This window comes from Nothobranchius furzeri, chromosome 12, assembly GCF_043380555.1.
Source record: "Nothobranchius furzeri strain GRZ-AD chromosome 12, NfurGRZ-RIMD1, whole genome shotgun sequence".
Lineage (NCBI taxonomy): Eukaryota > Metazoa > Chordata > Actinopteri > Cyprinodontiformes > Nothobranchiidae > Nothobranchius > Nothobranchius furzeri.
Genome location: NC_091752.1, coordinates 63,342,486 through 63,486,664, shown reverse-complemented (window position 1 = coordinate 63,486,664; position 144,179 = coordinate 63,342,486). Strand labels below are relative to the sequence as shown.

The following is a 144,179-nucleotide window of genomic DNA, read 5'->3' as shown; positions in this document are numbered from 1 at the left end:
ATAAAAAACATCCATAAACCCCCAGCTTTGATTAAAAAAATGCACGTTCAAGCACTTTTAAATGTGCTTTTTCTTATTTTACAATTTATTTCTGATGCAACATTTAAAAAAGTGGCTCCATTCAAAGACACAAACCCACAGTGGTTGTTGCAGCTGCATGTGTGAGGCGGAACAGTAAAAATGAGAAGCTCTTTGTGCTGCAGAGGAAGAATGGGGACAAAAAAAATCAGGCTGCAAGTGCAATAGCAAAAGGAGAAAGTGCAGGGAACGTGAAGTTAGTGGATGCAGGGATTAGGTAGAAGGAGTGAGTGAGAGTGCATGAGAGGGAAAGAGACTGGCGGACAGAAGAAGGTCAGAAAAGAGATTTGCATGTCAAGTAGTAATAGGCTTGTCCCGAGCAGACGTGCACGCTCGTAAGCTTCATCCTTCGGTGCTGCAGGGGGTGTGTTTGTGTGCACGCTTCTCGTGCGTCAAGCGTCAGGTTGCATTTCTGCTGGTCTAATTACAGACCCGAGTTGTTGTGACTCTGTGAGGACATGTTATGATTCTGGTGCTTTATGTTGAAAATCTTACATCTGGATCAGATTTGCATGATTAAAGAGCAAGTCACCCCCAAATCAACCTTTTTTTTGCTGATAAACTATATAAATGAGTGTCTGATTGTGCTGTAGACAAATGCAGTCAATAATTCGGCACTTCAGTGCGTCTTAGATAAAATTTAAATATTCTGCCTAAAACTGTCAGTGTTGCACCCTCTTCAGGTAAAAACTCAGCACTGCATTTGAATTTAAATCTGCCATCACTATTGGCTAAGAGGTACACTATGATGTTGGCTGGTACATTATGATGTCACAGTGTCGTGAGTGTGTGAATTTGTTCGCAGCTCCGCCCTCTCGTTCTGCTAGGCAACAGCATTTGTTGCATTTTTCAAACAGGAAGTGGGTGTTGAGTAAGAATCTGGTAGGGGGTGACTTACTCTTTAAAGAGATGAAAGGAGAATGCAGTCTTCAGTTTTAGTGCAGATAGTTTCTTGCAGTAAAATCCAGATCGTTAGTTTTTGACATTGCCAAGGCACCTGTTAAAGACTAAACACAAACGCTCCTTCTAGAGCAGGGGTGTCAAACTCATTTTAGCTCAGCGGCCACATTGAGGGAAATCTAGTCCCAAGTGGGCTGGACTGGTAAATAAAAAAAATTCAGATTGTTTTCTTTGTTTTAATACAATCAATATAAAACAGGGCTGGAGCCTGAGGACAGTGTAGTACAAGTACAACACCTGAAGTGTACTTGAAAATTTGAAGAAAAAAAAAATCAACAAATAAAAAAAACGTTCCTTAGTCATTCAAATAGCTTACAGATCACATGGCTAGATCAGTTTCATGCAGCACTTAAAGTATATTTGACTCATTTTACTTTACATCTTTTAGTTTTCACCAGCACATCAATATCAGAAGTCACATCCTGAGTGGCGGCCAACTTCAGGATGTGATTCAAGTTCTTGTGTGAGCCTTGAGCGCAGCTTTGTTTTATTTATACTCATTACAGAGAAAACTTGCTCACAATGATAAGTTTATTTTCACTCTACATTGTAAAGTATGAAAATAAAGTTTACACAACCATCTCACGGGCCGGATTTAACCCGCTTGTGGGCCGAATCCGGCCCGCGGGCCGCATATTTGACACCCCTGTTCTAGAAACAAAAAGAAACACAGCTGGTTCATTACATTTGTATATTCTTTACCTTCACGTTGAATGTCGGTGTGTGTTTTGTTGATTTTCATGCACGTTTTTGGCGACTTCTCTTTGTTTTCAAACTTGTATGAGCAACAGCTCCATGACTGCCATGGGGGTCCTCAATCTGCTGATGATGTCACTGTTGTCCGTCCGTCCATTGTCGTCTGCTTGGCCGGGGTCAGGTTGCTGGGGCAGCAGCCTAAGCGACTTCCGTCTACCCAGCCACTTGGTCTCAGCCTAGAATCTAGTTTGCTGAAGCAAAATTATTTTGCTTTGCATTTAGCATTTTTTTTCGCCAGGCTGACTAGGGCCAGCTCTTCCAGGGGAATCCCAAGGTGCTCCCTGGCCAGCCGAGAAACAAAGTCCCCCCAGCGTTGGGTCTTTATTATAAAATGTTACTGTCACACAAACAGTGTTAGTGTATGGAGTAACGAAACAGAGCCCAATGTGATGTTGTATGTTTAAATATTGCATCAACACTCATGAGAAAGATGCTTATGCATGAAGAGTCTATGATGTCTGGGGTCTCTACGGACTGAGATGAGAACCTGGACGGAGTCAAAGCCAGACGTTTTCGGACGATTGTAGCAAAAAAGTGAATGAGAAAGATGAGGAGGTTGTGATGGGAGAGGTAAGAGATACAGTAAAGGTGAAAAGAGCTGCAAAGAACAGGTGATAAAAGATTGACAGGATTATTTGTCCAACAAACCAGGTAGTTCTTATGGAAATCAAACTCTATTTTCCTTTTACAACACCCAAGGGCGTCAGTTTGTTGTCAGAATTGCTGGGGACAATAACCATACACTTGAGTGGGGTTTAAAAATTGCTGGGGACAATAAAGTAGGCTAGCACAGGGGTCGGCGGCTCTGTAGCTGCATGCGGCTCTTCCATCCATCTGATGCTCTGTGCTTGTAAAATAATGAATGGATATTTAAATAAAAAGCTTAATATTTTACTGCATTAATTTTACATCTGTATGCTAATTCTAAATGTAAAGATTGTCTGCGTAAACCTGAACAGGTCCAACCCGGTCTTACTGTGAGACCGGGTTGACGCGTCACGCTTGTGCGTAATCATAAGCGCTTCCTGAGCTGGAGGATGTCAGATTCTGGGATTCTCCTCAGACGGCTCCTGGATGTGTCGCCACATTGGAGACAGGAACAAGCACTATTCAGCCAAAGTTTCATAATCAGAGAACATTTTCTAAGTGACAAGTCTCTGAGAGACAGGGTTTGGAAAACACTCGCTTCAGTGGGAGGAACCTTCTCACATGCGCTCTGGTTCTGAGAGCCTGGATTTGTATTCTGAACAGTCTAAACATGTTTTTAAAAGAAACGTATGACAAAAGTGGCACCTGCTCAGTAAAACCACCAACAGGGTGAAAAATATCAAAATATTGTAGGCAGAGACGGGCTACAACTTCTGGATCCACTTTATATAAATCGTTTTATTGAATATCTTCTTATGAAAGATAACTTTGACGTACACGAGCGATCAGGCGCGTTGCAAGATTTTCAAAAGTGTGGGAGATGTTGTCTGTGCCTAAAATAATTTGATGTTATACACCTTGTTAGTTTAATTTCCATAATAGCGGAGCAGGTGCGAATTTTAGACGCGTCACGCATGTCTCCGTTTTAAACATGTTTAAACTGTTCAGAATACAAATCCAGGCTCTGTCTCGTTAGATTGGTGTAACTAAAGTTTGTACTGAATGAAACTTTACATTAAACCATGTTGAAAAGAAAAGGATCCGATTAAATCGTTTCCCCTCATTTACAGTCACGACGCACAGCACAGTGCGCATGGCTCTGGGGTTAATCAAGTTTAGTTGTTTCTCTTTGCAACAATCTTCACAAGAAGGCAAAACAGTTAAATGGCAGGTTACAGATATTTATATTAGACTTTTATTTTGACGGATAAACTCAAGGATGCTGGCTGTTTTGAAAGAATTACCCCGACGCACACTGATGCGCATGGATGAGCTTGGAAAAATGTTCTTTTTATGAAATTATTCAACTTTGGCTGAACAGCGCTTTTTCCCGTCTCATGGAGACGCATGACGCAGTCTGAGGCAGAATAGCTCTTCAGCTCAGAAAGCACCTGTAGAGACATTTGATCACGCACAAAGTTTATGTGGAGCAGAAGCGGCCGGGCCACGGCAGGTGAAATGTTCCTAGCCTACATGAAGTGAAACTGTTTAATTGTAACATTAATGTGTTACTGGACATGCAGGTCTGGTTGGTTAGACCAGTGTTGGAAGTGGAACACACACACACACACACACACACACACACACACACACACACACACACACCAATTAAAATAATGCTGATAGCGTGGACTAGAAGACAGGTGATGGTTTTATTTAAATGATGATCAGGCTGCTGTAAAATGTAATCTCCATCCACATCCAGACACAATTATCCTCTATTCTTTCTCTATTTGCTCTGCTCTTGTCTGGACTGATGTAGCTGACGGTGCGCACGGCGCGCCTAACGGCTGTGGTGCACATTTTACGCATTTGGAGAGGTGGTCTGGATGCTTTGCGTTTACTGGAAGATGGTCCACTTAACGCACGGGTGTAGACTACATATTAATGACAAATGAATGAAACTTAAATTGGGAGTTTTTACTTCATATTTTAGAAATAAAAATGACGGGGGAACACATTTATGACGTCTTTTTAAACGACATTTTCTAGCGCGACCTGCCTGCTTCACTTAAGTCACTGCTTATTAAGGTCCGTCCAGAATTACTGTGGCCCACCCAAAAATGAAAACCTGGCACCGCGCCTGTTATAAACCTCTGCAAATTGTTGTTCTTCACGTTATCAAACTCAGACTGTGTACAGCTAATGTCAAGATGTAAAATTATGAATTCAGTCGAGCTCTTCCGTCCCTCCCTCTCCTGCTCTCTGGAAACCCGACATCAGCTGTCAGAAGCGGGAGATGAAGAAGGAGATGAGGCAAACAGAGTTAGTGCGACGTAAAGAAACCAGACTGGTGTGGAGGTGAGCAAAACAGCTGGAAAAGTGTGGGTGTTGAATCCCCCACGGGTGCGATGTCCATGCGAGCGACCGATACCTGCTGCTGTCACTTGGTTGTGAGCAGCTCTCTGCTGTCTGAGGGTAGGCCCCGCCCACAACGCCGCGGCTGCTGCGGTGTTTTCATTACTGTGGGAAATGGGTAATAATGGCTCTTTGATGGGAACAGGTTGCCGACCCCTGGTATAAGATCTGAGCTGGTAAAACAAAAATCCTCATCAGCAGGCATTTTTTGAAAGTGGGGGGGACACAGCTGCCAATCACAAATTTTGCAGGGGACATGTCCCCGGCGTCCCCGGTTAAAATGACGCCTATGACAACACTGTTCTGTTGGACAGAACCTTCAGATTCTACATGCTAAAGCTCCACAGGGCTCTCTGAAGAAAAGACGATGAAAAGTTGTAAAAATAGAGAAATTTTCTCCTAAAATAAATGTACATCGTTAACAGACAGAATGGATGCAGACAACATCTTGATCTGAGCAGCCTGCTCTCAGAATATTCCAGTACATGGGGGAGGTGTGTGTGTGTTTAAACTACCCTGGCATCCTGCCAGTCTTTCAGTCTCTCATTACCACTGCGCTCGTGTAAGTGTGCGTGCATGAGCAAGCAACGAGAGCCTGCCAGCCTGATGGGCATTACCATGGCAACAGCAGAGCAGGTTCCAGATGCACTGCATCATAGCTTTAAAGGATAGACCACTACTATGCGCTCTCTCTCTCTCTCTCTCTCTCTCTCTCTCTCTCTCTCTCTCTCTCTCTCTCTCTCTCTCTCTCTCTCTCTCTCTCTCTCTCTCTCTCTCTCTCTCTCTCTCTCTCTCTCTCTCTCTCTCTCTCTCTCTCTCTCTCTCTCTCTCTCTCTCTCTCTCTCTCTCTCTCTCTCTCTCTCTCTCTCTCTCTCTCTTTCTCTGATTTGGTTAAAGTTAGAGACAAGGAGGCCAAAAATGCAACGATCTGTCTCACTCTCACACAAAGCACCATAATGATCCCAAAGACATTCGGTAAACAAATCTGTGACAGCAGTTGTACCCATCACATCTGGTGTTATAAATTTTGGATAAACGTCACCATAGCAACAGGCAGACATGGTGGCGGTAGTGTGATGGTCTGGGGCTGCTCTGCTGCTTCAGGACCTGGACCACTTGTCACTGATGGTTTTTATTCCTCAGAATACAAAAAGCAGAATCCTGACAAAAGTCTAAAAACATGTTTGCGACATCAAACTGTCTTTGAGCAATCTCAGTAAAAAAACAAGATTTAAAGGTTAATTTAAGATCGCTGCTCTGTGACTTTTCACGCCAGCGAGTTTATTAAAGCTCACCGTGCACATCCTGATAACTTCTTGTGCTGCATGAGTCTCTGCAGGAAGAGCAGCACAGACAGGAAGTGGTTTGCGTCTACATGACTGAAAACAAAAGCCAATATGATACAATCATTGTAGATATGATCTAAAACTGTGAAAATAAAACCGCTAAACTGAAAATTTTCTAATTCAACTTTATATGGAGAATTTCTAATATTTGTATCAAAATTTTTACTAGTGATGCCAGTTGTTTAAGAGGACAGATGACAGGGTTCAGCTCAATCACTGCTAGAAATGGAAACTTCACTTTGATCTCGACGTGACAAGCTAATGGTTAGTGTGAGCAGGAAACCAGGGTATGTTGTTAGGGTATTAAAATGTTCTCAGTTATTGATGTGAATCATCAACATATATACTGGACAATTCGTGCCCATAGGATCCATTTCTAAGTTTTTGTGCCAAAATGAGAGGTTCTCACCACCGCCATTTTGACAGTGTCACAGGTTCCGCCAAGCCCAGACAATTCCAAAAAAGGGAAAAGAGGTGGAGCTGAGGGTGGGGCTGTAAGGCTGGGATCAAATGATGACACCCGTCGAACTGAAGCGATGTAGCTACAAGCTAACCCAAAGCTAACGCGGAGGTGGGAGCTAAGCTAACGGAGGTAGCTACCTAGCTACAACCGGAGTTAACTGTGCACAACACCAGAGCTTCTGAGTCACAGATGCACCGGGCTGACCGCTGGGTAAAACCGTGTGGAACACAGAGGTCTCCCGAGAACTCTGCAAGCCGGCAACCGCGCAGCAGACAGGCGACGCCGCGATCTGAGATGCGTCGAGCTGCCACTGAGGGGAGAGGACCATACCGATAGTAGGAACCCAGCTCCACCAACATGTCATATTTCAACCCATTTTCTAAAATGCATCGTTATGTTAAATGCACTGGATTTTACCCTATTACATTTAAATGTCATGGTTAAAGAGCGGGTCAATTGAGCCTCGGAGTCCTTCTCCACCCACGTATCAATTTTAAAAAATGCAACATTAGTAGGCGTTGCCTGGAGGACCGAGAGGGCGGAGCCGCGGCAGTGACGAAGACGACGGCTAACTAGACGACGCTAGCTCCCTTCACTCTATGCAGTTATTAGAAGTGGAGGATGTTTCTCCCCCTCCTTACCCAGACACTCGAGAAGAAAGGGACCAAGTCTATTTGGAGGAGACAAGCGGACATGAGCCTTATTGTTGTGAGCTTGTGAGTTGCCTGTAGCTCCCAGAACCCACCCAACCACCTCTGAACGTAAGTAGCCGTTAGCCATAGCATTGGATTAGCTGCAGGGTTTGTCTCCACGGCCCTAGAGAGCTAGTATTCAGCATGTTTTAGAGGTTTATCTGCTTCAGCACACCTGGTTTTAATCAGCAACAAATAGCTGAGCTGCTTAACAGCTAATCTAACCTGTTAAAGCAGGAAAATCCACTGAAACGTGCTGGATAGCAGCTCTCCGGTAGCTCTGGGCTCAAGTTACTGTCTGCTGCATAAAGTTATGAAAATACCCCATGAGAAAATTATTCTGTAATGTGTTCAGCTCACTAAAACTGCCCTGATTTATTTATTTACTGATAACAGCTGCTCTCTTGGTTCTAGGTCCTCTGGTGTCTGCAGGTGGTCTCCTCTGCTGGTGTCGTCAGGATCAGGAGCTTCCAGAAGAATGTGCCTTTCAATGACTCTTTCCCCCTTATTTGTTATATTAATTAAATAAATCTCAATTTATATATTTCCTGTTTTTGTTTATGTCCATAAATACTTAAACATGCTTGAAATTAAAACGAGCTTTTAACAGTGAGGTGCTAGTTTAATTCATCACAATAGAGCTAGTTAAACATGCATTGTGATAATTCAATTAATGTAATTTATAAATATCCATTAAAATATCAAAACTGGAATCTATATGAGATATTTGGCAGCACAAAAAAACTTGTCAAACACAATATTTATTATAATAATTGTAGGCAGACAGGAGACAGAGCTGATGGAGGTTCTCAGTCATCAAAGGATGGCTGAAGGCTTTGCAGGAACAGGAGATGTGGTGTTGTCTCTTCTCTCTCTATTCTGCCAGATGAGCTGATAGGTTACAGGTGTGTGAGGACATCCTCATGCTGTCATAACCAGATGACAGGAGTTATCAGGTGATCAGCCAGGCTAATGAGATGCAGAAAGAAAACAAATTCAGGACAGTGTACAATATGTGGTGTTGCTCACCTTATGTGCTCTTATAGAGTTATTAACGTGTGCCTGCCTCATGGTGTAGAGTCCATATTTTGCTGAGTGTCCTGCAATAATGCAGGTTATTAGTTAATTTACTTTTGATAGCAAAAACAAAATATTTAATGTAAAAGTTGTTTACCAGGTGAATCAGCTCACACGTCACCACCAAGTGTCACGGGGGCAGAATCAGTAGCCTCCGTCATGATGTAATCACATACTTATTTAATTGTTAATATCTTAAAAATTCTGAAATGTTTTAATTTTTTTTTACCTTGAACAGTTCACTGAGCTTGCACTGTCACTGAGGTGGAAGCTGGAATCAACAGCAGACACCTCACGCCTTGGTCTTTTCAGGGGGTGTGGCCGCTGCTCTGGGACCTTCTGGAAGATGAATTTTCATCATGGTCCCCGTGGGTCACCAGACACACTGCGGCTGTGAACTCCATTTTGGCTGGCTATGTAAAAACAAAGAAGCAGCACATTTATAAATGTTTAAAAGAGCATAAAATCACGTGTAACAATAATCTGTAAAACAAATTAAAACTAGAAGGTAATAATAAAATGTTTACATAGAAGATTATTAAAAATAATTCACCTTTGCTACAGGGAAGGTTTCACGTCAGCCTGGACAAGTACATTCATGCAGCTAAATCAGTCTGACAGCCAGTGTCTTTGATAGATTTAGCCTGAAAAAAATATATAAGCACATTGTTGTTGGGAGTTTATAAAGTCAGATAATATACAAAAGAAACTGTCCCATATAGGCGCTTTATAACATTCCTAGTGTGTGATCATTATAACGTAAAAGTCAGTCACATATGATGTGGAGAGCCTGAAATGCGACCTCCTGAACATAATTCCTCACAGAACCTGTTCACAAGCTGGATTTCACGCTGTAATGCTGTCTGTCAACTAGTGCTGCGTCAGTTAGAGCCACTGTTGCAGAATTGCCGACTGACTAGCTAAAGGAAGTTAACCACGTCTCTCAGACTTTGCATTTAGGTAGGGAATTGTCTTTAGAAGATGTTAAAACGTTTATTTAGCTTACTCACCTCAGACTGGAGCCCGCCGTGGTGGGGGAGCAGAGTCGGTGGGATGCATCTAAATCGCAGAAGAGCCACGGTGGGCAGCCTCCCTCTTCAAACGGAGGCGTGCAGAATCGCGGGTAAAATGCCCACAGTCACCGCAAGCATACTACACTACACCTACTCACCAATACTAAGACGATATGGAGCACTAAACCCGAAATACTTTCCCAATTACACTAACAGCCAAACACTAACTAAACTACAATATCCAACAGCCAAATCTAACACTAAATAAGTATGTATAACACTAAAAGATATGCTAAGACTAGGATATGCTAATGCTATATGCTAATGCTGAACTACCGCTGACCTCCTACACTCGCTTGCAAATCCAACTGCCACTCGCCACAGGGCGTGGCCGAGAAGCTCGTTGCTTTTATAACTTTGGCACGGAGCTGCTACGTAGTACTCTACTGGTTTACGTAGTACTTTACTCTTTAGCCATTGGCTAAAATTTATTCAAAATTACTCAAATTCTATGTTTTCAGCTGAAGGTGACGCATTACTGTGGTTTTGAGACAGAATTTTTAATTTTTAACGAAAATGCACCAAAATGCTAAAATAAAGAATGCACACATTTAAAACACTATTAGACACTCATTTATACAGTTCATCAGCAAAAAAAAGTTAATTTAGACGTTACTTGCTCTTTAAACAGTACATGTTAACATCTAAGCTCAGCTAGTGCAAGAGTGGCAGTGACCTAAAATACATAAATATAATTTTACTTACCGAAAAAATGAAGTGGAGACTTCTTGGATGCTCTATTAGTGCAATTAATACCACAGCAAGTCATTTTGACCAACAATTGCACAAATAATATCCAAAAAAGAACATACAAACGCTACAACTAATGGCCTAAGTTGAGAGACTGAAAATCGCGGAACAGTTTTAAGTCGAGGCCGAGGCTCAGGCTGAGGCCTTTCCCCGGTGCTAGCTCTGTGGTCACATGGGTCTGATGCTCATTAATTATTCTGAATTTTAGGCATTTGATACACTTAAACAGAAGAGTGAGAAAATTCAATTCTATTCAAAAATACGTTATTAATCCCAGAGGGAAATTGATTGCTGTAGTAGCTCAGAACAATAATAATAATAATCAAGTCGTCAAAGAGTTATTGTATATTACAATGGCTGTTGGCAGGAAGGATCTCCAGTAGCGGTCAGTGTTGCAGCGAAACTGAAGAAGCCTCTGACTGAAGACACTCTTCACCCCCCTCAGAGTTGTCATGAGTGTAGATCTATTAAACCAAAAACATGTTTTGGAACCAGGCTGTAAACATGTTTATTTCTGCTGTGAAATTGTTATTTTTAACATGGGAGTCAATGAGGATATGCTCGCTTCTGACACCAGCCCCTAGTGGATGAGGGTGGAACTTCAATATTTGTCACTTCCTGTTTTGCTTCATTTTCAGACCCAAATTATGGGAGCTTGATGTGAATGCTGTTTTACACCTCAGTCGTCTTCATCCTACACTTTTATTCTGAAAGAACTGTTTCAACAAACCTTCTGGAAGTGCTAGCTACTCCTGCTATCAGCTCCTTTAAATAGAGCTTGTGATTGTGTTGTCATCACCGGCGCAGCTGCCATGTTGGAAGCTAGTGCTCAGAAAGCAGTGTGATCCACCTTGGTCTTGTGGCTTCCTTTAATCTATTATTCAACCTATTTACTCAACTGTAGTAAATTGTCTCTGTGCTGTAAGGTGCAGGGTGCAACAAGTGATCGCCATTGAAAAAAAGGTGGAAAATGGCTAAATTTTCATCGTTTTCTTGCTTGGAGGCATAAACACGGAGACCAAGTATCCGACGTAACAAAGTCTGCTCAGCGTTGCTTTCTTTCTCCCAAATCTTCTTCTCTGCGATGTAATTCAATTCAATTCAATTCAAGTTTATTTATATAGCGCCAAATCACGACAAGAGTCATCTCAAGGCACTTCACAATAAACATTCCAATTCAGGTCAGTTCATTAAGCCTATCAGAAATAATGTTTCCTATATAAGGAACCCAGCAAATTTACAGCAATCCTCATACTAAGCAAGCATAAAGCGACAGTGGAGAGGAAAACTCCCTTTTAACAGGAAGAAACCTCCAGAGAATCCTGGCTCAGTATAAGAAGCCATCCTCCACGACTCACTCAATGTACCGTTTGTTTATACGATTTGTTTACACTCGTGAGGCTATCAACATGGCCGCCACGTCCCAGAGTGCAACGCTTGATCCTAAGCCTCTGTAGCCACTAAATTAAAGTGATGCACAAACTTAGTGTGTTGTAATCCATACTGGCCGGCTATTTTTCTAGACTAAAATCCACTTTGGCCTTTGTGCTTTTTCAGACTAGCCGTTAAACTGTCATTCCCTTTAAATCAAACTCCAAACTGAAGCTGTTCAAAAAGCTGCCTGCTACAGGTGAGGCACGTTTTCCATAGAAACTCTCATCCAAAGATCTGAACTGTTGCTTTAAGTATTTTTAGTACTATTTTGTTCCCACTGACCCTCTGCCAGACCACACCCATCCACAGAAGTTATTTTTATCCCCCTGAAGTCACATATCTTCTTCTAACCTTCTTAACCCTGCAGCTGCTCTCATCTCATCCCACCTCTCTGTTCCTCACTTCCTGTCCTCTAAAAACACTCAGACAGCCTCCAATAAAACTGAACTGCTTTGGTTGTTAATCCCTTGTCGTCTGGAGGACCGAGACAGAAAAAGGGAAGGAGACACTGTGTGTTTTGTTGTGTTAACTTGAGTGTGTAGAGTTTCCGTCTCCATGACTTATTCATCACGGTGTAGAATTACAGTTAGTCCTGTGACACTTTCAGTGACACAAATTTCCACTTTGTCTAAAAGCAGAATCAGACAAACGTCACCTATAAATGAACTTCCCCGGCAAGCTAAACACAACTAAATGAGATCATTTAAGATGTTACCACTAGAGAGTATTTAAACCACGTTCATGCCCAGACACCAGCTCTAGATTCCCTGTTTCTGCATAGCCTTCTTCTAATTTGGGTTAGAACATCTTTTTAGATTTATTTTCACCCGCCTGCCTTCTGTCTGCATTTTGATTCATCCTGAAAGGACGAACGGAAGAGTTTGCAGCTCTAACAAGAGCAAAGTGCTGTAAGCAAAAAAAAAAAAAAAAAAGGTTTTAAAAGTAATCAGAAAAACAAAGTTAACACAGATTTAAAGTTAAAACTAAGTAAAACAGAAAAAAAGCATTAAAAGATGTTTCAAAATAAAAGAGCAAGGAAAGCAGACTTAAAAACCATCAAGGATGTTTTAAAATATTTTGAAGTATGCTTATGTGTAAAAGTTATAAATAATCACCATCTTACCTGTTCTTGAACAACCTCAGTTTGAAGAAATAGTTGGTTCTCTTAAAGCAACATTAAACATTTTTAACACTTTAAGGTTTTGCTTCCATACTGGTTTGAGTTAGCCTAGTGAACAAGACCAAATTCTTGCTTTGCAAAGTTTGGTCTAGGAATGCTCCACTGGAACCTCTGCAGCCCCAACAGCATTCTGGCTGGCCAATCACAGCTCTCTAGAGGGGTTTCAAACACATAAAGAGCTGTGATTGGTCCATAATGGTGGGCCAATGATAGTGCTCTGTAGGGGCTGCACGACTTAAGTTGTTTTAAAGTCGACTGTGAAGTAATGAAAATCGAGTAGACTTTGACTAGTCGTTGATGACGTCATACACCTGAAGTGGCGGGGGGGGGGGGGGGGGGGGGGTTCGCTGGAGTTTTTGACAATTAAAATTGCGCCCACATTTTCAAAGTTAAACACATCTCTTTTAACAGTGGTAGTTTCTGCATCTATACTGCTCCACTTCAGCTCTCTCCCCCTCCCCAAGCGCAGTGTGCCTGCAGCCTCTCTGAGTTCCTGCTGCTCTAAACATTAAAATATTTATTTAATTTTCTGTTCCTCACTTCTGATTACCTTCAATGGTGTCTGTTTGTTGCAACCACCAGGTACAAAAACTAACTTGTTTTTATTTGACTATTTTTCTGTCCCGTCTGTTTATTATCTTCCTGCATCTCCTCTCAATCCTAAAGAAAAACTGCTACCTGGTTTTCATATATATTCACCTTATGACTTACCTTTGAACTGCAGTTCTAAAAGATCTACCGACCGCAAAAACAGCGGAGTGCTCGCCGGTCAGGTGAAGTTATTGGAGGACAAAACAGGTGATGCGCCCCGCTCTACAGCAGCGAAACGCATCATGCACAAATAAAAGACAGAAAACATCAAAGGAAATGAGCCGACATGAACGATCGCGTGTTAAATTAGTTTTTGAGGTGGCAACAACTAATTTGATGTTACTGTGGCCGTCTGGAACGTGTCAACGATCAGAGCTTTGCATGACCAAGCTGGTTAAGGTTAGGATGGGGGTGAGGGAAAGGTTAAATTGCAAGAGGGTTAAGGTCACAATTTGGTTAAATGTCCGTTTTACGGCTAGCATCAGTACCGACGCTCTGGCACAGCGCGTTGCCTCTCGATGCGCAGGGGCTCGTCACCTGCTGTCTTTTCCGAGGACTGCATCTTGTCGCTCATTATCACGTGACAGCGACTAGTCGCTGAAAGGCATAAAAAGTCACTGCCGAGAAGTGAAGTCGACTAGTCGACTAATTCATTATGCTCCATCTGCTTAGTGAACAAATCACAGAGCTTTATCCACTTTGTGGGCCAATCAGGGCACTCTATATGCCTGGTGGGTGGGATGATGCAACAGAGTGAAACAAGAGTATGTCACATTCATTGTCCAGTGGAATGCGGAGATCATTTGAATGACAACGGTAGAACTTGCCCCACAACCGAGAGCCGTCAATGGAGCGGTGCCAGACTAAATAATACATTTATTTAGTCTGGCTTGCCAGGCTAGGTTTCAGTGGTTCTGGATTCAAAAACCAGCAACTAACTAACTAACTAACTAACTAACTAACTAACTAACTAACTAACTTACTTACTTACTTACTTTTCATTGATATGAACCAACAACTGGAGGGGGGTTCTAGAGTGACACGCGACGGCCCGTGCATTGCCAGTGACTCCCTATTCAACTGTTTCGGTTAATCTACTGATTCAGGGGGAACTCACTGAGATTCATCTATTCCATCTAACTAACTAACTAACTAACTAACTAACTAACTAACTAACTAACTAACTAACTAACTAACTAACTAACTAACTAACCAACTAACTAACTCTGTGTGTGTGTGTGTGAACCAGCTCTCTCATTGTCCTACCTACCTACCTACCTACCTACCTACTAAAGCCTGCAGCACACAAGAGCAATCTGCTGAGCAAACAGCCTCGAATGACCGTTTGCTCAGCAGATACCTTGCTGTATCCATCTGATTTTCACCGAGTTTTCCGCCTCACGAGACGGTGAGGAGAATATCTGACCAGTTTGATATTTTCCGCCTATGGAGGTAAAAACTCACCGTGTGCGCACTACAGAGCATCTGGCTGAGCTGAAATATTCTAGTGGCCAATCAAAGCGCGTTCCCCGCTCACATGACCCCAAGATGTATTCTGATGCAGCCCCCCTGTCTGCGTGTCAGAAAAATAAACAAAAAGGTACCTTGCGGATCGATGGATTTTAGGAAGCTTCCCACAGTGCTGCCCCCCCTCACAATATCCAACAGCCCAGTGATAATGGTGGCCTCATTTAAGTTCTTGGGAACTATCATTTCCAGGGATCTGAAGTGGGAAATAAACATCAACTCCATCCTCAAAAAGGCTCAGCAGAGGATGTATTTCTTACGGCAACTAAGGAAGTACGGCCTACCACAAGAGCTGCTGATCATCTTCTACACTGCTGCAGTCGAATCCATACTTTGCTCATCCATCACTGTCTGGTTTGGGTCAGCCACAAAAATGGACAAATCCAGACTACAGCGTATTATTAAAACAGCAGGAAAAATCATTGGTGCCCAACTGCCCTCTGTCCAGGAACGGTACATCAGCAGGACCAGGAAAAAGGCAGTGAATATTGTCCAAGACGCCACACATCCTGTATCTACTCTCTTCCATCTCCTCCCATCTGGCAGACGCTATAGATCACAGAATACCTCTCACAAAACTGTCTGCTTGACCCTTACCAATCTGGGTTCAAAAAGGGCCACTCCACTGAAACTGCTTTGTTAGCAGTGACTGAATCCTTAAAAGAAGCTAGAGCGACAGGCAAATCCTCAGTGCTTATCCTGCTCGACTCATCGGCAGCATTTGACACTGTCAACCATGGCGTCCTTTTGTCCACACTCTCTAGCATGGGCATCACAGAGAAAGCACACGCCTGGTTTGAATCGTACCTCACAGGACGATCATTCAGTGTATCTTGGCTTGGACAATCCTCTACCGTGCACCATCTTGCCACAGGAGTCCCCCAGGGCTCTGTACTAGGACCTCTTCTCTTTGCCATATACACCACCTCACTGAGTGAGATCATTCGATCACATGGCTTCTCCTACCACTGCTATGCAGACGACACCCAGATCCATCTGTCATTTCCACCGGACGACCAAACTGTCTGCACGATTATCAAACTGTCTCTCAAACATATCAAAATGGATGAAATCCCACCATCTCCAACTCAACCTCTCTAAAACTGAACTACTTGTCATCCCAGTAAAACCATCCATACAACACAATATCTCAATCCAAAATGACTTCCTTTCTCTGGCTCCTTCAAAGGCAGTTCGAAATCTGGGTGTTGTGATTGATGAACATCTGACCTTTAAAGATCATGATACCTCTGTTGCTCGTTCATGCCGCTTTGCGCTGTATAACATACGAAAGATCAGACCATATCTAACACAACATGCCACCCAGCTCCTGGTGCAATCTACTGTCATCTCCCGCCTCGATTACTGCAATGCCCTTCTAACTGGTCTTCCAGGCTGTATTGTGAGACCTCTTCAAATGGTCCAGAACGCAGCGGCGCGTCTGGTCTTCAATCAGCCAAAAAGAGCACACATCACCCCTCTGTTCATTGAGCTCCACTGGCTACCGCTAGTAGCACGCATCAAATTCAAATTGCTAACACTAGCATACAAAGTCCGAGATGGTACGGCTCCCAACTACCTGAATCCTTCTGTAAAGGCTTACGTCTCGGCCCGGCCGCTCCGGTCATAGCAGGATCGTCAGCTAGCAGTGCCTACACCACGCTCAGGACAATCCAGACTCTTCTCATGCATCGTTCCACAAATGTGGAATGACCTTCCAAGCACTACCTGAACAGGGGCTTCCTTTTCAATTTTCAAGAAACTCCTGAAGACCCTGCTCTTCAGAGAGCATCTTCTAAACTAGCACCCTCCCTGCACCTGTCCCCCCTCTCTACCGTCCACTCCTTGTTCCCTCCTCTCCATGACTGATGTCAAGTTGTTGTTGTTAGTGTTGTTGTTAGCCTCAAGGGCAACATGCCGATTATCACTTGTAAGTCACTCTGGACAAAAGCGTCTGCTAAATACATAAACATAAACATATAGGTCACTGTACACAAAAACTACCAGACACAAGAACAGTTTCTTTCCTTCAGCCATTTCTCTCCCGAATCTGTAGATTCTTTTACCATCCTTTATTATACTTTTTTATACTTAGTCAGTATGCTTATGGATATGAGTGTGTGTGTGTGTGTGTGTGTGTATATATACATATGTATATGTGTGTGTATGTGTATGCATATATGTATATATGTGTGTGTGTATAAATGAACATGTGTGTGGGTATACATGTTCTTATGTGTTTTTTTATGTATTTTTATTCTCATTTGTTGTAGTTGTTGTATGTTTAAGAGAGCGAACATCTACCGAAGCTAAATTCCTTGTAAATGTAATTTTACTTGGCCAATAAATCTGAAATCTGAAATCTGAATCTGATGGGCCCACTGTTTCCATTACCCTCTCGAAGGATCCGGGTGGTGATACTGTCGGAAGAATTCTGGGTCTTCCAGGCCCATCTCTTGGAGTAGATTGGCATAAACTCCTTGCCTGGCCCTACTTTCCAGCCACCGTACACATACTGAAATGCCGGTGGCAGCGGCGCTTCATAAACAAAAAAAGTAGAGGTACTTCCTCCATTTTGTTTATTTTCTGACATGCAGACAGGGGGCTGCCATCTTGGGGTCATGTGAGCGGAGAATGTGCTTTGATTGGCCACTAGAATATTTCAGCTCAGCCAGCAGCTCAGTAGTGCACACACGGCGAGTTCTTACTCCCCGTGAGGCGGAAAATATCTAATTGGTCAGATAGTCACCTCAGCGTCTCGTGAGGCGGAAAACTCAGTGAAAATCTGGCACACACCGAGCAATCTGCTGAGCAAACGGTCATTCGAGGCCGTCTGCTCAGCAGTTTGCTCTCGTGTGCGGCAGGCTTAAGAGGGCCGTAATACCCACGCTCATGGCTGAGATCGGTCTAGCTGTTAGCACATCAGTCCTGTAGGCCACAAACCCTACTTCACTGAGCAGAGATTGTTTAGTAAACTACTAATGAAAGATGGGATTCATTTAGCATTTTGACAGACACAATCCAGAATGGTGTTGAATTAACAATAATTTCCCCACAAGTCATGACTTCAAAATCAAAATTATGCAAAATAAGTCAAAAGAAATCTGATTTCCACATAGATCAGGTTTAATGTTCGTCAAATTCAGCTACAGCAATCCTTCTACTGTTCTTCACTTTTTCCTCTCGGACACACACTGAGCTGCTTTCTTCTTCCTCCATCTCCATATCAATGGCAGCAGGACAATGAGAAAGCTGGTTCACACACACACACACACACACACACACACACACACACACACACACACACACACACACACACACACACACACACACACACACACACACACACACACACACACACACACACACACACCTATTTTAGTGCGCTGTGTTCTGTTTCACTTTCTGTCTCACTCCCAGCATGCAAACGGTGAGGCAGTAAACACGATTAAGGCAGGAAAAACTCCATGCTGTCCACGTATTTCTTTATCTTTTTGTCTGACACTCAGTTCACACCAGGATACGATCCGAAAGCTAACTATAGAAAAGAAAACCCTCCTTTCTGTTGTGTGTTAACCATTGTAAACATGTTAGATTCAGTTTCTAAAGCCCTAAAACTAATTAAAAGGACAAACACTAATAAACGATTCAGCTATATAACTACAGCTGGATGGAAATACATGCAGACAGAAAACTAAAATCATAACAGCTGACTGATGGTTTTAATCATGAAAATGTCAAACATGACTCAGTCCATCTGTGGTAAAGTTTAGCTGGAGAAAGGTCATGTAAAAATATGCAAATGAGCCATTTAAAAAAGTAAAGGATGAATTAAAAACATGCTTAATGTGACACACACACACAAACACACATGGACAGCAGGGGTGCGTGTTGTCTCAGTGCTTTAAAAATGCTAAATTCCACACCAGATTAAGAAATACAAAGGCCGGTTTGCATACAGACAGTCACATTCCACCACAGGAGAGAAACATCTGCCTCCCCCCTTAGCAACAACACGTCTCCAGCTGGGTGTAAAACTCCTCCCCTCATCTCCATGGTGACCCATCACCCACAGCCATGTCTACTTGGTTCGTGTTCACTTGTGGAGAGAAACCTATTTATTTATTTTTTTGTTGGAAAAACAAACTTGACTTTGACTTTTAAACCAGCATGCTTTACCAAAACTTCCCACTAGAGGTCACTAAACACAAGATTAGATATTAGAGGCAGATGTGAAGTGTCACAAAACCACTCAACTGGTGTGGAACGTTACGGCTGCTGGTTCTACTGCAGCTGACCTCTGATCCTCATAAATGCTGCACTGCTTCAAATCTAGTTTTCCTCAAAGCTCTCCCAAGACGTCGGCCACTTGGGAGAGTCTTCTATCATGAACGGCCTGGTCAAGGACATAATTTTCACTTTAGAAGTGGAGGGGACACGTTACAGTATGTTCTAATGGGAAACAGGCTTTAACACAAACGGTTCTTGGTCCTAGAGCTCAACCAGTGTCAATTTAATATAAGGTAATATTGTCTTTGGATGGTAAAAAGTGCAGGGGTCAAAACTTGACTTTGGAAAAAGTGGGTGGGTGGGTGGGTGGGGTGGGGGGGGGTCATGTCCCCCCCGTCCCCCCAAAAAATTACGTCCATGGGCCTGGTTAAGGTCAAAGATCAGACTTTCTTAGAATCAGCTTTCATTGCCATATTTGTGAGAAATCACAACATTAGGAAATTGCTGCGGCACTTGGTGCAAAATAAAAATAAATACAAGAATTAAGCCAATATAGGAAGTACAAATATAATAATTATAAAGTGGCAATAATTAGAGAAACAGCTACTATATCAACACGAGTCATGTGACTGAAACCAAGCGAGCGGAGTGGGCAGTCCTACGTTTGTTATTCATGAGTCCGACTGCAGAGGGGAAGAAAATGTTCTTGCGGCGAGAAGTTCTGGTCCAAATGGATCGGAACTTCCTGCCAGATGGGAATGAGCCAAAGACACAGAGTCCAGGGTGAGACGGGTCAGCTGTGATCCGACCTGCACTCCACAATGTCCTGCATCGTCTTATCCATGATGGTAGCTCCAGCACACCACACGGTGATTGAAGAGGTGAGGATGGACTGCGGTGTAGAACTGCCTCATCGACTTTACTGGCAGGTTGAATTTATTCAGCTGCCTCAGGAAGTTCGTCCTCTGCTGGGCGTTTTCTATGATGGAGGTGATGGTGGTGCTCAGAAAGCAACAGGAGTCCACCATCGTGATGGGAGTGTCAGGCAGGGTTGTGTGTGTGTGTGGGAGGGGGCAGGGTTCCTTAAGTCCACAAAAACCTCCGCTGTCTTCTAGATGTTTAGCCCCAGATTGCTGTGGCTGCACCAGGCCACCAGCTGTTCCGCCTCCATTCTGTAGGCAGACTCATCCTCATCAGACATGAGTCAGATGAAGGTGGTGTCATCTGCAATGTGCAGACGTTCTTCCCCAGCCTCACTAGTTGCTTCCTGTCAATCAGGAAGTAGGTGATCTACCTCCAACGGGATGTTCTGCAGTTACAGGAAGTGGTCTAGGCTGAAGCAGCAAAGCAGCCTCGGACCACCACACTACCACCAACATGCCATGCCATGCCACTACCACCAAACTGGAGCAGAAAAATATGAACCCCCCCCCAAAAAAAGTATTATTTCAGAAAACGTCTAACAGAGCTGATTAAATGGGTTTTAACATTCATGACATTTATTCTCAGCTGCAGATCCTGAATAAATAAACTATTTTTATTTAAAAGAATCTATTTTAATTTTCCACCATACCTAACCACTCTTAATACCATTCTGGTCTCACCATGACATTCGTAGAACTCTGTATACCTCAAGCCCCCACAATGCGGCTCTAAAAATGGTCCCAACCCGGAAGTAAGAGAGATTGCAGTTCCACCCTCATCCGCTGGGGGCTGGTGTACAAAATGATTTGCTGTGGCATTAATTGCACTAATAGAGCGTCCAAGGAGTCTCCACTTCATTTTTTTCGGTAAGTAAAATTATATTTATGTATTTTAGGTCACTGCCGAGCTGAGCTTAGATTTTAACATGTACTGTTTAACCATGAAATTTAAATGTAATAGGGTAAAACCCAGTGCATTTAACATAATGCTGCACTTTAGAAAATGGGTTGAAATATAACATGTTGGTGGAGCTGGGTTCCCATCGGCTTGTGGAGGTCTCGGGAGACAGATGTTTTCCACCCGTTCTCCCCTCCCCGGTTGTAGCTAGGTTGCTACCTCCGTTAGCTTAGCTCCCACCTCCGTGTTAGCTTTGGGTTAGCTCGTAGCTAGTTCGCCCGGGTGTCATCACTCGATCCCAGCCTTACAGCCCCACCCTCAGCTCCTCCTCTCTTCCCTTTTAAGGAATTGTCTGGGCTGGATGGAACCTGTGACACGGTCAAAATAGCGGTGGTGGCCACCTCCCATTATAGACAAAAAACGTGTTATTGGAGCCTATGGAATCGAATTGTCCAGTATGTACAGTCTATGGTATACCTCCTTTTTTGTTTCCCGTTGTAGAACTGAGTCAGGGAAGCTGGCTTTTTCTGTTAAAGCTCCATCTGACTGGAATAATTTACCTGTTCTTATGAGATCCGCCACTTCATTTAGGCAGTTTAAAACTTTGATTCATGATTATTTATTACCCATCTGTAGCCGTTATTGAATTATTATTGTATCATCACTTAGTCATAATATACTTTTTTTCCTAAATCTCTCTGAGCTGTGTATTGTCTCTCCACCATTTAGTTGCGTCGTTTATAATCATATTTTTATGTCATGTTTTCAGTGCATTTGTTCATACAATTTATTCTATTTGATTAGCCAACTTCTTTATTTTATTATTTTTTTTGTGCATTTACTTTTTATGTTTTTTGTGTGTGATTGTGGTAGTGTTAATTAGTCATTTTGTTTTGAATTCAATTTATCGCTCTGTTATCTTGTCTTTGTATTTGCATCTTTGTTTCCAGGAGGACCCACTTGTAAACGAGATGATTCATCGCAAGTGGTTTTATTCTCCTTAAAGAGCAAGTCACCCCCAAACCAACTTTTTTTTGCTGATAAACGACATGAACGAGTGTCTAATCGTGCTGCAGACACGTGTAGTCAATAATTTGGAACTTCAGTGCATTTTAGTTACATTTTAAATATTCTGCCTAAAACTGTCAGTGTTGCGCCATCGTCAGGTAAAAACTCTGCACTGTATTTGAATTTTAATCTGCCACCGCTATTGGCTAAGAGGTATGCTATGATGTAAACTGGTACATTATGATGTCACAATGCCACTGTAAGCCTGTGTGTATTTGTTAGCAGCTCCGCCCTCTCGGTCTGCCAGGCATTTTTCAAATATTAAGTGGGAGTGAAGTAAGTCTCTTGTAGGGGGTGACTTGCTCTTTAAAAATATAAGTTAATAAATAAATAAATACTTTAAAACTACTTAGCTATACCAGGACTGTAGTTACTTCAAGGAAAATGCAAAATGTGTCAGAAAGCAAAAAGGAAGACTTTTCTGCAGTTTTGTTCTTTGGATAAATGAGTAGACATGCAATGAGGCCAAACGGATTGGTTTTGATCCTTTCCCCTCCTAGATCAACGTTAAATTTCCGATTGATCAGCAGATTCACTCGGGGTTACCCGATTGGTCTTATTCCAGATACTCACTGAAGCATCACTAGACGTTGCCAGGGAAAACAGCCAGTCACACACTTGCTATTAAATGTTTTTGTTCATGTTTTAACTCATGGATCCCACTAAAAAGGGTTTAGACAGTATTTCTTTCATAACACTGCATCTACATAAGTTTATCCTGTCTGACTTCCCCTCTAAAAAAGAAACAAAACTGTAGTTATTCTTCAGCAGGAGCTTTATTTGTGATACTAGATAAGTTATATTTGCAGGTCATAACATTTCAACCAAAACAGGGAGTTGTAAGACTATTAGCCTCAAGTTAAAGCATTAAAGTGGAGGTTTGGTCCTTTACTGATTTGGTATTAATTTACAGTTTTGTATGCAAATTTAACTGAATGTAAATCTACAATAATAGGCAGTTCGTTCAGTAAAATCCAAACAGAAAACAACTTTTAAAGGCGTAAGGTGATGTTGGAAACTGAAAAAGTGGCTTGAAGGATTTCTTACAGCCGACTATTTGTTTCTAATTCACCGTTAGCTCAAAATAAGGCTTTAACGTTCTTGATCCGACATGAGTAAAACAAAAAGGATGTCGAGGCTTCTTCTAACAACTTCTAGGCTGCTCTTCTTACTGAAATCCATTCTGTCAACAATGCTGCTTTTTGCTGGTCGTGTTGAATAACTGATGCCAGTGCTTCGGGTTTTGCTGGTGCAGGATTGGCACCATTGGAGGAGATAAACTCAGGGCCAGTCCCAATATTCAAACTTGCACCCCTGTGCAGAGGTGACTGCAGGTTGTTCCGACTCTAATTCCCCCTCTTTTGCCCCACACCGATGTGAAACACAAAGGTATTACCAACAGCTTGCTTTAAAATTGTGTATTTTCTGACCCAACATGCCAGGAATTTACTCACTTGTTTTATTATCATTTCAAAAATTAAACCGGCATTTATAGCAACCGGCATTCCCATTTAGGAAGACTTGACCAACGCTCACTATCCCAGTTCTGTAGTTCTTTGCACACATACTCACTACGCCATTGAAGCCTAACATGAACTTCCGCCACGTTAACTTCAAAGGCTGGTTTTTGGGAGTGGGTCTACGATTATGTCCTTCGATCGGCCATTTTGAAAGGACAAAAACTGACAACCGCACATCCGGTTGAGAAGGAAATCAGTATGAATGTAGCCTTTCTTCCATGATAAAGATATTCGACTGTTAATTCACTGTAAAAGCCCAGTTCGGGGGATCCAGTCTCCAGTCCCAGCATCCTATGGAAGGACAGTGATGCTGTTGTACGGCAGCTAAACACAAAAATGTGAGAAAAAAATAAGGTCCAAAACAAGTTGCGTCAATGAGTGAAATATTTTAAAGAGCAAGTCACCCCCAAATAAACTTTATTTTGCTGATAAACTAAATAAACGACTGTCTAATCGTGCTGCAGACACTTCAGTGCATCTTGGTTAAAATTTAAATATTCTGCCTAAAACTGGCAGTGTTGTGCCGTTGTCAGGTAAAAACTCTGCACTGCATTTGAATTTAAATCTGCCACCGCTATTGGCTAAGAGGTATGCTATGATGTAAACGGGTACATTATGATGTCACAATGCTGTCGTGAGCCTGTGTGTGTGTATTTGTTAGTGGCTCCTCCCTCTCGGTCTGCCAGGCAACAGCATTTGTTGCATTTTTCAAACATGAAGTGGGAGTGGAGTTAGACTCTGGTAGGGGGTGACTTGCATCAGCACGCACGCACGCACGCACACACACACACACACACACACACACACACACACACACACACACACACACACACACACACACACACACACACACACACACACACACACACACACACACACACACACACACACACACACACACACACACAGACAGACAGACAGACAGACAGACAGACAGACAGACAGACAGACAGACAGACAGACAGACAGACAGACAGACAGACAGACAGACAGACAGACAGACAGACAGACAGACAGACAGACAGACAGACAGACAGACAGACAGACAGACAGACAGACAGACAGACAGACAGACAGACAGACAGACAGACAGACAGACAGACAGACAGACAGACAGACAGACAGACAGACAGACAGACAGACAGACAGACAGACAGACAGACAGACAGACAGACAGACAGACAGACAGACAGACAGACAGACAGACAGACAGACAGACAGACAGACAGACAGACAGACAGACAGACAGACAGACAGACAGACAGACAGACAGACAGACAGACAGACACACACACACACACACACACACACACACACACACACACACACACACACACACACACACACACACACACACACACACACACACACACACACACACACACACACACACACACACACACACACACACACACACACACACACACACACACACACACACACACACACACACACACACACACACACACACACTTATTTCTACATCATGTATGATTTCTTTATTTCCTCACTCTGGTTAAATTATTAATCCATTCAGCAGCCACTTTTAAATTAGATATTTACAAAATTAAAGAGAAAAACACAGAGGTGGAAATCAAACATTCACAGTATCTGCACTGAATTAATCACAGTTTGTTTCGTATTCGATAATGAAATCACAGGATCGGTCGCTGCTGGCCGTCATAAGGAAGTTCAGGTGCCTGAAACGTAAAGTCGAAAGCGCTGTGTCGACACTGGATTCTTGTCACATTCGTGTTTGGTATAAAGTGCTTTTCCTCCTGGTTTAAAGCTTAAGGAACAGGTCCAGGCACGTTTTGGTCTGAGACAGGAAAACATAATTAAAGGCTTTTTTTTTTCTGACAGAAGAAAAAACCCACTCATGTATTTTTTATTGACATTTCCTTCTGTCCTTGTGGTTTCTTCCGTTTTCCCCTCTTCTCTCGTCATCTTTGTCATTCTAGTGTCTCGATGATGAGCGGTTGCTGTCGCTGCTGGATCTCCGCCTCTCGTCCAGTTTAGAGGCCTCGTCCTCCCACCGACTCTCTCCTCTTACGCGGCCAGACACTGGAGTTTCCTTCGCTCTCGTTTTAAGAACCTTTTCTGGCTCTCGTTTCTGCGTCCTGCTGTTTCGGGTTAATTCCCAGTGGGAGAACTCTCTCTCGAAGCTCATGGAGGGCTCGACGAGGACGTGGAATTGGTCGGCGCTGTGGCAGTGGAACAGGGACGGTGGGGACTGTTGGATCCTTGTAGGTCTGCTTTGATCCCTGTACTCTGCTGACAGGCGCTTTCTGTCCCTTTTGGGAAAGTTGTGACTGGGCTGGAGGGCGTATCTGCTTACTGAGGGGATTTCTCTGACGGATTCCCGGCTGGAATTGGAAAACCTCGTACGGCTTTGCTCGTCCCCTCTCAGCTGGTCTCTCCTCTCTCTGTCACACGACACAGAGGAAGATGAGATGTGATTTCTGTTTTGCACAGAAGCATCACAATCTCTTTTCCTCTCATCCCCCCATGATCCTTGTCTCAATCTTTTGCTGTCCTTTAGCCTTTCACCCTCCCTCGTCCTCTCTTTCTCCCTCTCCGTCCTGATTTCTCCGTCTCTCTCAGCATACAGAGGGCTGTCGGCTCCACCGCCTCCACCAGAGGGAGCCAACATCCCCCTGTTCTCACTCCAGCGCTGCTCTTTCATCTCCTCTCTGCCTCTCAGTGTAACGCTGTCCCGGTTTCGTCCTCCAAAGGTGGATTGCTGTTTTTTTTTTTCATTATATCCCGTCATGTGACTCCTGGTTGGTCGGGCTGAAGTGTCGGTGTCACCGACGATCGCTTGTTTTTCATCATTTGTTGATTTAGATTGAGAAATCTGGGAAAGAAGATTTAAAATAAGACTCAGACACACTTTTCTGTCTTAATTATGCAAGGAATCGTCAGAAAAAGAGTTAATGCACTTGCATGCAAAATTAAGCAGCCACAGTAAAGATTTCTGTAACGGTTAAAACCAGAAGCTCACGGGGCCGAGCCTGCTGGGGACATTTGTGAGGAAGGATCCGGCTCTGAACCAAGTCCCTCTCATGAGCAGCAGGACCTCATTTGGTGTCGCTGAGCAGGACAACTGGAACCAGTCCCAATTTAACTTCCACGAGTCAAAATGTGAGAGAAAGGAGAGGAAACTCTGGGAGGGGTTGGTCAATTGTAAACACAATGTGACGAGTCAATTCACGACCAATGAAAATTAATAAGTTAATTGAACTTATTTGTTTGTGTCTCGCTTGAACGTTTGGCAGAATTGACATTCTGGTACCAATTTAGTGTGGAATTTCTCATTTACGCTCACAAGATTTTCATTGACTGACCACCAACAGTCACAGCCCAGTGAGATACTGACTTACAGTAAATGATAAAAAGCCAACTTTTATTACTACAAGTGAAACTGGAAAAATGTTAATCTGGTGCAAAAGTTCATTTAATTCAACTTAAAAGGTAAAACCAATATATGAGGTAGACTCATTCTACACAAAGACAGTTATCTGAAACCTTTATTTGTTCTAATTGTGATGATTATGGTTTACAGCTCATGAAAACCACACATTCAAAATCTCAGACAATTAGAATATTTTGAAAAGGTTGAATTTTCTAGACTCAAAGTATCACACTGATTAGCTAATGAATCCAGAACACCTGCAAAGTGTTCCTGAGCCTGAAGATGGTCTCAGTCCAAGACGAATTACTGACAGAAATGGACTTTAGAATCAGATCATCATTTTTCCAGTTTCACCTGTAATTTTACCCAAAATGTGTTTTTTTATTATTAATGTTGCTTTCTCAAAGATCTCAGACCTGAAACTAGCATGTTTGGGATTTAGTTTTGTGGCTTTTATTGGTTGAGAAAGGTCAGGCGATGGAAAGTCAAACCTTTTTTCAATAAGCACCAGGCACCGGATCTTCCAAGCAGCCATCTAGCACTGAAAATTAAAATAATTTATTCCCACAGAAGAGAAGAGGAAAAAAAAGCTGTCAAACATATCAAGTAGCTTATCTACATATTATGTAAAATATATAAATGTTAAATATTCAAATTTATTGTTTTGTGCTAAAAACTCTGCACATTTAGAAGAAAACAGTTTTCTAAACACCTCCCCAAGATTAATGTGTGCTTTGGGTCTAGGATGCAGCCATTTTAGATTATAATATATATATTTTTAAGTAAATTCAGCATGTTAATATCTGGCTGAACATTAGGGCTGTCGCGGTAACCGTAAAAATGAAATATCGCAATATGAAGAAGCCCACTGCGCTGCATCATGGGCCACCGCGATTACTGAACTTGGTTCAACTCAATGATGCATGTTGAGAAGGATGGCTGCACTGGTATCAAAACGAAACGTTACTTCGCTCCTTTGGGAGCACTTTCGTTTTCAGTACGTCAGCTGCTGCGCAGCCAGGGTCCTTGGCCGAGACAGAGCTGCAGCGGCAAAAATATAATAATAAACGCTCGGAGACCTGCTGAAGTCCCGGACAAGCACTGCTTCTGCAACCGTCCCGAAGAGAGTTTGAGCCGAGCTGGAGCTCACTCGCTACCTGCAGGAGGAATGCATCCACCCTAAAGAAACCCCCCTGACATGGTGGGGCAACAACCGGGAGAGATTCCCTTTGCTCGCCAGAGTCGCACGCAAGTACGTGTGCGTGCAACGAGCGCACCATCCGAGAGGGTTTTCAGCAGTGGTGGGCAGTCAGGACCAGCAAAGCCTTCTCTGCTGGCCTAAACGTACTCAAAAGCGTAAATGTATTTTTTTCCTTTGGTAATTATTTTTAAATTAAAAAAATGTTTACTGGTCTATTTTCTTTATATCCTATTATACCCACTTGGCTGTGCTGCTTCCAGTGTTAAAATACCAAGGCTGGGTGTTATCCAATCAGATTTAAGCTAGCTTGTGTTTTCAGGCAGATTAAGTCTGCCCTAGGCCTTCAGAATCAATCGAGAAGCCCACTGTCCGCTGTAAGTGAACAGAGACGATCTAGTTGCGATAGCCAATCAGCTCACGAGTCAGCTTGGCCCGGGCCAGCTAGCTGGCCTCACGCAAACGTTGACATGAACGCATCCTGTGATTGGTTAAGCAGTAGTTAGAACTTTTCTAGCAGCATTAAGCAAAATATCAAAACTAAATACGGAGATTTGTATCTATAGGCAGCTATCGGTGTATTTTTGTACAAATGATGGCTGAAAGAGGAGAAGAGACAGACTTGGTTGCAGATTAACTTGCCACACGATTTTCAAGACGGACCTTTTAAGAAAAAATGGATCTTGTGAGAACAGGTCGTCTGACTCCAATGCTAGCTGGCTTGTCCCAGCAGGAGAAAGGATTTGTTCGTCATTTTCAGGCAAGCAACTATGAACGGTACCCATGGCTAACAGCTCAGAGAACCGCTGCAGGTTATTCTGCTGGGAATGCCTGTTGCTCGCATCAGATGGATTTGGTAGCATTAAAGCGCGTTAAAATGTACGCCAGAAACACGACCGGACAGACACGTCTTTCAGCATTAGCCTCCATGTCCATAGAAAAGGATCTACTCATGGACCTGAAGCGCACAGATAGAGCCACTGAGGTTTTCCTGAGGAAAGAAAGAAGGATAGATTTTATTTTCTAATGAGCAGGAGAGGAGGAGATTCATGCTGGACATTTATGTAGGTGAGTAGAAACATTTTATTAGTATTTTTTTAATGTTTTGTCATTTTATTTTGTTAATAATCAATAAATGGTAACGAAATAAAATGGCAAAATGAAATTATTCTGTGTTCTGTTTCTATGCAATTTATATTGTGAATGACGTGGTGTGTGCAGCTGCGCCAACATGTTCAATTGTTTCGCGGTACAATTTTCTCCAAAACAAATGCAAATAATGTGTTTGCTTTACTTATTTATTTTATTGTCTCATCTCTTAAACCCGTCTTTCATTTCTGAGATTTGACGGTATCCGTGGTCAGCTTCCTACTCTCAACTGGGAATGCGAGTTTGATTTTAAAGACTCTGGAAATTGTGTGTCTTGACCAGCCACTGGTGTGTGTGTGTGTGTGTGTGTGTGTGTGTGTGTGTGTGTGTGTGAGGTTTCTCCAGCTGTGATGTCCTATTGATGGTATTTTAAGGTGTATTAAATTAGATTGGACTGAATAGGAAATCACTGAAGGCCCAGGGGTGGAACGCACCGCCCGCCACTGGTTTTCAGTGTTGCTGGAAATGTTGCCACCCCTCTCAGATCCTCTCTCAAACCGTATATGGTTAACATGCTGGTTTTCCTTGTAGGTAACAAGGACGTGACCGAGCTATAAATCACCGTCATTCGTGTGTGTGAAAGTGAAATGATAGTGCGCCCGCCCCCCGGCGCGCCCGGTACATGTAATTTTTTATGCTTTATTTTGAACAACTAAACAAAATGGGGACTTGTTTCTTATTTGTTAGATGCTGCAGCCAAATTTGCATTTAAAAGTTTAACCTCCTGAATTTTGTTGTTTTTAAGTTCAGTCGGACTCCGACTGTCGGAGAAACAAACGTTACTGCGATCTGTGTTGTTACTGCCCTTTGATCTGCATTCAGTAAAGTGTTATAAAAGAAGGCACGGCAATTTTTAACCTTTTTTAAATGTGTAAACATTATGTTTAGATAGTACTGCAATAAAAAAAGGGCTGCAATAATATCGCACACCGCAATATTAAGCCACCCTGAATCACCACAGGGGGAAATTCCTCAACCGCAACAGCCCTACTGCACATGCAGAGAAAACCAAGTCAAAGATTTCCATCTTACAAGTCTCAAACCTAATCCATTATCAAAAATCTACTCCTGGGTCAAAAGTCTTTTTAAAGTGGGGGCCTGTCCGGGATCCAGAACCAAATATTCTCAGTAACCAACAAATGTGAAAAAAGAGGAATGAAAAAATTAAAGGATAGGGACTGTTAAAAATTTTCTAAAGAAGATGGATAGAAATTCGTTTTATGTTCCAAAAGCAGCATCTGGAGTCTGGAGCATGTATTTGCTGAAATAGCTTGTGTGTGTGTGTGTGTGTGTGTGTGTGTGTGTGTGTGTGTGTGTGTGTGTGTACATACACACGAGAGAATCGTAATTATAAAACGTGTTTTAGTGCTGTTTGCTAGCTAGAGGAGTGCGTTCACAAACAACAGGCATTGAAATTGGCATTAAATGTATTTTTAATTATATGATTAGTAAATTATAGAAAAAACTAAAAATGACCATTTTTATACGTATTGGTAAAATAATTTGACAAAATCCAAATTTTTGCTTTTTTTTTTCATTTTCATCCAGGCCAGTCACCACGGAGACACCTGTTTTGACACACTCACCTGTTTAAGATGGTTCTGGGTGGACTGAGCTTGCCCCGGGAAGTTTCCCTCCAGCCTTTTCACCACCGTCTTCTTTTCTCGACTCCCTCCAACGCCACCGCTACCCAAAGAGCTTCTGTTATAGTTATCAAACACATGCCTTTACAAATAAATCAAATATTTCAATAGGTAAAGAAAGATGGAGAAATCTGATGCTACACTCGGAGAAACCACGTTCTGACCTGTCACGCTTTGATGTGATGCTGAATCCATCATGAAGGCTGCTGGATTTGTTTGTCATTGAGCTGGAGCGTCGTGGTTCTTCTCTGGTTTCTCTAGGTGTTCTCTTCAGTGTTTCTTCTTTTCCCATCATGTGGTCCTCCTCCTCATCCTTCACTCCTGAGAGTGCACAGTGCCACAGGTCCACATCTTCCATTTCTTTGTTTTCCCTACCCTCTTCTTCTGCTGCTGCTTTATTCTCTCTAACTTCTTCTAGGACACATGTGAGCTCCTCTGTAGTTACATAACTTCCTGGACTTGATTCCTTTGTTCTATCAACTTCTGTGTCTGAAGGTTCTTTGTTCTTCTCGTCGCCAGTCTGCTCCTTGTTTTCCTGCATACGGACGTCTACTTTAGAGGAGTTCTGTTGTCCAGATGTGTCCTCCAGCCTTTTCACATCCAGGTTGATGTTGATGCTTATCTTCTTCTGAGGAAGCACCTTTAGTCCTCCCTCCCAGACATTTTTTTGAGCCACAGACCGGGGTTTCATCTCCTCTGGTTTTTGCGTTTCTCTGGCAGGTGGCTTTACACACTTACTGTCACATCTTTGAGGTTCTGCTGCTCTAGTCTTTGGGCCTTTACATCTTTGAGTTGGACTTTCTTTCACATTTTTCTCAGTTTCCTCCCATTTTCTTTTTTGATTCTCCTCTGACCTGAACTCTGGAGATTTGCTTCCACCGAGTTGTCCTCTTCTCTCTGGAGCTAGATCGTTGCACGGCTTCTTTTTGTTTTCTCTCTCTGTGGCTCGTCTACAGTCGGTATCTTGACCGCTCTTCCTTCTTTGCTCTTTTCCTAAACGACTATCCTTGTTGGCTTTACTTGCGTGATTATTTTGGTCTTTTTCCAGGGTTGGGTGGACTGATTTCAAGTCGCCTCCTACAGATTCTTTGTGTCGAACTGAAGGGCCGTCCTTGTGGGTACTTGGGCCATCGTATCGCCTCCTCTTCTCCTGCCTGAGGTCGCACGTTGAGTCTAAACCAGATGAATCTTTTGCTCTTCCTGCTTCCATTTTTTTCTGCTTTTTCCCATGACTCAGCTGGCCAGAGGTGCCACCGGTTTTAAAGATCTGCTGATTCTGGTCTTGTTTTAGGTCCTGCAAATTTGCTCCCTCGCTGCCTTTTGTGACTGGCCTGGACTTTTCCTTGCAGCTGTCCGAAAACTCCCTCAGCTTAGCTCGGCTGTGGCATGGTGCGGAGTGACCGTCGCTGGATGACTCAGAGGGTGAAGAATAGCCGTCGTTGGCTTTGTAAGGCAAAGGGCTGTCATTGGAGTGATGAGACGCCATGGAGTGGAAGTCATTTGAGGAATGAGAAGGAGATGAGCGTTGGGAACTGGAGGTCTCAGATGAAGGAGAGCAAACATCCAGCCTGGATGAGTGGCTATCATGTGGGGGTGGGCAGAAAGAGAACGGAGGATACGGAGGAGGAGGAGGTGGAGGCAGAAGGGGAGGAGGAAGAAGCATTTGGTGGAAATGGTTGATGAAGGTGCTGAAGTATTTGTCATACCATTCCTGGTAATCCTTCTTCCACTGCAGGTAGCTCTGCCTCTCCACCTCCAGGCTGCTGATATCGTATGGAGAGCGTTCTGCCCCTTTACACCTCCTCGAGCTGCGGCTACTTGAAGACGACCTCTTTCTGTGATGTCTGCTCTTCCGGTGCTGTGAGGATGACCTGGATTGGGAATGACCGCCTCGAGAAGAAGAGGACGAAGATGGTGTGGAGGAGTGAGGACGTTTGTACCCATAGGAAGTGGAGGGATTAGAGTGGGGGTGAGAGTCTCTGTGGGTGGAGTGTGGAGAGAAAGGTCTGGAAGAAAGAATAGAAATCATATATGCATTTAAATCCATCCATCCATTCAGCCGCTTATCCGGGGTCGGGTTGCGGGGGCAGCAGACTATGCAGGGAGGCCCAGGCTTCCCTCTAACCCAGCTACTTGGGACAGCTCCTCTGGGGGAACCCCGAGGCGTTCCCTGGCCCGCCGAGAGACATAGACCATCTTGCGTGTCCTGGGTCTTCCTTTGGATCTTCTCGCTGTTGGATGTGCCTCACCAGGGAGGCGTCAGAGAAGCATCCTGGCCAACTGCCCGAGCCACCTCAACTGGCTTCTCTCTATGCGGAGGAACAGCAGATCTACTCCGAGCCCCTCCTGGATGACCGAGCTTCTCACCCTATCTTTAAGGGAGAGCACAGCCACCCTGCGGAGAAAGCTCATTTCAGCCGCTTGTATCCGTGATCTCATTCTTTCAGTCACTACCCAAAGCTCATGACCATAGGCGAGGGTAGGAACGTAGATCGACCGGTAAATCGAGAGCTTTGCCTTCTGGCTCAGCTCTCTCTTCACCACGACAGACCAGTACAACGCCTGCATCACTGCAGATGCAGCACCAGTCCGCCTATCGATCTCACGCTACAGTTTTCCCTCACTCGTGAAGAAGACCCGGAGATACTTAAACTCCTCCACTTGGAGCAGGACCTGATCCCTGACCCGGAGAAGGCATTCTACCCTTTTCAGAATCAAGACCATGGTCCCGGATTTAGAGGAGCTGATTCTCACCCCAGCTGCTTCACACTCGGCTGCGAACCGCTCCAGCAAAAGCTGAAGATCACACTCTGATGAAGCCAACAGGACCACATCATCTGCAAAAAGTAGAGACCTGATCCTCAGGCCACCAAAACGGATCCTCTGAACACCTCGTCTGCATCTAGAAATCCTGTCCGTAAAAGTTATGAACAGAATCGGTGATAAAAGGGCAGCCTTGGCAGAGTCCAACTCTCACCAGAAATGGGCTCGATTTACTGCTGGCAATGCGCACCGAGCTCTGCCACCGGTCACACAGGGACCTAACAGCCTGTATGTGAGGGCGTGGTACCCCATAATCCTGGAGTACCCCCCACAGGGGTCCCCGAGGGACGCGGTTGAACCCATTCTCCAAATACACAAAACACACGTAGATTGGTTGGGCGAACTCCCACCCACCCTCCAGGACCCCCTAAGGGTATAGAGCTGGTCCAGCGTTCCACGGCCAGGACGAAAACCACATTGTAGATTCACCGTATATTCCACCCCGTGACTGAGCAGTCTACAGGTCATTGCCAGACTATGTATTCACGTCTATAGGATGACTCAGGCTACATTATCTGAACATCTGTAATCAGAGGAACATCAAGCTGTTTGGAGCTGGTCTCCTAGCCTTTACCTTTAACAAGCTGGTCAGTAATCGTCTTTCTAATCTGGAGAGACAACTCCGTCCTCAGCTTTCCGAGATGGTCATGGTGGTACGCACATTGATTCCAAACAGCAACAACAACTTTTGTCCATTTAGACAAGCACACTCATTATCAAATTACCAGTTGATGCCGACTAAAAGACACACCTTAGTTTGTGCCTCACATTCAAATATCAGTTTCGAGTTATTTTAGTGACCATTGTGGGTTTTTTCCTTAGAGTCTTTCATCTCCAGAAACTGTATCCACGCCTGCATCTGTATAAATGACTGGATGTGTTGTGAAGCACCTTGGAGGGTTGTAGAACGCTAGAAGGTGCCATACAAATAGAAGCCATTCATCATTATCATTCATCACTTGCAGCATTCTGCAGTGAACTAAGAGAATGCCCAGTGTTTCCTCTTCCATCAGTCAGGAAGAGGAAAGCATGCAAACTGAAAGTATTAAAAAACAAACAAACAAAACTTGACAAAATAGATACCTCGATCTGGAGCGGGAGCGACTGGATGATGGAGAGTAGGAGCGGGAAGACTTGGATTTGGAGGATTTGGGATTAGAATAAGAGGAGAACCGTCTCTGAGGTGACCTGGGTGAGAAAGAATGAAGCATCCGGAGAACGTTTCAACCTCAGTTCATCTTCTATTAGGACGTCATCATCATAATAAAGGACGTGTGAGCCACAGCCCTGACCACAGTCAATGCTTGATCAGCTGACTGACTCTCTGAACTAATGAAAGTCTCTTAAGGGACAGGTCAGATTTGTGGTAAGGTTATAAACAATTAACATGAACTTCTTCCTTAAGTAGTTCTTCTAATCACCCTCAGGTCCAGGCAGGTAATCACAGGTGAGCGGGCGTTTGCAGCTGTAGCTACCGAACCGTGAAACCGCTCCTGATTATCAAGCAGGTTCCAACTCCGTGTAAAGTAATATTGATGCCTTATGAAAGACATCAATAATGTTTGAGGTCTTTTTTTCAATCAGCATGACAGTAAAAGTTTTAATGTTTTAGGTTTTTAATTACAACATAAAAACGCCTTAAAGCGTTTACAGCGAATCTGCAGAACAAGTTAAGTTTTGAACGCAAACACGGTCGGCCACGAAGCACTAACCCCTACCCTCAGGTATCTTCCCTGCTTACATATATAATAATAATAATAATAATAATAATATATTATATATTATATTATATATATAATATATTATATATAAAAATGTATTATATATATATATTATATATAAAATATATATATTCTATATAATATATATAAGAAATATATATATATAATATATATATATAATATATATTATATATAATATATATTATATAATATACATATATATATATAAAAAAATATATATATATTATCATATTTTATTTGCCTTAGCAGCTTTGATTCTAATCTCTAAACATGTATATCAATCTATGCAAATGCTCTCAGACATCCATTGGTTGCTCTGGTAGATTTATTATGAAAGCTTTGCAGAAGAAAACCTTCGTTACTGACTCCACTCTGACTAGTCGTTAGTTTGGTCAGACTCAGAGTTACTCTAAAATGAATTTGTTCTTAAGAAACACACTTTAAAAATCCCTCCAAGATTAAAGATTTAAAGGAAATAAAATGGTTGCTGGTTCAAATCCCATCTACATGAAATCAAAAGTTGCTTCTTGTTGCCACTGATTTGTGATCTCAATTTTACTCAAGAACAAGAGATTAAATTATACAAAAGCAGCTCAGTTTGGTTAAATTAGTAATTGAAAGGATTTTAAAATAATGCAGTGTGTACTTGTCATACTTTAAGTGGACAAAATTTTACTTTAACCTGTAACGTGTGGACATTTCCACATTATCGGGACATTTTGTTGGTCCTCACAATGTTAAGCACCTTAAAACCTGCTTTAGAGGTATGGTGTGAATGACCTTTTAGTTTAGGTAAGGAATAGAACACCACTGGTTAATGTTAGGGTTAGGGTATGGGTTAGGCATAAAATAAATGCAAGTCAATGGAGGTCCACACAAGCATTTAAATAGAAGTGTGTGTGTGTGTGTGCGCGCACATGCATGCGAGTGTTGAGCTAGCATTGTGATTTTGCACTACATAGGTGTAGCTAACCTTACGCTGGAAAAAAGTAACCAAGTAACTTATACTTTTAGTACATTTTATTTGATACTTTTTCCTTTTACTTGAGTAAAAATTATGGCAAATACTTTTACTTATACTTGAGTAAAACATTTTTTAAGTATTGGCACTTGTACTTAAGTAAAACATTTTTAGTACTCTTGCCACCTCTGATGGGGCTCTATGGGACGGGGGTCTTGGCACAAGTAAATTGATATACTCTCTTCCTTATATTACAACACAGAGTATGACCATCACTTAAAAAAAATCATAAATAATTCTTTAAAGGGGGAAACCTCCGGATCGCTGCTTTAAAAATATCAAATTTTGAAAAATAAAAACTGTCAATTTTGGATTTGAGAAGGAAAAAAAAAAACAAGTCCAGACAAAAACATCTAAATGGATTTGAGTTTGTAATCAGGTTTGATCTAGTTGTCAAGTAGAGACGCAGAACAGCTGAATGTTTACCTTTCGTTTTGCATTCTCTGATACCTGTACCACTCCTTGGGAATAAGGACGGGGACTGAGGGTGTGGTGGTAGAGGAGCAGAGGGACGGGATCGGAGCACCCAGGGGGGCTGGAAGCTTCCAGGTGGGCGTGGTTAGGGCGTATGCTGGAGAGTAAGTGCTTGGAAGCTGGTGAGTGGGGAGGAAGGTGTGAACAGGAGGGGAGGGAAAGAGAGGCGAAGATGTGGTGGCGTATGAAGGGAAGGGTGGGGAGGAGGTCGTAAGACGCTGCTGGGTGTTGGATCCGGTCAAGCTTCCAGTGGGACCGCCGGATGAGGAGGTGCTGATGTGAAGACGTAGGAAGAGTAAAATTTATTCACTCCGAAACAGAAGACAAGAATGAAAACAAACCAGACTCACTCGCTCCAGGGGTTTGCTGGTTTAAAGGTTGAATCTGTAAAATCAGAAAAACATTGACCATCATTCTTCATCCATACGGAGCTGCTGTCCTATGAATTTACTGTGACATCGAGTAACCGGTTGATCTCGCACAACAGACATAAAATGAGGTAGAAGAACAAACAGAATCAAGGTCTCTGACCTGAGGACGAGTTTCTCTGACTCACATCAGCTGTCTGAAGCTGATCCGTCACCTCCGTACCACTAACCTGGATAGGTAGAAACAGCACTAAACCCGAGATGCTGTGGGTGGGTGTTGTGACTGTTAGTGGTGTTGTAGTGTGTTCTTTCACCTGTGGTTCATGATTATCTGGAACATCAGAGGCAGTTTTGTCAGGAGGCAACAGAGAGTGAGGGACAGTTGCTGAATCATCACCCGTTTTTCCTTCATTCCCACTGAGAAAAAAGAACAAAGACGTCAATATGCAGCCCTTAAATGCAGCTCTTTAACTAGCATAGCGGCTATAATCAATGACTACACTAATGTAAATTGTTTTGTTCAACACAGATGCGTTAAAAGCACCAACCAGAAATGTTAATAAAAATACTTTGTAGGGTTTTAGTGATCAAGTCTTAAGTTTAATGTGTTAAAAAGAGGAAAAATGAGCAAACAAAAGGTGGTTTTCAAAGAGCACTGCTCAGTCTGAAGCAGCTCTGTACAGCGTGGTTCGAGTCAGCTCATCTGAATGTAGTTTTGTTCCCATTCCAGCTCCACGACAGTGTGCCCCACATAGATGCGGGTGGGAGGAAGGGGGGATCTGTGGCACTCGTGGGGGGTGTGGGGTCTACTCATGACAAAAAAAATAAAGCACGAGGTGATCAGTAAACGGTGTAAGGTAACCTGTACGCTCCACAGGAAGACAACTCGGCTGAAAGAAGGTGGTGCTGTTGGACGTTCTGCTCAGCTTTATGGCTTATTGTCAGACTCTGAACCAGGAAATGGCTGCAGGCAGTGAAGCAGAAGGCAAGAAAACTCCGGAGCAACCACTGACTCCGCCCCCCCCTAGCCAATCTGAAGCCAGATTCGCACTGCCGGCTCGACTCAGCCTTGTCAGGTACCTTAACGGAGCAGGGACTAAACATAGCTGCACTGGTCTGAGTTTCTTCGAGTAGTGCTCCTGGAAAACTAGCTAAAGCTTCAGAGAAATTCTCACAGTATGAATAGGTCAGAATATCCTCATATGTGTAGGTTTAATGCGTTTTGAGTTTTAGTGAGCAATAACGCGTAAACAAGGGTCAAATCAGAAACAACGGGTGAACGAAAGAAACGAACGGCACACAGATTTATCAAAGGCTTTTATTTTGAAAGGATTTTTAACTAAATTAACTCATTCACTGCATTCTTTTACTGATTGGGCGTCGGAACGAGCCCCCGCACCGTGAGAACAAACATCTCAGCTCTAAAGCCGATCTTCATCCGCATATGTCACACGTCACGTGATCAGGAAGCAGAAAATCCACGTGTTAGTAGGGCTGGGGGTAAACGATTATTTTTAAAACGATTATTCTGACGATTATTTTACTGAATGGTCGACTATTCTAATGACTATTAGACAATTAATCTAACGATTATTTTTCTATTGCACAGTTAATAAAAACCAAAAAATCTCTTAATAAATTCTTAAAAAAATTGATAAATTGTTACTGTAAGACAATAAACACTACAGGCCTTCCATTTTGTATAACACTGCTTTTATTGTGTTGGTTGGTTATGTTCTGGTTGCTTTGTTTTGGTCACCTATGTGCGTGATGCGAGTGGTGTTACGACCCTTCCTGGGGAGTTTGGCTCGTGTGCAAAAAGGAAGGGACAATAACAGGATTTAAAAATTAAAATGATGATCAGGTTTATTTACAACTACAAAAAAACATAACTCTTTCCATCCACAGGTTGGGAATAATAAAACTAATTCTGCCTGTGGGGAATTAAAACAAAAGTACAAATAACTAGGGATGTCCCACTGGGCAAAGATTACAGGGTTCTGGACCAAAATAAGAATCTCCAAAGGTCCAAACTCTAAACTGGGCGGTTAAACCAAACTCAAGGTGACATTTTAAACTAAACTGAAAACCCACAACACTCTACATGTAATAAAAGGGAGATCTGCATCACAAAAAAGATGAACTCTAAACCAAAATGTAACAGCTTATCCAAACGCAAGAAGCTGTTAGCGAAAATGCTAACAGTAGCTTTACCAACGTTAAGTTCAAGTTACCAAGTTTAAATAAACCAAAAACACCCAGCAGCAAACAGACCAGCATGGAGGAGAGACTGCTACCACCAAAACAGCTCTCCTCATGTCTGAAAGAAGCTCCTTAATGAAGGGAGAAACGCTCCCGGTGATTTTCTACATCTGCGCTAGAGATGGAGCAACGCATCTGACCCCGGAAGTTGTTGTCCGTTGCCGGGAGACGAAGGCGGGCAAAACAAGAAAGGAATCTAGTAGCGTTCCGGTTCTTCGGTATTTGGCGGAGATGTTGGTGAAGGCAGAGAAGAGGGTGAACTAGAGAAACAGGCAGATTCCTCCTCTATTTACAAACTCCTGGGGATGCAACAAGTGGGCGCGGTGCGTCGACTACCGGATCGGACGTCGACGAATTTTTAGAATCGAGCAATCGACGTCATCGAGGCTTCGCTACAGCCCTATGTGTTAGGAGATCGTTTTGGGCTGCTGTAAAAAAAAGTGAGGCACGAACTGGAAAAGCTTCTGCCGATCACAATTCAACAACGGATTATGAAAGAACGGATAACTCTCGAAACGCGTGTATTCTTCCTGATGTAAGAGGTGAGTCAGGCTTTCTTCAAAAGGTTTTTTCTCGTCTTTCGGCAAAGACGCAATAGTTTTGGGGAACTACTGCCACCTACTGGCTTGGCGTGCCTACGAATGTGCTTCACAATGCACTGGATCATCTTGCTGTATACAAAGGACCTGGATTCACTACACCAGCTGTAGAGCATACACTATTTCTCCAAGCAAAGGCTGTTCAAGAACTACAACAGGTATGACAGTTATTTACTTAACACATAAAATAATTCAAAATTGCTGAATTAACCACAAAAGAAAGGGAGCACAGAAGCAACTGAAGTGTTCAGCTGGATTGTTTCTGGTTCTGTTATGAATCTGAACTGGAATCAGAAACCCGTTCAATCCAGCTGTATTTTCTAACAGCAGGAGCTTTTTTTTCCAGTGGAAAAATGCTAAAACGTTGACTACTGATTTGATAAACCATAGTCCTACTTCCCTGCAACAAACAGCTCACAGGTATTTAAGGTCCTTTTAAGAAGTCTGTTTTTGTGTGATTATATACTCATGAGATATCTCTAGTTGGCTTTCCGTAGGAGGTAAAAACGTGCTAGACGAGTTCTCAGTGGTGGCAGATTTCTCAGTGGCTGTTGCTTCAGGGGGAACATCCGAACTCTGAGGCAACGGTGGAGAGTTTTCAGTGTTTAGATGGTTCAGGAGAGACTCCTTAAGACAAGAAACACTAATCAGACGGTTGTGAAAACACCTGCAGAGATGTTCGAGAATTATAGCGGTTCACATGAAACATTTCACGTAGAGGGTTCACCTTCTGGCTGCAGGGCGACTGAGGAGGCTTTAGGAGTTGGGTCTGAACGCCAACAGGAGGCGGAGTAGGAACAGGAGTCGATCCTGGAGGTGAATTCTTGGACTGCGAGGCGACACAACCCTTACCCAAGCTTTTGGCAAAGCTTTGCCCGTTCTTAAAATGAACAACAGCCTGAGTTGGGAGACAGATAAATAACTAAATGACTGCCGCCAGCTTAGTTTAGTATGCAAGAAAGTTTATTTATATAACACTTGTCAAAGAAAAAACAAAATATTAGTGTTAATAAAAACGATACAACTCTAGTGAGGCAACACACAGTCACCTGTCTGAGGAACTTATTGGCTACCAGGGTGTCAGGGGAGACTTCTGATTGGCCACATGTGGGACACACATGGTCCTCTGAGTCGAGTAGGGCGGAGCGAATACCTAAGGGACACAAAGACAGAACATGGACGTGAGGATATGGATATTTCAGGTGTAGGTGATGTTTGAGTTGGTGCGTCAGGAGCTCACAATCGTCACAGTAGCTGGATCCACAGCAAGGTATGACCACAGCGTCCCCCAGCAGGTCTCGGCATATCAGACACAGGAACTCAGCCGGAATGGGGTCTTCGGTTTCCTTACCAGTAGTGCACACTTCTCTGTGGACAGGAAACAGCCACAGGTACATTTCAGATTTTTGTTTGTGTCCTTTGGAAGTTGTTAATAAGAATCAAGTCAAAAATGAATGACCAGAATTTACCAAAGCACAAAAATAGTGAAATTATTGGCTACAACCAAATGTTAGAAAATATTATGACCCACTGGATGAAATCTGCTAAAACTTTCAGAAAGTAAACGTTGGCTCTGCATCTACAACTGATTCATGTTTCACGATAATCCTGATCAAGATGGCCGCCTGGCTAATGAACTGCATGTTGCATGATAGACATGTATGGTTTTATGAGGAGTGAGAAGCCTGACCAGACCAGGTCTATGTGTTACAAATACATGCAAATGAAGCTGAAGTCTGACTGTTTAATCTGTTGGATTAAAGTAGGGGTCTGCCCTGCAAACCATTTTCTCCCTCCGTCCACCAGGACAAAACTTGTTTAGAACCACAAATGTTACAGGACCTGTTGAAAAATGGCAGTTCATCGTTTTGGAGAAATACCAGCAAAGTAAATTGAAGCCAATGAAAACAAGTGTTTTCCCTCAGTTCTGAGAACAAGATAATCTTGAGAAAAAAGGTTGGAACTAAGATTAGATCTGACTTTTCTTCTGGGATTAAAGTCAGCAATCTCTTCTTCCTCACAGAAACTTTTTTCCACTCAGGTCTGTGATGTTGTGAAACCATTTATGGTGAAAAAAAGTGTGTGAACTCCTTTAAAATCACCAAGATCTTTTCTATAGCGCCTCTCAAGATAAAAATCACAGGGCGCTTCACAAAAACAAAAACATGTAAAATAGAAAAAAGAATTTAGAAAATGATTAAAATATATTTAAAATGAGCAAAAAATAGACAATTTTGATTAAAAAATGTAAAGAAAGAGAGAGTGAATAGGAAAGAGGGAGTGGATCCTGAGAAAGAGGAGAGAGGAAAAAAAAACCCCGACCGGAGCGGAGGCAGTGACTGACGCAGCACGAGCCGTTTTCAGCTGTCTTGTCAAATGCACCACGTACGTTACGAAAAAAGTTACTTTAAGTAACTTTAAAGTAACTTTAAAAAGAAGCAAACTGAAGAAAACATAGGGAGTACTGAAGAAACGTGAACAGTGAAGCAAGCACAGAGAGATCCGTTATTGTCTGTGAGTGTGAGTGTGTGTGTGTGTGTGTGTGTGTGTGTGTGTGTGTGTGTGTGTGTGTGTGTGTGTGTGTGTGCGTGCGTGCGTAGATGGACCGGACTGAGCACCCGGCTGCAGAGTTTTGTGTGTGTAGGGAGGGGCGGGCGCTCTATTTGACTGGCCAATCACAGAGCGTGAAGACAGTCAGTTACCCAATGAGGATTTTCCTTCAGCACGATTACAGATATTTACGAGTTTTACTCGTTTCATGCTCGTACTCTTCAAAAATACTTTATCCGTACCGGATACTCGTCTGAAACGAGTATCTGGCTCATCCCTACTGAATTACATCTTCAAACGTCATCAGGCAGAAAAAAAACATGGCTCCAATGTTCTCTGGTCATTCTGATGCATCTGTGTGTGTGTGATCATTTACTCATTAGATATGCCTGCTTGGCTTTCCGTAGTATTTAAAGATGTGTTAGACGAGGTCTCGGCACAGGCGGCACCTGCTGCTTCAGGGGGAGCATCGGAACTCGGAGGCTTTTGGAGTTGGCTCTGAACGCCAACAGGAGGGAGGGCGGGACCCAAAGTCGATGCTGGAGGAGAGTTCTTGGCACAGCCTTGTCCTTTCTTAAAGTTATTAACAACCTGAGTTAAGAGGGACAGAAATAACAAAACAACTGCTGTCGGTTTATTTTTATATCAATAAAAAGGATACAACTCAAGCGAGACATTACACATACCTGTCTGAGGAACCTATTGGCTACCAGGGTGTCAGGGGAGACATCTGATTGGCCACATGTGGGACACACATGGTCCTCCGAGTCCAGCAGGGCGGAGCGAATACCTAAGGGAAACAACAAAACCTTCATGTGTCACACATCCTGGTACTTTCAGGTAAGGGTGAAGTGTGCTACAGACGCTCACAATCATCACAGTAGCTGGATCCACAGCAGGGTATGACCACAGCGTCCCCCAGCAGGTCGCGGCACATCAGGCACAGGAACTCAGCCGGTACCGGGTCCCCCTTGCTTTCACATTTAGGTTGTTCAAGTGGGATGAACGGAGGCTTCTCCTTCTTACCGACAGCGTACGCCTCACTACGGACAGACAAACACACCACAGATAGAAAAAGAAATGAAAATTTCACAACAGCCATGTATGAAGCACGTAGCTCTGTGCTCCTGCGATCTTTGATCTTCTGCAGGTTATTCTCATGCTGTTTGCTATTGAGAAATGTCATGAGCTCTACTTCTTCTATTCATTCCTCACAGACGGTAGCAAAACAGTGCTGAATAGGCCGCGCAGGTGTGGACACGGCTGTGACCAACAGACTGCTCAGATGGTACGATGATGGTGTGGACAGTGCGAGCACAGTGATGTGTGACTACACTTTAATAGATTCCTGCAAAGCTGGTTGACATCTCCCTCCACTGAGAGGCGAGAATCAGTTCTACGATATCAGAACACTTATGAAGTACGGGCATCTGTGCATCCCTGACTACTGACTGCATTGATAATATCAGATTATCTATCATAAAAAAATGGATGAGGTGGCGCTGAAATACTTTCAATAACCAATCGAGAGGCCTTCCATTTCATTTTAACATTCATCAAAAATGACATTTTGATTCACACTCACGCATCTATGGCGGGAATTGCGTAGCGCCCACAGTTGGTCAGCATGACTCCTTTAATGCTGGGGTCCTTCACCTCAACCAGTAACGAGTTAGGAATTCCTGTGCTCTTCCTGATCTTGGGAGGACCCTGGAAGTTTTTATCCTGCTGTCAAAAAACACAATTCTACCGTCACGTAAAGGCATGAAGATCAGGTCAGGATGGACGCAGACCCCATACCAGACAGATACCAGCAGAGCTGAAGATCAACAACCACCCAGCAAATTCTCCATGTATAAATGCAGATGATAGAAGAGCTACTTCATGATGTCTATGGAGTGTTTTGAAACATGAAATTGAATTTACACTCAACAAAAGGATTATTAGGAACACCACACTAATACGGTGTTTGACCCCCTTTCACCTTCAGAACTGCCGTAATTCTACGTGGCATTGATTCAACAAGGTGCTGAAAGCCTTCTTTAGAAATGTTGGCCCATGCTGATAGGATAGCATCTTGCAGCTGATGGAGATGTGTGGGATGCACATCCAGGGCACGAAGCTCCCGTTCCACCACATCCCAAAGACGCTCTATCGGGTTGACATCTGGTGACTGTGGGGGCCGTTGTAGTACAGTGAACTCACTGTCATGTTCAAGAAACCAGTTTGAAATGACTGGAGCTTTATGACATGGTGCATTATCCTGCTGGAAGTAGCCATCAGAGGATGGGTATGGTGGTCATGAAGGGATGGACATGGTTAGAAACAATGCTCAGCAAGCCCGTGGCATTTAAACCATGCCCAGTTGGCACTAAGGGGCCTAAAGCGTGCCAAGAAAACATCCCCCACACCATGACACCACCACCACCAGCCTGCACAGTGGTAACAAGGCATGATGGATCCATGTTGCAACATCCAGAGAGGGTAAATCTTCACCTATACATTGACCACATTGAGACCGGTCATCTACAGAAATAATTACATTTTCTAAGCAAATTTTATATTCTATCTTCTAACACCCAGAAGATTCTGCAGTGCTTGCTGACATTACATGAAGAAAAGATTGTCAGCCTATGTTCCCAAACAAAGCTTTCTTCTGATAAAACTGCTGGATTCCACTCTCTGAATGAAAAGTGACCTTTTACAACTCATACGTTAAATAATCATTAAATAATCATGGTTGAATGAACCAGATGTTAGATGAATAATAATAATAATAATAATGTTTGAATAATCTGTGCCTAAATCAGTGAAGTTGAAATGAATATTATTGCTTACAATGATCCATTACACGTTATGGTGAGTAATGTTTGATTTAACAAGTGAATCACTATCTACACTCACATTGTTCATAAGATATAAGTTACGGTTAAGGTCGCATCTCACATAGAGTTTAAAGATTCTTTATCCGCAGATCATGAACATCTTGTCGACAAACATGTCAAATTCTGATTCGTAGAAATGATGAACTCAAGATTATTAAAACTAGAGTGACTGCCGAGTTACTCAGTTTCCAGCTGGCACTCCGAAGTGGCCACTTTGGAACCAGCCTCTTCTGAAACATCTCTGACACACTGTCAAACCTGTTTGCATGCTGTAAGCTGACACAGCTACGACTCCTTAAGAGACCATCCGTCTTAGTCTAGGGGTTGTATCAACTAGTCGACTTCAACTGCTCTGTGGTGACTTTTTATGCCCGTCATCGACTAGTCGCTGTCACGTGATAATGACCGACAAGATGCAGTCCTCGGAAAAGACAGCAGGTGATGAGCCCCTGCGCGTCGGGAGGCGACGCGCTGTGCCAGAGCGTCGGTATCTGACGCCCGCCGTAAAAGGGACATTTGACCGAATTGTGACGTTTACCCTCTTGCAATTTAACCTTCCCCTCACCCCCATCCTAACCTTAACCAGCTTGCGCATGCAAAGCTCTGATCGTTGACGCGCTCCAGACATCTGCGTTCTGAGCACGGCCACATTAACATTATTAAATTAGGTGTCGCCACCTCAAAAACAAATTTAGCACACGATCGTTCATGTCGGCTCATTTCCTTTTATGTTTTCTGTCTTTTATTTGTGCCTGATGCTTTCGCTGCTGTGGAGCGGAGCGCATCACCTGTTTTGTCCTCCGGTGACTTCACCTCACAGGTGCGGCCGGCGAGCACTCCGCTGTTTTTGCGGTCGGTAGATCTTTTAGAACTGCAGTTCAAAGGTAACTCATGAGGTGAATATATATGAACCCAGGTAGCAGTTTTTCTTTAGGATTGAGAGGAGATGCAGGAAGATAATGAACAGAGACAGGACAGAAAAATAGTCAAATAAAACAAGTTAGTTTTTGTACCTGTTGGATGCAACAAACAGACACCACTGAAGGTAATCAGAAGTGAGGAACAGAAAATGAAATAATTATTTTAATGTTTAGAGCAGCAGGAACTCCGAGAGGCTGCAGGCGCATCAGTGAGTTTGCGGCCGCTTCGCAGAGGGAGGGGGGAGGGGGCTGATGCAGAAACTACCGTTGTTAAAAGAAATGTTTAACTTTGAAAAAGTGGGCGCAATTTTAATTGTCAAAAACTCCATTGAACCAACCCCCCCCCCTTCTGCTGTTGTAGCCCATCCGCCTCAAGGCTGTGCGTGTTGTGGCTTCACAAATGCTTTGCTGCATTCCTTGGTTGGAACGAGCGTTATTTCACTAAAAGTGGCTCTTCTATCAGCTTGAATCAGTCGGCCCATTCTCCTCTGACCGCTAGCACCAACAAGGCATTTTCACCCACAGGACTGCTGCATGCTGAATGTTTTTCCCTTTTCACACCCTTTGTAAACCCTGGGTTGTGGGTGGAAAATCCCAGTTACTGAGCAGAACTCAAAATAGCTTAAATCACCTTTCTTTCCCATTCTGACTTTCAGTTTGGAGTTCAGGAGATGGTCTTGACCAGGACCACACCCCTAAATGCATTGAAGCAACTGCCATGTGATTGGTTGATTAGATAACTGCATTAAGGAGAAGTTGAACAGGTGTTCCTAATAATCCTTTAGGTGAGTGTGTATTTAGAATGAACTGTGGATGTCTCAGTAAAACCATTCAGATTTAACATGACTGAAAGTACTTCATCTGGTTTCGAGAGGTGATGTGTACTCACCCCATTCATTGGGCAGTTCCTGATGTGGTGTCCGGTATTTCTACAGCGGTAACAGGTGTAGTTTTCTGGTAGGACGGTGCCAGGCTTTGTGTTCAAGCTGCAGAGAGAAACAGAGGAAAAGAAGCATGACACCAAAGGAAAATGTAATAAAAAATACACATAATTAAAAATGGAGGAGCACAGGGAGCATCAAACAAAATTTAAAGGGGACATAAGATGTGTTTTCTCCACTTATAATAGTTCTATGGTCGTTCTGTGCACTAAAGCCCTCACATAAAGCTACTGTAGAAGCTTAATTTAAACAGTTTCAGTACCTTCCAGAATGAGCCATTTCAGGGCTCTGTCATTTTAAGAAAACAAGTTGGAGCAGGCCATGCTCTACTCTCCCTGCTCAAACTGCTATTGACCCTTTGAATGTGATGTCACCCTACTCATGGGAATGCCTCTTTTGCCAAGAAGATGACCATCGAAGGAACTGTTTATGTCCATTAACAATTCTGCTGAGCTAGCTAGTTCGAAGTCTTATATCATTTTTATTTTTGCTATTTTGTCAGTCTCACAGTTCAGTGGTAAGGGCTTGCTGCACCAACAGACGAGTCTAAACTCAACTCATCTGTTTGTCGACTACTTTGATGGAGACAGAAGATGGAGACGAACCATCCATCCATTTTCAGCCGCTTATCTGGAGTCGGGTCACGGGGGCAGCAGCCTAAACTGAGACGCCCAGACTTCCCTCTCCCCAGCTACTTGAGCCTAGCCTAGTGAACTAGACCAAATTCTTGCTTTGCAAAGTTTGGTCTAGGAACACTCCACTGGAACCTCTGCAGCCCCTAACAGCATTCTGGCTGGCCAATCACAGCTCTCTAGAGGGGTTTCAAACACAAAGAGCTGTGATTGGTCCATAATGGTGGGCCAATGAGTGCTCTATCTGCTTAGTGAACAAATCACTGAGCTTTATCCACTTTGTGGGCCAATCAGGGCACTCTATATGCCTGGTGGGTAGGATGATGCAACAGAGTGAAACAAGATGGCGACAGCTCGTTTGAAACGGCTTTTACATCAATGTTGGAGTATTAGAACTTGGGCTTTATTAGAATCAGGAGCAGATAGATGTATTTAAGTGCTTTATTTTATTTATTTTTTTTTTTAGAAAAAATACTGCGGACCGCCTCATTTACCAATAGCTGCGGTGAGTATGTCACATTCATTGTCCAGTAGCATGCGGAGATCATTTGAAAGGCAACGGTAGAACCCGCCCCACAACCGAGAGCCGTCAATGGAGCGTTGCCAGACTAAATAATACATTTATTTAGTCTGGCTTGCCAGGCTAACTTGAGCCAGCTCTTCCGAGGGAATCCCAAGGCGTTCCCTGGCCAGCCGAGAGACAGTCCCTCCAGTGTGTCCTGGGTCTTCCCTTGGGTCTCCTCCCAGTTGGACGTGCCCGGAGATGAACCCCGGCAGTTACTCAAACGGACCAGTAGTCCTCAATGCATTTCAGCAATCACTTTTAACAGGTGAGATTAATGTTCATTTATTCCATGAGAAAGTCAGAGGCTGGCTGTGATGGACCTGCAATGTGCTTATACTATTTTGAAATCATTATCCTTTAATGGAGGACGTGCGTTACCGTCCACTAAAACAAAAAGCTAGATAGTAATATTGTTCTAATGTAGGATTATGCGTGGTAAAATTGCGTTATTTATCTGGCATGACGCGCTTCGCTGCAATCTGATATCTTAAACCCGGTGAGCTGACCAGTGACAACACTGGTAGGGATCCTGACTTTTATTTATTTATTTGTTTTTAAATCAGCTTCAGTGTAAAGTAAAACACTGTTTATCGCATAATTTTAAAAATTCAGTGGGATGAATTCTGGTAAAGTCAGTAACTTGACCAAATCGGTGAGCGCAACAGCAGGGAGAGTGGTAGTAAGCTAGTTAACCAACTTTGTAAATATCACTGAGCCCCCCTCCCCCACAACTCACTGTTGACGTTCACTATGGTGGACCCACGTGATCAGGTGATGCAGGTGCAAAAGGTCAGTAAACTGAGAAGCTCTAGACCTGCTCCCCCAGCAGCAGCTCCCTGTTGTGCGACGGCGGGGGTTCTATGCTAATTTGTGACATCCCAGAAGAGGACCTGTTTAAGGCACATAATTCTTAAAACTAAAAACGGACAGAAATCAGATATTTTTTCATGTTTGGAGTGTCATTAGATGCAGTGGAGACCCACATGGAGGCACCAAAGGATGCTAAAGGTGAGTTTTGCATAATATGGCCCCTTCAAGGATAAATGCAAAAGCACTAGACCCACGACTTACTTCATAGAGGACTGACTCATCATGACTTTGATTTTATCCTCCTCAGAGACATCTGCATCAGCCAGGTTGGATTTCTGCATCTACATGTACAAACTGAAGTCATTAACAGACCATAATCAGGGTGTAGCTTCAGCTGATGAATGAAAGTGAGAGGAAGCATACCATGGAGAAATAGGACAAGGCTTTGGTGGAACTCCGGTCGCTCATCTGTTAGGAGTTGAACACAAAATCAACTTTTCAAATACAAGGAATGAAGTTTTCAGGTAAATTAAATGTAAAACGGTTCACGAGCTCCAGAAAACATGTTCTCTCACTAAATCTAGAGTTTCTCTTCAGCTCAGCTCAGGAAGGTTTGTATCACTCAGAGTGGCTCACAGTGTGTCCTAGACTCTAAACAACATCCGTGACATTTATTAGTGTTTTTTGATTACTGTCAAAATGTTGTTTCTGTGATGTTAATGTCTTTATCTTTACTATTTTGTTGCATTAAAGCGGTCATACACTTTTTTTTCTTTGCATCTGCAGTGGTCTAGTCTAAATGAATGTCATGCGAGTTGTTCTCTGTAGGAAAAATGTTCTGGCGCTCCCGTTTCAGGAAGTAGAAGTTGGCCTAAGGAGATGTGGGTAGAAAACAGTAGCATTTAGAGTCTTACTCATTAATATTCATGATATTTAGACAGCTCACCTCCAATTGGCTCAGAGCAACATGACTCTACCACTGTCTCCATTCACTATGCAGCATAGATGTTTTATCTCCATAAACAACAAGCCTAAAGGAGCTCTGCCATGTTGTGGAGTTGCTAATGCTAACGGCTACCTTCTACTAGCTGGATTTCCAGAATAAAACGAAAAAAGGTTTCGCAATGAACTTGGTCCTTGCTGAGAAGCTTTCCAACATGCGAGGATGCTAACATTAGCCTTTGAGCTCAAGGCAAGTGTGTAGAGAAGAGATTTATAAGATCAAAGTGGGTAATCATTTAACACATTTTGGGATTATTAGAAGTAATAATTGTTTATATTTATTTTCCCACATACAAACATTGATTCACAACATTTATAAGTTCTATTTAAAATAAAACGTGCAGCAGACTAAAACCAGACCAACCTGAAATACTAACTTTGATCCTAACTGACAGGGGAGACTTGTCAATCAATAGAGGAAATCCACTGAAGTGGTGAAATAATGTCCAATAAATTTGCCTGAAGGAACAAAACTGAACTATAGCTCACAAATGTCAGCATAAATCAGGAAATGTGATTTTTTTCATTAAGTTCTCTAAAGTGTAATGAAAAAATAAATCAATCCATAACAGCTTCATCCAAGTCGTTTTATTGATGCGTAAACAAGAAACCAGAGAGAATATAAGTTCACTCCAATTCACTTAGAAACATAGAAAAACACGGTAATCACTGACGGTCATTGATGTAAACCATAAACAAAAGAGCATCACAAGAATTCAAGTTTAACTAAAAGCAATTTATAAATTGTTCCTGAGTCTCCAGTAAAAATATTTATATTCCCTATAAATCTAAAATCTTCACTTTTAGTCTAAAATTCACTTTAAAATTGATAAAAAATGATTTCCTTGATTATAAATATTAATTTTGTTTGAAATTATCTTCAAAAACAGTCCAATAAAACAAAAAATTATAGAATAGTCTCAGAGTGGGAGAGATGATAAAGAGCTGAGAGTCTGATGTGACGGCAGTTGGGGTTTTTATCAGCTGTGAGTCGCTGATAAAGTCTGACCCGCCCTCATGACCCCGGTCTGGTGACACCGCAGCTTGTTTCAATGACAGCTGAGAACTTCTGTTTGAGGAAAATTTCAACCGACATTGCTGACGCCGCTGGACCATTTTAGGTCGGCGGAAGCCCCCTAAAAGGGTCCTAAGCCCCCCAACTCTGAATCCTAGTGACGTCCCTGACCGACAGAAATGTAGATTTGTATCGTTTTCTCCTCTGGTGAACCAGTGTGGTTCAAAGGCAGCTAGGAAAATAGTTTTATTCTCTCGTTTTCAAGATTAAAGTCAAAATATTAATGAAAATGTCAAAATGGAGAGAAAAGTTGCTATTAAATTTGACTAACGAAATCAAAATACTTTCAAATCAAGTCAGAATGTCGAGGTTAAAGTTGAAATATTGATCAAAAAGAAGAGGTTAAAAAGATGTAGGAAAACTGTTTGTCAAAATGTGTGAAAAAATAATCTAAATGGGAAAAAAAATTCCCAATAGTCAAGGCGTAGTTCACTGAAAACCCACTTTTTAAATGTTTTGTCTGATTATAATCGGTCTCTCTGAGATTCTCTTTTTTCATTATTTACAGTGAGTGCAATAAATGGACATTGACTCAATTCTAACATTTTTGGCTCTATAAAGCACCACGATGGTTTTGATATGAAACAAACATGATGTGCTATAACTGCAGGCTTTCCGCTTTAGTTTGAGTATTTACATCCGAAACAGCTAAACGGCTGATTAATGACTATTATTCTGTCCCATTGCTAATGGTCCCTTAACAAGTGGGAGGCACAGATGCAAACCGTTATAATTGCTACACAGTTCACCTGATTCAGATGTAAATATCCTCAAACTACAGGGAGTGCAGAATTATTAGGCAAGTTGTATTTTTGAGGAATAATTTTATTATTGAACAACAACCGTGTTCTCAATGAACCCAAACAACTCATTAATATCAAAGCTGAATGTTTTTGGACGTAGTTTTTAGTTTGTTTTTAGTTTTAGCTATTTTAGGGGGATATCTGTGTGTGCAGGTGACTATTACTGTGCATAATTATTAGGCAACTTAACAAAAAACAAATATATACCCATTTCAATTATTTATTTTTACCAGTGAAACCAATATAACACCTCCAAATTCCCAAATATACATTTCTGACATTCAAAAACAATACAAAAACAATTCAGCGACCAATATAGCCACCTTTCTTTGCAAGGACACTCAAAAGCCTGCCATCCATGGATTCTGTCAGTGTTTTGATCTGTTCACCATCAACATTGCGTGCAGCAGCAACCACAGCCTCCCAGACACTGTTCAGAGAGGTGTACTGTTCTCCCTCCTTGTACATCTCACATTTGATGATGGACCACAGGTTCTCAATGGGGTTCAGATCAGGTGAACAAGGAGGCCATGTCATTAGTTTTTCTTCTTTTATACCATTTCTTGCCAGCCACGCTGTGGAGTACTTGGACGCGTGTGATGGAGCATTGTCCTGCATGAAAATCATGTTTTTCTTGAAGGATGCAGACTTCTTCCTGTACCACTGCTTGAAGAAGGTGTCTTCCAGAAACTGGCAGTAGGACTGGGAGTTGAGCTTGACTCCATCCTCAACCCGAAAAGGCCCCACAAGCTCATCTTTGATGATACCAGCCCAAACCAGTACTCCACCTCCACCTTGCTGGCGTCTGAGTCAGACTGGAGCTCTCTGCCCTTTACCAATCCAGCCACGGGCCCATCCATCTGGCCCATCAAGACTCACTCTCATTTCATCAGTCCATAAAACCTTAGAAAAATCAGTCTTGAGAGATTTCTTGGCCCAGTCTTGACATTTCAGCTTGTGTGTCTTGTTCAGTGGTGGTCGTCTTTCAGCCTTTCTTACCTTGGCCATGTCTCTGAGTATTGCACACCTTGTGCTTTTGGGCACTCCAGTGATGTTGCAGCTCTGAAATATGGCCAAACTGGTGGCAAGTGGCATCTTGGTAGCTGCACGCTTGACTTTTCTCAGTTCATGAGCAGTTATTTTGCGCCTTGGTTTATCCACACGCTTCTTGCGACCCTGCTGACTATTTTGAATGAAACACTTGATTGTTTGATGATCACGCTTCAGAAGCTTTGCAATTTTAAGACTGCTTCATCCCTCTGCAAGATATCTCACTACTTTTGACCTTTCTGAGCCTGTCAAGTCCTTCTTTTGACCCATTTTGCCAAAGGAAAGGAAGTTGCCTAATAATTATGCACACCTGATATAGGGTGTTGATGTCATTAGACCACACCCCTTCTCATTACAGAGATGCACATCACCTAATATGCTTAATTGGTAGTAGGCTTTCGAGCCTATACAGCTTGGAGTAAGACAACATGCATGAAGAGGATGATGTGGACAAAATACTCATTTGCCTAATAATTCTGCACTCCCTGTAAAGCAGAAAGCCTGCAGTTATTGCACATCATGTTTGTTTCATTTTAAAACCATTGTAGAGGCAAAAATGTTAGAATTGAGTCAATGTCCTTATATTTATGGACCCAACTGTATTTGTCATGCAGGCTGAACATGAAAATAGTCTCCTACATTTATCTCCTACATTAGCTTCAATAGCTTCATTAGCTTTGTCTCCTCACAGATCTATGTCACACTGAATTAGCATTTATGGACTCACCCAACTTGACTCACAAGGGGGAAGTTTGCTGTAGGTTTAACGCCCGGGAATCAGCAGCAAACGGCTCGGCCAGTTTAAGCTAATCTTTAGCATTAGCAACTTCACCACACAGCAGAATCTCCTCCAGGCTTGTGTTATTTGTGGAGGTGAAGCATCCACTTTGCAAGTCAGTAGTACAGGTGCTGGCCAGTAAATTAGAATATCATCAAAAGGTTGAAAATATTTCAGTAATTCCATTCAAAACGTGAAACTTGTACATTATATTCATGCAATGCACACAGACCAATGTATTTCCAATGTTCATTACATTTAAATTTGATATTCATAAGTGACAACTAATGAAAACTCCAAATTTGGTATCTCAAAAAATTAGAATATTCTGAAAAGGCTGAATATAGAAGACACCTGCTGCCACTCTAATCAGCTGATTTACTCAAAACACCTGCAAAGGCCTTTAAAAGGTCCCTCAGTCTTGTTTTGAAGGCACCACAATCATGGGGAAGACTTCTGACTTAACAGCTGTCCAAAAGACAATCATTGACACCTTGCACAAGGAGGGCAAGACACAAAAGGTGATTGCTAAAGAAGCTGGCTGTTCGCAGAGCTCTGTGTCCAAGCACATTAACAGACAGGCGAAGGGACGGAAAAAATGTGGTAGAAAAAAGTGTACAAGCTCTAGGGATAACCGCACCCTGCAGAGAATTGTGACGACAAACCCATTCAAAAATGTGGGGGAGATCCACAAAGAGTGGACTGCAGCTGGAGTCAGCGCTTCAAGAACCACCACGAGGAGACTCATGAAAGACATGGGATTCAGGTGTCGCATTCCGTGTGTCAAGCCACTCTTGAACAAGAAACAGCGCAAGAAGCGTCTCGCCTGGGCCAAGGACAAAAAGGACTGGACTGATGCTGAGTGGTCCAAAGTTATGTTTTCTGATGAAAGCAAGTTCTGCATTTCCTTTGGAAATCAAGGACCCAGAGTCTGGAGGAAGAGCGGAGAAGCACAGAATCCACGTTGCATGAGGTCCAGTGTAAAGTTTCCACCGTCAGTGATGGTGTGGGGTGCCATGTCATCTGCCGGTGTTGGCCCACTCTGTTTCCTGAGGTCCAGGGTCAATGCAGCCGTCTACCAGGAAGTTTTAGAGCACTTCATGCTTCCTGCTGCTGACCAACTTTATGGGGATGCAGACTTCACCTTTCAACAGGACTTGGCACCTGCACACAGTGCCAAAACCACCAGCACCTGGTTCAAGGACCATGGTATCCCTGTCCTTGATTGGCCAGCAAACTCGCCTGACCTTAACCCCATAGAAAATCTATGGGGTATTGTGAAGCGGAGGATGCAATACGCTAGACCCAACAATGCAGAGGAGCTGAAGACGACTATCAGAGCAACCTGGGCTCTCATAACACCTGAGCAGTGCCACAGACTGATCGAGTCCATGCCACGCCGCATTACTGCAGTTATTGAGGCAAAAGGAGCCCCGACTAAGTATTGAGTGCTATACATGCACATTCTTTTCATGTTCATTCTTTTCAGTTGGCCAACATTAGAGAAACAAACATTTTTTCATTGGCCTTTAGAATATTCTAATTTTCTGAGATACCAGATTTGATGTTTTCATTGGTTGTCACCTATAAATATCAAAATTAAACGTAATAAACATCGGAAATACATTGGTCTGTGTGCATTGCATGAATATAATGTACAAGTTTCACGTTTTGAATGGAATTACTGAAATATTTTCAACCTTTTGATGATATTCTAATTTACTGGCCAGCACCTGTAGAGTTGCATTGCAGTCATCCAATCCGAGGATAGATGTCCAAATATCAGGAAATAAGACTCCATATGCTGCTGTCTGAAGCTCAGTAGTGGTGTGGGTAACTTTAAGGTCAGAGAAATGGTGCACCGGTATTTATAACTCTTAGCCCACCACCTGGAAGTATGCAGTTCTTTCAGGTACTTGTGTATGTTGGAGACTCTTATTGTGAAGGAACACAGCTCAGGTAGTTTACCCAGTAAAACTCACCCAGGTATCCTTGGTTCCAACAAACAAGTGGAGGTGGCACAAGGGTTTGCCTCCTGAGGCTCGACTTCTCTCTTCAAATATAATTTTTTTTCAACTTCAATCTGAAAGCTGGGAATTTTTTTTCTTTCTTTCGTCCTTCTTTTCCTTCCTGATTATTCCCAAGGAGCCTTCATAGTAGACATTTGATTCATTCATGAAAAGTGAAACATCTTTTACCACAAAGTGCCACAAAATAACCTTCATGCAAGAATAAACTGGGAGGAAAAGGAAAGCTGATGCCTTTGACACGTTTTTGTAGTTTAGTTCTCTGTATCTGTGATGGTTAAGAGTTTCCAACAGAGATTTAGACATTTTTGTGAGCGGTATTAAAACTGTGTGGTAGAGTTTGATACATACAGCTCTGCCAACTCCAAAGGTGTGGTGGGGAAACTGGAGATCCGATCGCTCGCTGAAACACAGAAACAAACATTTTGTTACAAACTTAAATGGCGTTTCCAATCTCCCGCTCTGTGGTTTTTGTACCTAAATAACTTTAAAATCCCATTTAAAGTTCAAATGGGGCTTCAGCTCTTTTACTTCCACAAACCTGGATGTTTTCCAGAGTTAATATGAAAGTTCAAAGTCCATCTTTCACGTTTTCACAGGTAGCTGACAGCAGTGAATAGTGATGTATTTATCATTAATATTCTGCTGTGAGGTGGGTTTCAGATCAGCCTCTAAAAGAATAATAAAAGCCTGAGTTTCTTATGAGTGAGTGAATCGTGGAACATAACTGTAATTGTGCAAAAGTCACAACAGTCCTGATTTGGTTCAGTATCGGATTTCCACTTCCCTAAGATGTCATAGTTTTCCCAGCTTGACTCTTAAGTGGGGTTATGTGACCGAATTAATGGAATATTTGTTTTTGCCAATTTAAAAGGGACTTTACGGAGTTTTGAATTTTTATGCTCGTGATTGCCCCCTCAGGCCAAAAGCGTAACGGCAGCTTCAATAGTAGGCTCGTGCACGAGGCGCGCATGCTGTACCTGCACACTCCTTAAGGAAAATAACAGCTGAGACAGTCCCGTGTGTGTGTGTGCGTGTGTGTGTGGTCCAGAGGACAGAGGACAGGAGAACATGCAGCTAATTAATTAAATAATTTGGTTCTGTACCTTTCTCTTCAGCACAGCCGACAAAGGTTTAAGATGGGTCAGTCCTCCTGCATGCTCAGATCATTCCCTTCCCTTGCTTGAAAAATTGTTCCAAAATGAAAGTTGAACCCACATCTTTTTTATCTGTGAATTCAATGCCGTTCGGCGAGTCTCAAATAAAAATTTGGGCATCTTACTGTAAAAAATATACCATTAATGTAAAAAATAAACTCTACCTAAACCATATTCACATCTAGAATCGAACCCAAGTCTTCTGCACGGGAGTCCAACGGCTTACTAGGTGAGCTAAAGCACCAGTGACGACTTTTGTATCTGTAACATTTATATCGTTGATGACAGCTGAAACAACGTTCAAAGAACGGTTCGGAGTGAAAATGGCTATTTTGTTGCTAATTTGCAGGAAATATCTAGAAGAAAGTAGCTAAGGGTCCTCAGAAATGTAGCTAGGTTCATCACTAGGCATTAGGAACAGCAACAAAGTCGCTGAGTTGGCACTACCTCTCTCTCTGCTGCTAAAGCTACTGATAGCAAATGCTACGGGCTATGCCTGAGCGTGAACGCGCACGAAGCAGCCTGCTCGACCCGAGCATCTCTCTTTTTCTGTGATTTTACAGAAAAACAGGCAATCAGAGTAAAAATGCCAGGGCTCATTCTACAGGACCAGGACATTGCAGGAGAATGTATGAAGACATTTATTATTTCTATACATGTTTTGGCTGTCAAACTTCCATAACAACCCTTTAAGCAACATGAGAGCGAGGGCATTGGGGCGTTTGAGGCATTTTGCTTACTGTTATTTTATCTGGTGCGATTGAAGCCAGTGTGAGGCGCTGCTAACAAACTGTGTTTACAAGGAAGTATCCGAAATGTGTGAGAAGTTCACAAAGTTTCTCAATTTCCTCTGGAGAGTTGCAGGGCTTCGCTCCCATGTTGCACGAATACAGGATAGTGAAAACTTTAGTCACCATCTTTTCTCACACAGCTACCAGATTATCATATGATTCACAAGTGTTGCAGGTTGATTTGCTTTGGTGCCAGTGATTGGAATGGTCTTGGTCAGAGGGCGTCGTCGTGGGCCGTTATGGGTCGGCGATCTCAGGAGAGCATATCTAGTTGGACTCTCGTTTGGCAGGAGGGGTTAAACCTAAATGCGTACGGTCTTGTATGCGGCTACCGCAGAACGTTTGGAATTCTGAAACCGACCAAACTTTGCTACTTGTTGGCATCTTCTCGCATCCACGGACAAGGAACGACACAAACAACAGAACTAACTTCAGCTCTTCTCCATTTTGCTTGTGCAGGAAAATTGTTGCCTTCATTGATGTTTGTTGACAGTGTTTGCACCACTCCTGATGCCTCTGTGGCTACCGTGAATTACACTTAAAATACCATTTGAAGGTAAAAAAAAAGGGTAGAAATAAACTTATAAAATATAGGTGACAAAACATTGATTATGGTTATGTTAAACCATGTCCTGCTGTGTTTAGCGCTGGTAATTCCTTCTGAGAAATGTTTCTAAGCAGACTATGCATTACTCAGCCTGACTAAGTCTAAGTGCCAGGTCTTCATTTTCCCAGATTAGGTGTAATCTGCTGCTGTAGGGAGTTCGGGACTAATAGCGGAGAAGAACATCAGGTTTCCCGTATCATCCTGACTGCATATCAGGATGCTGTGAAGGCTAGTGTAGCTTAATTTGTGGACATTATTTCAACAAACTCACAATGCTAAATTCTTCTTCAGTACCCTTAACTCTTTGTTGGAATTTCAAGAGCCTGGCTCAACCTCCTCCATTGCTGGGGATTGCAGTGACTTTCACAAGTTTTTTGTTGATAAAATATCAACCATTAGATCATCAATGTCACGCCCATCTCCTGAATCTGCGTTATCGGTCACAAGGGCCTCTTTTAATGAGAGTTGAGTTGATATATATGCTGGGCTGAGTCAAGAGGCACTGAAACGGTTACAGCTAGTTCAAAACTCGGCAGCTGGATTCCTGACAGGCTCAAAGAAAACAACTCACATTACTCCTGTGCTGACCTCATTACACTGGCTCCCTGAAATGAGCTCCCACTTGTTTTCAAAAGGTCGCCATCACCGCGGGTCATCAAGAGCCGCTAGAAGACTCATTTTTATCGTTTGACTTTTATGTGATACGTTTTTAGTCTTTTATTGTATCGTTTGTATGATTGTGTTTTGTTGTTCTCTGCTCTTTTGTTACTTTTATAGAAGGCGCTATGCAAGTAAAATTTGATCAGAACACACACTGACCTCTTGTTGGTCTTGCTGCTGGAGCTGGACTTGCTGCCTCCAATGATGGGGATTCTCCTGACGATAACAGAGGAGCCTTTGGAGATCAGACCTTCATCCTCTGTGTACTCTGAGAAGAAAGTGGCAGTTTGAAACATGAAATGCTTCACGACGTGGAGAAATCCATTTTATTTTAAGAACCGTGTAGAAATTTAGGATCATGAGGTAATGTCTCAAACAGATAATCTGTGAGCAATCAGCATGGGTCATGACTGAAGCATTAACACACTTTAGGATAAACAAATCAACATTTTAAGCAAAAGAGGCAATGGAGTGAGACAGGGGTTTTGTTCCTCCACCTTCGTCTCTCTCACTCACCAAAATGCTTTCTCTGGGTGGGTCTAGGTCGACTGAGGAACTTTTAAAGTGTTAACAAGAACTCAGCTGTCTCTCTGAGACGGTTCGGTTGTTAAATGTTTAGACTTTTGCATGAACATATTTTAGTTCTGTGCAGAATTATAACAAGCTTCTGTCTGGAGAAACTCCTTTGAAGTCCAACTTGTGTCTCATTAAAAGAATATTTTCCCAAAAGTCCTGATTGTGTTTCTAGATAAATGTAAGACGTCCCTTGGTGTGCTTTTTCTTCAGCTTGGTTTTGGCCTCAGAACGCTTTCACGGATGCGTTTTCGACCCGTGTATTGTTGAATCACAGCCTCCACCGGTGGCAGAGCAAGAACGTAGCAAATGGGTGGGCCTAGAAAAATCTGGATGGGTCTAATTAATTTCAAAGCTCATATGAGATGTGCGCCGCGCGTGTGCACGTCAAAATTACGTTTTTTAATAAAATCTCTCTAGCCACAAATAATCCTATGATAGAAGATTATATAATAGACACATTCCATGGATCTCTGTTGAATTTCAATTTTAAGGACTGTTACAGACGCTGGACTCCCGCTCTGGGCCAAGACCTGCACACTCTCTCGTGTGGATTTTTGACCGTTCTTCATGCACCAGATAGCTCAGGATGCAGCAGGAGGTGGTGCAAAACCAGAGATGAGATCAGATGATTCTCAGCAACCGCACCCTCCTCCAGGGAATCATCAGCATGCACGATCCAAGCGCGCGCACACACACACCTTGACTAAGCAGCATACACCTCCGACCAAACCCCCTCTCCTCACCGGTTCTCGGGGGCTCAGTCTCATTCAGGACCACGGACAGCGACGCACCGCCGCAGTTCGGGACGACTCATCACCTCCGGGATCTTCCACCCGAACCCCCGGTCCAGATAACAACAACAATAAAATGAACAGAGCCAAATAAAATGGCCTTAGAGGACTAAAGCAGACCCGACGAGATACCCGGATGAAACGATTCGTTTACCGGATTAACGTAAGTGCGAGGACAAGCATCAGATAAAAGGTCCTTGCATGTCTGCTGCGTACTGCGCATCTGTCTCCCCCTCACACCCAGTTCTTTCTCAGTTTACACCGCTGACAATATCGGTCCTCCGCAGACTCTGGGAGATGCCCGGTTCAGCTGTGAGAAGTCCAGGGCAGGAGGACGCTTCCGAGAAAAAATAAATCATGAACCTCACTGGGTGGCAGGGATGGCATCAAGAGTATTTTCTCTGAAGTAGGTTAATAGGTGCTTAGTGCCAGCAAGCAGGTGCCAGTTCGCTTTTTTTATGTATAAAAGACCAAATTACAACTCCAACAAGCAAAATGGAAAACTTATTCATAATATGATTAAAATTAATACATATATAAAAGTTAAAGTTTTTTTATTACACAGTGAAAAAAGTGCACATTCATTAAAGTAATAATTTTATATTGTAATTGTTGTTACAACACAAATGGGGTTGCTAAGCAGTTGCTTGCTTGGCCACATCTTGGTGTTGCTATAGCAACACCAAGATACTGCCTGGCCCTGCCTCTGCTGGGTGGGCACTCTGGACCTGTGCCCACCCAGGCCCACCCACAGCTCCACCCCTGGCCTCCACCCTCACCTTCAAAGGGATAGGAAGCAGTTTAGCTTGCTTTTAGCACCCCCTAGTGTCTGTTATTAATTCACTGTGGTTATATTGAAAATGAAACTCTTCGCTGTGCATTTTTCTTTTTAACACTTTAACTGCTGAAATGTGTCCTCAGCTTTCATTAGTTATAGGAGTGATTCATCACTAAATCAAACACATCATTCTGGTGGTGGTGGGGCGGGGCCTGAGTAATATTTCATTAACCCTGGAAAGAGTGATTTTAGCACAGACTGGCACAAGAAAATGATTTAAAAACATGAATAAATTGCTTTTTATCCCTTTAATCTTGTGAGGCCTGCAGGGATTGGTTCTCCTTTTGTTTCTGAATGTCTTCAGCATGGGTCATGACGAGATGCTTCTAGAGACCTTTTTAGCTTGTTTGATCTCAGACGGGTTCTGTTGAAGGGATTTTTAAATTATGCAAGTCTGGTAGTAATCAGGCCGGGGTGTGGCTGGCCAATCCAAATAATCTGGTTCATTTGTTTCCTCAACAACCATTACTTTATCCATGTGGTTTGGATGAGTTTCCCTTAAAGACACATTCTGAAACATTTACAGCTTAAAATTATGTTTTTGAAAAGCTTTGGCAGCAAACTATCATCTATTTTCATTTTCGGAGCTGTGATAGTGTTATGGGGTCCCACGTCCGTTTACCGCACTACGGAAGTCTTGATTGTGTGTTGCTTTACGGTAGTATCATGCAGATCCACGATTTAGAGACTTGAGAAATGGCAGATCCACCAAAGAAAGCTAGAAATCCCTTATCAGAGGACTCTAGGAAAAGAAAGAGAATGCGATAGATGCTGGGGTATTTGATTCCGGGCCTGGAGGTCCGGTATCCAGGTCGTTTTAGTTTAAACTCCGTGTCAACACACCTGATTTCAATCAGCAGGTGATTAACAGGCTTCTGCAGAGCCTGAAGAGCTGTCGCACAAGTGAACCACTAAAACAAGCTGGATACCAGACCTCCAGGACTGGAATTGAATACCCCTGCAATAGAGCAAGAGCAAAGACCAGCTAGTATTGGAAGAAGAAGAAAACATGTTGTCTATAGCGCCTCTCAAGATAAAAATCATGTGGCGCTTCACAAAAACAAAAAAATTAAAATGTAATAAAGAATTTAGAGAATGATTAAAAATATGGTTAAAACGAGCAAAAATTTGGGCCGTCTTTTCCTCGCTGAAGAGCTCTTTTTGAAAGAACAGCATGTACTATGGAATCAGACCTAGCTGTGCTGCTAACGGATAGGTAAGTAAATTATTTCACCGGGATTATCGTGTTTGGTTGGTCATGAAGTTGTTATACAGTCCTGATAAAACTTTATTCAATGCTGAAATGCTGCTTGATGTGTTTGATTGGGCACAGGAGCTGGAAAACAGCCAGTAAACATGCCTCTTGTGCGCGACGGAGAGATTTGATTTTACGACAGTGACGTTACGCAGCAAGCCTTGAGAGGGCGTCAGAGAGCATATAACTGCAAAGCTCAGGAATTCATTGTTAAAGGGAACAAACTAGGCAAAACTCACTTTTTGCATCCTTTTGTGCTAGTGTGACTAAAACCCATCCACTGTCTCAGCGTTTGCTTTTAGAAACGATGCGCCTAAAACGAGCAGTTTCAAGAAAAACCCGTTTGTGATGTCACTCACAACCAGGGAAATTAGCACACCCAACCCTCCACCACCTCTACTATAAAACTGTCCTGAGTATCGGAGCTTCTCAGCTTATAGCAGCCTGAGCAGGAGATGGGTGGGCATGGCCAGCTCCAGCTTGTTTTCTAAAAAAGTGACAGAGAACAGAATCGGCTCATTCTGGAAGGTACTGAAAACGTCAGACATAAAACTGCTGAAATCTTTATGTGAGAGGGATTTTGTGTATAGAACTTCACGAACATGTTTTGTGTCGCCCACAGAACAAATATAAATTACGAACAAACAAAGTCATTTGTCCCTTTTAATGAGTGAAAGTCATTTGGAAACTTTACTTGTGGTTGCATGTGGTTTAGCACTGAGGTTTTTCGCTACAAAGGCTGTGTATAAAACTAAAGTCTTTTTTTTTCCTTTCCTTTGATGGTTTCCTAGATTTAGATCTAGGTGAATCAGTTAGAAATATACTAAACTGTGTTGCAATCTAGAGGACGAAAACAAAACCTGAGAATTCCAATTGTGAATTTGTTTTGAGCAAACTCATTACAGTTTCTGGGTGTACTCTGGCTCTATGTAAGCAGGGCGTCTCCTCCAGCACTGTTGGTGTTTTCTGAAGAAAGTCAGTTTAAGATGGATTAGAAAGGTAATCCACAGGATGCTGGCGGGGTCTGCGGAGATGTTTCACCAACAGATAATAATCAGTGTTGGTCTGAGAGTCTCTGCTTTGGACACGTGTTATTGTGCTGTGGTTGTCTTGTGTGTCAGCACCACACATCCTGACTCAGAGGCTTGTCGAGTTATCTTGATTTGTGTGTGTTTGGTTGCGTTTAACCTGTTGGGTCATGACGCCTCAGTCTCAGCTTCTCCCTTTGCTATTTTTAACCAACACCTCTGGCTGCAGAGCCCCGACTACTGATCCACCATCAGGCCGTGAATGAATGGTGTGAGTTCAGCAGGAACGCCACCCATTCATCCCACGTGCCCCCTTTTTGTCCTGGTTCGACTTTTCTGGAACCGAAAGGGGACTGGAGCGTCTCACCGCACACAGCTGTGACAGCTGGACCACGTGTTTCCTCCCTACACTAACTTTAACCTGAAGCAAAAACAAACTTATTATTGAGGACGAGTTTGTGTTACCTTCTTTGGTTTGTGCGTTTGTGATCTGGAGGTCGCAGTCCCCGGCTTTCAGCCTCTCTCTGCCCATGATCTGCCTCTTCAGGTCGGTGAGCGTGATGTGCGGGCCGTCAAACACCACCGTGTCGTAGCTGAGTTTGGAGGAGAACTTGTAATGAATGTGAGTCATGGTAGAATAAAGGGGAAAACGCGGAGCTAACGCCTGGTTCTGAGCTGTCAAGCAGCAGCGGGGCAGCGTTTAGCTGACGACAGCAGCCGGTAGAGGCGAGGAGCGTCGCTAACAAGCTACAGCTGGTCCGTTAATGCCCGAAAAAGCTACGTTCACAGGCTGACATTAGTCGGCCTGAGTCGGAACGGCAGCAGAGGCTCGACCCGGGGTCTGTTCGCTCACTTTCCGCTCTAATTTCAACTTTTATTCGCGGTTACGCCGCTTTAAATCCGAGGAGCTGGCTGACAGAAACCACCAGCTGTTTCCAAAAGCAATGGCTCGTCAGCACGGCGCGTTCACGAACGCACCGCGATGCATTCACGTTCCTTCCGCAAACTCGAACATAGCTCGTACCGAAATGTTTTTAGTTTTTTTGTCTTTGTTTTCTCAAGTAAAAAAAATGTATATGTCTGACACGGACTTTACAGCTATTTTGTAAATATTGGATTTTTTATATGATTTAATTATATTTATTGTTCTCACGTAATTCTAAGTAGACGAAACAATAAAACGGCTTTCATTAAATAACGTTTTCTACTAGTGACCTGTTTAAAGGGAACGTGTAATCTAGCTTTATTATATTTTGTTTGTCAAGTATTACAATTTAACCCGACAGTTTAATTCCGCATTTTCTATTAATCCAAAGGATAGCCTGTATGTAGGAGCTAATCTTAAATGTGAAATAGTTTGTTATGGAAAATGTTGAGTTACACATTAAACCCTTAAGGTAATTTTATTGAAAAAAACAAAACATCAATGAAGCAATAATTAATGAATAATGAAAATAAAAGTATCAAGTTAGCAGAAGTGTCAGGAGACATGCACAATGACTTGAGGCATCCGACCTGGAAAAAAATAACTTGAACATCTTTTGTAAAAAAAAAAACAAAAACAAAAACTTCTCTTAACCCTATGCTTAACATAGACTCAACCTTTTATGTTCACGCTTCACATAATCGTCAAAACTAATTTCACTGGCGCGAAGTCGTACTTTTTCCGAGGAATACCTAAAGGCAACACTTCTTCCATGCCATGCACCTGTTTTGACTCTGGCCAATGCAAGCGGGCCCGGTGAAATCAGGAAATTTGGGCTCCATAAAAAGGAAATATTAATTCTTAATCACGCAGCTATTTGCGTCGGAATTTCTCATTATTATTTATCACACATGGTTTCATTAAAATGGCAGCAAATGGCCCGCACTCAATAGAATTCTGTTAATGTGCGACTTAAACAGACCACTAGAGGTAGACAAACACCTTAAATCATTCGGAACTTTCAGCCTTTCAGATAATTTTTGGACTTAATTCTCCATAAAACCCCAACAAAATCTGTTTTAGGCAGTAACCTTGATTGAAATAAACGTTTGTATTAAAAATGTTAACAAAAAAACACATTATTTTCATTTTAATGTGTGTAATTAGCTTACAGCTCCAAATAAGCCCTAATTGGACCTAATGCATATAAAAAGAAATATTTGAATTTAAATGTCGGCCCCTCAAATATTAATGCCATTATGTAGGTTTTTACATGTGTCCGTGGTACACTGAAATATAAAACAAGCCAATTTTTTTTGTTCCAAATAATTTTTATCGACAAATACATAAAATCCTAACGGTAAAATTATGTCAAAAAGACAGACAGACTTCCTCTCTTGCTTCTTCGGTCAAAAACAGAAGAAGTCCAGTTGCCTTTTTAAAATATTACTGGGCTTAGAATGACCATATTCAGAATGAATGAGAATTTTCACCAACCCAAATGCCTGCAGTTCATGCAAAACAACCAAAACCCATCACTACCTGTAGTTCACCGTGGTCAGTCACACTTCTGGGCCAGATACTGACTGATAACAGCCCATAATCAATGCTTGAAGTGTGCTGATTAATCCTGGTTGTTGTACAAAGGAGCTGACTACAGAATTAACAGTGGTGGCCAGAAACAAATGGACGCTAGAAAAGCTAGTATTTGAGAAAAATAGCATTTCTTTTGTCACAATTAGGTTTCAGATCTTTATTTTGGGCAAACCAGTTTATTATTTTTCTTATTTACTAAATAAGGATTGAAAACTAGAAGCCGCATGGAGACCCATGCCTTTGTTTGCCCTGGGCCACCAAACTGCTAAATCCACCTCTGTTGACTCTGTAGTCTGTAAAATTCTACTGAATGATATTAAAGCAATTGATTAAATGTCTGGCATGTCATGGCCAAAAAATGAATAAAAATAACACACGCCCTCACCGTTATCAGTTACAAATATATTTTAACATTTGATTGTGATAATATATGTACACAATAATAAAATGCTGAATATTTCAATTACTATACTTGAAAAATACTTATTTTCAGAAAAGGCACTTGAGCCATTGCTCCACCCTCTTCTCAAAATTGCCACTCAGTGATGGATTGTGGGTAATATACTATTGCACCCTTGATGTACACATCGCTGAAATCCGCATCTTGAGAAGTGGACAAAAACGTGCAACTGAAGGATGCAAGGATGGACGTGCGAGTATTGCTACTAGGCCTGAAGCCCAGCTTTAATGTGGCTCACTTCCAGTTCCTGAAACAGGCGCACCGGAGCTTTTTTTCCACCAGAATACGACTTACAAGGCATTCCTTCAAGGCCACTGATTAAACGAGCGAACCATACCTTTGAGGGACACATAGAAATGTGAGGACATTAACACAGGTTTGGTGGAAGAAATCATAGAAATTCGTAAGAGAGAGAAGCTAACAGAAGAAACCTGCAAGACGATTGGCTGGATTTTTTTAAAGGAAGGAATAGAAATGACTCATGTGAAAAAACTACGCTGCACTCAACCCTTTTGCTTTCTGTCGGTCTCTCTCGCCTGCGCTGCTCTGAGGAGGGATTTGCCCTATCTTCCTTGGCTTAGTGCTCCATTGTGAAAGCAGTGGGTGGATGGAAAGATGCAGAAGGGGAGAGGATGAAAGGGCCAGCTGCTGCATTTAAACTGATGTTGCTTCTTATCGTGATATCAAGGAGGACATGTTCAGTGACTTAGCCATCAAAGAGCTGCTTCGAAACAATTACTTCCTCAGTTTTGTGAGCTTGTGAGTTTCTCCATCTTCTGGAATACATTATATTGAATGTTATCATTGGACAAAGAGGCACACCCTCATTGTTCTGAATAAATTACATCTTGCAGGAAGTCCCAGTCTAGATGTGATGCAAACAGAACTTAAAAAAACAAATTAATAAAAGTTTCACAAAGAGCAATTAAAAAAACTAGAGCAATATGAAAAAGAAACGGAAAGAATGAAATTAATAACTGTAGTTATTTAGATGAAAACCAGACTGGGCCCAGGAAGGTGCCTTAAGGAACTCCAAATGAAAAAAATTTGGATCACATAAAAGGCCATGTTATTAAAATACAGCTTACATCATTTTAAAGGTCTCATTTGCCCATTTTTTCTTTCAAAGGCAGGAGCAGGTTTATAGAGAAGCTTCAATCCATACAAAATTAAAGTTATTCAAAGTCTGTTAGAGAGAAGAAAAACATCGGTCTGATTCACAGATGTCTTGGCTGCAAATCTGACGAGGAGACACATATTCCTATTTAAAGAGGTCTTTAGCAGGAATGAATGGGCCGACACGTCTGTATCAGCATGGAGGAGAGAGTGGCAGAACACGACAGGATTATTTCCTGATATTAGGACATCTCACCTCTGATTGGCTAACAGCAAAGCAACTCTACAACAGACTCGGCTTGCTCTGCAACTTTAACGTCCGCACATTTAAATTTACATTTCTCTGGTCTATCTGAACTGAACTCTGGTCAAGTATTTAAATATCTGGGTGTTTGGCTGGAGCCTAATCTCTCTTTCAAAACTCATATCCAAACTATTGTAAACAAGATACATTTTAACTTGAAAACTTTATATTGTTCAATCAACTGCTTTGACTTTAATGTAAGAAAGCTGGTTGTCACTCAGCATTGGTTTCCTTTATTAGATTATGCTGATATAATTTACCAGAACTCCACTGCATCCTGTCTTCACATGATTGATATTATTTATAATAGTTTATGTCATTTTGTCCTGCATTGTCTATTTCGAACTCACCACTGCCATATGTATAATCTTCTGTCCTGGCTTACACCTGAAGCTAGGGGGAAGTTTCACTGGTTGTTGTTTATTTTTAAGTGTGTTTATTTTAATTTTCCTTCATACTTAACTACCTTACTACCATTTAGTTCTCATTACCACATTTGCAGAATGCATCATGTTTCATTCGTCATCCCTTTCTCTAAATCGGAGTCAGGAATGCTGGCCTTTTCTGTCAAAGCACCAAGAGAGTGGAAAAATTTGCCTGTTTTCCTAAGAATCATCACTGCAATTTGTCAGTTTAAAATCTCTTTGTATGAATATTTAATACCCACCTGTAATTGTTTTTGATTTAGATTTTCCACTTTTATCTTTCTTTTGTGTTTATCTTTTTATTTATTATTTGTATTTTCATTATTATTAATATATATATATATATATATATATATATATATATATATAATTATTATTATTATTTGTATTATTACTATTGTGGTTTCAGTGTGTGTCCTGAAGCATTCACACACACACACACACACACACACACACACACACACACACACACACACACACACACACACACACACACACACACACACACACACACACACACACACACACACACACACACACACACACACACATTCTTGTCCTTGTAACCTCCCAAACACACACACACACTCTGTCTCACACATGATCCACTCCCATTCCTTCCTCATCTCTTTGTATAAATAAACTCTGTGACCAGATGTTCGGGGCATTTGCCCTGCGCACCTGCCACAAATCATGATTTGGTTGTATGTCTGTCTTATTGCTTCTTGTCCCTCTCTCGCTAGCTGCAGGAAATGGGTTTATTGATAAACATGTTGATAAAATCCCTGACATAATTTGGTCCTTCGAGAGCCGGGGTCATGTCACCTCGCGGCTCCAAGAACCGATGCCGGAGGACTGTCGACAACCCAAATGTCCTCAAGCACTGAGTTTTGCTGGGGGGTCATTGGGGGGTCTTGACGTCGCTAGGAGGAATGCGGATCAACAAACTCAAGCCCTGAAGTGGAGAGATTTGGTGACACAAGTTTGTTTTTTATAATTTTGTCTTGTGGTACCGAGAGAAAATCCTAGGTGACCAGGAGTTAAACTGGTTGGTTCGACAGAAGGGACTTGTTAAATGGATTCCTGGAGTCCTGTTTTGGTATGGTTCAGAGAGAAAGATAAACAGATTCTGGAAATGCTGTATTGGTTGGTTTTTTGAGCGTTTTTGCTGAAATATAAACACAACACTGGTGTGATAAAGAGATGAATGAATAGACCGGTGTGATATTTAAGAGGTAAAATTTGTTTTTGAGCATTTAGCCTTGAATAGAAACCCAACTCTAGTTATTGGTTGTTGTTTGTCTTAGATGTCTGCTTTAACTGTTGTTCGAATGACTGAGAGAGTGTCAGGACTTGCTTATTCTTGTAGAAAGAAGGATATTGCAACTTATTTGCACACGTCTCAAGTTGGGGTTCAGACTTTTAAACTGGTTGGCTTATAAGTGAGTCCCGCTGTGTTTAGACACACAGTTGGAGGGCGGATTCGTAAGCCTAAATCTGACTTCATGCCGAAGAAAAGACAGTGTGGTATCTATATGGGGGAATAAGAACTCACTAAATACCTTTTGAGTGAATATTGTACATTGATGGAAATGTGGAAGTGATCTGAAGATTATCATAGGATTGATGGAAAACGGGATTTTGATAACCGCCGACGTGTCACAAATGTATTATGCTTACGAGGAAGCACAGAGGGGTGGAGAGAAAGAAAAGGGTTGAAGACGTGAAACAGAGAGAGAGAGCACAGCTAGGCTCAATAAAACCCAAACAACAGCTTCTGTGCTCTGAGCTAATTAAGTCTTATTAATGCTGCAAAGCACTATGGGATTTGTAGTATTTTTTTGGCAAAGGAGTCAGCAGGCCAGTTGGTACCATTTGATATATGAGCTCGCGGGCCTCATACTGTGGACCAGATTTGGACCGAGGGATTGAGTTTGACAGCTTTGCATTAAAGAATGTCAAACGCCACAAACGTTTGGGCGATGGTGGCACAGGAGTTAAGTGCTCGCCCCGTAATCGGAAGGTTGCAGGTTTGAGCCCAGCTCAGTCTGTCGCTGTCGTTGTGTCCTTGGGCAAGACACTTAACCCACGTTGCCTGCTGGTGGTGGTCGGAGGGATCGTGGCGCCAGTGCTCGGCAGCCTCGCCTCTGTCAGTGCGCCCCAGGGCAGCTGTGGCTACATCGTAGCTCATCCCCTCCAGCGTCTGAATGTGTGTGTGAATGGGTGAATGACTGGTTGTGTTGTAAAGCGCCTTGAGGGGTTCCAGGACTCTAGAAGGCGCTGAATCAAATACAGGCCATTTCAAATTTGACTCATTATTTACTTAACACATGCATTTAATTTTCATATCGAGTTGTTGAAAAAGTAGCATGAGATACGTTTAGAGCTGACTATATGTTTCTAACGCACCATTAGAATTGTTAGCTAAACGTTAGCCTCTAGCGGAGTAAGACAAAAAGGTGCTGTGCTTCTTAAAGTAGCTTTCCGGAGTTTTCCCTTTTCAGAAATTAAGTATGATTTTTCACAAAGCTTGGCTCAGAGCAGATGCTGTTTTTTTTTTCAGCTCTTCCTCACCCGTCACAAAAAAAAAACACTCTTGACAGACAAGTTGAAAAGGGGTTTCTTTATTTTCTAATGATCATACTGTATATAATTATCTTCATATAGATATTCATATTTATATCATGTAAGTAAAAGTGTGCTTTTATCCACAGCATGTGTCCATGTCAGACTGCTGTTAGTTGGAGGTTTACATTAGAAAGAATACAGTGAAACTGGCTGGCAGCTGCATGTGTGTGTGTGTGTGTGTGTGTGTGTGTGTGTGTGTGTGTGTGCAGTCAGTGTGGACAAAGACAGATGTGAGTGCCAGCATGTTTCTGCATGCATGTGTGTGTGCGTGTTCATAGAGAGAGAGCTATTTATTTGATGATAGGGCTCAGAGGTATGGTGCAGGATAAAACAAATAATAGTAAAAAAAAAAATAAATAAAAAAATCAGTCCGAACATTTATCCGCCACCCATCGCACTTTCAGTTGCACATTTCAAACATTTCCACCTGCTTCTGGAGGGATTTAAAAAATCGCTACACAAGGATCCAGCTGTAAATTTGACTCGCAGCTTTCATTTTTCACTTTCATCACCGCGGTGGAGAAACAATACCCTGGTGTTTCTCCTAAAGACACTTTAGGATAATGACTGTTTGCTATTATTTTAAATCCTCATTTTCATCTGAATGGTTTCATCTTCACGACAACCGCTACGGTACACGCCAAACAGCCTGCTCGGGGGGGAAAACACCGCTCACCGAGCTAATGCTACAAATTCAAAATGAATCCTTTGCTTTGTTTTCTGTTATTTTGTGTTTTTCTTGTATTTCTGAATGAATAGAAACAATAAACTAATGCAAGTATCACTGACCATTCCCCTGAGTTTGCTCTGGCGTTGGTTTTCTAACAGTCCTCAGGTCAGTTTCAAACGGACAAGGTCGAGTTACAGTCATTTGCCACAGACTTACTAAAAGTTAAAAATAGGTTTCAACTGGACATTTGGACAGCAGCTACTTCCTGTAAAGTACCAAGAACTCCCCTGAACAACAGGTCTGAAACCCACATCTCTCTGGGCTATGCACTATGGTTGTGTGACTCTCTAGGAAACACGATTGGAGCTCCAGTGATACACGAACAAGGCCCTGCAACTCCTGCAAGAAAATTGAGAACCCTCCTGAGCATTTTCAGACATTTTCCAAACTTTGCATTTGCATTTTGTCCCTAAAGCTTTCATCCCAGTGAGATCTTGGATTTACAGAGTGGTGCACATTGAAAAAGCCAACCAAAGATTTTCTGCAGTATTCACAGATGACCAAGCTGGTGGTTATTTAACCCTCCCACTGTCCTAATGGGTGACCCCGCAAGGAAAGTTGACCATTGAGCAGGGTTGATGGTGTGTCCCTTGGGTCCACGTGGCAGTGGTGAGGAGTGAGCACCACCTCACCCCTGCCACGTGGACCTTAAGGCATAAACCATCAATCCTGCTCAATGGTCAACTTTTCTCGCAGGGGTCACCCATTAGGACGGTGGGAGGGTTAAAACCGTGGTTACACAACACTGCTGTCACACTAGTCTTAGAAGTGGTGCAAACATGTTTCCCCTTTTCAAACTAAAAACCATTAAAGACAATATACTACACGTTTTGGGCATTTATACGGAAGTCCTGAAAGGCAACAGAAAAAAACAAGGCTTAAAGTTCTCATTCAATATTTTTTTAACATATTGTAGCGGGCCAGGGCTGTTCGGGGTTTGTTCTGTTATTGTAGTTATGTGTTTGTTGTCATGTTGCTATGGTGACAGGTGACGCGCTCTCTCGGCGACTGTTTTTCCGGTGAGAGCGCGCCTTTTTTTGTTGTTGTTGCTGTGTCCGCGCTGAGGTAGGTAGATTAAACGGGTGCTCCCAAAGAAACCTCTGTCTCCTCCGTGACTGAGCTTGCTACATTGGTGTCAGAAGTGGGATACTCACCCTCGCCGTAATGGAGAGAGACATTCGGAGGCTGGAGCAAGCTACTGAGGAAAAACAGTCGCAGAGAGAGCGCGTCACCCGTCACCATAGCAACATGACAACAAACACATAACTGCAATAACAGAACAAACCCCGAACAGCCCTGGCCCGCTACAATATTTACTGAGGTGTCTAGTATAAAGAAATGCATTCTGAGTCAATCTGTGGGAAAAAGGTTCCTGGTGCTCCTGTTTCAGGAAGTAGAAGTTAGCCGGAGGAGAGGGGAGCAGGAAAACAGCTGCCTTATTCATGATACAAACATCTGACCTCTGATTGGCTGACTACAACACGACTCTTCCCCTGACTCCATTTGCTTTGCATCCTTGATGTTTTATCTCCGCAAATAACAAAAGCCTGAAGGAGTTCGTCCGTGTGGTGGAGTTGCTAATGTTAACGGTTAGCTTCTACTAGCCGAGATGTGCTCGAGATGATGCTAAGCCAACAATAGCCTTTCCCATCATGAGCCAGGATGGGTGAGTCCATGAATATTAAGTGACAGTGTGATGTAGATCTGAATGTTCCCCCATCTATTTTCTATCAGTGGCTAATGCAGGAAATAGAGGTAGAAGACTATTTTCACGTTTAGCCTGCATGTGAAACTCAGGAGCCTTTTAGAAAACAATGCCGCCAATTTGCTGCAATGCAAAGCTAGCATCAGGGATCCTTAGGTGGTTTATATACGTGGTCATACTGTTGTGGTAATGTGGCGCAATCGTGTCCTTTTTACAAAAGATTACGCGATGGCGGCATAAAGAGGGCATGGGGGCGGTCTCTGTGCTGTCACAAACGTAGATTTAGCTTGGACATAACTTGCTTTTTATTGCAATCGAAGCGGCACTCACAACATTTTTTTTTACCAAGCTGCTTCTAAAGTTGTCCTCCACAGTCGCTCTGCAGTCTCGGTGTGATCTGACCTCCAGCTCTAACGGAGAGAAGCTCCCGGAGCTCCACGTCGCTCCGGTTTATCACCTCAGCTGGTTCTGTTTACAAAAATGAAACTTGTGCCCATTTTTACTTTCATTTTCCAAATAGTTTCCAGCCGGAGCTCGGCAGTAACTCCCCACGTGATCATGACACCACCCTCTGTTGCCCTAAGGCGTAATGTGCATTTACAAGTCCGGTGTTGTGGTTACATTACCAAGCGTGGCGGCACAAATGCTGCATAGTTCCCCCAATGCCATGCCGCCGCGGCACACTCACTAGACACATTGTGGTGGCAGTAATATGCTGAAATGCCGGCATGTTGCTTCTAAAAAGGGCTAGAGTGAACTATCATATTTGAAAAATAACAAGTATAAACGGTTTATCAGAGAACCTACTCTTTAAACCTTTTTTTCTTGCATTAGGAAGCTCAGCCCAAAAACCTTAGCTGCGTTTAGTTTGTTCCACATCCCAAGTGTGTTTAAAACTGTGAATAAATCATATTAAATAAATTAGAAGGTCCTAATTGTAACCTTCTGCTTGCCTTTCAGGGCTTCCGTACTTTTCAACGCTTTTCAGAATCATATCGAAATGCCTGTAGGTAGCCGGTACAGAACAACCTCCACAGGTATTGTGAGACCACAGCGGTGAAGGGTGCTGCATTAAAATATCTACTTGCATACATCCCAAACACATCTTCAAAGCAGTAAAAACTTATTAGAAGGACGTAAGAATCTGGATCTTTTAAAGTCAAAACTCTGTGATTTAACTGAGACGCGACCTTTAGCACGTGGTGTTGCTACAGCTTACAGGCTGAATGTAAGTGATGCACGGCGAAACTCTCCACGCTTGCTCAAACATCCCACCATTCTCAGCTTTTCACGCACTGTCGGCCAGCCGTGGCAGCCTCACATAACGCTGGTGAATGCTGGAAACAGCAGGGTCTGAGGCAAAACTGAAATCCTACTCCAGGTCAACATCTATTCTGCTGAAAGGCTAAAGGACGACACAGAAGAGATACAAGTGCACCAGGGCCAGAATAACTGAATGTTGGCTACTGATTTATAGATTTTGTTTAGGAACATGAAATTAAGGGTTTGTGTGTCCTAAATGTATAGTTCTCTTTCTTGCTCCATCAGGTTGCATGTACTTGCCACAAAAAAGCATCACAAGCACAAAAGCTTCAAAGACAAAACAACATGAAGTCAGATCGGACCAGCAGGCTGCAGATCTGAAGTCAGTCAGATCCGGGGAAGAGGAAACTCATCAGCTAGCTCATACGGCTGAAACGACTGAGGAACGATGGGGGCAGTTAGCTCTGAAACGGATCCCAGTCCTACGAGATTGATTCATGGGAATGCAAAGGAGGTTGTCCTGAAAGCCCCATGGCTGATCTGGGAGCTGTCTGAAGGCAGGATAGGCAGGCACTAGGTGCATGGGCGAGGAGAGGCTAACTGTACACACACACACACACACACACACACACACACACACACACACACACACACACACACACACACACACACACACACACACACACACACACACACACATGCAGGCACATTAATCCACCTGTAAGCTCTCCTCACATTGTAACCATATCTGTGTTTATGTGTGTGTTTGTGTGTGTGTGTGTGTGTAAAATGAGTGCAATATGTAAAGAAAGTCTTTGTCTCAGAACCAATCAGATACATTTCAGTTCTTCTGCTCGTCCATGTACGGTTAGCTGGTTCAGTTTTCGCAAAGTCCCACCTGGATTGACAAACAGTGACACACCAGGAACAGTTTTTTTGTTTGTTTTTCTCCCAAAAAATAAAACAATAAACATGACACAGTGATTTTTTTATAGAATAGGACACACACCCTTTCTGCACTGCAACAGCGAGAGTCGCCTCGTGTATCTGAGCGTGCACGTAGGTGTGCGTCGTTTGTGTATCGAGTGCTTTTGTTGCTATACTGCTGAGGACGAGCGTTCCACATAAAGCATGCTGGAGAACCAGCGCTCTGTTTATTCTCAAACAACAAAATTCTACCTAACTTCAATGTAAGTGTTTATTCTTATAATGGATAAATAATGAGGGCATGACGGGATTAAAATTGAAAAACGTCAACAGTATTACAAGAATAAAATCAAAATGAAGCCAAATGTATTTGATGCATTTATTGCTATGGCTGTAAAAGCAGGTTCTGGGTGTGTTTTTGCTGAACAAACTATAAATAACAAAGCACTTGATGGTTTTAAAGGTGCGGTACTTAGATTAGTTTTGTACGAAGGTAACTGCAGAAGCTACCCTCGATCCTTCCCAATATCAAACATACCCCTAGAAACACCTTATACTTTTAAATGCAGGTTTTTTTTATTTATTACCACTCTGGTAAAACTCAGGAATAATCATAAAATGCTTAGTTTGTATATTTTATTCAGGAAAACACCAAGAACCCTCAGGAAAATAGTAGTGAAGCAAATGCCATCGGCTTCAGGAGCACAAGGAGTTTGAAAAAGCCAACTTTAGTATTTAGCATGTAAAATATCATGATGATTTGGGGTCTGTTTCCACTATTGGGACTTCTGGGTAATTTTACTAGATCTTTGTGGCATGAGCGTGTCTCGGTTTCAGCGGGCTGACCAAGTAGGACCATTTTCTGGGCCATTTTTCAGGAAACAAAAAAGTACCTTCATTGGGGTATTGACAACAAAAGGTTTGGTTGTCTCATGTTGATTGGTCGTAACTCAGTAGGAAATGACATCAGCAGACGTCACCAAATAACCGGTATTTGTAAGTTTGGAACAGTTGCTGATGATAATGGAAAGAAAAGAAAATTAGCGGCGACTTTAAAATTGCTATTTTTGAACCCGCAACGCCCAAAAACAGCTGAGAGGACCAAGCCCTCGTATCTCCCGGTCACTTTTCTCCCTCCCAGGAATTTCCCAAACCTCCAACAATGGAAACACGGATTTTGTTCAGAAATTTGAACCTTTTGACTTGATTCTAAACCTTCAATTTCAACGTGGCACTAATGCACCTTACTAATAAAACAATAATCATATTTTAATTACATAATAGGAATAAAATTGCATCCTTCAACAGATTGCAGAAAACATATCCAATAGAGCACGTTTTAGAGGAAAGTACTAATCTTGTTAAAGAGGTAGAGGCCTCAGAAATGTTATAATCAACATAACTAACTTAATGGCTTCATAGGGTTCAAAATGATCAGCTAATCATTAATTTACTCTATTAGACATTATAATCTGACTTTTAGTCCTGTTAAAGACAATATTTTGGATATTAGCGGCAGTAATAAAAAACTGTCCTCAGAAGTATAGGAACATGTACATTGGACTGAATGTGTGTGTGTGTGTGTGTGTGTGTGTGTGTGTGTGTGTGTGTGTGTGTGTGTGTGTGTGTGTGTGTGTGTGTGTGTGTGTGTGTGTGTGTGTGTGTGTGTGTGTGTGTGTGTGTGTGTGTGTGTGTGTGTGCTGCAGTGCTGTGTGTCCCGCTGGCAAACAGAGTCTCTGGCACCATTGAGGTGAGGTTAGTGTCCATAAAAGAGTGTCCACGTTATCAGAGACTTCCCGTATGGTCAAAAAAACACAACCTCACAGCCACATTAAATTAGAAAAGGAGACTAGAATAATATATTAGAAAGACTACAACTCCTGCTTCCCAACTCCGCCCACTGTCATCGATGCCCCGCCCAGAAATGAATAAATATTAATAAGTATAATATGTGACAGAGTTCATCATCCTCTGCACACTGGCACCTTTAGGATACTATTTTATACTAATACAATTATTTGTTGATATCAGAGTATCAAAGCAGTATGGTGGTTGGAAGAGACATGGTCTCAAAGAACACCCTGTGCTCCGTGAGGGGGGTAAACATCGATTCAGCGTCCTTACAGAGCTACAGAGGTCAGGGTGCTGTTTGAGACCCGGTTAGTGATACAGTGAATGTGAGCACTGGATGTGAATGAACATGGATGGTTTGAATGGTCAAAGCTGACATGGCTCATGGATGGCAGTACTAAACCTGGCGCCAAGCAGACTCAAAGGATCCAAGGGGCCCTTCGTAGAGCCGAGCTACATCTACTAGAGCTGAATCAGCAACCTATACAGAGAAGAGTACATATAGTAGTAGATTTATGACCTAAAGCTAACCTGGACACAGTGATTCACAGGAAACATTTGGAGTAATATTTGGTACTGTTTAAGAGCAATTACTTAGATAATATTATGCGCTTGCATCTTTAGCAACTCAAATGATAAGTGGTTATTCTACCTTTGCGTGAAGTGATGGTTTAGGTCTTTAGAAGTGGAGTTCTGCAGAAAATAACTGCTGTGGGCCATTATGTGAATGACCAGTTTAGAAAAATAGAGATCCCACCTTTATTCCACCTGAAATAACACAATTTCACATGGCTCTTGTGACCTTTTCCAAAAGCAGTTATTGACAGTATTGCAGTCCTGAATGGTCGAGTCCTGCACTTAACAATTCTGTGGTTTGCATAGGAACACTAGTGGGAGCTCACTACCTGCTTTACGGCAATAGCTGTTCACATTAGCACTGCTGGTTGCTAATATAAAGGCTAGCAGTAAGCTTTTTCAGTTTGCTGTTCATCAATAAAAAGCTCAAGAAGAATGATTTAACTTTTTTTGCTGCCATCAAGGCAAAACCTAGAAGTAAAAGTAAGAGAGATGTCTTTGGAGTCAAAGTAAAGAGCTAAAACCAGAGTGAACATCGGTGTGGCCTACACAAGTTTTAGGGACCTGAAGAAGGCTACAACATCACGGACTGATGGTGACCTAGCTTTGTTGCTACTTGACTTGTAAGTAATAATATTTTTGTCCAACAGTGTGGATCTTGTTACTTCATGGCTTAGTATTAGTTGGCACATGTTAGTGTTAGCTCTTGTTAGCACTAGCTACCAACAATTGCAATTCCACTTTTAACCACTAGGAGGCAGAAGTGAGAAATGTTTTTAGGGTTGCTTTAAAGATTGAATATGGAACATTTTAAATAAAAAGCTATATTTAAAAAATACATCCACAGGGCGTTTAGAGGTGCGCAGAATGAATGCACAGTTTCTCCTCAAAGCTATATTTAAAAAATAGTCACATCTTTATTTAGACTGGCACAACACTGGTTTTATATTTACATCTACCAGCAAATAGGGGGCACTGTTGCGGTAAAAAGTCCGCTAGGCAAGGCGATGCTGGGACTGTGTAAAATTGGCGGAGTCGTTAAGTAAAACTGCTGATTCTGAAGCCAGAAGATGTTCTAACGATAAATACTGTTGTAAAATAAACGTATTAGTAGTAATTAGTTCTTACCCTGTATGATTCAATACTGGACATGGTGCTGGCTGGTCACTTCACGTATCAGCAGTGAGGAACCAACACCCTGACGGCTGCATAGTGTTCTGTTGTTGCACTACCACCTCTAAACACTAGTTGTCACTATAGTGTAAATGTTCCATATTCAGACTTTAAAGGAGGTATAGTTGAAATTGTGACAACGTAAAATAAACAAGAATCAACAAACGAAAGAATATGTGCGGCTCCAAATGTTTTGGGTGTTTTTATCTCTATTTTTATTCTCTCAGAGGATTCATCTGGTAGATTATGCAAATTAGATAACAGTATCAATTAGTGACCTTTTGCTAATCATTGTAATATGAAATTTACAGCACTATAAGACTATTTAAAATATCATATCCAACCACAGTATATTTAAAAAATTTAGACTAAATTGTGTGCTATTAGCTTGTGAGTTCTCAATTTCTCCAAACTAAGGTTGTTCACAGAGCCATCTACAACAGGTAAGGTACAGTTTTAGAAACCCACTTCTAAAGCTAAAGCTAACCGAAACAGAAGTTAGGTGGAAGCGTACGGCCTTCTATTTCCATCCACCTCCGGTTCTCTTCTGCTTGTTAAATAATTGGTAAGCTGTTCAGCTGATTTTAAAACACTTGCTTCTGTGCAAATGCACTTCCCTTTCTCTAAGATTACACCCTTAAAACAACCTTTCTGCAGTGCTGAGCATAAAAAGCCCTTGTGTGCTCCTGTCCTTTAAAAATTAAAAGCCCTTGTTCTTAGAAAAGCCCCCCCCCCCCCACCCCCTCACACAAACACACAGACCATGACGGCAGTTGGGTTTGCAGTTAGCTTGCAAAATGCATGTTCACGAGCAACTTTTTTTAGCGTTTGTCCCTTTATGTTCCCTTTATGGCATAAAAACAGGAGATTTTAAAAAGGAAATTTGTAAAATGAGCATTGATTGTGGCTGAGGTCAGAACATTTTTTTAATCATGGTTGGGTTAAGAGGTTTTTTTCTTTTGAATTAATACAAAACAGTGCAATAATGGCTCAGGGAGATATCTAACAACAATGTACGGTCTTTTCTGTCTTTCATTTTTATTCACAGTTGCTTAAGTAAAGTTTGGGAAAAGGTGCGGGGAATATTTTCCTTCTGCTCAGTGTTCTCCCTTTCCTGTTCCTCATTTCTGTGTTTTATGGCTTCGCGTTATTTCACTTTAGACAAAAACTCTTGCTTTGCTTAAAAAGTCATCAGATGTGTTTTTCTGCGGCGCCACTTGCTGGATTTATTTTAAAACATGTTGGCCATCCCTGCTGTCATGAAAATCCAAGACGGAATAGAAACGGTGGAAAATCCAGAGGGAGCAAAAGCTCTGCAGTCATGTTAAACCGCTCGATTAAGTCTCTCAGTGGCACAGACATTTATATATTTATATCAACAATTTTTTTTTAATTCACTGTAAAATTTTCAGGGTTAAATGCTGTCACTGACTCGTTTCTGTTAGAACATTTCGTGCAAGAATCTGTCGGAACGACAACCGTGTTTCCCCAAAAAGTCTCGTAAAACGAAAAAAACAACACAATTCGTTGATTCTGAGGAACATTTATGCTCTTGATTGAAAGTATTACTAAGACTTTATTTTTTAGAGTTTACTAGTTTTTGTGGAAACCGGGCTGTAGTTTAACGTGTGGAGAAGTGACCTGTACAGATGTGGCTTATGTTGTATTCGTGTATTTGTAGATGCATACATCAGGTGCTACGGTTTGGGTAAATGTCGTGGAAATATCACTAGCGGTGCAATGGATTTCCTCCACTTTCTCTCCAGCTAGCTGTTCTTACGCCTTTTGTTTGTGTTTATTTGTGCAGCTGAATTTCTTTTTTTGTCAACATTATATTACAATGATCTAAAAGACTTTCACCAAGAGGTAGCAGGCAGACACGAAAAGTCCATCTCTGGTCAGTTAAATGAATTTTTGGCACTGCCTTCAAGTATATTCACAGCTCAGCGGTCTTCTCTCCAAACCACCTCCCCGAAAAAACTGTCCCATGAGCGACACCGACGGAAGACAGGACCTAAACCTTGTAGCGTCCTCTGAAGAGGAGGAACGACGGGGTGGGAGGATGTGCGAAGGTGTGCAGAGGGTGCCGGTGAGGTGATTTATGGGGATACACACAAGGAAGCATGGAAGGCAAAAGGTGTTTTGTGAAATCAAACGGACAGATCACCTCGATTGTTAGGTAAAAAATAAATAAATACATAAAAAATTGGCAGAGAACACAGTTGTGAGGAAGCACCAATGGATCAAACATTATCGTCTAAAAAGAGCTTCGTTAGTTTTGTTGGAGTTTCCCCTCAGCTGATCTGGAGTCAGTGGACTAAACTCTTAAAAGCCAACACCCGGTTGGACACGACCAGGATGGAGATGAATACAGTTTCAGTTCAGAAAGTTATTTTTCCCAAAATGAACTAAATCAATATGAAAACAGTATAGAAAATAAGAATTAATGGCACACATCATTGGTTTATTCTCTAAAACTAGCTGAACTGAAACAAATAACGTTCTCTGGAAAGTTAGAGAGCCAACGTGAAGCTCTGAATCTTCCTGGTTTTGATCTGGCTCCACTGGTCTCAAAGACAATTACCGCTACGTTTGTTATCTCTTTTCGTCTTCTCCTAAAACTCACTTCACTTTCATTTTTTAAGGAGAAGTTGCCCCAAACCAGAAACCACTTACGACACTGGCCCAATCTTCTTCTTACGATTCATCAGCACAAAGAACACAGACTGTGTGTGCTGCCATCTATGAGGAGATATGTGGTTAAGTGGAGTTGGGAACAACTTCTCCAGCAAAACCAACCCTGCTACACACCAAGAAACTCTCAAAGGGCAAAGGATTCACAGTTCAAAGGCTAAATGTTCACAGTTCACAGTCATAGTTAATCCCCCCAACCCAAACCCGCCCCACCAACCCTTCATGTTCCCCATGTTTGCGTTCAATCCTGCTGGACGTCTACTCCTGTTTGATCCTCTGACTGGGTGATATCTACAGCCAGATCCTCTCAGACGGGTGTGGTCCTGCGGTTGGGGTCCTTGCTGTAATCTTTAGTGAGTGTGCTGCTCTGGAGGAACTCCCTCTCTGAGTTGAGCAGCCCACCTAGGCCAGCAACTGCTTTGGTACCAGCATTGCCAGCTTCCCGCGGGTTCAGCGTGTACATGGGCATCTCCGAGGCGGCGGGCCCTGTGTAGCCGCCTTTCCCCAACGGTGACGCTTCGCGGCTGGGAGCCTCAGAGGAGCGCACACTGGAGCGGCGTCGGAATCGGTAGCGGTAGGAGGGGATGCGGCTGAAGGCGGACTTCTTTATCAGCTCGGTACGAGACTTGGCCCTCAGCTTACGATGCTTCTCGATGAACATGTGAACGGCCAACACACCCACCATTTCAGCCATGATGAAGGAGAGGGCGCCAAAGTAGAAGGACCAGCCGTAGGAGTAGGACTTCTTACTGTCACTTTGACCTGGGTCACCAGAGTTGGCTGAGATGTAAACTATTATTCCGATGATGTTACTGAGGCCTGGAAGAGACAAAAAAAAAAAATGGCAAAGAGTCAACAGCCTACTGAGGTTACACAACAGTGCTTTTCGTTTTTAACATGCACAGCTCAGTACATAAAATTAGCATATTCGTGCTAACCATGCTAATTTCTAGCAAACACACAAAAACAACTATGAGGGTGACATACATACATCAGAGGAATCACATACTGATTCCTAGCCCTAGCACAATAGGGAGCCTAAGTCACATCCGGACCACGGGTCCCTGGAAGAACGAAAAAATGAATCTTCTTCCGGCTCTTGGAGAGGACAGATGCTTTTTTCTCCTCTCCCTCCCTCCTTATCCCAAGGCTCTTTGTCCTGTCTGTGCACGGTGCTTTTTGCATTTTGTCTGGAAACTAGAAATTATTAAAAATGGATCTGGTCAGTTGGTCTCTCAACGTGATTGACACAATTTTTTTCAAAGATGAGAACGGGAGAAGGGGCTCCCGGATGCCCCTCTGGGACAGAGCCAGCTGGGTATATCATGGACTCCTGGAAACAGTGGAACCTGATATGCCTCTCTCAACTGTCTGTAGAGGATTCTGAAGATGTTTGGATATTCGTCGTTTTGGTGTCGGGATTCCTGCTGTTTGGCCTGAGCGGTTACCCGGCATGCCGAAAAATTAATGAGCTTTCGAGGAATATTGGCTCAATCCCGGAGCTCAGGGATGGAATGCATTGTGCCGTGAACGCACAAACTCATATAATTGTCGAGATGAGTCGAAAGCTTGGAACTTTGGCTGGGATTTAGGCTCTGGCACAAAAGGTGGATACCATCAAGGAGAGAGTGGACAGATCAGCACGGATTGGGATAGATTAACGCCATTATTAGATCTAGAGGGGTTGAAGACCAACAGAACACTAAGGCAGAGAGGAAATTATCTCTGTCTGTCCCCAAAACAATCCTTATCTGAATCTGGTGCCCTTGGAGCCTGTGAGGCTGAAGTGAAAACTCCCCCCTCAGAAGAAATGTGGAATGCTGTCGTCACTATGGTAACTCTTTCTCCCTATCCCAGCCTGGGCGGGACTGTGACCGGTGAAGGCCATGGAACCGTATCTGGGAGTCACTTTACTCTATAACCTATTATCTCCCTCCCCTGTCCAAACGGAGGTGATGAGCGTTGCCCCATGCAGCTGCACGCACTGAAGTGAGGAGAGTCCCAACACTATCTCCCCACCTAATGGACACTTATGTTATGTAATGTCTGAAGTCTGTGTGCACATCTGTCTGAGGTGTTTTTTGCATGGCAAAGCTACCCTCTCTGTGGAGGGTAACTCTGAAGTGCCTTTTTTCCCTCCCCGTGACTCTATCCTCATATAAACCCTCTTGATCTATTACGGTAGCACGACTCGGGTTGCAAATGACCACAGTCACCAATTCTTGTCATGTGTCTATGTATGTATGTCTGATCTCAGAAGTGTGTGTACTGAAACTCTAATTTCCCTCTGGGATTAATAAAGTATTTTTGAATTGAAGTCAACGGGGCTAAAAACGCTATTTTCTAATTCCGCTTGTTTTGTGCCATGGATTTCACATATGATGCCCGTGAATTTAAAGACACATTTTGATACCAAGAACGCGCTTATTTTCGAACAGGGGCAAACGCTATTTTAGGTTTTGCGTGAAAACAAGTCCAGGACTACAAATACGCTTCACGAAAGTGACGTCATCGAACCAGACACGGAAAAAACTGAGGGAAAAGCGCTGTAAGTTCAGCAAACTTTCCACAGGAGGAAAGAACCACCACAAATCTGGTCATTTGGTAAGTAGCAGCTATGTTAGGGGAGAGGAGATTATGTGGTAACGTCACGTATGCGACGTGCCGATTTCTAGTTTGTAGTTATGCTAATCATGAACTTTTACAAGCTGATGAATCTTAAAGTACGTGACTGGCGTGGTCGAAACACCACTCATTACTTTTCGTTTAAATTGCAGCACAACATATGTGTGATCCAGGACATAAGGCAAAGCAGATTAGAACATAGCGTTCTTAGCCCCGTTGACTTGCATTCATTTTTTTGTTCTTCCGGGGGCCCATGATGCGGAAGTGACTTAGACTCTCACTTCTCCTGTAAGAGGGACCGCCTCTCTCTCTCTCTCTCACACACACACACACACACACACACACACACACACACACACACACACACACACACACACACACACACACACACACACACACACACACACACACACACACACACACACACACACACACACACACACACACACACACACACACACACACACACACACACACACACAGAGTAACATATCAAAAGTAAATGCTACTATTGAGGTATAAAGCAGCTAAATAAAAATGACTAAAGAATGATCTTCTATCTAATAAAACTATAAATAAGACTATAGTACTCACTTATTCCCAAATAATAAATCCTTTGAAGAAATGAATTTTATAATGTGGTGCCAATTTTGATCAACAATTGCCTTTCTTATAGAGAAAAAAAACACCAACTAGTGGCCAGATGTGTCACAGCCTACCTTTTAGCACGGTCTTAAGTTGTTCATTCAAACCTTCTACTTCTTCATTCTATTTTAGCTTTTCCCTTCAAGGGTTGCAACAGCGAATCATCTTTCTCCATGTAGCCAAACAAACTGGTGTACCCTAACCCTCTAAAACTATCAGAATACAAAGTTCATTTGCTTTTTAAGTTAGACCCAGAGAAAAACAATCTTTAAGTGCACATTTCTATGACAACCTGACAAACGTGTCAAACGAGACTCTTTCCTTATAGATAATTTCATATCAACCATTTGAGAATAAAACTTCCAACACTGTTGGATTTCTAAATGGAGACAATTAGTGATCTGTAATTAGTCAGAATCAGCCACTAATTATTATGAATAATATTTAATTTACCCTCACTGAGACGAAACTTAGTGAGACAATACACATTCAGCTAAATGCCAATTACATTCCTTTGTGTGGGTTAGGGCTACAGGCACTAGTGTGTGTTTATACTGTAAATATTAGTATTCACATGACTGTGTGTGTGTGTGTCTGAGTCCACAGCCACAGTGTATTTTCTCGTTGATTCAGCTTTTGTGTTTCCTCACGCAGGCTTGTGTGTGTGTGTGTGTGTGTGTGTGTGTGTGTGTGTGATGCACGTTCTGCATAAAGCAAAGCCACAGTGCAGCTTCCCTCATATGTCCTCAAAAACGCACCTTGATTAAAGCTACACTAAAGTTTTTAAAACTCAAAGCTATTACTTTCAAACTGATTTTAATGGTGCTTCAGCCAAAAGCTCGAGCAACTTCGCATTACGTTTTGTGGTTTGGGGGAAGTCTGTACGTGCTTGACCGCATTATGTAGCTCATTTAAAGGCTAGAATCAGAATCAGAATCAGATGCCATACATGCGAGAATCACAACATTAGGAAATGGCTGCTGCACTCGGTGTAAAAAAGGAAGATAAAAATAAGAAATGATAAAAAAACAGTAGGTAAGAATATAATCATGATTAAAATAATAATATAAATTGGCAATACTTCAAAAACACGGCTGCTGTATACAAGACAGTGTAGGTACTAATCAAAGCGGGTCAGTTCAGGTACAGACACAACACCGGGTCATGTGACTGGAACCAGGCGACTGGAGTGGGCAGTCCTAGGACTTTCATTTATGAGTTCGGCCGCAGAGGGGAAGAAACTGTTCTTGTGGTGGGAGGTTCTGGTCCAAATGGATCTGAGCCTCCTGCCAGATGGGAGCGAGTCAAAGAAGCTGAGGCCAGGGTGACACTTGTCAGCTGGGATCCGACCTGCATGCCTCAGTGTCCTGGAGGTCCTGTATGGAGGGGAGTTTGCAGCCAATGACCTTTCTAGCAGTTTACTTTTTCAGTTTGCCAACCACGATTAAAAAGCACAAGGAGAAGAAGGAGTAGTAGACTTTGTTGGCATCATGGCGAAGCCTGGATGTAACAGTAACAGTCTTTGGAGGTAAAGAAAAGAGTTAAAGCCAGAGTGAACATCGGCGAGGCTACGTTCATTTGATATTGCTGAAAGAGGCTACAGACTGAAGGTGACCTGGTGTTGTTGCTAATGCTTGTACGTATTAAAACCTTTTGCTCAACAGTGTGGATGTTTTTGCTTTTTAACCTATTTTAAGGTCAGTTGGCTTATGCTAGCGTTAGCTCATTGTTAGCAATAGCTACAGCAGGCTGCGACAGGGCTGTAACTAAATACATTTACAAAGTATTCCCCCCAACACTGAGTAGGAATGATTACCCTGTAAGTCGTAGCCTGGGTTAAAACAGCTCTGATGCACCTGTTTCAGCAATGAGAATTCAGCCAGAGGAGAAAGTAGCTTCAGTATCATCGCCTGATATTTGGAAATCTCTACGGTGTACATTTTAGGACATTCTCAGGTCTCAGGAGCCCAACATCAGACCGTAGAGAAAAAAGCCTCAGGTTACATTCAAAAAGCCATCAGACTTTTGACTAAATAGTGGCAGGCAAAAGTCTCAGGAAGAAAAAAAATCAGGCAAAAAAGAATCAGGAAAAAGCTTCAGGAAAATAAATAGTCAAACCAAAATCTCTCAGGAAAAAAACGGACAAAACTCAGATAGAAATGACTAAACTAGTAGAATCCAGCAGAGGGTGCCATTGTCACATCGTGGCCGACTTGGTGTGATGTCATCAACATGCGACAGCAGCAGATTGGGCTTACTGCACCACAGTTTAACTATTCTGCCTTTTTACGGTACATTTGCTACACTTATTGTTATATTGAGTTCCAGTTATGTTTTGAAAATTGCATCATCATAGGAGACATGCAAATTTTCTATGATAAGGTGAATCAGAGTGGCACAATTTTTGTTTGGCTAATTCATTCTAGTGGTGCTGGAGATGGTTGATTTAAATTTAAAGAGTAAATTGAAAAAGTTGCGTAAGTCCCTTGTTTATGCTACAGGGAATGGACAAGCTGAAGGATTATGAGGAGCTAAATAAAATCTTGAAAATTGCAACAAAAATTTCATTAAATGTTTTAGCTGACGTTTGCATGTATTGAGGTAGTGCCATCTACAACATATCACCATGTAAAAAAATGATTTATTTATTTAAAAGTATTTTAAAAACATGCTGAAATGGTTATCTGTGAAATTTGCAGGCATGGGATTGCGATATAACAAACCTGCAGATACGAAGAAGATTCCTGCACTGAGGATGACGTTGTGTCTGCTCCTGTAGAACTCACTGGCCGCCACGCAGAGCCCCCCCATGAATAACAGACCCACGCTCATGATGGGGAAGAGACTGGAGGCCCGAACTGCACCTGCATACAGGTAGAAGACTTAAATCACACACAGCTACTGTTCCTAGTACTACTCCTCTCTCTGGTGGTCAACATGGAGTTTCAGGTTATCTGTTTCCATTCTGATTTTTATTAAATGCATGTTTAAAAAAGAAACAAAAACCAAAACATAAAGTAAAATAATATATAAAGGAGAAATCATAAGGTTTTTTAACAGCCCAAAGAAACATTCATAAGTTGAAATCTTACCTTTCAAGTATTACTTGAGTGCCCTGTAAGGGGTTCAGTTTATATAATTAATCTTATTAATTACATAAAGCTTTCAGCTGCTGTAGCATGAAGTTGCTTGGCTGAAGTATGACTAAGGATAATGGTGTTTCGTGTCGGGGCTACACACTTTTCCCCTCTGGCTGATCATTACACAGGGAAGGGGAAGCTGTGTTTAATCTCTTAGTATAAAAAACATTTTATAAATTTAAACACACAGAAGGCTCATTACTCTCAAACAATGTTCACAAATCTGTCTAAATCTGTGTTAGTGAGCACTTCTCCTTCGCTGAGATAATCCAGCCCACCTCACAGGTGCTGCCCCTAACCTTAACCCTACAGGGAGAGAGGGGACACACACACCCCTTACCCTACAGGGAGAGAGAGGGAATACACCCCCCTAACTCTGACTCCTAACCCTACAGGGAGAGAGTGGGGACACACACCCCTAACTCTACAGGGAGAGAGGAAAGACGCCAATAACTCCAACCCTAACCCAGGCTGGCCACAATAGAAAGCCACTCTGAAATGTGCATCGCTTAAATTCAAACAATGCCCAACCTGAATAAAAAAACTCTTTTTGTCACAAAACTATCAAACCAAGCCGACCCCAGTAAAGTGGTGTAACTGACAATATTTACTTCAAACATCTCCTACAATTAGGAAAATCATGCAGAAACATAAAGAATATAGTTAAATGCTCATTTGAAGCTGTATCTTGCAACAAATAATATTTAAAACACAGATGGATGTTCACATCAGAGTATCTGCAGGTTTAAGGGAGCCAAATTTAAGACTTTTTAAGACCTTTTTAAGGCCACTTTGACCAAATTTAAGCAATTTTTTTTAATTAAATTTAAGCTATACTTTCCAGCTATTGCCTGGAACCGGTGCTAACCACGTCATAAACGTGGGATTAGCCATCCAATTACCATTAAACTTGCACTTCCCCATGGCGCAAGCTCCCACTAGCTTAACCAGCTAATGTGCTCATCTAAAAATAGCCCCCTTTCACAACCAACTGAATGTGGACAGTTCCGCTTACGCCAATATCACACACAAAAAATGCTGAACACTAACTAGAAATTCATGAAAAATTTATAGAAATAAAAGAATCTTGTTCATTGGGTTTTTGGTAATTTAAGACCTTTGGAAACTGTACTTAAGGATTATTTGTCATTTTTATGGATTTTTAAGGCCTTAAATTTGGAAAAGCAAATGTAAGACTTTTTAAGACTTTTTAAGGACCCGCGGATACCCTGTCACATGCAAAATGTGCACCCGATTAAGGTTTAGTTCATTTTTATTACATTAAGTTAGAGTTGTTTTAGAATTCCAGTAAATCAAGGGCAAAATTAGATCTCATGTACACATATCAGCCATTGGTTCATTTTACAGTCAGCTTTGAGGTCAGAGCCAAAACTACCATCAGTGCAAAGCTACACACACACACACACACACACACACACGGCTAACATGTTGCAGTGGCATCAGCACGCCTGACTGAGCCTGCATTCAGAATGTGTTGCGAGAGAGAGAGAGAGAGAGAGAGAGAGAGAGAGAGAGAGAGAGAGAGAGAGAGAGAGAGAGAGAGAGAGAGAGAGAGAGAGAGAGAGAGAGAGAGAGAGAGAGAGAGAGAGAGAGAGAGAGAGAGAGAGAGAGAGAGAGAGAGAGAGAGAGAGAGAGAGAGAGAGAGAGAGAGAGAGATGAGGCAATGGATGGAGACAGAAGATGTCCAAAAACAAAGACAGATGGAGAGTCACTCTGACATATTCACACCAAAATAATGTACAACAAAGATGATGAATATGAAAATGAAGCTGCAGTAGGGGTGAAATATTTGTGAGCGCTGCATATGTGAGCACCATGTGGCACCACAACAAAGGATGCTGCACAGGAACACTGGAAGTGGCATTTGTTTTGCTTCCTTGCGCTTAAAAACATTATTGCTGTAACTGGAAACTGAAAATGCAGAGCTCATGCAAGCACCACCCCCTTGGCCCACACCCCTGCGCTGTATGAAATGCTGGTCACTAGGCCCCAGCCTCTCATTGGCTGACCAGCTCTGAGTCCTGTGGTCTAACTGGCAGCCTTGGGGAATGTTGCTCTGCGCTCTGTGGAGCATAAAAAAGCAGGCACAGGCTGAATCCATTTCCTTCCCATTTTCTCCCTGATTCCATCTTTACTCTGTGTTTACAGTAAAAGAAAAAAAAGCGGTCTTTTCTTCTTGTTTTCACAAAATTTACTCTACATTTTGTGCCTATTTAAAAATGGATCCTGTTCAAGTACACATAGGATAAAAACCTTACACATATTCCACAGCGGTCACTAAATGACCTGAAACTGACAAAATAATAATGAATAAATAAATGACCTAAAATATAAAATCCAGACATTGCTTTTAAATTGTGAACAGAACTGAGTTTTTTTGTAATATATTTCATTCCTGTGAACCTTAAAAATGTGCACGATAGAAGAATGAAATGAGAATGACATCTTGTGGTCAAAATTGGGTACTGCAGTCAATATTTCTAAACAAAGAGTGACTTCCCCACTCCCGTTCTGTGAGTTTCATATCTGTTTACATTTTTACTTAATGTACTTTTAAGCTGATGTGTTTTGCCAAAATGCTCCAGGACGCTTTTGTGGAATGTCGAACTGCATTTAGCCCAATTTCGTCTTTAAACAGTGGTGTCCTCCATTTTTCATTAGGTCCACTGTGGATCAAACGACAGTGAATGGAGTTGTTTGACACAACAGTAGGTGTTCTGCTCTCTTCGGTTAGAATTTGTGTACTTTTCCTTTTCATTCATTATCAGTGACCAATGAGGGGTTTTCCTTCTTTAACTTAAGGATACCATCCACGTTTGCACGTGTCTACTGAATAAAAAGGGCCTGGTCAGGTACTTTGTGCATGCTCCCATATCACACACACGCACACACGCACGCACTCACACACACGCACGCACGCACGCACCATACAGAACCACTGGTACTTACGGAGGAGGTATTCAGCAGCATCTGCCTCATAGTCGGCATCCTCTGGGAAATGATCAATCTTCTTACACACCCCTCTAAATGTTCCTGTGGAGGAAAAGAAAGGATCGGTTCAGATTAATAAAAGGCAATTTTGCACTAAAATGAATTGCTTCTCGGTGGAGTTGTGTCTTGCTGTTTGTAACATTAACTCTAAAATAACGTTAAGTATTTTGTTGATGCATGTTATGTCAAATGATAGAAATGAGCTCAGGATAAATGCAATGCAAGCAAAACATGCATCACCATTAACTCTGCTGGCTGAGTGTCCACCTAAGGATTTACCTCTCTGCCTATGTGTGTGTTACCTTTTCTAATTTAAAACAATAATGACTGTTTCAGTCACCACGAGGCCCAATAACCAGCCCAGAGATTTCTCTACACCCATTTTTGACTCTTTGAACAACCTCAACTTGGAGAAAATAAAAAGGTCATAAACAGATTGATGAGCTAACTGCTAGTCCAGTTAAAAACTATACAGGAGTTCATGCACATGCTATTTTACAAACTTTTACAAGGCTGCGAATTTCATATTACACGTTGTTTATTTATGTCCCCCCCATGTCCTGTGCGGATGTAAAGCAATAAGAATTGATGTCTGAGTTCCAAATGCAAGCCTTTTACTCCCACAGGCAGAGCGTTAAAGATTCAGCTATAATGCCCCGCCTGATTTAAAAAAATTATAACAAATGTTTTGGTTGTTTTTAATCCTGATGGACATGGAGAGGGAAATGAAAGAAAAGGGGAGGGGAGGGAGGGGGGGGAGGGAGGGAGGAAAGGAATAGGTGGAGGAAAAAAGTTTACAAAAATTTAAATAAAAGGATGTACAAGAATCAGCTTCTAAACCTGCAGAAAAAAAGAGGACACACAAAAATGCAAAAGAGCCAAGATTTCACAGTGCCCAACAACATAAGGATACATAACAGCAACATTTACTACTCATGGTGCATTTAGTGCCAACCACAGCCCAAGGTAAATACATCAAAAACACCAGAGTCCATACTTGTGAAAACACCATGTGAGCACCTGTGTGAGTACACGTGCTTTTGCATGTAAGGTTTCTCTACAGGTGTGTCCAGTAGTGAGCGTGAGGGACCACAGACCTGCGGAAGATGGAAGAAATCCACGCTCCAGACATTAAGACAGGGGTGGGCAATCCTGGTCCTCGAGGGCCGCTATCCAGCAGGTTTTAGTTGTTTACCTGCCCCAACACACCTGATTCCTGGATGAATCATCTGTTCAGCAGCTCATCAGGCTCTGCAGCAGCCTGTTAATCACTAGTAGATTCAAACCAGGTGTGTTTAAGCATAGAAACAAGTAAAACCTGCTGGACAGCGGCCCTCGAGGACTGGGATTGCCCACCCCTGCATTAAGAGGTTCCTTCACAGCGTGGAAACCTTTGGGAGACTGAGGCAGGAGCAGCCTCCACCCCACCCCCCGGATCTTGGTGGCCTGAGACCTAAGAGTGCCCAGACCCCGGCAGAGCCCAGGCCCCTTCAAGCGGGCACTGGGAGCGAGCCGGCAGATGCCACAACACCCAGCATCAGATACGAGGGCTGCAAATACGCGGGCAGACCGAGACCCCACCCACTAGCAGGAAATGTGGTGGAGGGAGGACAGGCCAAGATGTCCCAGGAAAGGGGACGAGTCCAAGACCCAAACAATTAAATCTTGAAAAGGTTGATGAAAAACATTCACTTGAAAAACAATTAATTTTTTCTGATTACATAAGATGAAAGTATACGCTTAGTGTCTGATCCTATGAGTCTCTTAACTAAGTGGTCAGAATTAATCACCATTTCTCCAGATAAATGCCATTCAAAAAGTCAGCAGGTAAAATACTGAATTACTACAACTTTAAAGAGCAAGTCACTCCAAATCAACATTTTTTTACTGATGAACTATATAAATGAGTGTCTGATTGTGCTGCAGAAAAAAGTAGTCAAAAATTTGGCATTTTAGTGCATCTTAGTTAAAATTTAAATATTCTGCCTAAAACTGTCAGCGATGCACCATCGTCAGGCAAAAACTCAGCACTGCATTTGAATTGAAATATGCCATTGCTATTGGCTAAGAGGTACATAATGGTGTTAGATGGTACATTATGATGTCACAATGTCGTGAGTGTGTGTATTTGTTAGCGGCTCCACCCTCTCGGTCTGCTAGGCAACAGCATTTGTTGCATTTTTCAAACATGAAGTGGGAGTGGAGTAAGACTCTGGTAAGGGGTGACTTGCTCTTTAACACAAAAACTGCCTTCAAAATATGTCAAAAAGGCCTTTAAGGACAAGAAGAGAAATCAAACACCAAGAATTCGATCATGAATCAAGCTCATTAAAATGATTCATGAAAAGCATCAAGTAAAAGCCATTTGTGTCCAGATCTCTCACATGAATGTGTGTGTTTATTTGTGTTATAGTAAATAAGATGCTGTCTCATTTGAGCACGCCATGTGTCGTGCAGAGTGTGACTCATCCTCAATCTCCTCAACACACACACACACACACACACACACACACACACACACACACACACACACACACCAGTGTGCGTGTGTGTGCATGTGAATTTGTGTTTATTTGTACCATGCAGATGTGTAACTATACTGTGTGCATCCTCCCACCCATCTTTCAGTCCCATTCACACATGGTCAACACCACAGGGGCTATGAAAGAGAGCGGGACAGAGGAAGGATGAAGTGGCAGAGCTGCAGAGAGATGAAAAGGGAGGAGAGAGAGAGAGAGAGAGAGAGAGAGAGAGAGAGAGAGAGAGAGAGAGAGAGAGAGAGAGAGAGAGAGAGAGAGAGAGAGAGAGAGAGAGAGAGAGAGAGAGAGAGAGAGAGAGAGAGAGAGAGAGAGAGAGAGAGAGAGAGAGAGAGAGAGAGAGAGAGAGAGAGAGAGAGAGAGAGAGAGAGAGAGAGAGAGAGAGAGAGAGAGAGAGAGAGAGAGAGAGAGAGAGAGAGAGAGAGAGAGAGAGAGAGAGGTGCAGGCTCTGAGCAAATGAATGACTAAACCTAATAGCTTCTTTGCTCTGGAAGAGGCTCTTTACAGTACCGGCACTGATGCATCTAGCACCAGCAGTTAGGGATACAAACTGATTAAAAAGACTTGATGGACTCTTTTGACTTAAAGACTAATCATTTTCATATGAATCACACTCTATTTAGTTACACATTAATTGATTCAATTAAATTCTAAATACGAGCATATGTATAAAATCACTTTAGAACCTCGACTTGTAATTATCACTTCTTTCTTGTTTTTGTTGAACATCCTCTTTTAGTTTTATAGTGCAGTGACTCGCGTTGTTAAAGGAATGTTCACGTCTAGAAACTAAAGGTCTTACTGGGTACATACACACATAATGAAATGGTTGCCATGGCGACAAAGTTACAGCAGTTTCCCATCCCTCTCTGTTCTGAGTGACGAGTATTTAGTTTAAAGAAATAAACCATGAACAATCCATCTGTCCATTCATCCATCATCTGTCTGTCCATCCATCCATCTGTTTGTCCAGCTGTCTGTTCATCCATCCATCTGTCTATCCATCATCTGTCTGTCTAGCCATCAATCTTTCCATCCATCTGTATGTTTATCCAGCCATCTTTTTTTCAGTTTGTCCATTCATCCATCCACCCATCCATCCATCCATCCATCAATCTATTCTGCCATCATCTGTCTGTCTTGCCATCCATTTATCCATTAATTTGTCTGTCTATGCATCCATTTGTTTGTTGTTCATCCATCCATCCATCCATCCATCCATCATTGAGTCCATCTATCTATCCATCATCTGTCTGTCCGCCTGTCTAGCCATCGATCTTTCCATCCTTTCGTATGTTTATCCATCCATCTGTCTGTCTAGCCATCCATCCATCCATCCATCCATCAATCCATCCATCTGTCAATTAATCCATCTATCTATCTATCTATCTATCTATCTATCTATCTATCTATCTATCTATCTATCTATCTATCTATCTATCTATCTATCTATCTATCTATCTATCTATCTATCTATCTATCTATCTATCTATCTATCTATCTATCTGTCTGTCTGTCTGTCTGTCTGTCTGTCTGTCTGTCTGTCTGTCTGTCTGTCTGTCTGTCTGTCTGTCTGTCTGTCTGTCTGTCTGTCTGTCTGTCTGTCTGTCTGTCCGTCCGTCCGTCCGTCCGTCCGTCCGTCCGTCCGTCCGTCCGTCCGTCCGTCCGTCCGTCCGTCCGTCCGTCCGTCCAGCCAGCCAGCCATCCATCTTTCCGTCTATTCAAATGTTTATCCAGCCATCCTTTTGTCAGTTTGTCCATCCATCCATTAAGCCATCATCTGTCTGTCTAGCAATCCATCTGTTTGTCAGTCTATGCATCCTTTGTTTGTCAGTTCATCCATCCATCCATCCATCCATTAAGCCATCCATCCATTAAGCCATCCATCCATTAAGCCATCATCTGTCTGTCTAGCAATCCATCTGTTTGTCAGTCTATGCATCCTTTGTTTGTCAGTTCATCCATCCATCCATCCATCCATCCAATCATCCATCCATCAATCCATTCATCTGTCAATTAATCCATCTATCCATCCATCATCTGTCTGTCTGCATGTCTAGCCATCGATCTTTCCATTCTTTCGTATGTTTATCCATCCATTTTTTTTGTCAGTTTGTTCATCCATCCATCCAGCCATCCATCCATCCATTCAGCCATCATCTGTCTAGCCATCCATCCATCTATCTATCCGTTTGTCTGTCTATGCATCCATTTGTTTGTCAGTTCATCCATCCATCCATCATCCATCCATCCATCCATCCATCCATCCATCCATCCATCCATCCATCGTCTGTCTGTCTGCCTGTCTAGCCATCAATCTTTCCATCCTTTATCCATCCATTTTTTTGTCACTTTGTTCATCCATCCATCCATCTGTCTGTCCATCCATCCCTCCACCTATTCAGCCATCATCTGTCTGTTTATCCATCCATCCAGCCACATGTCTGTCTATCCATCCATCTTTCCATCCATCCAGCCATCAGCTGTCTGTCTTTCCATTCATCTACCTGTCCGTCCATACATCCATCCATTATCCATCTATCTGTCTGTCTCTGTCTGCCCATCCATCCACCCATACATCATGGCTTGGTGTAACTGTTTGGTCTATCTGTGTAAAAAGACGACTCAGAGGAAGTGTGTGAGGTATCATCCATCAGAGGGAAAATCCACCTCCTGCCTTTTAAACTAACACATTTGGATCAAAGTTTTTGATGATTTGGGCATTCGCTAAATGAAATATCCACGAAACACAAGCACACAAAACTCATCAGTTTGAACAAATTCATGAACATGAACAAAGGAGGAAATCAGAGTTAGGAGCTTTACTTTCTTAAACCAGTCACACTCAGCTGAATTTAAACACACTCAGGTGATCATATTTAGAGGAACAATGTTATGATTCAAGATTTTAAAGAGATTTACTTTAAATTAGCAAGAAAATGTTCCACACATCAAGATGAAGTGAGAAAGAATAGATCAGAGAAAGGTGAAGACCAGTGGTCGAAATCAAGATTTGGATCACTGTCAGTCAAATGTGCCATGACTGTCCTTTTCATGTGGACCAGTGCAGGTGTTGTGGGATGTGGGAACATGAGTCACCTGTTTGTTAGTTCTCTGAGTGTTTCATATAAGCTACCTTTAGATGCCTTATCAGCAAATGAGTCAGTCAGTGTCAGATAGGCTTGTGTCAAGTGTCATAACCAGCCGATGATCCTTCAGCTACTCAACCCAAGCACACACATCGAGGCGGACCAGATCAGACCTCTCAAATTAATATCTCTGGAAAACGCTCTTGTCATTAAAGCAGCTTAACAAGAATATATCTCCAAATCTGATTGTTAAAGAGACCATTTTTACCATTATTCTCTAGAAATATCCATCAAAATGTTGTTGAAAATGAATAAAATGTTGCCCAGTAGTTGAAAAATCTCAGTGGCTTTGTAACATATAACCATAAAAATCTGGTCTAAAATACATTTAGAGAGGATCTAAGTCTGGGCGATGCCACAGTAAACGCCGTGTTTCCTTCTACGGGAGCCTATGAGGATAAAATGCATTTACTGATTTGTAACAAGCGATTACAAAACTTTCACCATTCATAAAAGTTGTTTTACACATTTACCCCTTTGTTTACCCCACTGATGTGTTTGTCGTTTTGCTGGAAGTTGTGCTTCCAGGGATTTTTGACCCTAATGACCATTTGTTGGTAAGGTCTTAAGCCGGGATCACACTGTGCAAAATATGGCCGTCTAAGCCAAATCCCTCGTTGAGAGCATAATTGTGTAAAAAAGCGGTGAACATGAGGGTGATTTGGAAATCTATGGTCGTCCAGTCTGACTGCGACAGCTTTTTGAGCCGTCTCACGACCAAAGGCAGGCTTCAAGCACTGCTTGAAAACCTACGATTCCCATCTGCAACCAACCAATCAAACACATCTTCAGGACGCCGCAGCAGCAAGACCCCTCCTCTCAGAGCTTCGGTTTCACTTCATCTTTAAAAAGCGGATTATAAACTACGCACCAGTTTTTATTTCTGTTAATAGCCCAAGTTAAACCAGAGTTAACCTTTTATACTTTTGCTGCAGGGGGACAGAGGAAACTGCGCTCAGTGCGATGAGATGTTACGGAGCTCCTGAGTAATTAGTGAGACAGATACAAGCCCCCACAATGCGGCTCAAAAATTGAAGCAATCCCGGAAGTAAGAAAAATTGCAGTTCCACCCTTATCCACTAGGGGCTGGTGTCAGAAGCGAGCAAATCCTCATTGACTCCCATATTAAAAATACCAATTTCACAGCAGAAATAAACATGTTTACAGCCTGGTACCAAAACATGTTTTTGTTTAAATTATCTAGTTTACACTCATGACAACTCTGAGAGGGGTGAATTTTTCTCACTCTTCTGTTTAAGTGTATTAAAAGCCTAAAATTCTGTATAATTAATGAGCATCAGACCCACGTGACCACAGAGCTAGCTCCGTGGAAAGACCTCAGTAGAGCCTCGGTCTGGCTTGAAAACTGTTCTGAGATTTTGAGTCTCTGTGTGTGTGTGTGTATTCTTTTTTGGATATTTTTTGTGCAATTGTTGGACAAAATGACTTGCTGTGGCATTAATTGCACTAATAGAGCGACCAAGGAGTCTCCGCTTCATTTTTTTCGGTAAGTAAAATTATATTTATGTATTTTAGGTCACTGCCGAGCTGAGCTTAGATTTTAACATGTACTGTTTAACCATGAAATTTAAATGTAATAGGGTAAAATCCAGTGCATTTAACATAATGCTGCACTTTAGAAAATGGGTTGAAATATAACATGTTGGTGGAGCTGGGTTCCCACTATCGGCTTGTGGAGGTCTCGGGAGACCGATGTTTTCCACCCGTTCTCCCCTCCCCGGTTGTAGCTAGGTTGCTACCTCCGTTAGCTTAGCTCCCACCTCCGTGTTAGCTTTGGGTTAGCTTCAGGTTAGCTTGTAGCTAGTTTGACTGGGTGTCGTCAGTTGATCCCAGCCTTACAGCCCCACCCTCAGCTCCACCTCTCTTCCCTTTTGTGGAATTGTCTGGGCTTGATAGAACGGTCAAAATGGCGGTGGTGGCCACCTCTCATTTCTCCTCAAAAAAGTGTTATTGAGCCTATGGAAACCCATTGTCCAATACTTATATGTCGATGGACAGATATTGGCGCGATCAGATTGTCACTTCTCTGTAGTTTAGTTGGCTTTTTATGAATAAAGGAGAAGAATGAATGACCAGCAGACAGCTCAGCTGTTTAGCTGAAAGACAGGAATAGGAGACCTACAGCCGGAGTCTGACGCCAAAGCGAGAGTTTTAAAAATGAACCTTCCTCTTAGAGGAAGTTGAGCTGGGTCATGAGCTGACACTAGAAAGAAACATTACCGGCGGTGCTTTATCTTATCTTTCTTTTGGTTAGCGGTATGCTTGGTGTCGTATGCTTTCCGCAAGACATCGCCTCACGAGGCCAGGTGCCTTGACATTGAGAAGCACCTGAAGTCACTTTAAACTGTTTATGAAAGTGAGATTTTGGACTTTTCAGCTTATTAAACATTGATACACATTGTTCAGAATAGATGAGATGTTCTTCTCTATCATCACTTATTCCTCCTTTATCTCTTCTTTCTGTCTAATTCACCAAACCTTTGAATCCTTCAGATTCCTAAACTTTAGTCAGTACTTTTTCTGCTGCTTCTGGAGCCTTTCTGGACCAGCTTTTGGCTTCCCTCAGGTTTGACCCATTTTCCACCTCTGAAGCCATTACCTGTCTTCAATCTCTGGTTATAAATCATTCAGTAACCCTCAACCAGTTTTGAGTTGGAAGCATCTCGTCCTTTCCTAATATGGAAAATATGGTCCCAGTGGACAAAGATCCTCCATAATGTCATTTGTCCTTCAGATAGCCAAATAAGCAAAGTCTCAACAGAATCATCTTCAAAACCTATTAGCTTCTCTAGCCTAAGCACTTAGAGCTAAAACTCCACTAGATGCTGCAACCCAACGTGCATTAACTATTATCGCAGATTTATTTATTCCAGCCCCTGAGCATAGCAACATTAATAAATTATAAATGTTTGGTTGTCCTTTTTTAAATAAAGATTTTGCTCAAAGGTTCTACAACGACTGACATGGACAGATGAGGGTTGCTTAAATCAGCCACCCTATGGCTACAGGGCAAACTCCAAACCCCTGAGCCACAGTCGCCTCGTTTCCACTGATGGAATAAAGATGGTCTTTTCGAATGTCCTGATCTACACGACTGAGAAGTTTGTTCAATTCTTGTTAGAGGTGTGTTTTGGCAGGAATCTAGTGCAGAGTTTGGCTACCCGCAGCACTTTCATCCATCTGATGCGGCTCTCTGCTTGTAAAATAATGAATGAGTATTTAATTAAATTGTCTTATTTTACTTTTTGTTGTAAATGGAAAGGTTGTCTGCGTGAACCTGAGCAGGACCAACCCGGTCTCCTGTGAGACCCGGTTGACAGGTCACCTGCTTGTGTGTAATCAAATGTGTCTTTAAGCGCTTTCTGAACTGAAGAGGATGAGATTCTGGACTTTGCCTCAGACAGACTCATGAATGTGTCGCCACAAGTCTCTCTGAGAGAAAGGGCGAGGAAAACACTTGCTTCAGTGAGAGGAATCTTCTCGCATGCGCTCTGGTTCCGCGACGCGCCCCAAGCCCCCGAGCTCCACATCTTCAGCTCGCTGTCCACCTTACGTGTGAGCTGACAGCGAGCTGCGCTGAGCAGCATCCAGCTCATTTGTTCTGATGGGAATCTTTTCCTGAATGATTTAGCTACCTCCGCGATGTGCGTACTGATTAAAATGTCAGCACATCGGAATGCGTCGAGGTAATTCTTTCTATTCTTTCTCCATCAAAATAAACGGTAAAAGACAGGAAATATCCGGTCAGTGTGAAGTTTGCGAACCCTGCCATTTGACTGTTTTGCCTTCTTGTGAAGACTGTTGCAAAGAGAAACATGAATAACACCAGAGCCACACGCCAAGGGCGTGTCCAGGGAGTGGCCTGGGGTAGCACATGCCACCCTTGGAATCTGATTGGCCACCCCAGGTGTCACCACACTAATTTACCTTTAAATAGGCTTTTCATTGTCCACAAAAGGCTTGGGGGTAAAACAAAAAGGCATAACCATTGGTGCCACCCATGCACAAAGTTGTGCCTCACCTGGGCCACCCCAGTATAAAAGATCTGGACACGCCACTGCCACACGCACTGTGCCGTTATCTCAGTCACTGTAAATGAGGGAAAAAAGGGATGATCGGATCCTTTTCAACAATGTTTAATGTAAAGTTTCATTCTGTACAAAGTTTAATTACAACAATCCGACGAGACGGAGCCCGGATTTGTATTCTGAACAGTTTAAACATGTTTTAAAAAGAGACGTGTGTGACGCATCAAAAAGCGGCACCTGCTCAACTATTAAATGGTAAAAGGCCTGTAGTTGTATAGTGCCTTATTAGTGTTCTACAACCCCCCAAGGTGCTTCACAACACAATCAGTCATTCACCCATTCACACACACATTCACACGCTGGTGGGGATGAGCTTCGATGTAGCCACAGCTGCCCTGGCAGAGGCGAGACTGCCGAACACCGGCGCCACCGGTCCCTCTGACCACCACCAGCAGGCAAGGTGGGTTAAGTGTCTTTCCCAAGGACACAACAGTAGAATTCTCTGGTCAGGGCTGGGATTGAACCTGCAACCTTCTGATTACTGGACAACCCGCTTTACCTCCTGAGTTACTGCTGTCCCAAACCACTAACAGTGAAAAATATCAGAATATTGTAGGCACAGACGAGCTACAACGTCTGGATCAATTTTATTCAAATAGTTTTTAAAACGATCTTCTGTTGAAAGATAACTTTGACGTACACGAGCGACCGGTATTGGTTGCTGTCACCTGTTGTGATCGGTTAAAGGTGGGCCCACAGCCGTGAGCCGCCATGGCTCCGGGTGTTTTCTTTATAAAGGAATAATGGCTCTTTGATGAGAAAAGGTGGCCAACCCCTGATCTAGTGATATGGTATTTATCTCACGGGGGGAAGATATGATATATTTGCGAAAAGAAAACCCAGATGATTATTGCTTTTTTAAATAATTAATTTAATTGGAAAACTCTGGCCAGACGCTTCCAAGACACTTCCCGTGTTATTGCGAGATCTTGTAGTTCTGTCAGAATGACAGCAGTAAAAACTGCTGCCACCTAGCAGTTGGAGTTAGAATTGCACCACATAAAAGAAATACTGTGAATCTTCGCATGTAAATTCTCAGTATATGTTTACGTATTTAGCAGACGCTTTTGTCCAAAGAGACTTACAGGTGATAATGAAGCCAGCAGGTTGCCCTTGAGGCTAACAACAAACACTATTCAGTCAATCCTAGGTGGCAGTGAGGCAACATAATCGATCATAAAGGGAAGTGAACAAGGAGTGGACAGTAGAGAGGGGGGACGGGTGCAGGGAGGGTGCTAGTTTAGAAGATGCTCTCTGAAGAGCAGGGTCTTCAGGAGTTTCTGTAAAATCGACAAAGACGCCCCTGTTCTGGTAGTGATTGATGGGCCATTGCACATTTGTGGAACGATACATGAGAAGAGTCTGGATTGTCCTGAGCGTGGTGTAGGCACTGCTAGCCGACGATCCTTTGATGACCGGAGCGGCCGGGCCGAGACGTAAGCCTTTGCAAGAGGATTCAGGTAGATGGGAGCCGTACCATCTCGGACTTGCTAGTGTTAGTGATTTGAATTTGATGCGTGCTGCTAGCGGTAGCCAGTGGAGCTCAATGAACAGAGGGGTGACGTGTGCTCTTTTAGGCTGATTGAAGACCAGACGCGCAGCTGCATTCTGGACCATTTGAAGAAGTCTCACAGTACAGGCAGGAAGACCAGTTAGAAGGGCATTGCAGTAATCGAGTAGATTGCACCAGGAGCTGGGTGGTATATTTTCTTAGGTAGGATCTGATCTTTTGTATATTATACATGTAAAAATCAAAGCACCTGCTTTTAAATATCGATTCAGTTTCATAACATAAAATATTGCGTCACTTCAGGCTATAGTTATCCCTATTTCTTATCATTCCTCTTCCAGATGCTAAGCAGCGTTGAGGGTATTCCTAATGCAGAAAACAAACTGGTCTACCAAGTGATCCAGAGTAGCAAACATGACCTGAAATGTTTCTTTTTATCTTCATGTAGCCTTGACATCCATGCAAACCAATTCTTGACCCAGACTGAGGTATTTATTTTCAGCAATTCCAAAGACCCCAAGACATCAAACCAATATCTAATGGTTTCCTCTTATTGCCTGTGTCTGGGTGAAAGAAATGGAGCACTTAAACACATGAAAAGACCTCCAAGTAACACCTATTATCTCCACCTCAGCAAAAGTGTTATTTCTTTTCAGAGTACTCTGTAGGGCACAAAGATATAGTCTACCCAACAGAACACAAAATCAGTCTAAAGGCCCCAATGTTGCAGGATTCACGAGAAACATGACTGATTGAGCTTCATTAACGTAATCCAGTGGTTCCTAACCTGGGGGTCCCGACCCCCACAAGGGGGCGCCAAAGCCTCTCAGTGGGTCGCCCGGACCTCTCCACTTTAAGGGGTTAAAACTTCCTTTATTACTTGTTTATAGCCTACAATTTGCTCACATTTTTTTCATGAGTGAAAAGTTTACTGATATTAAGACAGGAAATAATTAGTACAGAAAAAGTAACACACTTTTAAGAACATTTTACTCAGCTCACTGTTTTATTTTCAAGTGTCAAAAGTTCATTAGAGATAGGACTGGTTGATTAATCACAGCCTTTACAGTAAATAATCTAGTATAAACAGTAATATACACATTTAAGTACATTTTGCTCAGTGTATTTTTTATGTGTCAAACGTTTATTGAAAGGAATGATTGATTTATCAGTGTTTACAAGAAACAATGTGTTCAGAGAAGTAATACAAACTGTCAAGCACATTATGCTCTGTTTGGTTTTGTTAATGACTTTGTTCTGTACTGGAGCCTACGATTACTGTTATCTATTGAACCAAAGCATATTAAAATGTGCTTGAACAATTTTATCATTTCTTAATACTGTTTGTACTGGAAGAGAGAATGGGAGGGGGTCGTCAAAAATTTTACTGGTTAAAAAAGGGGTCCCTTGGGAAAAAGGTTGGGAACCACTGACGTAATCAATAGATAGAAAGCCATCAGCTCGATGTGCCACACCATTGTATTTGTACGCTTTAAACACACAAGCACACGTGACTGTCTTGAACACACACACACAGGAGACATGTTCCTTCTAAAAGGTTGAGGTAGTCAGTGGTGTGCTGGTGTCTCGATGTCAAATACAAACAAAAACAAAACAGCTGACAGACATGATCAATTTTTAAAGTCAATGTTTCTAATGTTCATATTAAAGTCAAGGATTTTCCCATTGCATCAGGCCAGGTCTGCTTATAGAGTCACAGACAGGCATTGCAATGGTAGGAATAATAAACACACAGAGTAACTAGTTAAAAAGCGCCTGTAAACAAGGTCAAAAGGGAGACAAACACAAACAACAATGTGAGCCCAAATACCCCCACGCCTGTGACAAAACTAGCCAGGAGACGCCAGATTTTGTCCTTGATCTCTGTGCTGCACAAACACTAGACACCGACTAAAACACCATAAGTCATCATATACATTACCTCACTATGCAACCAATCTTCTCCTTGGATTCGTTCACTAACATTTAAAGTGCCTGAAAAGAACTTCAAGGCATTTCTTTACTACCCTCAGGTTTCATGCCTTGTATCGTTCAAAGGAATGAAATGTGTGAGTTTGAGTCATTCCTCTATTTTCATTTGCATAACTTCTACGATCAATACCATACAAAATGGTCAAGAGACATAGGCTGTAGGTGTCCAAGGTAGTAAGAAACAAATCATTTGAAAAATATGGAATAAACTGTGAGGAAATTGCACATTACTGAGAATCAATACTTGTCTTTTGAAGAAGGTCTAAACTAGGGCTGCACAATATATCGCTAATAGATAGTTATCGCGATATCAGCATACACAATATGCATATCGCAAAGAACCGATAAATATCGCAATGAATGGTCAGCTCAAATATTTGCTACACATAAGGCATTCTGTCAAACGGAAGCGTGATGTTTTTCGAACAAATCAAACAGAGCTCTTCACCCATTTGGCAAATTAGGTGGATTCTTATAGGTCAGATGCCCGCCCCTGAGGCGGACGGCACTTAATTTTGATGGTTAGCAAACACCAGAGTTAGCTTTGTTCTGCTCTTTCTGCTGATTCGGCTTTTCCCGGGATCCATTGATTGCCTTTTCTTTTTCGTTTTCTTTTTCCCTTTTCTCACATCTTTGCTTTCCTCATTTTTATGATATTTGTAGTCATTTTAAAATTTCTTTGTTTTTGAATATTTTTGTTCCTCAGTGAGGTTTTTATTTATCACAAGTAATATCGTCATCGCAATATTAATCACTGTTATCACAAATCGCAGGTTTCCCTAATATCATGCAGCCCCAGTCTAAACAAACAATCAATATGCAAGAAACAAGAAGCTGTAAATAAAAACTTTTTGAATCGTATGTAGTAAGAGGTTCTGGTGATCATCGTGATTTGTTTTATATTTCTGTGATGTTTTATGTTGAATACTATAAAACTACTTTTAACTTCCTGTTTTAAAACATTAGAGAAGTACACACACGCACACGCACACGCACACACACGCACGCACACGCACGCACACACACACACACACACACACACACACACACACACACACACACACACACACACACACACACACACACACACACACACACACACACACACACACACACACACACACATGTCTATCTTTCTATCATAGTGAGGACCATCCACTGACTCCCATTCATTTTTGTGACTGTATTATGTCTATTCTCTATTCTGTCTTTCTCGTTTGTTCTTTATTCTATCTTTTCAATCTTTTTCTATTCTGTTTTTCTATTCTGCATTGATACGAACCAACAATGGAGGGGAGTTTCTGAGTGACATGCGCCGGCCCGTGCATTGCCAGTGACTCTCTACTCCAAACTGTTTTGGTCAAGGTACTGATTCAGGGGGATGTCACTGAGATACATCTACTCCATCTACTCCACCTAACCATAACCAATGCTTATCTACTCCTAACCCTAACCTTAACTAAAACTTAATTCACGCCATACCTCTAAAACCAACTGGTAAGCTTCTAAAAAAGTGAGGACCACAAAAACGTCCTCACATTGTAAGGAAAAAAGTGAAAATGGTCCTCAGTATGTAGTAACTACAAGAACACACACACACACACACACACACACACACACACACACACACACACACACACACACACACACACACACCCCCCAACAACACTTTTAGGATGCTAGCATATTTAGCATTTGGTGTTTTTCTGGTGAGAAACATGTTAGTTTGTAGTTTTCTTGGTTCATTTTTTACTACAGAAGACCTCAGTGCCACTGACAATCTGGGGAAACCCCACCACTAAACTCAACCTCCAGAACATGAACCAAACCTACTCGCAGCGTTTTGAAAATGGCAAACTTTGTTTGACTTTTAGTATCGCAAATTCATGCCATCGTCTGCCCTGTACCGTGATGTTTATCCTACTGCCAGCATCTTGCCAATACAAATCCTATAAGAACTCTATAATTTAATGGTAATCATAGAGAACCCACGAGACTTTGAGAACATTATTTGCATGAGCAGAAGAAGAACTAAAACTTGAACAAAGGCCTTATTAGACATTTTAACAAATGGCTTTTGCTGGTGAGAGGACGACCTTGTCCACTCAAATCGTCCCCAATCAGTTGGCTTGTTTAACAAAGGCTGGATGCATGTGGCCGCATGCTCCGGATTGAATTTGTTTTACGAACTAGAGGAAACAGGGATGAGCGAGCAACGGGAAAGAAAGTTGAAAAGCGGAGCAAATTGGACTGCTTGTTTCCTCGGAGTCCCTCTGACAGCTCAGTCTGGGTGACTGGGCCACTTTCTCGCTGTATGTCTACCTCCCTCAGTCTCTCTGATTACCTCTTTGCCAGTGAAGGAGAACGGGAGCGAGGGAATGAGGGGGGTGGGGTGGGGGCTAGTTTCCACGGTGACGGCTGATGAAAGAGAACGAGGAAGGTTCTGCTCGGTTGCACACCTCTTTTCTTTCTCTCTTCTTCCTTCCCCCTCTTCCCCCAACTGTACTTCCTCTTTTCCTTCAACTTCCTCTAAAACAATTCTCTTTTTGTGTTTCCAATCTTCTCATTTGCCCTTCTGTGGCACATGCCATTACTCGCTTAACAATCACACATTTTCCATTTACCTCCCTCCTTTTTTATCTCTTCTCAACTTCTAACAGTTTAATAAGTGTCCATTTCAGCCCTGGTCAAAGATACACGAACACGAGAACATCACACACACATGCAGCCTCCATTCTTTTCCTTCATGACAGAGTTTAGAAGCAGTCTGCTGTTTCATTAGGCTGCCGGGGGCACTGTCATGAGGCGCACTGACTAAAATGCTAATGGAAAAATTAGAATTCCAATAAATGAAACTATGGTGGCACAAAGGAAAAAAATCCAGAGGCTATGAGTTGATGCAGTGGACCTCCACTCACTGTTGTACTTTAGCCAGTGTGACCTTCACCGCGGTGGATGACACAAAAACTTTGTTTTAGCTTCATTAATTGAATATTCTAGACTCGACCATTTAAAACCCTTGTAGGTGCTATTTTTTATGTTTTTCCTGTGTCTGGTTGTGTTAATACACTTTATGAATTTTGCTAATTTTCCCATAAAAGACAGAATACCAGAACTGTGGTTTCTCTTCTGTTATGACTCTAGATCACCACGTGTTACACTTAGTAGAAGAAGAAACAATTTTTTATATAGTGCCTCTCAAGATCCCCACAGACATCCTTCTAGCTTGGACGTAACTTTTTTTATCTCGATTGAAGCCACTTCTGAGGTTTTTTAAGAGCCGCTCCAAAAGATGGTTGTTCTTCACACTTCCTGTGAACTATCTAGTGGTCTGCGCTTTAGCTCTAATGGCCAGAAGCTCCCGGATCTCTACGTCACTCCAGTTTGTCATCTTAGCTACTGTTTTCAAATGTGGAACTGACTCCCTATGGTTTCTTACATTTTCAATATTGTTTCTGGCCGGGGCTCGGCGGACACCATCATGCAAAGGCATGATCTTCATTCAGAAGTCTGCTATTGCAGTAATATTGCTATCAAGCTTGGCGGCACTATTGCCACAATATTCTCGCCTCGCCAAGCTGAATTCAAGTCTTTCGAATGTCTTGTGGGTTATTCTCTGTGGAAAAAAAGCTCTGATCCTTTTCCCACTTATCCAGGTCCAAGTTAAGGAGGCGGAAGTCCAGCGTGTCCTCTCCCAAGCCGCCTCCTCCAGTGGGATCCCATGGCGTTCCCAAGTCTGAATTAGGACTGGACGATAATTCAATAGTTCAATAGACGTGGTGCGATAGGAAAAACTATTGGTCAATAAAAGTTTGATAAAAAAAAAGTTTCATTTTTTCATTATAACCTATCAGGTAGCAGCATACTAGACTCACTGCTTACTCCTAACTAATCAAAACCACAGACTCGGGCACGCTACATCACCAGGCCCTCCCCTCTAAAGCCAAAACAGAGCATGAGGCAGCAAGATGTCTCAGCGAGAAGAGGAGTGGAAAAAATAAAAATACCCTAAATAAAATGGCCAGGGCTGCACGTGAAATATATTTTCTACAATTAAAAAAACTTTTTTCAATAATTATCGATATCGATCAATAAAAACTCATTTGTTATCGATATACTTTTTTCTATATCGTTCAGCCCTGGTCTAGATGTACAATTCCTCAACATAACCCCGATGATGTCACATCACAAGACAACCTCTGAAGGCGTAGTTTTATCTATTAGTCAGGAAAAGGTCCCATTCATTAAAGAGCAAGTTCCCTGAGAAACCATTTTTAATTGCTACTTGTGAAAATGATAGGTCACTCTGAGTTTTTCATGCTGACCGAACATGAAAATAGTCTCCTACAACTGTCTCCTTCATTAGCTTCTGATAGAAAATAGAATGGAAAAACGTTCGGTTTAGAAAAGCCTGACAGATCTTCGCCACACTGTCACTGGACTCACCCATCGTGACTCGCGACGGGGAAGGCTGTTGTTGGTTTAGCATCCAGGAAACAGCAGAGAGCGTGTCAGATAGTAGATGCTAAGCATTACTGCGGCAGAACTCCTTCAGACCTGTGTTATAAAGCATTAACGTTGCAGATCATACTTAGTGGAAGTGTCACGTCAACATTTATTTATATAGCACATTTAAACTGCACTGTTGTTTCCCCAAAGTGCTGCACAACAGTAACAATAATAAAAACAGAGTCAACAAAGCATTTAAATACATATGTATTTTTTAAATTCCGATTATTTCTTTACTCAATAATTGTATTATTGTTATGTTGTTTTACAATTATGTCTTGAATAAATAAGATCAATTTATGGTTTGAGAAACATTAAGATGATTTATTAACACTGGCTTTTGCTGGGGGGGGGGGGGGGGCAGCAATTTTCCATGGCCACCCCTGGCCACCCCTTGGGGGCGCCATTGCTGGACTATCGCAAACCATAAACTTTAGCTCATGTCTTTACTAATTACAATAACTATCTGTTTCACAGATGTTTAACCCTAACCCTAACCCTAACCCAAGACAAAACACTAACATAAAACAAAAACTTTATAAATTGGCTCCCCTGTTTTCTAAAGACCAACATTCTGCATTTGCTGAAGCACGGTTCATCACACCTCTCTTCACTCCGAACAGATGAATATTGTCCGACTATCCCAAAAGGCTCTGATCCATCTCTCAAAACGCCTCTCCAATCACTGGTTCACTCCTGTCACCTCGACACTCCTTCCTCCTTCCTCCTTTATGCTTAAAGACACCAAAATGGTCATTTACTTGATCAATCCCTTTACCTTGAACCCTCTTCTGTTACCAGGTGATTTTAGATTACTAGTCCAGGCAAATAGCCCCTGGAGATCCAGCTGAGACAGAGAGCAGAGACGTGGCTCATCCATCATTTCTCCCCCCCCCCCCCCCCCCCCCTCCACCATATTCTTCATCTTCATTCATGAATGCTCTGGTTTCTTTCATTCATGCGTTTATCCTCCTGCCACCCAGGTCCCTCCCTCGCTTTTCTCACCACCCCAGCAGCCAGCGCACCTGCAGAGAGCCAACATTTACTACCAGAAGGAAACCGCACGCTGTTACCTGGCAAAGGGATCTCGCACTTTCACCATCACACATTCACACCGCGGTGTGTGCAAATGCAGAGTTCATCAGCGTTTTTGTTTAAAACCCTGACCCTATTTTCATTATTTCATTATTTGCCTCTTCTGACTTTAGTAATGTAGAAAATATTAATGTTCAAGTACAAACACCACCCACACCCAAAGAATCTTTATGCGTTTGTATTCAGAAAAGCAACTTAAATAACCACTAGATGTCCTCAACTCCTTTGGTTGTTCAAAAGTGAAGCCAAAAATATCTAATTCACAGCTAGGTCCCCACACGTGGTCAACTTACAACCATTATCAACCTATTTGTGCATAATAAATAAAACGATTAGTCCTCCTTGAGACAAGAGCAGACTTTCTGAGTTTGTTTCTTTGTCCCCTTGCTGACTCTGAAACAGATCATTCTACAGTTTATGTTCTGAACTCATGCGTGACTTCTGCACATGTTTGCTGTAAAGCACAGGATTTTATTTTACAGTCACTCGTCTCCACACATCTCCAGACTCGTTACTCTCAGGACAAAATCTGAGATTGACAAGAGACTTAAAGTTAAATCACGGTTGTTCTGCAGAAGAGTGTGCACAAGTGAGTATCTATATGTCTCTGTGTTGTGTGTGTGTGTGCACAACATTGTGCTGACATTGTGTTAACTTTCCACTCTGCTCCCTCAGCCCGGCTTATTTGGTGGCTTGGGGATATCCCAGAATTTGTCTATTTATTCATTTAATTAAAAATGTGAGTGTGCTTTCAGAAAGCCTTGAACCTGCACCATCTGGTCTTGTAATAGTCTTCTATGCCCTCACACATTCATTAATGTACACACACACTAAGAGAGGTGGTGTGTGTATATTTTTTTAAATCCATTAAGCAAATACAGGTCCTTCTAAAAAAATTAGCATATTGTGATAAAGTTCATTATTGTCTGTAATGTACTGATAAACATTAGACTTTCATATATATTAGATTCATTACCCACAACTGAAGTAGTTCAAGCCTTTTATTGTTTCTAATATTGATGATTTTGGCATACAGCTCATGAAAACCCAAAATCCCTATCTCAAAAAATTAGCATATCATAAAAAGGTTCTCTAAACGAGCTACTAACCTAATCATCTGAATCAACTAATTAACTCTAAACACCTGCAAAAGATTCCTGAGGCTTTTAAAAACTCCCAGCCTGGTTCATTACTCAAAACCGCAATCATGGGTAAGACTGCCGACCTGACTGCTGTCCAGAAGGCCATCATTGACACCCTCAAGCAAGAGGGTAAGACACAGGATGAAATTTCTGTTCCCAGGGTGCTGTATCAAGGCACCTCAGTGGGAAGTCTGTGGGAAGGAAAAAGTGTGGCAGAAAACGCTGCACAACGAGAAGCGGTGACCGGACCCTGAGGAAGATAGTGGAGAAGGACCGATTTCAGACCTTGGAGGACCTGCAGTGGACTGAGTCTGGAGTAGAAACATCCAGAGCCACCGTGTACAGGCGTGTGCAGGAAATGGGCTACAGGTGCCGCATTCCCCAGGTCAAGCCACTTTTGAACCAGAAACAGCGGCAGAAGCACCTGACCTGGGCTACAGAGAAGCAGCCCTGGACTGTTGCTCAGTGGTCCAAAGTACTTTTTTCGGATGAAAGCAAATTTTGCATGTCATTCGGAAATCAAGGTGCCAGAGTCTGGAGGAAGACTGGGCAGAGGGAAATGCCAAAATGCCTGAAGTCCAGTGTCAAGTACCCACAGTCAGTGATGGTCTGGGGTGCCATGTCAGCTGCTGGTGTTGGTCCACTGTGTTTTATCAAGGGCAGGGTCAATGCAGCTAGCTATCAGGAGATTTTGGAGCATGTCATGCTTCCATCTGCTGAAAAGCTTTATGGAGATGAAGATTTCATTTTTCAGCACGACCTGGCACCTGCTCACAGTGCCAAAACCACTGGTAAATGGTTTACTGACCATGGTATTACTGCGCTCAATTGGCCTGCCAACTCTCCTGACCTGAACCCCCTAGAGAATCTGTGGGATATTGTGAAGAGAAAGTCGAGAGACGCAAGACCCAACACTCTGGATGAGCTTAAGGCCGCTATCGAAGCATCCTGGGCCTCCATAACACCTCAGCAGTGCCACAGGCTGATTGCCTCCATGCCACGCCGCATTGAAGCAGTAATTTCTGCAAAAGGATTCCCGACCGAGTACTGAGCATAACTGAACATAATTATTTGAACGCTGACTTTGTTTGTATTCAAAACACTTTTCTTTTATTGGTCGGATGAAATATGCTAATTTTTTGAGGTAGGAATTCTGAGTTTTCATGAGCTGTATGCCGAAATCATCAATATTAGAAACAATAAAATACTTGAACCACTTCAGTTGTGTGTAATGAATCTAATATATATGAAAGTCAAATCAGTACATTACAGACAATAATAAACTTTATCACAATATGCTAATTGTTTTTTAGAAGGACCTGTACACCAGGAGAATATCAGCTGCAGAGCAGCTTCTCTGCCGTGCTCCTCGCTAATGACAAAATCCCTCGGGACGTCAAAGGTCACGATTTGTTTATGCCACCCGCTATTAAACAAAAAAAAAAAAGAGAAATGAAATCACGTTTGATATCACTGTTTGATGTCATATATGATGTTGTTCCTCTCCCCTGCTATGATTAAAGGTGCATTATGTAGAAAGGAAGTAAAAATGACATCCTGTGGTAAAATTTGGTTACTGCAACCACTTGAAACAACTCTGGAGCTTTTTGCCGGCCGTTGTCAAATTACAATAGTGGGTACTGCAGCATTAGCTCTCAGGAGACACGGCAACCCCACACTCACTTATGGTAAACAGTAGTTATGTAACTTTGTTTTGAAAGGAGAAAAACTGACAATCCCCGCAGCCAGCTGGATATGGAATATGTTTCAGTGCAACCTTCCTTTCTAAATGACTGAAACACTAGACTCTGGGGATTTTTTCACTGTAAAATTCTCTATATTCTTACATACTGCACCTTTAAAGCCAAAAAATACACAGTTGCACTTCTCAAACGATGCTGGGGGTAAATAAGCCGTTTGGTCAGATGCATTGACGAAATCTATATAGATATGAAATCGCATTGCTGCTGTAGTCTTATTTAGAAAATTATCAGAGGTTTTCCACTGAAACCGTGAGTAATTTCTGGAACATGCCTGAGAATTTCCACTTTGCGGCTGATTGGAATCACTCTCATAGACTTAAATGGATTCTGTTAGAAACAGCGGCGTTCCGCTGCCATTCCGTGTCCAGTAGCGGTTTTAGGCACGGGCAGACAGGGCAGTTGCCCGGGGCGGCATTTTTTCATGACACAAAAGGGGCGCACAAGCGCGGAGTAAAAAAAAAAAAAGGAAATCTGCGCCGCACCGAGGTTTTCTATTATCTTTCACATGACAGTGTCTGGATTGGAAACAGCAAGTTGGCGCCCCCTGCAGCTGCAGGCGCTCCTGCTGACTTAGAACGTTCACGTGCACCGTGTGTGTATGAAGAACAGGAAGGGGAGGGGTGCGGCGGGGGAATTCACCTCTGTGTCTTTCCCAAATGAAATGAGCGTGCAGGGGCTGAATCAACTGTATTAACATGGCTAAAGTCAATCACATCTTAACGTTCTTCCATATTTCATTCATAATAATCATAAACACAGGCCTTCTTTCAGGTTTCTCTGAATTGTGTGAAATGGCCGAATAAAAAAAAGGAAAAACAAAACCATTTTGTGGTCACCCCCCCATCAAGGTCAAATGGTTTAGTCCTGACTAAAGGAAACTTGTTGAGTCAAGAGCCAAACAGAAGAGATGAACATAAAAAGGCTAAAACCACCAGGTGCCCCATTCAGGGGAAAAAAAAGAAAAAAGAGGAGAAAGATAAAGGTATGTAGCTCTCATGATGCATGTTTTCAATGTTTTGAACCAGTTAACTGGGATTTTAACGGTTAAATGCGGTCAACTAATTGCTAACAGAGCTAATAGGGCTGAAATATTGAAACAAATATTCAAATGGTTCGAAAAAAGTCCTTGAATCGTTTTTTACTGATTCAAACTAGGATTTGTTAAATGCTCACTGCAGCCTGTGGCCTGCCTGAACAACAACAAACACATGTTGATCATGTTCACATGATAATAAATAAAACAACTCTACAAGCAGAAGAAAACTCCCCAGTCACCACTAACTATCCTGTTTATTTATTGCAGATGGCTGCACTGATTATTTTTACATGATTTGTTCTGTAAAAGTTGGCATTTTTGGTAGTTACAGTTTTTTTATGTCAGTTTAAATTACAATTTCAGAGGCAAATCTAAAATATTATGGATCGTGATAAAGATCTATTGGAGATCTACCCCAACTTTTGGACTGCTCTGCCAGTCACTGTGGCTCAAGCTGAGAGGAGCTTTTCAAAACTTGATCAAGTCATACCTGAGGTCAACTATGTTTCAGGGGCGGCTCACTAACCTGGCTCTGATTAGTATCAATCACTCAGTAGGGGAGCAGATTTCATATGATGACATTATTGATGACGTTGCATCAAGGTTAGGTTTTAATTTTAGTTTGTGTTTTCTGTTCTAAGTGCAATGCTGTAGTGATTATCTTTAGTTTGTTATGTGTGAAATATTTTTGCTATTTAGAATATTTATTATCTATTATGTTCATATATTCTTAATATTTAGTTATTGTTTGTTTTTGTATATTTGATTCTATATATTTTGATACAGTATATAATGTATATTGCTTTACATTCTTACAACTTCATAGTAATTAATGTAAATATGTGCAACTTAGAAAAATTAATGTTCAATAGTTGTTCTAATAAAACATGCCTGTTTGCAGAAAACATGCGTGTGTTCATGCAGGTGGGGTGGTGGTGGTGGTGGGGCGGTTGGGGGGGGGGGGGGGGCGCTCAAAGGGGGCCTCGCCCGGGGAGTAATTCGATGTAGAACCGCCACTGTCCGTGTCGCTGATGCTTCCAGTGCGAAGTAGGGGTGAGACACTTCTGCCACAACCTGCATTTCAAGAGGAAACAAGAGAGCGCTAAACACCCGTCGCCGTTTTCTAGGTCCAAATGTCTTTTGTTGTCCGTGACTTCAAATGCTGTTTTTCTTTTTGGGACTCTGGTAGTTTGTCCTAAATTTAATGTTGTAGCAGCCGGCTGTTCTCATCTGATATTGAGCAGAGAACCTCTCACACCCGTGGTGTTCTGTTGCTAAATACGTAACCGTGTAATGAATGAAGGACACAGGGAAGCAATTAGGCGAGACCAACAACTGGATGGTCCAGTAGCTGCTTTCAGTCCAAAACGTGTTATTGGCTGAGGTTTTTAGACAAATGCAAGAGAACTCCTTTATTCCTTTTTTTGATTTTTATCTCCACAAAATATTCAATTCAAGTTTATTTATATAGCGCCAAATCACGACAAGAGTTGTCTCAAGGCACTTCACATAATAAACATTCCAATCCAGGTCAGTCCATTAAGCCAATCAGTAAAAGGTTTCTTACATAGAAACCCAACAAGTGGCATCGAGTCACTGACTAGTGTCAGAGTCTTTACAGCAATCCTCATACTAAGCAAGCATTTAGTGACAGTGGAGAGGAAAACTCCCTTTTAACAGGAAGAAACCTCCAGAGAATCCTGGCTCAGTATAAGCAGCCATCCACCACGACTCACTGGGGATGGAGAAGACAGAACAGACACACACACACACACACACACACACACACACACACACACACACACACACACACACACACACACACACACGCAGTGAGAAAGAAAATATCATGTTAAGCAAAATTTATGATGATGTAATTGCATCTACTGAAGATCACATGGGTCATGCACCGTGGAGTTATTAGTTATCAGGGCAAACATGGCTGGAGATAAACTCTGCAGTGAGGTCTTGCTTTTAACAGCTTCGTCGCCTTACTTGCCTCAGACAAATCTTGAAACCGAGGCATTTGGAGTCAGTCATCCATGCCTTCATTACATCTCGCCTGGACTATGCAAACGCCCTCCTAGTGGGTGCTCCGGTCTCTGCCCTGAATCGGCTGAAGGTCGTCCAGAACGCTGTTGCCAGGTTCTTGACAAATACGCACCGATCAAATTACCCCTGTCCTGACACATCTTCACTGGCTCCCTGTCATTTTCAGAGTATAGTTTAAGTTATTGACTTTTGTATTTAAAGCACTCAACGACCTGGCACCTCCCTATGTCTCTGACCTGCTCACTCCCTATGTACCCACGCGCACGTTCAGGTCGGCTGACCTCCTGCTGCTGTGCACGATGCAATACAAATCGCGGGGTGAACGAGCATTTGTACATGCTGCCCCAAAGCCGTGGAACTCATTACCCATTATAGTTTGGCAGGCTCCATCATTGGCGGTTTTTAAATCTCGTTTAATGACCCACTTTTACTATGTGGCTTTTAGACAGTGACTCGTTTTGGTGTTTTATTGTGTTATTGTTTTATGTGTTCTTAGTATTCCTCATGTTTTATCTGCTTTTGATCGGTATTTTTATCTTCTGTTTTAGTTGCTTTGATTGGTTGTGTTTGGTTTAGCCTGTGCAGCACTTTGGGCAGCTCCCATGCTGTGTTTTAAGCATGCTATATACAGTATATAAACTATGGCATGGTATGGTGGAATCTAACAGTATTGGCTCATGTAAGCGATTATACTGTAATGACTCAGAGTCTCTGGTTGCTCTTTTATGAGTGTTATTTTCAGGCTACTGAGCCGTAACCCAGGCCTTACAAACTCTTAACTTTTTCAACAGAATCACTTGTAACGCAGTATTTACTAGCATAGCAAAACCGGAAATAAACTGAACATTTCTCACCCGTAGAGCTCGCCTTCAAAACAAAACTTTAACCCTATAGTTTACTATTGAAACCCTTACAATATGTATGAGGTACTTTGGCCACTGCGGCTATCCGTAGATATTTCCTGATTACACAGAGGAGGGAGGGGTTTGGCTCGTCTCTGCACAAGCAGGATGGAAAAACAGAACTCCGCTGGCGTTGAACGTCCCCAAATAATTAAAAACCAGGAACCCAAATGCAAAGTTTAGAGAAGCACATTTACCCAGAGGCTCTCAGATTGAGCAAACTTGTGAGAATACACGTAATAACCTCTTAGAGATGGAGCAACATGTTGCTAGCATAGCGGCTAATCGCTAGCATAGCAGTTTGACCAGTTATATTGATATGAAGATGTAAAGTCACAACATGCCCTATAGGTCATAAATTGTAAGTCGCTTTGGATAAAAGCGTCTGCTAAATGAATAAACATAACATAAACATAAACCTTGCATCTTGTTTAAAAATTATATCAATATTTTTAAAATTTCGCCCAGCCCAGTGACTATCAAACAAAGTAAAAACAAGATGTATTTTTCAGATGATAATTTAATAAATAAAGGGAATAAAAAAGTCACATCAGCCCCACCAAGAATTTTTTTCACCAGAGTCACTGATGTCTTTCCTCATTTCCAACTGCATTCACAGTAAACCCACCCTGAGAAATGGGGGGTGTTACTGGATAGGGCTAGAACAAGGAGTGAAACACTGCATGTCAGAAGAAACACTTCATACCAACAGTCAAACATGGTGGTGGTAGTGTGATGGTCTGGGTTGCTTTGCTGCTTCAGGACCACTCTCTGTAATTGACGGAAACATCAATTCTGCTCTCTAGCAGAAAATCCTGATGAATCTCTGACCTTTGACCTTTAACAGGTCATTCATGCTGGGAGTTCTTCAATAAAGCAATTCTTTAAAAAAGAGTGGGAAAACTTTCTCCAACGGGAGGTGAAAGACTCATCACCAGTTATCACAAATGCATGAGCCAAAGGTGCTACAACCTATTATTAAGTTTAGGGATCAATTATTTCTTCACATAATTCCAGGTTGGTTAAAATAGTTGTAACCATTTAAGTCAGCAACCCAGAGTTTTCCCCTTTCATGAATTTAGTGTAATTTTATTTTTAAATCTGTAAAAGTGATATAGGCGTCCCCTGTAATGTGATATCATGTAGGCAATATGTCCATTTCTTTTGCTAACGTGAGCCCCGTGCAATTTGAATAGAGCTCCGCTCAGCATTAGCCAATGGCGTTAGACATGCGCTTACACGCAGAGATGTCAATCACAGAACGTGTGCACATTTGCGGACATAGACTGATGCAGAGTTGGCAACATTCCTTATGGACAGAAAAGTCTTCAAATTATATTCAGGGAAAACTCAACATATTTGAATATTTGTTTATTTCAATAATTAACTTCAAAACGTTAGACTAATACATGAAATAGGCTATATGTGTTTTAGCCCTGTTGGCTGGCAGAGGCAAACCAGTGTTGCCTACAACCTAATCACTGAAATAGGGGGAGGGGCTTAAGGTGCAATACATTTTTTCGCCTCTAGATGGTGACCTGGAGAAATTGGGATTAGGTGTTGTTCTGAAACATCTATGCGTGACAGAAAAAGAGAAAAAGCTGAATAAATCTGGGAGATGGTCCATACCTTTTCACTGGACTGTAGTTTTGTTTCAACGTATGATGGAAGGACACGCGCGCACGCACGCACGCACGCACACACACACACACACACACACACACACACACACACACACACACACACACACACACACACAGACTGATCACGTACCTTCCAGACAGCAGGTTCGCCAGAGGCCGGAGTGCGTCATCACCTCCTCGTTCTTGCGGCTAGTGTCGTTGTCGCCGCTGCTTTTCACGCGACACACTCCGCGCGAGTACAGCCAGTAGTCGGTCCCCACAGCGATGGTCATGAGGCTGAAGGCAGCGAACGCGCCCACCGTCGTCACGAGCATCTGGACGCCGCGGTCACACATCAGCATCTTCATATAGGCGGCTCCTGTGCGCCTTTGATCTTATAACCGATCCGCTCCTTTCTTTTACACTCTAAATATCCCGCGAGATTTGGAGGGTTAAGGCGGGCAGGATGGGAGATAACATTTATTTATCCTCTGGTTTTGTTTAGAGAGCGTGGAGCGGAGATTGTTGGTTGGGAGGCGTTGGGCGGGAAGGTGGGAGGCTGTCACTTTCACATCAGAAGCCGCTCCTCATCATCCTCACGCGGATTACCGATCACCGGTTGTCCCCCAACTAAACAGCGGTCACTCAGAGCGGAGGGTGAGGACCGTCCCTCATCTTCTAGTCCAGCTCAATCTTCTCTGCTTCTCCTCTTAGTTCATCATCATCTTACTTAAATAACCCAACAGTCAGATCCTGACGCGTAGCGCGAGTCCCTAACTCACCGGTTCAGGGGCTCCCGTCGACCTGCCGGGAAAGAGGATGATCACCGGTTTCCGTCGTTTGTTTTCCACTCCAGCTGTTGACTCACCGACATGTTTTCCTCCACCTCCTCTTTCCATCGATGTCTAAAGCTGCAGCATCTTGTCCGAACCTCCCCTCTCTCGTTCTCCCTCTCTCTCTCTCACACACACACACACACACACACGCACACCAACACACACGCAGAGGTCGTCTGCAGCTGCAAAGAAAAGCCGCGAGGAGGTGTGTGTGATGGTGATGGAGTCCGTTACACCCGCCTGGGTTCTTCTCTCCCGAGAAACGTGCCCGCTGGTACAAATGAAAAAATGACAGCAGTTACCTCCTCCCTTTTCATACTCTTCATCATCTTCCTCCTCCTCCTCTTCTGTCCAACCAACACAAACTAAAATTAACCGCGCGTGTCTCCAAACTCCGCCTGCAGCGGCACGGATTGGGTTTGTAGGGTGGCAGCGCCCTTCAGGAGCTAATCATGAATCTTTTACTGCTGCAGGTGCTGCCAACCGCCGCAAAGATGCGTGTGTGTCAAAGCCATGCGGGTGTAGGAGGAGCTGGGTCTCCGACCAGAGGGATGGGGTGGGCCCTAATAGGGATCCAAGGTATTAACCACACAGAACGGTCAACATGTACTCAGAAATGTTATTTGGACAAAATGTTCTTTTTTTTTAAAATTATACTGCTTTGGAGCAGGGTGTGTTGGCACCCTTCAGCTACTTGTGACTGTGACTATACCACTCAGAAGGATTAAACCAGTGCAGGATTGTCTCAAAAACTCCAATGGTTGACAAAAGAGTCAAAAATGTCAAACACAAAGGGTGAAATGTTATGAAAAAGGTCAAAATGTCATTTCTGAAAAGTAAAAGTGTTAAATAAAGCAGTGATGTCAAGAACAAAAGAATGCTGAAAAAAGTCATCCAAATATGTTTCAAAGATTAAATGTTATGATTATAGTTGAAATGGGAATTAAGGGTTAGGGTGTGTACGCACACAGGGGTTCATGGTGCTCTCACAAGTATGGGCTTGGGCATCTTCAACACATCACCTAAGGCTGTGGTTGGCACTAAATACACTATTACCCTGTGCTTTTCAGCTAAAATAGTTACTGTTGTATATACTCATGCTTGGTGTGGTGATATTTTGGTTGTGTTGTATTTTTGTGTGCCCCCATTTTTTTTTATCTTTTTCTGTAGGTCTAGAATTGGATTCTGGTTCATTTATTGTTTTATTTTGTGAACTCCACTCCCCCCACCTCTTCTTCTCCCCCCTTTCTCTTTAACTTCTGTCTCGGTGTCCATTGGGATTCAAATGACAGAAAATATAGCTTTGGTCTCAGGCATGGCATTATAGCTTAAGCTACTGCTCAGGTTAAATATCAGAATAAACATCAGGATCTGGTCTCTGTAGCCCACTCTTGGGATCAACAGTTCCAAGAATCAGTCATCTGTAAGCTGCTGCCTGTTTACCTCCATCAGGTTTGATTTTCTCAGAGATTTAACCCTCTAAAGTTCAAAATAAGTTTTGATCAAAGGACGAACAACTAAGTCCTTCAGGGGTACTGCTGAGTTAAAAAATGCTCATGAAATACATGTGTGGAGTAACCAGGTAGGTAGGTTTCAACGTTGCAAATCTGCAACGCCTGCCTCCCGAGGGTTAAAAGCTTCAGTGTTTTGTGTATGGTATGATCAGGCCTGGGGAGCTGTCCATGGTGCTGAACATGGTGCTGACCTCACTCCTGACTCTGACTCTGACTCTCTCTCTCTCTCTCTCTCTCTCTCTCTCTCTCTCTCTCTCTCTCTCTCTCTCTCTCTCTCTCTCTCTCTCTCTGTCTCTCTCTCTCTCTCTCTCTCTCTCTCTCTCTCTCTCTCTCTGTCTCTCTCTCTCTGTCTCTCTCTCTCTCTCTCTCTCTCTCTCTCTCTCTCTCTCTCTCTCTCTCTCTCTCTCTCGGCCCCCTGCACTGCACTGATTAGTTAGAAGAGAGGGGGAGTGAAAAGATTGGCAAGCGATGCATGGAGAATCACGCCCGGGAGAGGAGTAGAGATGCCACTTAAAGAGCCACAGACCGTTTTTAATGATTCCACTCCAGCGAGGCCTTCACACAGGGTGCTCCTGTGTTTCATATACTCCACACACTACATGGCAGTGTGTGTGTATACGCCTGTTCATGTTTGTTTTCACGACTGTGATGTGGGAAACAAGCAGCAGTGCGGACCTGTTTTAAACTAAAGCTTTATTGAGACCAACTAAATGCATCAACTGGGGATGCACAGTACATCAGCATCAGCATTGGTATCAGCTGATGTTAGTTACTTTTTCACATATTGGTATCGGTAAGTAAAACTGGGCTGACATTAGTAACCAATATTTTCTTTCCATCTTGGAAAGATGGGCAACGGTGGCACAGGAGTTAAGTGCTGGCCCCGTAATCGGAAGGTTGCAGGTTCCAGCCCCGCTCAGTCTGTCGCTGTCATTGTGTCCTTGGGCAAGACACTTGACCCACGTTGCCTGCTGGTGGTGGTCGGAGGGACCGGTGGCGCCTGTGCTCGGCAGCCTCGCCTCTGTCAGTGCGCCTCAGGGCAGCTGTGGCTACATCGTAGCTCATCCCCACCAGTGTGTGAATGTGTGTGTGAATGGGTGAATGACTGGTTGTGTTGTAAAGCACCTTGGGGGGTTCCAGGACTCTAGAAGGTGCTATATCAAATACAGGCTATTTTACCATCTTGTTTTCATTTGTGAATATGTCAGAGGGTAAGGCGGGTGATGATGCATAATAAATGTTTAGTCATGTGAAAGTGATGGATCATCTCAGATGTGTAAATGTATGTGGTGTGTGTGTGTGTGTGTGTGTATATATATATATATATATATATATATATATATATATATATATATATATATATATATATATATATATATTTCATCAGTATTGGCAACTATCGGTTATCGTCCATAACAGCATCATTAATATCGGTATCGGCCCAAAATTTCACATTGGAGCATCCTTATTATTTAGCCTGGCCTACCAGACTCGTCCTCTGTTTAATTCTGCACAGAGAAAGAGTCTGGTAACTCACGGGCAGAGACGCACTTGAGGGGCGGGACTAGGCACCTCAAAAATAACCAATCAGAAAAAAGACGGAAATGCTGACTGCACCACGCAACGCTGTATTTTTTTTAGCTGTAGTCAAAAATGGTGTCTGGCAACGGCGTGAATATCTTTTATTTTAGAAGAAAGGCTTTTAGCGCTTCTACTTGTGGTTTTAAAGACATTCAAGTTATTTAGAGCAGAGGAAGGAGCTGCAGCGAACTCCGCCGCTGCCTTTGTTTTTAATGAGAAACTGAGCGTCGCTGTGTGTGACATCCGTGACGCTGTAGTCAAAAATGGCGTCAGGTGACAGCGCACACTTCTTTCTTTAGAAGTAAGGCTTTTAGTGCTTCTACTTGTTGTTGTTGTAGACGTGTCCAAGTCATTTAAAACAGAGGAAAGAGCCGCAACGAACTTCGCTTCAGTCGCCATGTTTATGACAAACTTGGCGTTATGGTTTGACGTATGCTACTCGGCGCTGATTGGCTCGGTTAGAATTCTCAGGGGGTGGGGTTATTTGAATAGGAGAGTTCCCAGACCCTTTCTCTGTGCAGAATTAATCAGAGGAGGAGTCTGGCAGGCCAGGCTAATTAACGGACTAATTTAAATGTAATTTAGAAATGTTTTAATTTTCTCTCTTTTACCACATTTGCTCAGATATTTGAATGCTCCAACAACATAAATGCCTGTCCCACAGAGCACAGCACAGATCATTCTTAGCTGAGTGATCAAACCCCTCGGATTGTTGGAACAGCTGCAGGGGTTTTTCTGGGTTATTTCAGGCTTACTGGCTGGTTCACAGACTGTAACTGGCCTAAAGATAGAATAAGGTAACTGGCAGGTGCTCCGGAGCTGGGAAACTCGTTAGGATTGTATCTCTTGTACCACGAACCCCAACAACATATGTAACACTGTGTTTGTGAGTGTGTGTGTGTGTGTGCGTGCGCGCGTGCACTTACATGTGTGCTTGTATCTGAGGCTCCAGCTTTCTACGTTATCTCACAAGAAGACTCATTAACACAGAAATGATGGAAACACCTGGAACCAAGAGGATCCGTCCTCAGGACTCACCTGAGGCCTCATCTCCCCATAAGGACATATTAGAATTATTAGATTCTACAGATAAACGGCTTCTGGGATTTGAGGGGCGACTCGGGGCGACTCGACCTGCTTGAGGTTCTACATCAGGAGTTCCAGAACCTCCTAACCTCCCCTGAGTTCAGCCAGGAGCAGGTGCAGCAGCTCGCTGCGAGAGTCCGTTTCTTCCCTGGAAGAGGGAGTGAAGCGGATCACCCAGGACAACAAGATTCTCAACGACACGGTTTTCGACCTTCAGGCCCATAGCGTGAGAGATAATTTGGTGTTCGCAGGCCTGCTGGAGCAGACGGGAGAACTGCGAGCAAACAAGAAAATTCTCCAGACCGAGATTAAGATACCTGAAGAAAGGGTACAAAAGATCACCTTTCACCGGGTGCATCGCCTTGGAGCTAGAAGAGTGGACAGCAAACTTTATAGGGAGCGAGGAGTGACAGACTGGCTGTATTAGCCCAACATCAGGTTAGACATTTATTATTCTTATCAGGATTCACCGGGTTTGAGCACATTGGGATTAAATAGCTGCTAGATCCGTGTTCTAGATGCTATCACCTGTTCTTAACCACTCCATCACACCTTTGCTTTTTAGTTTTTTCTTCTTTAACCTTTATCATTCTTTCCTCTTTTTATCTGCTTCTGGACCATTACATCTTTCCACAACTTTCCATCACTGCGTCAGACTCAGCACGCACGCACGCACGCATGCACACACACACACACACACACGCACGCACGCACGCACGCACGCACTCACACACACACACACACTAAATCTACAGCACAATATCACAATTTATGCGTCTCATAATACAACCACAAACCCTATTATTCTTATTTATTTTTCTGTTATTTATTAACATATTATTTTATACATTTAAGTACTTATTCCATCATATTCACATGAAGGCGTCATATTCTAGTTACTCACACACACATCTATGGGTGCACTAAAGTTTTTCTCATGGAACGTACATGGAGCTGGCTCCAGAGAGAAAAGATGAAAGATTTTTGGTCAGTTAAAAAGAGTGCAAGCAGATTTAATATTATTACAAGAGACTCAAAGATCTGCCACAGCTGCAGATGAACTTAAAACACCTGAGTTTCCCAGCATGTTCTCTGCCTGCTATAACTCTAGGCAAAGAGGTGTAGCTATTTTATTACACGAAAACATCAATTTCATAGTATTGGACACATTTTCAGATCCAGAGGGTAGATATATAATGTAAAAAATTTCTGTACTGAACCAAAGCTTATGTATTGTCAGCATATATTTTCCAAATAATGATGACCCTCCATTCTTTCATAATTTTTTCTCTGTAATCTCCCAACACTTGTACGTTCCACTTATACTTGGAGGTGATTTTAATTTTTGGATGGATACTTTAACAGACAGGCTCAGTACAGCTGGGACTCAGTGCAACTGGCAATCCACTAACATAGTTAAACAGTACATGAGTGATCATGGGCTTTGTGATGCATGGCGATCTCCTCATCCTAACCATAGAGAGTATACTTTTTTCTCACATGTCCATCACTCTCAATCATGTTTGGATTATTTTCTAGTCAGCAGTTCATTGTTGGCTGACATGTCAGACACTGAGATACACCCTATAGTTGTTAGTGACCATGCTCCGGTTTCTTTAACTCTGGTAAACAAGAAGACAATCCCACCAAGCAAAAACTGGAGGTTTAATACATCACTGCTCAAAGATGAACGTTTTATAGAATTTTTCAAAAAGGTGTGGGCTTTATATTTAGAACATAATTACCTCTAATTTCATGCTGTAGTTCTTTTTTAAAACACAGAACAGTTTTGTTACCTGTTTTTACCGCTACGTTTAGTTTGCGACTGCAAACTTCCTCAGGCTGACGCTGATGGTGGCGTCACTTCCTTCTCCGTTTATCCGCGAGCAGCAGAGGACGTTGTCGCCCTCTGCTGCCCGCTCTCCCCTCTCCGACGATGCAGACCCATGCGCGGCCCAACATGTAAACTCCATCGTCCCTGTTCATGGTCCCACATCCACGTCTCCTTATCTCGATTGCTTCTTTAATCCATCTTTTGTATTTTTGTTGTTCGGTGTTTATGATCCTTGTGTTGTCCCAGTCCATTATATGGTTTTCTCTTAAGCAGTGATCTGTTACGGCTGACTTCTTTATTGTGCTTTCTGCTTCTTCTTTTGCTGCTCTTGTGTGTTTTCGACTTGCCTCTTTCTCGCACTCCTTTCTGTGTTCTATTGTTCGTGTGTTGAATTGGCGTCCGGTTTCTCCTATGTATGTTTTATGCAGAGTTTGCATGGGATTTTGTAAATGACTCCACATTTAAGTCCAGCTGATATTTTGTCTTTTGGGTGCACTAGTCTGTTTCTAACTGTTGTGTATGGTTTTGTTGGTGTGTTTATGTTGTGTTTTTTCATTGTTGCTCTTATGTTTTCTGTTATGCCTCTGATGTATGGTAGAGTTATCACTGGTTTTGGTTCTTGTCTTTCTGGGTTTCTGGTTCTTTGTTTAGGTTGTTCTTTTCTTTCTGTTTTTGTTTGTTGTTTTCCTTTGTTTCTTGCCCATGTCGGGTATCCGCAGGTCTTTAAAGCATGTTGTATGTGTTTGTCCTCTTGTTTTCGGTCTCTTTCTTCTGTTATTATGTTTGTTCGGTGATATAATGTTCTGATTACTGACATTTTGTGTATGGTGGGGTGTTCTGATGTCCATAATAGATATTGGTCTCTGTGTGTTGGTTTCCTGTATGTGTTTATGTTTAGGGTCCCGTCTGTCTGCCTGGTTATTTTCATGTCCATAAATGCTATGCTGCCTTCTGTTTCTGACTCATAAGAGAACTTTATGTTGCCCGTGTCATCAATGTTATTCAAGTGTTCTGTTAGTGTTTCTGTTTGTCCTTTTGGTATGATTTTCAGTATGTCGTCTACGTAGCGTTTCCATAGTTTTATTTTGCAGTTTGGGGGGGGGGCAGTGGCTATGGCTTTTTGCTCTAGGTCATTCCATTCTGGCTCCAACATTCTTCAGAATGGTGAGGGAAATCGAAGAGAGCAGCAGATTACAGCCGAACATGAATTCACCCAATATTAATCTCTTGTTAAAACCAGGCAAAGACCCTGCATTTCCTACCAGCTATCGCCCAATTTCTCTTATTAATATTGATCTCAAAATAATTTGTAAAGCCCTGACAAAAAGATTAGAGAAGGTAACCCCTTTCATAATACACCCTAACCAAACTGGTTTCAATAAGGGTAGACAGTCATCCACAAACTCACGTAGATTACTTAATTTGATAGATTTCTCTTACAGTAGAAACATAGAAACTAGTACATTATCTCTAGATGCAGAAAAGGCTTTTGATAGAGTTAACTGGAAGTTCTTATTTGCAACTTACATAAATTTGGGTTTGGGAACTTCTTCATAAACTGGCTACAAACATTATTCAGTTCACCAACAGCACGTGCCAGGACAAACGACCAAATATCAGCTAGCTTCTATCTTCAGAGGGGGACCAGGCAGGGATGCCCACTCTCCCCCTCACTGTTTGCTATTTTTATTGAACCACTATCAGCAGCAATTAGGCAAACAACAAATATTAAAGGGATAGAGTGTAAGAAAATAGATCATAAGATCAGTCTTTACGCAGATGATGTTTTACTCTTTCTCCGAAATTCTCAATCCTCTCTCTCCCAAGCAATAGAACTGATCAACTCTTTTTCAAGAGTTTCAGATTACTCTATCAACTGGTTAAAATCCACAGTTGTACCAATTAATTTCTCTTTTGTGTATTTACTTAATACACAATTGGAGTCAGAGAATAGAACATACCTGGAAATTAATGTCTCTCCCAAGTTGGCAGATCTAACCAAACAAAACTACATCCCACTTTTAAAGAAGGTGGAAGATGATCTTGCAAGATGGAAATCCTTATCGATATCGCTCATGGGGAGAGTTGCTACAATTAAAATGATGGTCTTACCCAGAATAAATTACTTATTTTCAATTATCCCAAACAAACCACCAGCTGACTGGTTTAAATCTCTGGACTCCTCAATTACTAAATTCTTTTGGCAGGAGAAACCTCCCCGAATTAGCTTAAAAACGCTTCAGAAGACCAAAGACAGAGGAGGACTGGATCTACCCAACTTTTATTATTATTTCTTAGCCAACAGGCTGCAATATATACCAAGATGGTTGCAAGATAACCCACTAGATGAGTCCTGGTTAGATATAGAACAGAAACTTTGCAATACGATAGAGCTTTCAGACTTACCATTTATTAGCTCAAGCATAAGAAAACATGAAGGCTTCAAAAGTATTAGTATCAGCACCTCTCTGGCAGCATGGTTGTAGTGTCTAAAAATGACAGAGTCTTCACTAGTACCATGCAGATGCACACCTATCTGGAATAATCCTGATATTTTGCAAAATAACCAAATGATGAACCTTCCGGACTGGAAAAGTAAAGGAATCCTATACCTGGAGCACATATATGAAGGATTGGACTTCATCCCATTTAATAGAATAGTCTCCCAATTTGGAATGGATAAGAATAGCTTTTTAGAATACCACCAAATTAAATCTGTAGTCAAACAAAAATTTAAGCTCAGTAAAATAGAATTACAAACACCACCAAGGGTATTAGACTTCTATTATCTCAAACCCCTTTGACTCCTCCCTTCTCCTGGGACTTCTTTTGATGCTATACATATTCGTCTCCCCTCCCCCTGCCACACCAGTTGTGGAGTGTGGTGTCTTGGTTTGCCTGAGTGTTCGTGGCTCCTGGGTCAGGGGGTTTAAGATTTTTGGCGTCTGCCTGATCAATCCCGGTGGCTGCCTGTTGGGATCTGGGTCCCTGGGCTCTGCTGGGTCCCCGGCGGGGGTGGTTGCCCCTGGATCCCGGGTTGCTGGGTCCCGGGCTTGGCCGGCTGGGGGGTGCGAGGCTGCGGGCGGGCCTGTGGGCTTGTCGCTGATATCTCCCAGGACTCTACCATCTGCTGGTTGTGGCCCCCCCGGGCGATCCTCTGCGCCTCTCGTGGGGGGCAGGGACTTTTCTGGTCGCAGTCTCCTTGGGGTCCCTGTGCTCTGGGGCAGCTCCTGGATCTCTGGGACTTGGAGCTCCCTCCGTCTCCTGCACATCTTTAGGGGGCAGATCTGTGGCCCCTCACACTCTCTGTTGGACGCTCCTATAGAGAAACCTTACATAAACAAGCGCGTGTACACACACAGGTGCTCACATGGTGCTGTCATAAGTATGGACTTGTGCACGTTCAGCACATGTCTTAAAGCTTTGGTTGGCGCTAAATGCACTGTGATTTATTATCATGTCAATGTTGATTTTACATTTCTTCATCAAGTTGACGCAGTGATAGCTTGCTTCTGTTGTATTGTTGTGTGTCCCTTTTCTGCAGGTCTAGAAGCAGACTGTTCATCATTGATTGTTTATTTTCGTGGACCCCCCCCCCCCCTCCCCCCAACGCACACCTTTTGTCTCTTCCTTTCTCTTTCACCTCTGTCTCCATGTCTGGTCGAAATTACAAAGCATTCAAAAAACAATAACAATAAAGTTTTAAGTATCAGGCGTGACATTAAAGCAGAAGCTTTGATGCTCCACCTGAGAGTAAAATCTGTAAGACTTGTCACCAGCATTCAGACATCAATTCTGTTTGCTTCACAGCCAGACAGGACACAGGCAAAAAAAAAAAAACAACAACGTAGAAATGACTTCAGGATGCGAAGTAGAGGGTTACACCTTTGGTACAAAACGGAAAGGAAAGGGGGGGGGGGGGGTAGTAGGAGAGGAAAGGATTTTTGGGGGGGGGGATGAAGAGATAAGAAGGACAAGAACAAGTCAGGGGAAAAGGCAGTGGAGAGAGACGATGGAGGCAAGAAGAGATGGAAGACAGTGAAAGAAGCAAATAAAAAGGACAGAACAAATAGAGAAGTTGGATTCTGAGAAGATAATGAGCAATCACTACAAAACTGTGTGACCAATCATGAGCTGAGATGTCTTCACCAATCAGGGAGTTTTGAGCATTCAAGAGAGATTCAGTGATTTAGTTCCTCCAAAAAGTTGTGCTGCTGACCGTCGTCTGATGAAAGTGTTCAACAGTCAGCAGCGTCCACATCATTAGACTCAAAATCCGATTTTTGTCCTCACACAACGCTCCATTAGATACTTTGTTATTGACCAGTTTCACCACTTTTGTTTCATCAACATAAATAATGAGCTGACTTTGCGAGAGCAGTCATGTCAGCAAAAACCAGTAACTGAACCCATCTCTGAGGCGTCTCTGTGCTCAGTTACATAGAACATTTTGTCTGGTCGTTTCTCTTTTTGAGAGGAAGTCCAAAGCAAAGTTACAGAATAAAGATCTTTGTTTGAAAACTGCTGTCGGATGTTTGTGTCACAGACACTAGAGACTTAAATGTACAGAATCTGGATGGGATACTAACAACCAGGAATGGGATAACATTCCTAAATTTCACTTCCCATTAGTTGTGATTTAGTTCCATGTCCAGAGAAGACAATGACAGTTCATTAACAGTAATCAAGGGAGCTGGTGCCTATCTCTGGATGTCAGCGAGTGAGAAGTAGGGGATGTCCTGGACAGATCGCCAGTCCATCACAGGAACAACGTCAGAGGGGACATTCAGCCACTCACACATAAGGACAACTTAGACTCTCCGTTTAACCTAACGTGGATGCTTTTGGTCTGTGGGAGGAACGTGGAAAACCTATGAGGAGAACATTCAGAGGTCACAGCTGGCTTTGATCATCTTGCTGTGAGGCAACCGGACCACCATGCAGCTACCTAAACCTCATCTGTACACATTCATAAAGTACAATCCTGATGCAAAAGCCTCAGTAAATAGTGTTAATTCTAATATTCTCGTGTATCTCCCAGGATTTTGCAGAATAATTAGCATTTCAGTAACATCACAGCTGTTACAGAAGCACATGATGACTTATTTAAAAATAATTATAGTTGTATAAACACATTAAAGGTGCAATATGTAAGACTGACATTCTGTGGTCAAGTGTGGTTATTGCAGTTCATTTATTAGGCAAAAACATTATTTTCTCAATGTTGCCAATTACGGATCCACACCAGAAGGTTCTAGATGACAAGCAAAGACAAGTCTTACACAGTAAGTTGATAATTATATAAATACATTGTCAAAGCTGGTTTTAGCACTCTTGGTGTTTTACGGTAGCGAGCACTTACTACACTTATTATGGTAATATATCTCCAGCGTTAGAGAGAGTGTGTTTGCCAGCTCTGAACGACTCATTAAAGGTGTGGTACACCCATTTCATCACCTTTTTATGTTCGTTCTGTGTTTGTTTTCAGTTTCCATTTATTTTTCTTGCTTGATACACAGAGTAGCAAAGTTTGTACAGTCAACTGCAGACAGTAGACTGTGAATTTTTCATGGAGGACCTGGAACAAAAAACCATAACAACAGCCAATCCCCCCCCCCCCCCCCCCCCCCGTAGGAAAAGATATGGAAAAGACGCGAAGATGACACTTTAGAAATCACACAAAAAGCACAAACAGAAACACTAATAGATACTTGGATAACATAGATGAAACAAACAACATCCAATGTACACACGAGGAAGAGAAGGAGGACAACATCACATTCATGGACATGAAAACAACCAAAAGAACAGACGGCACTCTCAACATTAACACACATAGATCAGTATCTACTTTGGAGCGTCAGAATATCCAGTCATACACAAAAGTCAGTAATCAAAACACTATATCTGTCATGACTCCCGTCCTTCACCCTCCTCCACTTCCTCATTATACCTTCATTCAGCTCACCTGGTCCCTTCACCAAGCTCAAGCCAAGCCCTGGTTTCCACAGCAACCTGACCTGCACCTCATCAGCTTCATCCACTTCACTGCTCCTCACTCATCAGCTCATCTTACACATCTGCTTCCCCTACTATATATACACCAGCAAACCACCAGTTCCCTGCCAGATTATTACAACCTTGCCAGTAGTTCTCCAGCCATCCACCCTGCCTGATCTTTGCCTCTGGACCTTGTTTTTTGCCTGACCCCTGCCTTGTATCCTGCCTGCCATTTTGACCTTAGCCTGTCTCCGACTCTGTCTCCAGCCTCGCCCATCTGGTAACTCTGCTAAAAATAAAGACATTTTAATCCATTTTTTACTGTGTTTGGCGTCTTCACGGGTCTTCAGAGTTCAGTTCGTGACAATATCACCGTGGTAAAATGATAAGAGGAACAGGATATAGGCAAAGAAGACATAAACATACAACATGCATTAAAAACCTGCGGATACCCAGCATGGGCAATAAACAAAGGAAAACAACAAACAGCAACAGTAAAGACCAAAACATAGAACTAGAAAACCAGAACAAACAGAACCAAAACCAGTGATAACCCTACCATACATTAAAGTAATAACAGAAAAAATATGAACAGCGATGAAAAAACACAACATAAACATCCCAACAAACCCAAACATGGCAGTTAAATAAGACTAGTACACCCAAAAGACACAATTGCACAAGAATGGAAATGTGGAGTCATATATGAAATACCATGAAAACGTTGTAAGAAAATATTCATAGGAAAAATAAGACGACAACACAACTCATGAAAAAATGGAACACAGAAAAGAATGTGAAAAAAAAACAAGCCAAAGACAAAGGCAGCCAAACAAGAAGCAGATCACACAAGAAAGAAATCAGCCAAAACTGACCACTGCACAAGAGGAAATCACATCATGGACTGGGACAGCACACAGATCATAACAACAAAACAGCAAAAGTACAGAAGTTGGATCAAAGAAGCGATCAAGATAATCAAACGTGGACCATGGACTGTGAATATGGATGAAGAAGTTTACACGCTGGATCATTCATGGAATGTGGTGATCAGATGGGAAGGCACGGGTGGTAGAGGGCAACATCATTCCTTACTGCCTGCAGATAAACAGCAGAAGTGTGGAGCCCTCTGCCTCGGGACCGGTGGTCGGTGGCGGCGGCTGGGGGGCTCCTTGGGTAGTGCCCAGGTAGTGGTGGGGGTTGCCACCCTCCCTCCCAGGGCGCCCTGGATTGGTGTCTTGGCTGCTGCCGTGGATCTGCTGCTGTCAAGGCAAATGGCTCCCTTGATGGCGTGCCTTTCATTACCTGTCCAATCTGAGTTCAGCCTAGCGTTTACTGTGGCCTTTTAATGTGTTATCCGTATGAGTGTGTGTGTGTGTGTGTGTGCGTGTGTGTGTGTGTGTGTGTGTGTGTGTGTGTGTGTGTGTGTGTGTGTGTGTGTGTGCCTGGGAATGGTGTGTGGATTGGGGGTGAAACTGTCATAATTGTTTTAAGTGTGGGAAAGGGAGGGAATGTGGGTTATATGGGTAATTTTAATCTGTTAAGCACTTTGTGTTGCTTGCTTTGCATGAAAAGGGCTATATAAATAAAGTTTGATTGATTGAAGTGATGCCGTCAACACCGGCAAGGCTCTGATCAACAATTCAAAGTAAAAACTTTTCTATGCTGTGTATCAAGCAAGAGAAAAACCAGTGGGAACACATTTAATCAATACATTTGCAGTGTACCGACCTCGTAAGTCGTCCTCAGAGGGAAAAAAGCTCAGATGCGCCTGTTTCAGAAACTAGCATCAAAGGAGAGCTTCACACAGGATTTTGAGTCTCATCTTACCATCTTACATTGGTGATCTTCTTAGTCCCTACACCCCCAGCAGGTCCCTGAGGTCCATTGATCAAAGCCTACTGGTTGTGCAGCACCAGGCTAAAGACCAAAGGTGACAGATCATTTGCTGCTGTGGCCCCCAGACTCTGGAACTCTCTCCCCCTGAGTCTGAGATCAGTGGACTCAGTGGTCTCCTTCAAAAAGCAGCTGAAGACTCACTTGTTCAAGCTGGCTTTTGTATGACCTTCTCCACCACTCTCTCTTTATTCTGCTCTCCCCACCTGTTCCACCTTCCTCAGGATCCACTGATTTCCCTCTTTCCTATTCACTCTCTCTCTTTCTTAACATTTTTTCTTTTAAATCCCAATTGCCTATTTTTGCTCATTTTAAATATATTTTTAATCATTTTCTAAATGCTTTTTTATATTTTAACATTTTTTTGTTTTTGTGAAGCGCCTCGTGATTTCTATCTTGAGAGGCGCTATAGAAAGGATATTTTCTTCTTCTTCTTCACCTCGGATTGGCTAACAGCAACGCAACTCTACCACTGACTCCAACACTGACTACGTTTACATGCAGCCAATATCCGGGTTATGATCGGGTTAAGGTCGGGATTCGGGTTTCTGAGTTGATCAGAATAACCCGTTTACAAGCATAAATAGAAAGAGTTACCCCTAACTTGCATAACCCGATTTAAATGCGGACGTTGGGGTAGCGTCAGGACGTATGGACTACGTCCAGACGCAATATGCATCATTTCCAGTTCTTCTTGTTCTGGTATCCGTGAAAACAACAACATGTTTCCCAGTTCGGAAGAGATAGCGACCACGTTTGTTTGCGCTTTAGTTTCTTCGTCACAGTTTGTGTGGAATCAACCGGGCCTGGCTGGGGCCGACTGGGGCTACCCGGCCTGGGCCGACCCGGTACAGATGGGAATGGCCCATTAAAGTGTGGTGCTGTGCTGCGACTCGCCATTTCGCTCCCAACTTGTTGTTTACTTCCGGTGTTCTGGCGCATACAAGACGTCTCGCTACTCTAAAGACCAAGATTCCTTGCGAACAGAGCATGCGCAGAACACACGCTTTGATGGGGATATCCCGATATGCGTTTACACGACCAAACATTCGGGTTAGAAAAGGGTTACCCCAGGTGTAGTAACCGGGTTTTTAAAAACCCGGTTATGAGCATATCCGGGTTTTTGGCGGTGTATACAAGGACCTGCGGAACCGGGTTATTGTGAATATTCGGGTTTTAAAAGGGTTACTGGCTGCATGTAAACGCACTCACTGATGTATTACCTCCCCAAATAACACAAGCCTGGAGGAGTTTAGCTGTGTGGTGGAGTTGCTAATGCTAACTTTCAGCTTCTACTAGTCGAGTCGTTCTCTGCTGTTTCCTGGAAGCTAAAACACCAACATCCGTCCCCGTAGTGAGTCAAGATGGGTGAGTCCATGAATGCTAAGTTACAGCGTGACGTAGATCTGTCGGGATTTTCTGTCCAGAGAGTTTTTTTTAAATCTTTTTATTATCAGAAGCAACAGAATTAAGGAAACATGGGTAGAAGGCTTTGTTTACATTCAGGTTGCGTGTTAAACTCAGAGGGACTGATTGTAAAAAAACGGTTTCTTAGTATTATTTAAAAATGTTTCTGCTTCCACCAAAGTAATAAAACTGATGCTGCCGCTGGTGTTAAGTGATGAAGATCATCATGTCCTCAATCATCATCATCATCATCTCTCTCTCTCCAGAGTGACTGGAAGGTTTGCTGACAGAAACAATCCAGAAAGATCTGGTATGACACAATCATTCGATTTTAGGCCCCGGTGTTGCTAAGCAGCATGGAGAACAGCATTATGGGACATGAAGTTTACAGTGACCACATTGTCCTTCCTTTGCCCTTTTCCTTACGTTACCACCTTCCTTCTCTTGCTTATTTGTTCAACAACAGAAGGATGAGGAGAGAGCGAGAGGGAAACAAAGTGATTGTTGAGAAGAGAAGGAGGAGGACTGCAGGCTCCCTGTTCAGTGAACTGGAACCCTCTCACACCTCTGGCCAGTCTTCAGAGACGGGGATATGGAGGAGGAAGAGGAGAGGACAGAGGAGGATGAAGTTAGAGAGCAAAAGAGATCAAACATTTGGAGAACAGAGGAGAGAAAAAGTGAGGAGTGACTTGGACTTTTTTCACACTGTTGTTCTTTTTTCTGTTCCACGCATCTGGATGTTTTTGTATTTGTGTTAAAATGTTTGTTTGTGTGTGAGTTTTAGCAGATGGAGCTAACTTCAGGGCAGAGGGAGGACATATGGTGATGTGGCATGACTCTGGCATGATGCTCACATGTCAGAGCTGTGATTTATGAAGCGTCTGCAGACAGAGCCACAAGGCATGGTAAACAAACCTGTGTGCTTTTGTGGTAAAGAAAACAGTTTATACACATGGAATGTCTGCAGAATCTGCTAATTTTATTTCTATGGCAACGTCAGGTCTTTGTTCACTTATTTAGTTTGAAAATGGAAATGTCTAAGGAAAAAATTATAAATATATATATATATTTAAATGAAGCAAAGACAAGACTAATTTGAGACATTTGAAAAACTGGAGTTTTAATTTATTTTCTTAAAAATGTTTCACAACTCATCCAGGAAGCTTTGCCAATTCAAACCAAAAGTGCAAAGTACCAAGTTTTTAAACTTGTTTAAACTTTATTTTTGCAACTTCATTCTTTTGTTCATTAATTCATGCTGTTTACTATAAACAACAGCAGCAGAAAGATTAAACATTCATTGAAGGTGTAATGAGTTAACTTACATGTTATTTAATGAGCCATAAGACATAAGATTCCATGGTAAATATGAAATCAAACTTATGGACCTGTGGGTACTGTTTAACCAGAAGATTGGAACTTTTTATTGCAGGGATTATGTAACCACTTCGTATTAATTCAGAGACAACAGAAGAGAGAGTGAAGTTTTAAAAGTTTAAAGATTTATTACTAAACAAATTAAAACTAGACTAACTTAAACACTAAATGTAAACTAAGGTGAATGAGATGCCCAACCAACAAAACAGCCAGCTAGCCAACAAACCAACCAGCCAGCCAACCAACCAAACAGCCTGCCAGTCAACCAACACCAGCCAAACAACCAACCAACCAGCCAGCCAACCAACCAAACAGCCAGCCAGTCAACCAACACCAGCCAAACAACCAACCAACCAGCCAGCCAACCAACCAAACAGCCAGCCAGTTAACCAACCAGCCAGCCAGTTAACCAACCAGCCAAACAACCAACCAACCAACCAACCATCCATCCATCCAACCAGCCAGCCAACCAACCAACCAGCCAGCCAGTTAACCAACCAGCCAAACAACCAACCAACCAACCAGCCAGCCAACCAACCAACCAACCAACCAACCAACCAACCAACCAACCAACCAACCAACCAGCCAGGCAGCTGACCATCAAACCAACCAAACAGCCAGCCAGCCAACCATTCAATCAGCCAACCAGCCAATCAACCAAACAGCCAGCCAACTGTAGGGTTAACTACATACTAGAATCAACACTGTTGCTATTCAATTGTAGATTCTGAGAAGGACCTAGCAAATTAATCTTTGAAGCTTATATCATATATACATTTCTCGGATACTTATATAATCGATCTAAGTTCATGCACCAACCTGTTTGGTCTATTTTTAATCCAAAGATTAATGTTTAATTTAAGATAATTAAATTTAATAGCAAAAGTTTATTTTTGAATCAGAAGCTAGGAATCTTTGCTTTTCAATAACCAGAAATAATTATACCTTTCTGTGTTTCATTTCAAAGAATGAGGCAAGTTTAAAAATGAAGGATTTTATTACTAACAATTTTTAAACTTTACGATTTGAATGACAATTAGAATGACAATTCATGGATGACAATTTAATGACAATTTTTAACAGCTTTGATATTAAACTTGTTTTAAAAGGCAAACCTGTGGCTGGATGAAAGCTAAATTGGAAATACGAGTTTGGATGCGTGAATGGATTTCTCAGAAGGGTTCTTTCAGAGAGAGGAAAGCGTTCTGGGTTGGAAATGATGTTTTGCAGCTACCTGAGTTGTTTACTTAGAGAACAGCATCAAACGTCATCTGTCGAAAGTGTCTACCTCACCCAGTTTCCGGAGACCCCCTTTTGGATCCGAGATGTCAAGTGGAGATGATTTCCTCCGGGCACGAGGATGGAAGAAGGACCTCGATGCGACCAAATCAGTCCTGGGTTGTCTTTGTGGGTCACACGACTGATGAAACTATTGGTGTCTCAAAGTCCAAAACTCTGAAGGAGTTTTTGCATCTTAACTCAGAAATCAATAACTCTGGAAAGGGTTTTTCGTCAGCTGGTTACAGTTTACGTTTATTCTTAGCTATTCTTATCGGTGTGACAGAACAGCTTGGCAGAGGATCAGGGCAGCCGTCCCGTCTCCTCAGGATGGTGTTGGTTCAAGAACTGATGTGAAAGCTGTTGCAAGTTAGTTTACAAAGTCCTCAGAACACACCCACTCTCAGCAAGAAAGCTTTGGTCATGCGTCAAAAACATGTGTTGGCAGTTATTGTTTACTCTGGATAAACTCTGTGTTAGGTGGATAAGATGGAACTGACCTTCTGATTTGCTGAGCACACATTACTGTCATCAGCCATAATCATACCTATACCCAAAGCATAATAATTCATTTCAGTAATTAAAATACATTTATACTGAACCAAGTGATTATTTTATGATGATTATGATAAATAGTTATAAAGTCAAAGAGTTTATCAATATTATTATTTAATTATTATCGTGAACTTGAAGTGTCCTTCTGGGATGGAACAGCAGCAGATAATGGTGATATTCAGCAGACATCATGACCAACCAACCAACCAACCAACCAACCAACCAACCAACCAACCAACCAAACAGCCAGCCAGCCAGCCAGCCAGCCAGCCAGCCAACCAACCAAACACCCACCCAACCAAACTGCCAGCCAGCCAACCAACCAACCAACCAACCAAACAAAATAAAATAAACAAACTCACAATTTTAAATTCTGTTTGTATGACTGAAAACAGCTGCCTAACCATTAAGGATGGTGCTTTAATATAAAGCTTTGTAATAGTCATAATCAAGTGCTTCTAATATTTTCATATACTGATATTATAATACTTGATCTGATGCTTTAGGACAGTGGTTCCCAAACTTATTTAGCCGCGCACCCCCTTCTATGTCCCGACCATGACGACGCACCCCCCAGCCCCTACATCAGGGCATGGCTATATATAAATATATATATCAGACGTCAAGCTAAACAGACAGGGTTAAAAAAAATATGATCGACCTTTTTCCCAATCACTTTCATTTTTTAAATAGTAATTAATAAACATTCAATACCATTCCAATTTCCTTTGATTTCATTTTAAATAAATATTTAGAGTGTCCAGGTAGCACATAAAAAAATGCAATTTAACAGTTTTCTTAAAGTAGGAACGTTTAACCTGTGTGGCCAGAGCGCTCTCCTTCCTTCTGTTCTGCGTAAACCTGAATTGATCACCTACTTGTGTGTAATCAAATGTCTATAGGGGAAAAGATGGAAAAGATATAGCCATGAGGTTCACTTTTGCCTCAGACCGACTTATTGCTGTTTTATGGTGTGGCTGAATCTGCGATCCGCTGCCACGCAGACTGGAATAACAAATGCTGCAGTAACATGAGTTGTGGTCAGGTTCGGAGTCACTGGCTGTAGCGGACCCGACTCATCCCAGAAGCTAATATCTTAATTTGACCTGGAATGAAAAATGTTATAAAACCTCTTAAAAGTTTTTATCACAGAGGAGGCAGTCTGACGGCGTGCCGGAGGTTGCGCAGCGTGCGCGCTTATTGATTCTGTGTGTGTGTGTGTGTGTGTGTGTGTGTGTGTGTGTGTGTGTGTGTGTGTGTGTGTGTGTGTGTGTGCGCGGGGCTCCATGAGCCGCTCAAGTCACCGCATCTCGTTAATGGCGCTATTTAAACCAGTGTTGTAAAATTACTTCTGCCCAGCCCAGATGTGCTCACTTGTGCACCCGTGATCCGTGGTTCCGCTGGGGCGACGGTGGCACAGGAGTTAAGTGCTCGCCCCGTAAATCGGAAGGTTGCAGGTTCGAGTCCCGCTCAGTCTGTCGCTGTCGTTGTGTCCTTGGGCAAGACACTTAACCCACGTTGCCTGCTGGTGGTGGTCGGAGGGACTGGTGGCGCCAGTGCTCGGCAGCCTCGCCTCTGTCAGTGCGCCCCAGGGCAGCTGTGGCTACATTGTAGCTCATCCCCACCAGTGTGTGAATGTGTGTGTGAATGGGTGAATGACTGATTGTGTTGTAAAGCGCCTTGGGGGGTTCCAGGACTCTAGAAGGCGCTATATCAAATACAGGCCATTTACCATTTACCATTTCCGCTGGAACGCGTCTGACCTCTGACAGATGCACTCTGAACTTCAGATCTTCAGCGCGCTGTTAAAAGCCTGAATGGGAATCATTTCTTGATTTATTTAGTTACATCCACAATGTTCTGTGTGTGAGGTTTACAATGTCAGAACACCTGCATGAGACAGGTGTTAATTACGATCTGCCAGAATGACTCGCCACCTTCAGATTTCTCCAACATCGTTAAAAATGATCAAATACGGAACATATCGGCGTGCGCAGGCCAGAGTGCTGAAGCTCGGCGCATTGTTATTATGAAGCTAGGGCACATGTGGACACACGCGCGTGCGCGCAAAAATATACTTGTTTTCAATTATATTTATTGTGCCCACTTACTTTTTCTTAGGCCCACCCACAGGTGAGTTTCTGGCTACGGACATATGAAGTCCGTATGCATCTGGTTTTCCAAACATGGTGACATATGACAGACTTCTCTGAGCTCCGCAGACATTACACTTTTCACCTTGCGCACCCCCTAGCGGCAGCTCGCGCACCCCACTTTGGGAATCCCTGCTTTAGGAGACATAAATCTGTGAGGCTGATGGGTCCTCATGTAGCCTAAATAAATCCCACAAGGCCTCAATTAAAAGGTCTTGAACTAGATTTGGTTTGAAGTCCAGGTTATTTTATGGTCACGGGTAAGTGAATGTGAATCAATTACTTCAAGTATCTGAAACACTTCTTTTGTGTGTGATTGGATAAAAATCAGTGAGTTGGGCTCATTAAATGAGAGGTGAAATCACATGTCTGATGGTGTGAAAGTGTGTCTAATATGTGTCCTTCATGGAAACCTCTGCAGGGCTGCGAGAGAGCGAGCGAGAGAGAGTGATAGGATGATAAGAAATAAATCCAATGTCATGCTCCTCTTTTCAGCATTTTTAAGATGCAGTGAATGAATTAAATGGAAGATTTTTTGTGTCTCCATTGCCCCTCTCGGTGAGCTGTTTACTCTAGCCTCCATCTTCCCATCATCCGGTTTTCCAAACAGCAACAACATCAACCTACAAGCTCTTAAGGCTCTTGAATCCGACTCAATATGTTTTGGTCTGTATTCATGTTTTTAATGTCATTGAACTCAAGGAAATGGGTGTTTGTTAGAACAGGAAGAATATTTATCTTTTTAAGTATTTCTGTAATCTCATGTATAGCAAATATCAGTTTATTCTTTATAACTCCTTGTTATACTCTTTCTGTGTTTTTCCATTGGTTTTTCCTTGCTTTATACACAGCGGAGTTTTTTACCTTGATAGTTTTGGCGTCACACAGTAGCCATCTTCAGAGCCTCATGTTGGCAGCTTCATTTCCACATTTTTCTATGGGCAGTGGTCCGTGATGTCGTCCCTTCCTGATATCGGAGCTTCTCAGCTTATAACAGCCAATCAGGAAAGTGGTGGGTGTGGCCTGTTTTAGCTTGGATTCTTAAAGTGACAGAGCCCTGAACTGGATAATTCTGGAAGGTACTGAAAATGTCAAAAATAAGATTGCTGAAATTGCTGAATTTGCTTTATGCGAAAGGGATGTAGAGCAAAGAACTTCATTAACTTGATATATATCAACCATAGAACTATTACAACTTAAGAAAAAACCTAAATATGTCCCCTTTAATTTAAAGCTATAATAGTGAATCTGCGAACAAGCTGGGTTTTGAACTCAAACACGGTCAGGGAACACTCACCCTTCCCCTCGGGTAGCTTCCCTGAGACGCTTCTGCCGTAACCATAAATCCACAATGCCAGAGAATACAAAAAAGCGCTAAACACCAGTCACCATTTTCTAGGCCGAAACATCTCTTGTCCGTGATTTCAAACGGTGTTTTTCTTTTTGGGACTCTGGTAGTTTATCCTAAAGTGGTAGCAGCCATCTTTTTCTCCTTCTCTGATATTATTGAGCAGAAAACCTCTCACACCAGTGGTGTTCTGTTGCTAAATACGTGAGTGTTTAATGAGTGGAGGACCCAACTGCTTTCAATTCAGTTTAATTCAGTTTATTTATAAAGCGCCAAATCATGACAAGAGTCGTCTCTAGGACCTTCACAAAGTAAACATTCCAATACGGTTCAGTTCATTAAGCCAATCAGTAAATAGTTTCCTATATGAGGAACCCAGCAGGTTGCATCGAGTCACTGACTAGTGTCAGTGACTTTACAGCAGTCCTCATACTAAGCAAGCATGCAGTGACAGTGGAGAGGAAAACTAACAGTAAGAAACCTCCAGAGGATCCCGACGCTCGCTCTCTCTCTCTCTCTCTCTCTCTCTCTCTCTCTCTCTCTCTCTCTCTCTCTCTCTCTCTCTCTCTCTCTCTCTCTCTCACACACACACACACACACACACACACACACACACACACACACACACACACACACACACACACACACACACACAGCTGTCTGGGCTCTCACTTAGAGATAGAGTGGGAATCTCAGTCATCCAGGAGGGGCTCAGAGTAGATCTGCTGCTCTTCCACATAAAAATAAGCCAGTTAAAGCCTCCCTGGTGAGGTTTGCCTGGCATGTCCAGGTGGCGAAAAGGAAGACCCAGGACACGCTGGAAGGACTACTTCTCTCGGCTGACCAGGGAGCGCCTTGAGATTCCCCAGAAGAGCTGGTCCAAGTGGCTGGGGAGAGGGAAGTCTGGGCCTCTCTGCTTAGGCTGCTGCCCCCGCGATCCAACCCTGAATAAGCATAAGAGAATGGATGGATGGATGTTTTCTAAAGTTGCCATTGTAGCTTTAATCTGAGGGTTCTGTTGCAGGGAATATCGGTGACTGTGACCTCTAAATTAGTTTATATGTTGAAATGTGTATAGAGATATTTTCATTTCCAGTATTTTGAAATAACCTTTTTGACTATTTGAATGATGCTACATCAGATATCTGCTGGCATCTGCAGCTCTGGAAATCCTACCCTTAGAACAAAAAGTGAGTGTCTTTTATTTTTGAGTCTAAAATCAGGATTTCCACAGCACACAGTGGCTTTTCTTTTAACATTGCTACCGTAACTGGTGCTGCACAGATAACCTGTACTGAAGAATCAAGATGTTGAGAGTTTCAGATTAAATCAGTTGTAAAATGGGCCACCTGTTCACTGATTCTTGATAAAATTCCCAACAAATCGTGATTGTTAGCTGATGTAATCTCAGTAAAGCTCTTCAGCAGCACAGAACCTGCTACTGTCAAACGTACGTTTTAAGTTCCTCTAGACAGGTATACTGCACGAACAGAAAGTGCTTGCTTAGGCTGCATATCCTATAAGGTTATGTCGTCATGTTACTACAATTACGTATCAGATGTGCGATTGTCAGTCAAAGGAACTCAGAGTCTCAGATACAACATGATGTAATGTCAAGTATGAACTGTACCAGCTGCGTTTTATTGATTTATATCAGGAAGTATTTGGTTTTAAAGCAAAAACAAAGCTTGTATGTGTTTATGACAAGCCCCCACAATGCGGCTCAAAAATTGAGGCCAACCTGGAAGTGCCAAAAATTGCAGTTCCACCCTCATCCGCTGGGGGCTGGTGTCAGAAGCGAGCAAATCCTCATTGACTCCCATGTTAAAAATACCAATTTCACAGCAGAAATAAACATGTTTACAGCCTGGTACCAAAACACGTTTTTGGTTTAAATGATCTAGTTTACACTCATGACAACTCTGAGGGGGGTAAATTTTTTTCTCACTCTTCTGTTTAAGTGTATTAAAAGCCTAAAATTCTGTATAATCAATGAGCATCCGACCCACGTGACCGCAGAGCTAGCTCCGTGGAAAGGCCTCAGTAGAGCCTCGGTCTGGCTTAGAAACTGTTCTGAGATTTTGAGTCTCTGTG

The 144,179-nt window shown here is 42.4% G+C and overlaps 2 protein-coding genes and 1 long non-coding RNA gene across 5 annotated transcripts; 1 reads left to right on the top strand and 2 right to left on the bottom strand.

Annotated features, from left to right (window-relative positions):
• Window positions 1-25,321: 25,321 nt before the first annotated feature.
• Window positions 25,322-64,870, bottom strand: rbbp6 (retinoblastoma binding protein 6). Of its 3 annotated transcripts, XM_015945469.3 has the most exons (23): window positions 64,473-64,870; window positions 59,679-59,787; window positions 56,656-56,707; window positions 49,993-50,037; window positions 49,831-49,910; window positions 47,511-47,607; window positions 44,402-44,544; window positions 43,687-43,859; window positions 43,503-43,606; window positions 43,193-43,407; window positions 41,507-41,634; window positions 41,316-41,419; window positions 40,994-41,164; window positions 40,733-40,893; window positions 37,720-37,822; window positions 37,569-37,635; window positions 37,388-37,421; window positions 36,990-37,310; window positions 34,884-34,988; window positions 31,142-32,983; window positions 30,921-31,035; window positions 27,479-27,528; window positions 26,272-26,429 (listed from the first exon to the last, which is right to left on the bottom strand). In XM_015945469.3, the coding sequence occupies exons 1-22, from the start codon at window positions 64,636-64,638 to the stop codon at window positions 27,523-27,525; spliced, it is 4,341 nt and encodes a 1,446-aa protein (XP_015800955.3). In that variant the 5' UTR covers window positions 64,639-64,870; the 3' UTR covers window positions 26,272-26,429; window positions 27,479-27,522. The 3 variants fall into 3 exon arrangements, with proteins under 3 accessions (XP_015800953.3, XP_015800954.3, XP_015800955.3); XM_015945467.3 differs by lacking the exon at window positions 27,479-27,528 and having other exon boundaries at window positions 25,322-26,429; XM_015945468.3 differs by lacking the exon at window positions 27,479-27,528 and having other exon boundaries at window positions 25,322-26,429; window positions 44,402-44,541.
• Window positions 64,871-71,437: 6,567 nt separating this feature from the next.
• On the bottom strand, window positions 71,438-121,516 carry cacng3b (calcium channel, voltage-dependent, gamma subunit 3b). Its single transcript, XM_070542081.1, has 4 exons — window positions 119,372-121,516; window positions 91,761-91,844; window positions 88,374-88,514; window positions 71,438-83,199 (listed from the first exon to the last, which is right to left on the bottom strand). The coding sequence occupies exons 1-4, from the start codon at window positions 119,586-119,588 to the stop codon at window positions 82,688-82,690; spliced, it is 954 nt and encodes a 317-aa protein (XP_070398182.1). The 5' UTR covers window positions 119,589-121,516; the 3' UTR covers window positions 71,438-82,687.
• On the top strand, window positions 86,527-109,980 carry LOC139062018 (uncharacterized). Its single transcript, XR_011515623.1, has 3 exons — window positions 86,527-87,941; window positions 88,350-88,524; window positions 108,756-109,980. It is a non-coding gene; the product is annotated as an uncharacterized lncRNA (long non-coding RNA).
• Window positions 121,517-144,179: the final 22,663 nt, after the last annotated feature.

Coding starts and splice junctions, on each gene's coding strand:
- rbbp6 (XM_015945467.3), bottom strand. CDS start 64,638: ATGACTCACATTCATTACAAGTTCTCCTCCAAACTCAGCTACGACACG. Junction 47,608..49,830: donor ATGAGTCAGTCCTCTATGAA/GTAAGTCGTGGG, acceptor TTCTCTCTGCAG/CTTGAACACAAAGCCTGGCA. Junction 41,165..41,315: donor CCAATAAGTTCCTCAGACAG/GTGACTGTGTGT, acceptor CTCCCAACTCAG/GCTGTTGTTCATTTTAAGAA.
- cacng3b (XM_070542081.1), bottom strand. CDS start 119,588: ATGAAGATGCTGATGTGTGACCGCGGCGTCCAGATGCTCGTGACGACG. Junction 91,845..119,371: donor GCGAACCTGCTGTCTGGAAG/GTACGTGATCAG, acceptor TTTCCTCCACAG/GAACATTTAGAGGGGTGTGT. Junction 83,200..88,373: donor AATCTTCTTCGTATCTGCAG/GTTTGTTATATC, acceptor TGTCTCTTCCAG/GCCTCAGTAACATCATCGGA.